This window comes from Gymnoscopelus microlampas, assembly GCF_963454915.1.
Source record: "Gymnoscopelus microlampas genome assembly, chromosome: 18".
Classification (NCBI taxonomy): Eukaryota; Metazoa; Chordata; class Actinopteri; order Myctophiformes; family Myctophidae; genus Gymnoscopelus; species Gymnoscopelus microlampas.
This window is the reverse complement of record NC_139955.1, coordinates 38,282,800-38,426,978: the sequence shown is the minus strand read 5'-3', so window position 1 is coordinate 38,426,978 and position 144,179 is coordinate 38,282,800. Positions and strand designations below refer to the sequence as shown.

Here is a 144,179-nt window from a genome sequence, read left to right as displayed (position 1 = left end):
TATAAGACACCATTTTACGCTTTCATGTTTTACAATATATTCACATAGTACATTCAAATACATCTCAGAATTATACAGTGTGTTCTGTCTTCTCTCCCAAGCTTGACAAATAAAATCTGCCACAACAAAAGCTCCTTTAACAAAACATATCTCAGGTTTTCATAATCATCTAACTCAAGGAAATGTGCACAAATAATCTTACTAACAAATACCTCTCTTATATCATCATATTTAGAGCAATAAAACAAAATGTGTACCTCATTTTCAATTTCACAAGTTTCTCAAGTTTTTTATACCACCCACACCCTCAAGCATTACAAGTCAAATGCTTTTTTTTCTTTCTAGGCAAATTCCCTTATCTGTTAACTGACATACCTTGAGTGTTATCATTTGGATGTGGTGTGTTTGTTTGTACAGTGAACAGTACAGTGTACCGACACCCGTTGCTTGTTATTTCGCTTTGTCGCCCCCTCTAAAGCTAAGGGGCCTATAACTGGGACCTTTAAAAAGCCTCGTCTTTCTTTTACACACCCAGCTGTGTTTTCCCTGTTTGAGAGAGTGCTGTCAGCCTAGTCCGCGGTGTTATCAGCGTATCTCAGTAGGGAGGGAGGCTGGCAGCTGGTTTTGTCAGGATCCACGCAATGTTGCGTCTCCATTCTCCTTCTCTCCTCCCCAGGGAGCCAGCCGGGGGCCTGAGAGGAGAGGCTGCGTGTCAGCTTCTCTGAAAAGAAGATCCCGCAAGTATATCTCAACAGGGCACAGTTTGAAGTGGGTCTCCAAGGCACACCCGGCGCAAACTGGCAGACCTGTGCCCAGATTAACACTACAGACACACCTTTGAGGTCTAGAGCAGGGGTGGGCAACTTTGATGATGGAGAGGGCCACTATATTTCCACACTCACTCCAGGGGGGGCACATTGCATAATGTTGCTGTCGGGCAGAAACCTCTTACTGCCATATTTTAACTTTTTTTTGTAAATTAATGCCGTACTTCGTAATTCTAGTATGTCACACAAAAGTAGCAAAAATAGCTGATCTACAAGCTCAAAACGCGTCGAATCGCAACACGTTTTGAGCTTGTAGATCTGCTATTTTTTGCTATTTTGGAATTGGAATCCTGAAAAGCAACATTTTTATTTAATATCAAATGCATTTAGATATACTTAAGTTAACTTTATGCAATACAAATACATTGGACATAACAAAGTCATTAAACTAATAATATAGGCCTGAAGTAATTAAAGCGGGTCATGATTGCATGATGGCATGTTTGGAATTGGAACAGCTGAAATAAATATAGCAGTATTCCGATATTAACCTGCGGGCCGCATTAAGTGAAGGTGAGGGCCGCATGTAGCCCCCGGGCCGCCAGTTGCCCATGTGTGGTCTAGAGGGATGCAAAGCTAGAAGCTGGAAACTATCACGAAAAGCTCATGGGTGAGAGGAATCTGAAAATATATATATTTTTATTTCATTCTATCATTAGTAAAAGTACAGAGTTAGAAACGGAAGTTGCTGGAACTCAGAGAACAGAAGTCACCAGTTATTTTGTGAATTCAAGAAAAGGATGAGATGATATTTGGGTTCCAGGGGGTTGCTGTCATTTATGCGATTACAAAACCACAAAGGATCGTTTGAGGTTTAAGAAGCACTGTCCAGGGATTTGAGAGCGATGAGGAAGATAATTGTGATGCAGTAAGCGATGAAGGAGCTGGAGGAAGTGGCAGGCTGGCTGGCAGGCAAGCAGAGGAAGTTGGCGTTCACTTTTGAAGACATTTTGCGAGGCAAACAATGAACTCTTCTGAATCTTATTAGACCACAGACACTAAAGAAAAACAGGCTGCATGCCTGCTTTTGGGGAGAACATTCCAATTTTTCTGTGGTCCCAATTGAGTGGGTGTTGCATCATACAAAAGAGCCCCACCAAAGCATCAAAAGCAGTCTTAACCAAAGAAGTTATGACCTAAATGTTCAGGCACTGACTTCTGGTTACAAGGATGATTCATACTCAAGAATAAGCAGAGTTTATTTCTGTGGGACCCTGTAAAAAAAAAAAAGTTTTCTTCCCAGACAGTACAATACACAGTACACGTTGCATAAGGGAAGAACAGTGTTGGAGGCAGTGCCACAAGGGTCTAAAAAGAATCAGAAATGCGCCGCAGAGATATTTTTGTGGGTCAGAGCGCCGCAGTGTTCATTTACAGCCGTCCACTTGACTTGCCTCCCCATATCAACACAGGATGTTCTGCCGTAGCATGATGTCACAAACCTAATTAACCGTGATAAATGTTAGACAAGTTCCTGACAAGAGCTAATAACTATGCTGATCTTTCTTTAGCTTCCTCCGCTTCCTCTCTCGCTCTCAATTCCTTTCGCCTCTCTCTCTCTCTCTTCCAAAAAAACGTACCATAAACGCTACCCACCATCCCCCAAGTGTGGGGGAATCTTTGACCGAAAGAAATCACATCTTACCGCTGAATTATTCATATTTGAGTTGGTGAAAAGAGTTGCAATTAGCACTGCTGTTTAATCATGCGTCCCTATTTGACACTTTTTTATCATCGGTCCAGTGGTGTCTGAGATGATTTGCGTTGCTCACACACAGACACACAGGGTCGATAACACAATCTCCACCTCCTGACATTCCGGTCTGGTGGATGTGATTACGTTGTTACTGTAAAAGGTTCTGTTTATACTATACCACCATCTGGAAACACAGGACTAGTTATGCACATAGCCCATTGTTAGCTTAAGACTGTTTTGCACTTCTCTTATGCATTCAGGTTCAACGACAATGACCAGAGGGGTGAGCAACTTTGTTGATTGAGAGGGCCACACACTCACTCCAGAGGGCCACATTGCATAATATGCCGGGCAAAACTTACCTCCCTATTTTCACTTTTTTTGTAATTAATGTCGTACTTCGTCATTCTATGTCACACAAAAGTAGCCCATCTAAAGCTCAAAGCGCGTCTCAGTGCGACGCGTTTTGAATTTGTAGATCTGCTATTTTTGCATTTTTTTTATTGGAATCCTAAATTGTGTTTTAATCCTGAAAAGTACATTTTTTATTTAATTTCAAATGCATTAAGATATACTATGTGGCCCCCGGGCCGCCAGTAGCCCATGTATAACCTACAGTATATACTGTAACCCCTCGCCCCTCTGACCCTTTTGTTTCTTCTTCCCTTCACCTCTCTCCCCCCTCTCTCATACGTACACCCCCTTGGCTGCTGGTCTGACGTTAAATATTCATAAGGGACGAGTGGGAAACCAATGCAGAGCAGCAAACAGTAAGTACTGCACTTCACAGTACTTGGAGCCATTTGATTTGTAACGCTTGAGACGTCAGTGCTATGACGTCCTATTGATGACACACCGACTTTGGAAAGTTATTAGGTGACTATGACATAACCGGTGTCACAGTACTTAATGCAGTACAGGCACTACTGCGCTTCAGAGTACCTGGAGCCAATAGTCTATTACGGCAAATGTATGACGCACCAATTTTGGAGAGTTGGCGATCTCCATATACGGGCAAGCGCTTCAACCAATCATCTTGGGAGAGTTAGGGGATTTCCATACAGTATATGGGCATAAAAGGGACACAGACACACACACGCATGCATACAGAGATTCCTGGAAATTATCACAGTACTTAGACAAAACTGGACTGTAATAACCTGTGGACCTCTCTGAGTTGAGCAAGTTTTAGCTCCTCCTCCTTGCGGCGTGAGTTGGTGGCCTGTCTGCGGTACAGCAGCACGATGCAGCCTCCCCCGATGAGGTAGATGAGGACCTCTCCCAGCAGATCTGCCCCGAGCTTGAACGCCTCCTCATCGTTCAGTGGCTTGATGGCGGCGGCACCGCGGGAACCCACGATCCGCGTCTCCATCCAGTGGTAAACATGTGCGGGAGGGAGAGAGATATACGTCTTGAAGAAGTCGCTGCGTTTCGCTCCGGCCTGTATCTTGTTGGCCACCAGCTTGCTCACTTGTTGTAATCCTAGGTAGAGCAGCCTGGTGATGGGGAAGGGACGACCGACCAGCATTGTGGGGGAAACACTACATGCTGTCTGTGAATGAAGGGGGCGGGACACTCACGTTACGGTTGATGACGTCACAACACTTCACGTGAATGAATTTGTACCCTTAAGTAGGTTGTTACCCTTCTTTCTGTCTTTTCATGGAGATGTGTCTTACGTCATCCCCGGAAGAAGGCCACATCTAATGGCATCACACCTTATGTAGGTTGACAACAGCTTGTTCTGACATCACACACAATACTAACCGTTGCCATCCATGCCTACAACGATGATTTGCGCAGACGCCCTTGCAATTTGCCCATTAACGGCTAGGTGTCAATCACCGGAAGCCAGATTATCCGATACCCGATCATATGGGAGGGCGGTATGTAATGTATTTATTTATTGTGTAGCAATATATAACTATTCTTAACAGCATTGTGGAAATTCAAATGTTATGCTCTTTTTTCAATTCCAATTTCCAACTTGTTGATTCTTTATCCTGCATGAGGTCTCTCTCTTGATTGAAAAGAAAAAAATTGGTATACCGACCTCAAAACATATTTTCTTTTTATTAAGAGCTAACGGTGAGACCCCTGTTACTGGAAAAATTGTCTATAGCGATTCAATAGAGCTATTGAAGACTTATGCTAACAAAAAATATATTGTTTAGAAAAGATTTTGCACACCTACACTATAAAAACAGGTGCGTAGGCAAACAAGTGCAATAAAAAGAATACGCTCGTACACTGCCGAACTGCACGGTAGCTACAGGAGCATATTCATTTAAAGAAGAAGCAACACTGCGGTCACTGAAGATGTGGTGCCTGATAACCGGATAACCTTCTTCAGTCATCAGTGACCAAAACGTAGCCTTTTCTTTAAAATAAATCTGCTTCTGTACCATGCAGTTCGGCAATGTGCAGGTGTATTCTTTTATTATTGATGAACAAAAAATGTATAAAAACACACCCTATTCTAAACTAAGCTATGGGCGTATTGGATTCCAGTTAACAGTAATTCACAGCGCAGAAGAGTGTAGTTCAGTCAGGAATGTTTCATGAGACAAAAATGTATGTTCAACAAGGCAAAAATAATGATTTCTCTCTTGCCAAGGGTCAAATGAATAATTCATGGCCAGATTTCTTTTCATTTCTTTTTTATTGTATTTACTTTAGAACCCAGCAAATTGGATACCTGGATAAGAATTCAAAACAGCACAAGTCCTCATAATAACCAGCACTAATAGCATCCTTTAGGAATCTGCGTTCTAGCCAGACTTATCTTGGCTCTCTCTTGACCTCACACTCCTCCAGTCCTCTCCAGCACCGCCATAAACCGCACCCGTTATAAAGAGTCATTACGTGACCTCCGCGAAATTCACTACTGTTGTCCGATTGAAACAGTTGACATATAGTGCAGGAACCAAACACCCACAATTAGGACATACCCATACCCGGGGTGGAACAAAATGTGACATTGTTTTTTGAGTGGTGCCACTGCCAACCACTCCTACATTTGACATTCCGTATGTCCGTCCGTCCGTATGTCCGTCCGTCCGTCCGTATGTCCGTCCGTATGTCCGTCCGTATGTCCGTCCGTATGTCCGTCAGTATGATGCAGGAACAAAAGAACACTAATCAGCCTAATGATGGCGCTATAACAGCACACTGGCCTATAAGTCTCAAACCATAGTTTGTAGAATCTGAATTTTCTTTTCACTTAATTCCTTTGATCATGACGAAACCCCCCATATAGGCCACGCCCATTTCCACCTAGGAAGATTTGAGCTCTGGAGGCATGTCATAACACAGCTTTATTTCAGTTTGTTTATTTCCCTACCGTATAGCTATGATTAGCTTCCACAATTCGTGGGACGGGACGATTTTACAAAAAAATGCCACAAATCATCAACACATTGTCCGATCAACACCAAAATTGAAAAACATATTGAAGGGCCTCTATACAATGTAGAGCCAAAAGACCCATAGGGGGCCTCAAATGTGAAAAGTTCAACCTTTCATAGAACCTCAAAGATTCCTCAGGTTAACAATGGGCCTCAACCCACAACTTGCATCAGGCCAACCACACTTTCTTTTCTGCTCACCGAGACATGGCCATCACCATTGAGAACGCTGTGGTGACGTCAACTCGGACTGCGAAGAATCTGGGTGTGACCCTGGACGATCAACTGTCGTTCTCGGCTAACATCGCATCAGTGACACGGTCCTGCAGATTCCTCCTCTACAACATCAGGAGAATTCGCCCCTTCCTCACGGAGAAGGCAGCCCAGGTGCTCATCCAAGCTCTTGTCATCTCCCGCCTGGACTACTGCAACTCCCTCCTGGCTGGTGCTCCAGCATCTGCCATCAGACCTCTGGAGCTTGTTCAGAAAGCTGCGGCTCGTCTGGTGTTCAACCGCCCCAAGTTCTCTCACACAACTATCCTTCTCCGTTCTCTGCACTGGCTCCCCGTAGCGGCTCGCATTCAGTTTAAAACCCTGGTGCTAGCCTATAGGGCAGTGAAAGGAACAGCTCCTTCTTACCTCCGGGTTTTGGTCAATGCCCACACCCCTGCCCGACCACTCCGGTCTGCCACCTCGGGGCGACTGACTCCCTCGCCACTCAACGGTCCTTCTGGTCGATCGACACGGTCACGACTTTTTTCTGTTCTGGCCCCACAGTGGTGGAATGAACTTCCCACTGATGTCAGGACAGCAGAGTCACTGCCCATCTTTCGCCGCAGGCTGAAAACCCACCTCTTCAGGAAACACTACCCTTCCTCTTTGCCTGGCCTACTTGTTGTTAACTAGTTGTAGGAACTATTGTTGTATTGGATCTATTAGCTCGTGCTCATTTGATTTGGCTATTTTATCTCATGTGTTTATGAAAGTAGATAGCTGATATATTGCACTTTTACCTTAGCGCTAGGTATACTCTTGGTTGCTTGTTTTTACAGGAAATGCACTTAAGACCTCTGGTGATTAGTAGTTTCGTTCCCTACCTATGTTGAATGCACTTATTGTAAGTCGCTTTGGATAAAAGCGTCTGCTAAATGACTGTAATGTAATGTAATGTAATGCTTTTTTTTTCAGTGAAATTCTAAATTATTTGCCAGCTTATTGTTCTGCCTCACAATAAACCGTAAAGAAGATTCTAATTTTAAGTTCTCTTTTAAAAGGCACCAGAAGGTACAGGTCTTGCGTTCTGTAATAATGTGCCTGTTCCCTCCTATACTTTACCAGGAGAGACAGTGCCTGCGTAAGTACTATTAAAGGCCTGATACGGGACAAATGAATAACGAGGGGGGGCTTCTTCACGGATGACTGCAGGAGGAAATCTAATTTCTTCTCTTACCGTACGCCGTCTGTGCAGAGGATAAAAAATCACACCCTGTGTGAAGGTAGCGGCGCCTTTGAATACATTATGTCATCGATATGTGTTTATAATGTGTTTATAGCCATGTGTCATGTGAAGCTTGACCAATCACTTTGTTGACGGGTCTGACCAATCAGAGCGTCGACGACAGATAAAGTTAAATTGAGGATCTAACTTTAAATAACTTACCTAGAAGGAGACTTTAGCCAAATAAAAATAACCCAAATAATATATACAAACATGAGGAAATAAAAAATAAACCTTGACATCATAGTGATGTCATGAATAGTCCCCTTGCCTGACAAATCACAACCTTGACGGGCCTGACCAATCAGAACCTTAACGGACTCTTGGATTCTCGATCGTCTCTATCAAACCATTCTGTCATAACGGATGACTGGGTCCCGAACTCAGACTTTCTATACATTCACCCTTCATCTGTTCTTGTATCTTTCTCTTTCTATTCGTCATATTAACTTTAAATAACTTACCTAGACGGAGACTTTAGCCAAATGAATAATAAGATGAAGTCATTGTCATCGTTTATATAGACATCGAATTCTATATTCATGACATCATAGTGATGTCATGAATAGTGACCAATCACAACTTTGGCGCACCTGACCAATCAGAACGTTGACGCACCTGACCAATCAGAACGTTGACACACCTGACCAATCAGAACGTTGGCGCACCTGACCAATCAGAACGTTGACGCAAAAGCCAGGCATAGAGGGCTAATATCCGCTCTATACCTAAAGGTATAGAGCGGCTAGCGCCGCTAAAAACAAACCACCAGGGCAAAGGGCACCAGGGGAGGGAGAGGCGAGTGGCTTTTTTTAACCTATTAAGACCGGGATCTCGCATCTGTGTGTCATTTTTAGATTTCTTTGGCTATTCAAAAATAGCAGATCTACAAGCTCGTAGAGTGCCGCGCTACGAGCTTGTAGATCTGCTATTTTTGAAAAATCTTAATGGATTATATATTTTTTAAAGCGAACATTTGTAAAATATGTTCCAGGGACCCCCAGAAGCAAAGATTTGAGTTACAAATGTCCGCAAAAGAAAAAAAAAAAAAATCGAATATTTGCACAACTTTTCATGATTTTTCAAAAATAGCAGATCTACAAGCTCATAGCGCGGCACTCGGTGCCGCGCTATGAGCTTGTATATTTGCTATTTTTTAATAGCCCAACGAAATCTAAAAATGACACACAGATGCGTTCCCAGTCTTAATGGGTTAAAAGACAATACCTCAGGGAGCCACAACTGAACTGTGCGTGCATTATGGCTTGTTATGTTTGCAGAAAATGCATTATAGGCTACAACTCTGATTCTCCTTCACCGACGACAGCAGAAGAAGAATTCTAGAGGTGAAATGGAGACGCTCCCCCCAACTTGCCCTCACAAAAAAAAAGTGAATCGTACACAGGAACGGCAAAACCTTTTTGCCACGACAACTACAACCTTCGGTGAAGAGCCAAGTTGATCGTCTGGCACCGGGTAAGAAGTGGCGTAAAGTAACTAAGTACATTTACTCAAGTACTGTACTTAAGTACAATTTTGAGGTACTTTTACTTTACTGGAGTATTTCCAATTGTCCATACTTTTACTTCTACTCCACTACATCTCAGAGGCAAATATTGTACTTTTACTCCACTACAATTATTTGAAAACTTTAGTTACTAGTTACTTTTGCAGACGTAAATTATTACATTATGAAACATACATTAACCACTTTAGCCCTATTTTATGCATAGGCTATTTGAAAATATATTTATATCATATATACATATTTACTCATAGTACCTGAGATAAGATACTGTATAAAGGTGTATGAGCGTAGCAGCAGATGTATACTGTGCATGCTATACTAAGTATGGACGAAGCACTTAAGCCCCATTGAATTTGTTTGGCCATTCGAAAATAGCTTATCTAAACTGTTGACACGTTGACAAATCTTCTCTTATGGGGGGCCCCTGGCACTAAAAGTGTTTTTAAATGGGGGTACAAATATATATCAATATGTGGGTCCACGTGAAAATGTTTTAGAACCACTGTTCTAAACATCACCAAACCACAGGTTTTTTGCTTTCCTAAGACTTACCCTGAAGTTACTCTTGGTTTCATCATCTGTGGGCTAGTGGCATTTCATGTTAGACCCTGCATTATGCAAGCTTCCTCCTCATCTTCCTGACAGCTTTAACAGTGGAAGAGGGCTAGGCGGTATATCGATATATCAAAATCAAGTATTGTGATATCACATAAGTGTTGTATTTTCCTGTTTTTTTATCTCTTAGTCTTAAGCCCTATGTTATACTTACTTAAAACCCATTGAGACCTGAAGCCGATTCTACATGTCTCCTAAATCTCAACAGTATTCTGAAAAACGTATGTTTCTATATCAGTGGTCAAGGACCCCCAAAATGATATGTATTTGGCCGCGGACCCCCATCAAAATATTAGGTTCCAGGGACCCCCAGAAGCAAAGATTTTAGTTAAAAATGTGCACTTAAAAAAATATATATATTCAAAGATTTGCACACATTTTCACGATTTTTCAAAAATAGCAGATCTACAAGCTCGTAGTGCGGCACTCGGTGCCGCGCTATGAGCTTGTAGATCTGCTATTTTTGAATAGCCCAAAGTGTAAAATAATGCTTTTTAGCTCAAATCTAAAAATGAGACAGTTCCAGGTCTTAATATTTTCAAAAATAACAATTTGGTAAAAACAGTGATATTCATTTTTTGTCCAGATCACCCAGCACCAAGAAGAGACAAGCCATCCTGGTCAGTGCTGTGGATCATAACTCCACATTTAGACCATTTAACTTCCGCTCAGAGAAGCATCACTGTTTTAATGTGGCTGACATCCCAATCTCCTCCCTGTGGCTGACATCCCAATCTCCCTCATCCCTCCCCTACTTCACAACAAGTACCTCAAAAATTGTACTTAATCCATTAAGATTGGGAAACGCATCTGTGTCATTTTAGATTTGAGCTATAACCCTTATTTTATACTTTGGCTATTCAAAAATAGCAGATATACAATACAGATATACAGGTACGGTAGGCACCGAGTGCCGCGCTATGAGCTTGTCGATCTGCTATTTTATTCTTAAAGCGTGAACATTTGTGCAAAAACTTTTACATTTTTAAAGCGAACAATTTTGAAAAAACTTTTTTCATTTCAAGGACCACCCAAAATGATATGTATTTGGCTGTGGACCCCCCATTTCAAAATATGTTGTTCCAGGGACCCCCCGAGAAGAAAAGACATGAGTAAAAAAAATGTTCGCTTTAAAAAATGATTTTGCACACATTTTCATGATTTTTTCAAAAATAGCAGATCTACAAGCTCATGGCGCGGCACTCGGTGCCGCGCTATGAGCTTGTATATCTGCTATTTTTGAATAGCCTATGACATCTTAAAATGACACACAGACGCCGCGTTCCCGGTCCCAATGGATTAAGTACAACAGTACTTGAGTAAATGTACTGTACTTAAGTCACTTTCCACAACTGGCCCGAGTACCCCATCCATCTTTTGTTGGCTCGGTCTGAGAGGGCTGAGTATATATGGAGCTAAACCAATTTCAGGTGCATTTGCTCAAACATCAGACGGGGCTTATCTGTGCAGGTTAACATGGCCATGTAAACATGTGGACCATTATTCATGTTCAAACATGACAGGGCTGAGGAGGCTCTCCCTCCTACAGCCAAGACAGCCCCTCCATCAGACTGCAGCCCGGATTATATTGTTGATATACAACATACATAAAACTTGAACATTAAAAAGGAACATTCAAAAACAGTCACATGGCTGGGGCTGAAGGAGGATATTTTTTGACCTTGGAGGCAACCTGGTTGCATCTAAATTAACCCTTTAAGACCGGTAACGCATCTGTGTAACCAGTTAAACCATTATTTCATACTTTTTGGGCTATTTTTTTGAAAAATCGTGAAAATGTGTGTAAATCTTTGAATATATATATTTGTTAAAGCGAACATTTTTAACTCAAATCTTTGCTTCTGGGGGTCCCTGGAACAACATACGTTGAGATGGGGGTCCGTGGCCAAAAACATATAATTTTGGGGGTCCTTGACATGAAAAAAGTTTGAGAACCACTGATATTATAGCAACAAAAGTGTCTTAAAAAAAACTGTTAGGATTTACAAGACATTTGTAGAATCCCCAGAAGCAAAGATTTGAGTTACAAATGTTCACTTAAGCTCTACAAACTCATATCGCAGCACTCGGTGCCACACTATGAGCTTGTAAATCTGCTATTTTTGAATAGCCAAAGAAATCAAAAAATGACACAGATGTGTTCCTGGTCTAAATGGGTTAAAATGTTTTTTCTTTATCTTTTTTTTTCACGAGGTATTCTTTATGCTTTTGAGATCTGAGGGAAGAACCTCAATCACATCTGCAATGTCTTGTGTGTGCTTGCAAAATGCAGTGAAGTGGAAAGATGTAATTTATGACCGAGATTTACCAATGCATTGCTTCTGAACTGCACGTGCATCTCCAAGATGGAAAAAGAAAATGCATATTTGAAATGCAAACGCCGTTTCATATGGACCCATATGACTAACCTTGGAGACTATACGCGTCAAAGTTCAAGGCATCAGCCATTAAAAATTGAAAATATCTGAGAAAAACAACACACGCAGCTTCAACACAACTCGAAAGAACACGCACAGTAACATATGAAAATGGTGGCCATTCCCAGAAGACAATATTCATAGCTGAACAGAATTCAAACTACAACCAGAAGGCAGATTTCTTAACTCTTCGCTGCTTCGGTTAGCCAATTAAACTTTAATACTTTAACACACTGCTTTGCATTCCATTCATTTCCATCACATAGCCACTCAGGGGAGCAACATGGTACGAGAAGCCACGGGGCACAGTATTGTTGTGTCTCTCACCGTCTACAACCCTGCAAGCGTTACTGGCATGAGCAAAGAAAAAATAGGACGGTCATTGAACATTCATTCAGAATCCTCAGCGACTAAAATGAGTTTAGTCTGATGTTTGATCAAATCAAAAGTGCCATCTGTACAAACATATATTAATGTGAGCCAAAGTTCCTGCCCACCACTGTGGAGACTGGGGTTCGATTCCTCTGCGGTGCCTCCGGCTTGGCCCGGGCGCTCCAATGAACACGATTTGGCCGTGTTTGTGGTGGAAAGCCAGGAGTGGAGGACATTCTCTGTCACTACAAACACCAGTGAGCCCTACAGGTTGGTCATGAAGCCAGTTCAGCAGGGCATGGCCAGCCCTTGGCAAAAACATGTGGTTGTTTAGGGCAACGGCAACCAGTCTTTTTTTCTTTTTTAAATTGTTTATATATTTTACTTATTTTATTTATTCCCTATCCAAAAACTAGTGTCATTATTTCAATATGGAATGGAAGGAAAATATTTCCTAACATGTAAGAATAATTTTAAATGGAACATACATTATAGGCTACAGTTATGCAATATAACATATGGCAGACAGAGCCGACAAGTTGAACAGCGTTAGTCAGTCATCTGTCACCTGTCTTTCTAGAAATGTTTTCCGCTGCCTTCTTGGTTTCCTAGTCGTCGCTTTATGGCTTCAGCCTTTGAAGTTGTTACGTTTCTGTGGTGGATTTCTATCAAGGAAAAAATGGACACAGTAGGGTCTAGGGTGGTTCATACCCGAAGCAGTGTGTGTCCCATATTAGAACCAAATACATCAACATCTAATTAATATGTTAACTCCAGTCTCAGAACTGACGATGGTCACACAAAACTGCTGGACAGCACTGTATGAGGAACAATAATTTATAATATTCGTATAATTTATTTTTTGTTTGTGGTTCATTCAGTCCAAAAACAGACAGTGAATTATTTTCATGTACCTGCACCATATCTAATAGATAGTTTCCAAGTTAGTCTATAGCTGTTGTTTTGTACTCAACCTTTTTTTATTCAGAATATGTTTGCAGGAAATACGTTGACTTCATGTATTATTGGTGTGTGTGTGTGTGTGTGTGTGTGTGTGTGTGTGTGTGTGTGTGTGTGTGTGTGTGTGTGTGTGTGTGTGTGTGTGTGTGTGCGCGCGCGCGCGTGTGCGTGTAGGTGTACGTGCATGTGTACATGCGTGCATGCTTGTGTGTGAACACGTTATGAGCAGTGGTGTGGTTGCATTAGGAGCATTTTGGGACCACAAACAAAATCTTGTTCAGAGACCACCAAAATCCTAGCATGCGTCATGTCCTCCTGGAGAAACTCCTCACGGTCAGGTGAAAAGACGCGGCCGGCGACTCCATCTCCACGTGTATCGGAGGAGATGCAAGGAATGTCTTCACCAGTGATTTCCAAACAGTACAACAGTGGGGCTCGCTTGACAGTCAACTATACTGTATATATTTTCTTTTGAGTGAGCCCTCATTAGGAAACAAGAGAACCGATATATCGATGCCATCTGGTGAAAAGGAGAGCGAGCTACGGGACGACCGTCACCAGCACCAAGCAGGAGAAAGAGTAGGCATCTTATTTATGGCTGCTGATGCATACTCGTGCTATAAAAACAGCACATACACTCATGTCGACACAATTGGACTTCTATCTCATGGTTTACAACTCTTTGATAGTGGGTCGTAAAAACGGCTCTGCAATTAAGCACTACTGTATCACTGTGTGCAAACGCGCAGCATCGCTTGTTGTGCAACCATTCTGGATTAATGAAGCGGCTTGCTCAGTGTGCAAATCATGAACGTTAGGTCTGTGGAGAGGTGGCAGGTGGTCTGCCTGTGCACGTGTGCATGCTTTGTTGCTGTTGTTGTTGTCGTTGTGCGTGCCCATGGTTTTCTAGACATTACTGTATGGACGAGCATTTATGGACACACTATACAGTATGTGCACATATGTAATTGCCTGTCCATGTGTATGCATGTGTGTAATGAATGAACTGCTTCATTTTAATAGGTTTCTGGGCGGTGTGGCTTGAGAGACGGGGACAAAAAATCCTCTGTTATACCTAAAGGTCCTTTCTTACCTATATTCCTCGAGAATAAGGGGTGCCGTATTGCCGGGGTGTTGGAAGGAAGGAGGGTTAGGGGTTAGGAGGATGGGTATGGAAATGTCATTTAGTCTCGTACCCGTATAGTGGCTTATCGTTATCCGTGTTATCAGAGTCTGAGACGCTTTCCTGCCGCTGGAAATAATAGGCCTAGGCAAGCGTAAAAGGTGGGGGGGCTGCGTTGGGTCTGAAGCCCTTATCTGAAGATGAGGAAGGTGCTTACGTTTGCAGCCAAAGCGCATTTTTTTATGTCTACAAAGGAATGCTCTGTATATTGTAGTATTGTCACTCAAGTAGGCACGTTTAAGTTCCGCTCAAAATCAAATATCACATATAGGAAAAAGATCATTAGCATCCCACTGACCACAGTGTATAGCCTTAAGAAGGGAAAGCATGAAAAGAGATATACAAACCGCCAATGACAGACCCCTCTGAAACATAATTAATGACCTTTCTCTCAGCGACCTACCTAACCTGAGTAGCCATATCCAGATCTGTCATTAACCCTTTAAGACCAGGAACGCATCTGTGTCATTTTAAGATTTCTTTGGCTCTATAAAAATAGCAGATATACAAGCTCATAGCGCGGCACCGAGTGCCGCGCTACGAGCTTGTAGATCTGCTATTTATTTTTTTAATCGTGAAAATGTGTGCAAATCTTTAGTTTGAATATATATATATACTTTTTTAAAGTTTTTAACTCAAATCTTTGCTTCTGGGGATTTTACAAATGTCTTCAAATCCTAACAGGTTTTTTTTTCCTAAAGTTTTTTTTTTTCTTTTTACTTATGTTGCTATATTTTCAATGGATTTGAGTTAAAAATGATTTGCACAAATTTTCAAGATTTTTCTAAAAATAGCAGATCTACAAGCTCATAGCGCTATGAGCTTGTGTATCTGCTATTTTTGAATAGCCAAAGAAATCTTAAAATGACACACATGCGTTCCCTTCCCGGCCTTAAAGGGTTAAGGTTTGACCTTTTCCTCCAATTTATCCTGCCTCGCTATTTATGCTAAGGGTGAACACTCTCAGCAGATCTCTGCGCGGGCAAGTATCCTCCGTATACAGAGCTGCATGCATGCCTGCTGTGTATCACGATCGGTCGTTGCTCTTGTGACAGGAGTCAGAGGGTCAGATGGGTCAGAGAGAGAAAGTCCAGGCTTAGCCGTGGTCGCGTGATGGTTCATGCATCCCTCCAAGCACATTTCAACTTTGATCTGAGCCGAGTGGATGCAGCCCTTGTGAAAATATCGTAGTTCTGCTGAGATCGCAGATACTTGTAATGATGTGTCAACGGCACGCACAAGAGAACTGCACATGCATTGTACAGTAGTTGTACTATGGCTACTATGCACATAAGCAAAGCGTAGCTCATTGTATCATTAGAAGAGCCAGTCAAAGCTAGTAATGTGTTTTAAGAGCAAGAAATGTATATTCTAGGACACTGGTTTATTAAGAGCAGTGTGGGGTTCGTGGCAAATTTAAGCCATTAAGACCGGGAACGCATTGTGTGTCCTTTTAGATTTATTTGGCTGTTCAAAAAGAGCAGATATACTGTACAAGCTCATAGAGCCATGAGATTGTAGATCTGCTATTTTTGAAAAATCATGAAAATTTGTGCATGTTTTTTTTTTTATTCTGGGGGGTCCCTGGAACAAAATATTTTGAGATGGGGTCCGCGGCCAAATACATTTGGGGGTCTTTCACATGAAAAAGTTTGAGCACCACTGATATACTGTAGCAACATACGTTTATCAAAAAACTGTAGGATTTAGAAGACATTTCAGAGAGAGAGAGAGAGAGATATACACACACACACAAAGATTTGCACAAACTTTCACGATTTTTCAAAAATAGCACAACTACACGCTTGTGAGCTTGTAGATCTGCTATTTTTGAATAGCCAATGAAATCAAAAAATGACACAGATTATTTCCCGGTCTAAATGGGTTAAAGTAATGTTGGATGTCCATGACATGAAAAAGCCTTAAAACCCCTGTTCTATGTTACCACATAAAGAGGCTCTAGGCTCTACCATATACACACCATGGCCTCATTAGCCTACCACAGTGTGGGAAAGATGCAATTAAAAGTGTTCCTCTCGAACGTTCACTACACAGCGTGAGACCAACAACGCTCATTATTATCTACGTTATGTGCTCAAGGAGGAGAGAATACAATGCTACACAGTACAGCCTTGGGGAGTGCACAAATAAGAATCTAAATTCAGATAAAAATTACTTTGATGTTATGCAGGAAGTCCTCAAATCTCTAAAATGAATACCTTAATAGGTCGATGCTCAGCTGTGTGTGTTTTTGGCCAAGTATGATTTTCATCTGTGTGCCACAAGACATAATTATGTTATCTGGTTTGAAATACAATTCTAGACCAAAGTCTAGTGGTGACAAACAAGCCTTTTGGGTATATTTGTTTCCCACAACAACTTTGATGCAGAAATATTCCGAAGGCAAGGCTGTATTCACCTAACCTGACCCTGCCAGAGGTGGCGGTATTGAGTAACCAGGTTCCTCAAGACAGCTACATCTGAGATCGCTCAAGGGGTTGAGCTAACACCGTACCGCTCCCGGTACGGACCAATCAGCGTGAGCTAAGGGCGTGATCTGGGTCAAAACGGATGTGACGCCATATAGAAGCGTCTGTTGTTTTGTAGTTTCTTCACTAGTCAACATGGCCGCTACCATGAGCAACACCGATATGACGATAGATGCTGCAATAACATTAGTTATTTCTCAACTGGACAATATTTCTTCTTTGAAAGAAGAGCAAAGTATGGCACTGAAGGCTTTTCTGCGTGGAAAAGATGTTTTTGCTCTCCTACCGACTGGCTTCGGCAAGAGTTTAATTTACCAACTAGCTCCACTGGTAGCGAAAGAACTGGGGACGAAGCCGAAGCCTATATTGATCGTCTCCTTTGACTGCCCTCGTAGCAGATCAAATCAAAGAGGCTACGAATCTGGGACTCTATGCTGGGCAACTCGTAGATAATGCAGCACACACCGACATCCTCGACGGCCGATGTCAGCTGGTCTTTGGTAGCCCGGAGACGTGGTTACTGGAAGATAAATGGCGTGATATGCTTTCCTCACAAGTGTATCGTGAAAACCTACTGGGCATTGTCGTCGATGAAGTTCACGTCGCATACAAATGGTAAGCTAAACGCCGTTAAATGGCTGTATAGTGTAATTGTTACACTACACATACACTGTAATGTTAAACTGTAAAACAAAACAGAGCAGCGTGTTTCTAAATACGGTTACAGTAGTTCAAAGACGAAGTGTTGTAACATTTATGTTTTATTTAGGTCAAACATTATATTATAAACAATAAGCTAACACACACAAACAGACAAAATGTTAAACACAGATCTTACTGTAACTGTATTGTTGTAATGCAACTATGCACGTTACTATTGCTGCTACCTAGACTCAATGTAGAATTTATTTTTCTTTCAACCAGGGGACTGGGTGTTGCTGTCCAAGTGTAGTTATTTGTCATGTAAAGAAAATACAGTATGATATGTGGAAATGTCAGTCTTTAACTGAAGCTACCCAATAACATAAATAACCTAATTATTTCCCCTTTATAACACTATAGAAAGTATAGCCTACAGCAGTTCTTCATTAATGCTTGTTTGCTGATATATGTGCACTTATTGTCTTTCAGGTTTACCTGTTTTAGCGTTGACAGCATCTGCTGATAACAAGAACAGAGGCCGTGTGACCAGGATGCTGAATATGGAGGAGGCAACTCTCGTGACTGTTAGCCCAAACAGGGTTCCTGCTGATAACTTGTCAATTAAAGCTGTGGAATATTTAGTTGACTGAATGCTCATAATTAAAATGGTTTTGTATGTAATTTGAACATGAGCAAGTGATTAAAAGTTTGTCCCTGCAAAAAATCTGGTGTTTCTTTTCCAGGTATGCAAATATATCACTTTTAGATTGATAACCTTTTATCACAAAATAAGTACATCATTGTTTTACATCTGTCCTGGTACTGTATGTCACCCTTTTCACTATGCATGATGACTCTAATCCCTGCTCCCCCCCCCCCCCCCATGTTAAAATTGATCGTTTCAAATCATTAGGCTAGAGGCATTGATCAGTTTGCCATTTTACACATGGGATCCAACTTTGATACTGTACAAACATGGTATGATGTTGTTTTAGAAAGTAAACATGAACAAGTGAGGCAAATTAAAATATTTATTTATAGAAAAAACAACTAAATGCTACAGTTGCGCATACTCAGGTAGGGGAAAATCACAACAATATATATATATAACAGGTTTATAAAAACAATACAACATGCGTAGCCTATATTCAATAGGGTCCCAACTATGTGCACTCTCATATCCCTTTCAAGTACCCTTTGTTAAACAGTGCAAATTCGAGATACATATTTTCTGTGTTTGAAAGTAATGAGAAAAATAAAGATGCACTTGGTCCAGTCATTGATGAACAGCAACAGTGAATTATTGCAACATTTTTGACTACTTGGCAGCAGTTATTGCACAGACTTTTATAGCACAATGAGATATACGTTATCTAAAGTGTATCGTGGACATGTTGAAAGACTGTAAGGCTATATTATTGACTGACTCAGACTCAAGAGTAAAACGCTTTAACGCTGAGAGGTGAGTTTGGTGACCACAGGCAGGATGCCTCAGGTGACGTCGGTGTTTCTGCTGTAGCGGTAGCCGTTTCTGGAGGTCTTCTGTCTTTGTCCTCTTTTTCCCATCGCCTTAAAATGGAAAAATCGTCTTCCATTCTTTGAAACAAGCGAAGACATGACCTACATCAGACACGATACGGAGGAGTCTTTAAACAGCGTTAAACCTAACGCTATCAGGCGTTCGTTAATACTTGTTTCGTTTGCAGGCTTAGGCTTATCAAATATCTTCCTTGTACCCGTTAAAATACCTTTTATGCGCAGATTCGTGTTACAAAATCGGCAAAAATCTCCGACCTCCATGATAACTTTTTTTAGCAACTTCTTGAGCGTTCTTGTTGTGGTGAAATACTGGACTACGGTGTTGACTTCCTGGTGTCGCCACGACCATACGTCACGTAGACACATCGATATGATTGGTTGTGTTTGCACGCCCACACGGTGATAGACAGACGGTCCCATCCAATCATCTACCAAGTATCTTGAAAAAAAGGAACAGCCCCGTCATCGAATTGGCTCCCGAGATCCCAGATCCAAATAAGCTGTGAAACAATGTGTGGAGCAAGCTGTTTGGATCTGGTAGCGTCAGGTTAGTATTCACCCATTCAATCCGGGAACGCATCTCTGTCATTGTTAGATTTCTTTCAAAAATAGCAGATCTACAAGCTCATAGCGTGGCACCGAGTGCCGCGTTACAAACTTGTATATCTGCTATTTTCTAAAATCATGTTTTTTTTTGTTGTCTAAATATTTTACAAATATTCCCTTTAAAAAAAATATATATTCCAAGATTTGCACACATTTTCACGATTTTTCTAAAATAGCAGATCTACAAGCTCATAGCTCGGCACTCGGTGCCGCGCTATGAGCTTGTATATCTGCTATTTTTGAATAGCCCAAAGAAATCTTAAAATGACACAAATGATGCTTTCCCTGTCTTAAAGGGTTAACCCACGTCATATGACTAATAATGAAAATGGCTGATCTACAAGTTCACAACATCACACATCATGATGTATTGAGAGCTTGTTAGATCTCCATTTTTGGAACAATTTGAAAAGAAATTGAAACATTTAGAAATCAGAAATTTCCAAAAAAGATACAATTTGCCCAAAAGAGGGACGCCAGTAACGAGAGGAGGGAACAGATGGAAGAGAGTCTGTAAAAGGTGGAGGTATGCACTAGAGAGAAGAGAAATGAAAGTCAGCAGGAGTAAGACAGAATATGCATGCGTTTTTTTCTGTCTTTGTTGACCATTATGCTATTTTTTTATGGGTGGGTAGGGAGGGATTAATTTATGAATATCATTTATTATTTGTTTTATGAATTTGGTTTTGATTATATTCTGTTATTATTGTTGTTTAGTTATGTATTGTTTCCCCCTTTTTTCTCAATGGTGGTTGGTGCTGGGGTGCGGGGTCAGGGTTGTTGGGACGAGGCAAGGAGGGGTGCAGCCGTTCGGCCGGCAGAGATAGGAGGATATGGCAAACATGTGGCTGTGTGTATTAGCCTGGTTCCAGACAAATCTGCCATTGCAAAAAAAAAATGCCCTTGGCAGATTAGGTCTGGCCCCTCTCAATAGAGATTTTATTTCTCTCCCTCCAAAGTTGTGAGGGACCAATCAGAGCCCAGTATGCAAATATGGGGCGGGTTTATCACCAGAGGCATTTTTTTAATTTGCCCCTCGGAAATGCAGGTTCCACACAGAGATTCCAGACTAATGTCTACGCAGTGATAATAGTCTGGCCATGCCAGGCTATGTGTGTATTGTTTGTGTTGGTCAATGTCTATTTACTCATTGATCTTTAAGAAACATATGCATGAGTTGTTGTTGTTTTTGTTTAATTTGCCTTTCTTGTACCTTAGCCAGTGGCAGCTAGCAGGTATGCTGTTGATTTCGAGTATCAATCGATGTGTTATTTCTCTTTGTGTGTACCTGTTCCTTCTCTCCCATATAAATGAAATAAAAATATAATTCAAAACAAATGATATGTGTGCGTGAATGAGACGGAGGACAGTGGAGCGGTGAGTATGCAAGGAGTAGAGGTGGTGAAGGTGGTTTAAATACCTGGGGTCAACTATCCAAAGTCATGGGGAGTGTGACAGAGAGGTGAAGAACAGAGTGCAGGCAGGGTGGAACAGATGGAGGAAAGTGTCAGGAGGGATTTGTGACAGAAGCAGTGGTGGTAAAAAGTACTCACGTTTCTTACTTAAGTAAAAGTGTCAAAAGTGCAATGTAGAAATACTCCGTTACAAGTAAAAGTCCGGAATTCATAATTTACTTGAGTAAAAGTACAAAAGTATTGGCATCAAAATGCACTTAAAGAACCAAAAGTAGAAAGTAGGCTACTCATTATGCAGAATGTCCCTATTCACAAGTTTTCAAATGTATGGAAATCTTTTGAAAATAGCAGATCTACAAGCTCACAATGCGTCGCATCGCAAAGCATTGTGAGCTTGTATATCGGCTATTTTAAAATGGCCGAAATGTATATACAGTAGGGCTGAAGTGGTTAATGTATGTTTTGTAATAATAATCAAAATCTATAAAGTAACTAGTAACTAAAGTTTACAAATAATTGTAGAGGAGTAAAAGTACAATATTTGCAGTACTTGAATAAATGTACTTAGTTACTTTACAGTACACCACTGGAGAGAAGGGTACCAGCAAGAGTAAGGAAGAAGGTGTTTAATACGGTACTGAGACCAGCCATGCTGTACGGCTTGGAATCCCAGGTGGCAGAATTGAGGATGCCAAGATTCTCATTAGGACTGACAAGGAAGGACAAGATCAGAAAATGAGGATCAGCCCAGGTTAGAAGGTTTGGGGATAAAGCAAGAGAGGCCAGGTTGAGTATATTTGGACATGTGCAGAGGAGGGATGAGGGGTATACATTGGGAGAAGGATGCTGAAGATGGAACTGCCAGGCAAGAGGAGAAGAGGAACATTCTCTTGCTTGTATGTACTTGGTCTCTTTACTCAAAATAGCCGACTTACAAGAGAGCTTGTGAGCTCCTTCTCTGCTATTTTTGCTGAATGTTTGCCCCAGAATAGGGACGCTAGGGTTCATGTGGTAAACCCTTTTTGGATATGCACTGTGATTGTCCAATAATTTGGCTCCCTGATTCAATCAAATCTGAATATGTTTTGTTATTTTCGTTTTAGTAATTCTCTCCCCATTTGGCCTTCTTTGGGATGGGTGGTTTCTTACTGGATGCCTGTTAAAACTGAATTGCTTTCTCTCAGTCGTGTCTGTCCCTGTGGATAATGTCTCTACATGGGGAGAAAGCTAGCAGGCATTATCTCTACCCATTTACAGTATACCTAGTAGGGGAGGATTTCACACTGTGTACCTCACCCGTGTGATCAAGTGATAAAAACATACATTTATAAAGCAGTTTTACTTTGGAGGGGACAAAAAGTTGCCCGAAGTCAAGTTTTTGGGAGCTGAAAGTGTATTCTTTTAATCAAAAGGCCATGTGGATTAGGATGAAATGGTTTGAGCTCAATATTTTATGTATGAGGTACTTAGATATGACCGAGCACGTTCCCAATGAACAGGCGGGCATTTCCCTGAAAAGGTTTCTCTGCATGCCTCTCAGAGAAGATCTTTTAGATTGTGTGTGTAGGTCATGTTTCCCAAAGGTTAGTTGTATTTGATTTGATTTTACATCCTTATTCCATCCATGTTCTAGTTTTAAGGAGAGCCCTCCCTGTACAGACAGAAAACAAACAAAAGAGACGGTCCCCAAAAAAGAAACACACACCATGGTACTATAAAATAAAATGAGAAAAAAAGATGCAGCAGCAGAAATTGATAACAGACAAGAAAGGGGTGCATATTTCTGCCAGGCCAGGTGGCCTACCCATACAAGGCTGTGTAAGTCACGAGTTGCAGCTGTCAGGACCTAAGGAAGCTGCATGCAGGGGTAATAGCATTTCTATGACATGTACGGTGACACCCCCGTATGATCAGAAGTGAAAACGCTTTTGGACGTGCTCTCGATAGAAGCCCCTCAACATAAAATAAAAAAATTGGGGTTGATTGGATGTTGTGTTTATATGGCATTAAAACAACAAACTAAACCAAAAAAATGTCCCCTCCGGCCGACATATTTTGGAAGCCAATTACAGGCAAACTGTATGGAATATCAAAAAGTCTTGGAGACTATGTTTTCTCCTCCTGTCCATCTGTGTCTGTGTGTGCATGCATGCGTGCGTGTGTGAACAGTTAATCTCAGAAACCGTTGGATCGATTGGTGTGAAACTTGCACACTCCCAGTAGGCCAAAGAATGGTGGACGCTATAACAGGGCCCTTAATGTTTTGGCCTTTAACTCTTGAACCATAGGTCATACAATCAAAGTCTTTTTGGGACAAAAATCCTTGTATTGATTTAATGTATTCAATTATTTTTGTAAACTTGGCCTCAGTAAAAGGAACATCTCGGGTATGTAGTTACTGGGCATAACGTGTATTTTTTTCCAAAAACTGGATCTTTTTCAAATGTTTTAGCAAACTCAGCATAAACAACCAGAAGGAGGCAGAACCAGGGTGTAACAAGGTGGAAGGAACCTGCTGGTTGGTCGGTCAGGGACCATTCAGAAGGGTCTCTAATTGCCTTCCAAAGTTTGCGGGCCCTGAGTAGGCAACCCGCTCTGTTTTTGACAGAGATCTGCACTTTTCTAGTTGTTGATTTACCCATATCTACAGTACTTTTTCCTCGCCCTGTAACTGTCTTAACGCATTATTTAGTCACCTTTGGCGACTACATTTCCCACACATTATGATGCTCCAGTTTCATGGAACAATCTACCACTAGTGCGCAAAAAAAACATTAATGCCCCAATATCCTATGGACAATTTAATAACCTGCTCTCAAATCTCCCTATCTCACTATGTAACCGTTTTTAACTTACTAGTTTTCTGTTTTGGTCTTATTTTGTTGTTTCTGTGTGAGTCTTAATTGTTGATTTTTGTGTGTGTATTTATTCTGGAAAAGAGCATTGAGGTTTATGTGCAATGCTGTCGAGATTACACAAAGGTTTCAATCAATCAAACACGGAATAAATAAAGGTCTCATCTTATCTTATAAATTAGAAGCAATGTTCCAACTTTTCGTCATTTCATGTTTGATGTCTGGATGGTGAACAATGGAGTGCATACACAGACCTAATTGGTAACTTGCTGAACTTTGTTCCATTTGTAAGGCTCAATTTGTAAATTCGATGCAAAACACCATGTCCCCATCGCCCTGACAGATGGTTTTCCTACTGTGATAATTACAACAAATCAGTAGATGAAGACTGTGGGCTCCTTCTCCTTTATTTAAAACCTTGCATTGATTAAATGTCACAGACTCTGCCCTTCTCTAGTTTTAAATTATCTCATCACCCAGCTCTGTTTTTGACAGGCCAATATTCCACACAAAAAGGCTAGAGACTAGCTCAACGTATAGAAAAAGTGCTCCTCAGAGCACAGGTCTCCGCCAGATCAGGTAGGTTGTTGTGGGCCAGCAATGTTTGGATTCCTGGTGGCGCTATAACAGGCAGATGTGAACAATTTGGGGCAGAGGTTCTGCTCTGGTATTCAGGGAGTGTGTGTGCGCAGTTTCACGTCGATCGGGCCAATGGTGCCGGAGATTAGCTGTTCACAGACGGACGGACGGACGGGCGGACAGAGTGCAAAACATAGTCTTGGCCACGACTTCGACCTGGCGGAGACAAAAAGTAAGTAAATGTGTTTTGTCGCCACAATAATAATCCAGGAATGAGGAATGACAGAATACCGGATTTTTAACTGTGATTTTGTGCTTTCCCCATCTACTACTGATATGCACGGTGCAAACTCAGATGAGGAGACAAGGTATAAGGTAAAAAAAAGAAGGGGATTAAGAATGAGTTGAGTAGACAGCATGAGCAAAAACTGTCTGAAATCTATATAGTGATTACACCATTTTGTAGTATTGTCCTAATAGTGATAATTATTATACCCTATACTCGTCTTATCCCACTATGCAATGTGAAAAGTAGGTAGTATGGTCATTATCGCAAACCCTATATAGGCCTACCATCATGCATTGTGCTGAAAGAAAAGTGCAAACATACATCTGGGATAGGACACGAAATGTGATTTGTAATTTTGCCAATGAGTTCAATATATTGTTGTGGGGTTGAAAACCGTGTACAGTATGCCCAGAGCCGTTCATTTTGTCATTATTATTTTTAAAACATTGATAAATAGTGAAAATAGTCGATTATTAAGCTCACAGCGCGTCGGATCGCACACAGCGCATTGTGAGCTTGTAGATCTGCTATTTTCATGACTTAAAAACATAAAAAGTTAAAATGTGGAGATACAAGGTTTGTGCCTGACAGCAACAACGTAGTCCCTACATACTGTAGGGAGAAGTGAAAGAGTCAGCCTGATTCCAGACACAGACTATAATCTGGCAGGACCGAAGTGGCAGGGCTGAGTATTTGTAGGTGTTTATGAATGGATTTCAGCTGCAGTGGGGCTCTATTCAGCACACACACACACACACACACACACACACACACACACACACACACACACACACACACACACACACACACACACACACACACACACACACACACACACACACACACACACACACACACACACAGAGCAAATGGCGGAGTGGTGGCATGTTAACCTACTGTAAGTCAGACCAAAGATTTGGAACGAGACAAAACTGTTTTGAGGCCAATTTATACTTTGTGTAACAGTGTTGCACGGCAAAACGATGGAGCAAAACCTAAGCACTATGATTGTTGCTGAAAAAGAGCGCCGGGCCTGAAATACCCCTGGCCCGTCACACAGAATGCACACACTCGATCACCACTCGGTCTGCGGTCTTGTGCTCTGGTGTCGTGGTGAGCACAGTGGGTTTCCACTGTCTGCCACGCCGCTCAAAAGTTCAACCATGAAATTGATCTTCGACCCCTTCTGCTGCTGACCTTTCAACACGCAGCCAATAGCGAGAGCGAGTGGGCGGGACTGAGCGGTGAAGACAAACACAAGATGTTCCTTTTACTGAGGCCAAGTTTACAAACATAATTGAATACATCAAAATAAATATCAATGCGAGGATTTTTGTCCCAATGACGAAGTGTACAAAAAATAGCCGATCTACAAGCTACACGGACGTGTTGTGAGTGTCCGTGTTGAAGATCTTGAAGAAAATATGAAAGATTTTGAAACATTTTAACGACACAAATCTTGTATGGGGGTCCCTGGCATAAAACATTTTCAGATTGGAGTCTGTGGACGAATACATATTCATCTGGGGGTCCTTGACGTGAAATGATTGAGAACCACTGGTTCCTAACAACAATAGGAAACACGCCCAAAATAAGCAACTACACTTTAAGAAACAAGCAACAACAAAAAAAACGCAACCCGCAACTACCAATATTTACAAGCAACTGTTACAGAAAAACAAGCCCAAAGTCACTTATAATAAGCAGACATGGCGAACACTGGTGGCAGGTGATGTTGTACAGTATATGATGGAAAGACAAGAGCTGTGTGTTGTTAGACTCCCTTCAGATCCACAGAGCCAAAGCCACACAATGAAATGAAACTTACACAGAGACAGATTTGAGTAGAATCACCACTTTAGGCCATAAGCACGGCTCACTGCACAAAGCCTTTCATATTCAGCCAAACCAACAGCCATGCAGAACGCTATTGTGTCTGCATGCTGTGGATAAGGAAGAGGTTAGGCACCCCAGTGGTCGGGTTCCAGCCACAGGTCGATCCATCCCAACGGGGAGGAAGGAGGGCTTTGGATTGGGATTTGTGTGCCGGGGCGAGGAGCCGTTTCTGGGGGACTAGGGAGGCTTATACAGTACAGCTCTCACAGCAAACATAAGAAGTTTAGACTCAATGACATCATTATGGATAGCTCTCTTAACCACTAAAGCCTTTATACTTTATACTATAATAGTGAAACACATCATCTACAAGCTCATAACGTGTTGTGAGCTTGTAGATCTGCTATTTTCTCTATTTTTGAAACAATACCGTAAGTATAATTATAAATGTATTGTATTATATATTTTTCTAACTTAAGTGGATGGCGGAGTACACACCCCAACCATAACGACATCAGTGTGGATGCTCACATAATGATCGTAATAGTTAGGCTATAGATTTCAGATTTTTTTATTGAAAGGATAGACCCTTGAGATGCAGCATCTCATTTTCGAGGGGGTCCCATAAAAACATGAACAACAGACGTAGATGCATACAGGACAAGTATACAGATACATTCATACACAGATAGCTTGCTCACCCACCCCACCAACCACCACACCATCAGCTGTTAAACAACAGAAGAGAAAGAAGGATACCGTACAAATAGTAAATCATTGTATATCCCTACCAGTACAGTCAATTTAGAAGCATCAACAAGCTGTATCAAGATGTGAATATACTGTAGGGAAGTTGCAGGTGTCTAAGTGGATATGATGAAGTAGATGGAACCAAATACTGTTTCAAATAAGAAGGGCCACTAAAGTAAATACATTTAAAAATGAAGTGAAACCAATGTAATTGCCTTCTTGATTTAGGCTGCAGACAATTGAGCGAGTTGTACACAAGGCATGCAGTGATGAGTTCCATAATTATGGACACCTCAAGACAAACCTGCACAAGGAGTTATACAAAACATCAAGAGGCTTAAGATGAGTGTCTGTGGTGTTCTGATACACAACATCAGCATGATCTTTAATGGAAGTAGCACTTGAGAGATTATTCTTTTCCTAACTTCAAATGAAAAACTATTAATTGAACGATAGAGAGAACTCAGGCAAAGTCTGAGATATCCAGCCAAAGTCCAATTAATAGTTATAAGTTTAGTGTGGATGGCCCTTTAGAGAGCAGGTCATGAAAATGGCCTGTGTTGCAATGTGTGTTTGACTTGACCTTTATGTGTTTCGTTAGGCTTGACCTTTGTCTGTTTACCAGTACTATGTAACCATAGACATGCTTGACAGCTTGGCCACTGACGCCTTGGCCACTGCTTTATTTTGGCACTGTCTGCCCATGTGCCCAATGTTAAGGGATTAAACTCTGAAGTACATTTAATTGTTTATATATAAAACCCACTGTTACTTTTTGTTCCTTTCCGTATCCATTACGATTTATATCTCCCGATCACGTAATGTCACCAAAGAATAAATTCTCTACTTGTTTAAACGAGTAGTTCACCAAACAAATTACTTATTTTCTATCAATTACACACCCCATGAAGCCTTGAATTAATGGATTTCTTTTTGTTTTTCTCATTCCTAAACCAACAATTTGATGACCAGGTGTATTTCCGGTAGGAGACTCAAAGAGTCTACTTTGTGTCTCCATGGGGTAGGCTACTAATCGATAGAAGAAAAGTAATTTTTTGGGTGAACTATCCCTTCAATAAACTTCAGAACTTGTCGTGTGATACTGCCTGGTGTCACTCAACAGAATAATCACTCAGCAGCACCCTTAATTGGAGGAAAACTCTGAGGACCACATGGAGGGTCGACTAAATTAACAAAGTGCTTGTCATTATGTTCATGTGCAGAACATGGGATACAGAGTGGACTGCACTTGAATGGCGTGTCTCCTTTGACAGAATGCTATGTTGGAGGTGGAGTTTGGCACGTTTCCAGGATGAAATTAGCAACACAGTGTATAGCTTTTACCATGACTGGGGTGAGAAAAAGACTTTCCATTAGGCTACTGTACATACAGTACAGGGGGGGGGGGGCGGGGGGGGCGGGGGGGCGAGAGGCACGCGATCAGAGTGACCGTCCCAGCTGGAAGATGACCTTTCAAAGGCATCCCATTACTCTATAGAGGCATGGGTTGTTGAGTGATGGATATAAGGCTACAACTATGGTTTTTTAACGTTAACATTGAACGTAACCACATTAACAATGTCCTTGATCTGGGAATGTCGTAATATGCAAACATTCTGCAAAAGTAGTGGATCAACAAGCACACAACGCCTCAAATCACGTTGCGTTGTGTGAGCATGTAGAACGACTATTTTCAGCGAAGAGATCTGGTGGTGAGGGGTTAAAAAAGGATGGGACCAAGTATAGACCCCTATGGGACCCTGGTCAACAAGGTATAATAAGGGACACAAATAAGGTTATAAGGGACACGAAAAGAAGAAGAAGAAGAAGAAGAAGAAGAAGAAGGGTTTAGAATGGGTAGAATGTGTTGTTTAGGTTAAGAAATTTAGAACAAAAAAGGGAATTTAGATCGACTACCAATAAATCAATAAATTCAATGCAGCTCACTCAGATTTCATTGGAATGGCCTTTTCCACAACCTAAGTGAATTAATTAATGTCACTCCACGATTAATCATTATAAGACAAGACCATGAATTTCACGACAACACTGTGAACCACAAAGCTTCATGGGGGAAAGTCATGGCTTATTTGTGTCCGGACCGCAACAAGCCAATGGGGCGCAGATGCCATGTGGCATTACTATTCGCCTATATTTGGCGCGCAGTGTTTACTGCTGTCAAGTTGACAGATGTCTCCTAGGCCCCCAGATGTCAGGCGTCTCTTGTTGGGCCTCCCCTGCCAGCCAGGCAGCAGCCTAGGTGAGCACAAGCTGCAGCTTCAGCCCAGAGCATCCAGCAGCGCACTGGGGAATAATGATGCTGTCAGCTCCATGTTTGATACGTGCTACTGCCAGCAACAACGGCAGGCCCGCCCATCGCCTCTTCTCTCTCTCTCACTCCCCCCACACACACACACTCATATAACCTTTCCAACCCCAACTTTCCTTATGCCTAATTTATGATAAATGTTGAAAAGCCTTGAAATATTGAACATGTTGAACAACACAAATCTTCTCATTTAGAAATAGTATTTCTAAATGAGGACCGCAACCTTTTGACTGCTCCTTGTTCCAGAGATCTCTGCAGAGACTCGTCGGTCGTCGTTTAAGGAAAACAAAACTTCAAGTTTCTAAATTAAAGACAAAGCTTCAAGTTTCTAAATTAAACAGCCCGGTGCCAATTTTTTTTTTTAATATACAAATCAGTTTGGGGGTCCTTGACATGAAAACGTGAAACGAGAACCACTGCTCTCGTGCTGTGAGTCTGCAACTGAAAGTCTACTGGCAACTCATTAATATGATAGTAAACGAAATGAAAACAACAACAGCGAAAAACACTGCATTTGCTTGTTCAGTTGTTCATTCATGAGCCTGTGTTCTGAAAGGTCGAGACAGCTATAGGGGGAGAGGGGGAGAGGGGAGGGGGGGCTGCCAGCTTCATATTTTCCAGTCACTCAGGAATGGGGGAAATCTAATGCATCTTTAATAACCAGGCAGGGGGGGACAGTGAGATAATTGTGAAAGGTTAAGGTTAATCTCTCATGTTTTTCCCCTGAAATAGACTGAGACAGGGTGAAACCGTTTATCTGCTCTGAAAGCATTGGGCGCACGTGGAGGAAGATGAAGGAACTGGAACTGAGGCAATTTGACGGTCAGACCCTGTGAGTGATGTGTCACGTCGCAACGCATGGTCTGTATGATGGATTAATGGATCTTGAATGTGTATATAGGCCTGTCACAATTATTACATAATCGCCTAATCGCAATTATTTGAGATAATCGCAATAATTTTTTGCATAATCGTCACAATTTGTCATAATTATTTCCATGTTGAAAAATTGTCAAGTATTTTCGAACATTTTCAAAACATATAGTGGAAATAGCAGATCTATAAGCTCAAAACACGCTGTGATGCGACGTGTTATATACTGTATATCTATATATGCGCAAATGTCTCCATTCACACATCTTAGAGGTGAAGAATGGAAGATTTCAGTACAGTGGCTTGACCTAATTTGCAGGTTTCTGGAAAGCTCCCTGTTCCCAGAGCCAGTGTGTGTTGTACCATCCTGTGCAGGGAACAACGTTGGGAGTAACGCATTACTAACTGTATCCACGCTACTTTTTGCAGTAAATGGTGTAACTAATGCCGCTTACAATTCAATAACGCTGTTACAATAATTACTACACAATTACTACACAGAGACTTATTAACGCGAGTTCAAGCATGAGCTTTCTATTGCCGTATGCTTCAGTCTATAAGCCAGACAAAGGACTGATTTCAAAGTATTTTGTTGAAGGCATGCTTCCTATCAACAGTTGAGTGTGGTGTGTGTGTGTACTACTTCATAGTGATATACCAACAATGATAGATGCATTTTCTTTATTCTGCTCTACAGAAGCAGAAGAATGAAAGAAAGACGAAAATACATATATAACTAGAAAATGTGCTCCCCGTAGCACAGGTCTCCGTCAGGTCAGGAAGTGGGTTTGGGACCCCTCCGTAGCGATGGGTCCCAAAGTTTTTCTTTCCGTCAGCCTGTGATTGGCTGATTGTTGGTATTCAGACCCTTTGCTCAGTACTGTGATTGGCTAGCGAGACGCATGACGAAATTAATAACTCGAGCACCACTCACTTCAAAAAAATTACTTTTTTTTAAAGGGGTGGGTGTGATTTTTTTTATTTCATCATGCGTCTCGCTAGCCAATCACAGCGTGTCTGCGAAGTTTGAAGTTAATTTCATCATTTGTCTCGCTAGCCAATCACAGGTGTTCACAGAAGGACGGACACACACACGGACACACACACACACGGACGGACGGACGGAGTGAAAACATACTGCCTTCGGCCTGGCAGAGACAATTATATTCTACTGCCTACATTTACGTCATGTCCTAGCATGAGCGAATAGGGGAAGGGAATCAACATCACGTGATGCCAAAGAATATGATTAATGGCAGAATCGCGGAACGTTTAGAATATTTGGTGGTCCCCTTTTCATTTTTCACAAGATTGGTGGCTGTTGTAATTACCTGCACTACAATACTTCACCATATGTTGCGCTATGACAAAATCAATGGGTCGTCATGGCATCAGGCGCAAACAAATCACTCAGCTCCATATATGGGCACAAAAGGGGGTATGCCCATATATGGGCATATTCTGATGACATCAGGGATCTCCATATATGGGCATAAAAGGGACGAGGACTGATGCATAAAGACATCTCCATATATGGGCATATCAGTCGGATTGGTGACGCAACGTAGGAGTTATGCGGCCCAAACTTCTAGTCTATACATCCTCTATATTAATGACATGCCCAAAATAGGGACACCAGGGTTAATGTGATTAAAGCAGAGAATTAAATGAGTGATTAAATGGGGGATTAAAGGAGGGCATTATCCACAAAACCATGAAGCAGAATATCAAAAATAATTGTCAATGCCCCTCTGTGACTTTATAAAAAGTTTTACTTAATGGTGATGAAATATTTCAGCATTTTCCAGTGGTGTAAAGTAACTAGGCCTAAGAAATTGTACTCAAGTACTGTACTCAAGTAAAGTAAAAGTATCTCAAAATTGTACTTGAGTATTTCCAATTTTCTATAGCCTACTTTTACTTCTATTCCACTATATCTCAGACAAATATTGTACTTTTTTTTACTCTAGTTACTTTGTAGATTTTGATTATTATTAAAAAACGTACATAAACCACTTCAGCCCTATTTAAACTTTGGCTATTTGAAAATAGCGGATCTACAAGCTCACAGTGAGCTTGTAGATCTGCTATTTTCAAAATATTTTTTATACATTTTAGACATAATGATAACTTGTGAAACGGGACATTCTGCATAATGAGTACTTTTACTTTTGGTACTTTAAGTATTTTGATGCCAATACTTTTGCACTTTTACCAGACCTTTACTTACACTATTGATACTTTTACTTAAGTAAAAAAATGTGAGTAGGCTACTTTTTCCCACCACATCCCTCTTCTCTCCCACATGTCACCCAGACTACATTAATGTGGTCTCCTCCCACCTGTTTTATTCACATAATTGAAAGGAAAGGACTTTTTGTATCATCATCATGACAGACACAATTAGCACACTCTCCACGCCCCTCCCCCTCCCCAGTTGCAGCTAATTAGGCAGTGAATATATCTGCCAGCCATCACAGTAAAACAATGCTACTGTCCCTTTAAATCTTCGCCCGTTATAAAGCCATGGAGCTACGAGCGCAGTGTTGCCATGTCTGCTTATTATAAGCGACATTGGGCTTGTTTTTCTGTAAAGTTGCTTGTAAATATTGGGAGTTGCGGGTTGCGTTTTTTTTTGGCTTGTTTCTAAAGTGTAGTTGCTTATTTTGGGCTTGTTTCATAATGTTGTTTAAACCAGTGGTTCTCAAACATTTTCATGTCAAGGACCCCCAAATGAATATGTATTTGTCCGCACCCGGAAACAAGCTACTATAGGCTTTCATGGGCTTTTAAATCCTATTTAGTTGACTTTGTATTCAAACTGTACTTTGCTTTTATTCTGCAAACTTCTAAATAAAGTATTCAAGCAATCAAACCCCCCCCCCCCCCCCCCTTCTGAAAACTTGTTGTGCCAGAGACCCTATTCAATTTTCCTTTGAAAATAGCAGACCTACCAGCTCACCATTGTGAGCTTGTAGATCTGCTATTTTCATTTGGCCAATGTGTAGGGTTAGAGTTCTCATGTGTGGCCTCATCATCACTCATGTGGTCTCTTCTGAGACCTGGTTTGCTTATTTCTCTCGCAAAACCTGGCAACGCTGGACGAGCGGCTGCTCATAAAGAGCGAGAAAAGCCCGAGAAAAGCGCACAACACTGCCTCCAAATAAATAAATAAATGTAATAAAACCGCACACAAATACACTCACCATTAACACCTGCATTCACACACAAACACATGCTTACTAACATAGAGACCAGTCGGGTCCTTATTGTTAAAAAAGGTGGATTTACACAGCAGCCGTGCGGACTAACGGACTTTATTCTAAGTGGGAGGGGGAGAAGTTTCCCCCAAAGACGCTCCTAACGGATCAGATCAGTCAGAGAGACGATGCCGTCCTTCTCTGGTTCTCATCATCATCATACTCTCACCACAAGACGATCGTCTTCTTCATTCATCATCACTGGATGATCTGATGGTGATTCTTCTCTAAAAAGAAAAAACAACTAAATTACTTATTTCTGCAAGTTGTTCACGGGGAACTATAGCTGAGAGACTGAGTCAGAGGATGCCCCCACAAGTCCCTAGGATTCTATTATATGTCTCGTTGTCTTTCTGCGTTTTTCACGGAGGCTTCATCAGGTAAAAGGAACACCGTTATTTATTATACTTATTGTTGACAGTGGTGTAAAGTAACTAAGTACATTTACTTACTACTTAAGTACAATTTTGAGGTATTTGTACTTTACTTGAGTATTTCCAATTTCCAATACTTTTACTTCTACTCCATCTCAGATCCAAATATTGTACTTTTACTCCACTACATTTATTTGAAAACTTTAGTTACTAGTTACATTGCAGATATAAATTATTACATTATAGAACATACATTAACCACTTTAGCCCTATTTTATACCTATTTGAAAATAGCAGATCTACAAGCTCACAACGCGTCGCAATGCAACACCTTGTGAGCTTGTAGATCTGCTATTTTCAAACATTCTAGTACTTTTACTTTTGGTAGCCTACTTGTCTTTAAGTACATTTTGATACCAATACTTTTGTGCCATTAGGATTGTCAGTGTAGGCTACACTTTCACCTTGTTGGTTGGTCATTAAGTTTTGGTCCATTACAGTCGACTGTTGAGGATGAGTCATCAGTCATTTTATACTTTCAAAATGTAGTATAGTCTACACACTATAGTCTAGTTGACCAGTTCGTAACATTTGTTTGATGGTAACATGATGCCGTGATTCTACTTTGCTATGGAAAAATAGAGTTAAGTTTCAGCTTTTGCAAACCGTTTGGTAAAGAGTGTGTGTGTGTGTGCGTGTGCGTGTGCGTGTGCGTGCGTGCGTGTGTGTGCGCAAAACACACAAATAATGATAAAAAATGATCAGACGCAGCTCAATACGGACAGGTCTCCTATGTTTGACTATTCCACATGTAGCAATAGGCTGTAGCTCCAGTTCCATAGCTGAGGCGTTATAGCCGGTTAATCATAACATCAAACTTGAAGCCTTGTTCCAAAAACAACCTGTGGAATTCATATTTTTATCGCTGACATTTATTTGTCACTGTGCTTTGTTTTCATGAGGCACAATTTAGCCTACTAATTTATGAAGAAAAAAACAATTATAATGTGCATTGCTTATTGTTATTTTGAAGAGTTGACGTATACAAAAAAAAAAGGCTTAAAAAAAGCAAATCAAAAAACAATGCGTAGCACGTGCGCATGATTAATTATTGAATGAAAAGAGTGCCAGACTCCAGTCACTCATGGGGACAGATGACAAAAACACCTCCCTTTCCCTCTCCATACCCTCACCATCTGACTGTTTGACTGCCATCTCCCTCTCCTTCTCCTTAACTCACTCCCATCTTTCTCACACACACACACACACACACACACACACACACACACACACACACACACACACACACACACACACACACACACACACACACACACACACACACACACAATCTTTGCCATCTCCTTTATGCCAACTCTACACCCATATTCACTCAGTGTCTCTCTGTGTCTGTGTGTGTGTCTCTCTCTCTGTGTCTGTGTGTGTCTCTCTGTGTGTGTGCGTGTGTGTGCGTGTGTGTGTGTGTGTGTGTGTGTGTGTGTGTGTGTGTGTGTGTGTGTGTGTGTGTGTGTGTGTGTGTGTGTGTGTGTGTGTGTGTGTGTGTGTGTGTGTGTGTGTGTGTGTGTGTGTGTGTGTGTGCGTGCGTGCGTGCGTGCGTGCGTGCGTGCGTGTGTCTCTGTGTGTGTGTGTATGTCTCTCTCTCTCTCTCTCTCTCTCTGGGGGCTTGTAGCAAAAGCTTTTCCCTGGAACACTTTCCCCATTTCATGCCCTGTCAACCCCAGGTGTGAGTGGGGGGGGGGGGGGGGGGGGGATTAAGATCTGCATATAATCCTGGAGCGGAGCAGAGCTGTGACTCCATGAACCCGGGGGTTAATATAGGCAGACCGGTCGACTGACAGCACCTCCGCTAGATGAATCAGTACAGATGTTCTCTTTACGGCCATAATAGGAAGGAATAGGACCATGGAGGAAGAGGAGGAGGACAGTTGGACAGAATAGAGAGAAGCAATGAGCAACAATGGCAAAAAAAAAAAACCCTGATACATACGAGGAGAGAGAGCTATGGAATTAAGGGGGGGGGGGGGGGGGGGGGGGTAAGTAGCAAAGTGGAAGAGAGAGAAAGAGAGAGCTTTAGGTGAAGAAAAACATGTAAGAGAAATTGAGGGGGTGATTCATTTAGCCAGAGGGAGCAGAGAGATTAGCAAACTGGGAGCGAGGAGGACTAGAAAGAGGTTGGGTTGGGGGGGGGGTAGAAGAAATGGTGCAGAGAAATAGAGAAGGGGGAGAGAGAGAGAGCAGATGGAGAGGAAAACGACGGCTGTGTGTGTGAGTCGGATGAAGGATTGTTAAGAGATGTAAAAGAAAGATATAGCGATAAAGTACAGCCAATGTATAGACGGGCTGGATCATTATGACGGGCTGCATGCAGGCGGGCGGGCGGCTCCGTCTGGGTTTGACAAGTGGAAATGGGAGTGAGGGAGGAATGAAAAGAAATAGCAAAGTTGATTGTCAGACGAGGTAGGTGGCATGAGATAAAAGAAAAAGAGGGGGGAAAAGGCGGGAACGTATAGAGTGAATGTTCAGAGGAAACTGGGTAATGAGGGAGACAGGGTGGACGAGAGGGACAGTGAAGGCAGGCAGAATCACGGGACGTTTTTGGAAATATTCCAAATCATGGCCTATAGTACAGTGGTTCTCAATTTTTTTCATGTCAAGGACCCCCTAATTGACACTTATTACCCCGCGGACCCCCATTTGAAAAGATAAGCCAGGGACCCCAATAAGAGAAGGTTTTTACGGCTCTCTAGCAGTGATTCTCAACCATTTTCATTTCAAGGACCCCCAGTTTGACATGCATTAGGCTACGGACCCCCATCTAGTGGCATTTATACCTCTGGGACCCCAATTCACATTGTAAAACCAATGTCAATTTAACTCTGAAAGTGTACAAATGGAACCAAATGGACCCTAACGGGTCCATTTGGTTCCATTTGTACACTCTCTGAGTTACAGACCCATAAGGGTCCATTTGGTTCCTGTCCATCATTTAGCTGGGGACCCCCTGGAACCCCCTCAAGTACCCCTGGGGGTCCCCGGACCCCACTTTGAGAACCAACGCTATAGTATATACTGGTTGGGTTGTCGACTCAAAAAAAAGGAAATCCCCCAAAAAATCAATCCTGTATGTATAGCCTTAAGTCTTGCCTACAGCTTATACTGGGCTTGCAAGTTTTATCAGCAGGGGGCCGTCTGAGGCAGCGTCTGAGGTTTTCCATTCCAGACCAGACCTGACTTTGAAATGAATTCAATTATTCCAAAGGTTTTAAGTTGAAGTCTTTTCTCCCAAGACCGAACTAACTGTCTAAAAGCAGCTCCCTCGTATATAGGCTCACTTTGGCTCACTCCAATAATGAGATGATCTGCTGGTGTGTGTCGCCACAAATCTCACAAAACCCAGTGCCATCAGCAGCAAGCGGGTTGTATACATACAGACGATACAGTTGATGTGCATGCAGGTGTGTACGCACATCAATCTTATTCACGTCAAGGACCCCCCAAATTGACCCCCCATCTGAACACTTTCAAGATTTTTCAAAAATAGCTGATGTACAAGATCGCAGCGCGGCACGAAGTGACGCGCTGCGGGCTTGTATATCTGCTATTTTTTGAAAATGTGTCAAAATGATTGCGACGCTATATTAATTTTGCTGGGGACCCCCTGGAACCCTGTCAAGGATGCCTGGGGGTCCACAGACCCCACTTTGAGAACCCCTAGTCTAATCTAACCACTCTCTATACCTAGTAAACTTGACCTGAGTTGGCTCTGTACTTGGTCCACTTTTTCCCCCCTCTACACCAAATCTGTTTGCCGAAAACAGCCGATCTACAAGCTCACAATGCATCCCAACATGGTGTGTTGTGAGCTTGAAGATCGGCTATTTTGGGGGCAAATGTTCCTCCCAGAATAGGGACGCTGCTAGGCAGTGTTAATTTTGACAGCAAATTCCGATTTAGTCTTAGTCTTAGTCTTTTGAATAACACCATTTAGTTTTAGTCCTATTTTACTCTTCTGAAATTGTTTAGTCTTAGTCTAGTCTTAGACTATAAATATCAAAATCAAAACATTCAACAAAATTAACACTGCTGCTATAGGGTTCAAGTGGCTAATAATGCATGTATCTGCAGCTCTGTGGCAAATTGTGACTCACACACATCAAATTGTATTGAGGTTAAAAGGGCAAGAGGCATGCCTGTGCTGAGTCACAGATGAACAAGATCAAGAGATTCCCTCCTTAATTCAAATGGTTTAGAGCAAGATCAACATGTGGATCAAGTGCTTAATTGAGTGAAAAGAATGGACGCATGAGAGGGGAAATTCATTAAGTATATTCTGTACTGTAAACTCCCCACTGGGGGGAAAGGGTGATTCAAGTGGGTGATGACTCAACTCGTCAAGTATCAAGTCCAGAGGACATCGTCTCAAAGTGGGTCAGTGGCTGAATTACAGAATGATGCGATGCATGAATATGACACACATAAACAAAACCCTATGGGTATCCCAGTCTGCAGTGACAGTGTGTTCACCCATTTTCAACCTGAATCCTTTTGTTCTATCATAACGCGAATCCCCTCGTTCTATTGTGAGGAGGATGTGAGAAAATTGAATAATAACATTTTGCTATGCAATTTATTTTTGACAGCGCATAGATTATATAGGTCGGTAGTTCTCAAACGTTTTCATGTCAAGGACACCCAAATTAATACATATTTTGCCGCTGACCCCCATCTGAAAATATTTTGTGCCATGGACCTCCATTCAAGATTTGTGTTGTTAAAATGTTTCAAAGACATTCAAAACTTTTCAAGATGTTTTGAAAATGTATATGGCGGTTCAAGTGGTTAGACTGATTTTGATGCTATATTAACCAATTTAGCTGGGGAGCCCCTGGAACCCTTTCTAGGACCCCTGGGGGTCCCCTGACCCCACTTTGAGAACCACTGACATAGATTATGGTTCTCGATTTTCACATAGTCACAGGTTTTCATTGCATTGCTGTTATAACTTTCATTAATTGGTTCTTCTGTTATGAACTGATTAATTACTGCCTAATTATTATAGCTAATAGTTGTCATACTGTTTAAAAACCATAGCGTCCCACCTATGATGTAAGAAACTATTATTCAGTTGAGTTATCCCAGGTATGGTCAAGAAAAATATGTGCTATAAACTGCTTTAAAAACAAACAAACCTTAGACTAGGCCAACATGTTGTACTACACGTTTTAATTACCGATGTCAAATGGGTGTGATTTACTTCTGAACTTAATTCAAATAAACTTCTGTTTTACTTCAGGAAATAAAAAAACCTTCCTCACAGGAAACATTCTGGAAAGAGGTAAACACACCAATGATCCAACTAAGACTTCAAATGCTTCAAACAGTCCTCGGGAAAGAACACCAATCTTTCCGTGATAGTTTTTAATTAAATTCTGATGGCAGTTCTGGCTCGTGTAAAAGCCTCCTCAACTGCACCATTTTGTCTGGAGGCTAGTAAACAAGTGAAGGGAGGGGGTAGCGACAGGCTCGCGCACCTTCGTTTCGAAACGAATCACAAGCCATGTCGACTATTCAATATGCTGGGTGCCGTTATTAACACCATCCGGAATAAAATGTATTCAATTGAGTGGAGCAAAGGCAAAATTTTCCCCTGAAATGAGTTTGTCACAACCACTTTGAGAGGGCCTTAAACCAATAAGACCGGGAACGCATCTGTGTCATTTTTAGATTTCTTTGGCTATTCAAAAATAGCAGATATACAAGCTCATAGCGCGGCACCGAGTGCCGCACTACGAGCTTGTAGATCTGCTATTTTTTTTAAATGCGTGAAAATGTGTGCAAATCTTTGAATATAATATATTTTTAACATTTGTAACTCAAATCTTTGCTTCAGGGGGTCCCTGGAACAACACATTTTGAGATGGGGTCCACAGCCAAATACATATCATTTTGGGGGTCCTTGACAAAGTTTGAGAACCACTGATAGGATTTAGTAGACATTTTGTAGAATCAGCCTCAGCGAGGTCTTAATGGGTTAAACTACCCCCCCCCCCCCCCCCACACACACACACACACACACACACACACACACACACACACACACACACACACACACACACACACACACACACACACACACACACACACACACACACACACACACACACACACACACACACACACACACACACACACACACACACACCCCACCCTTCCCAAAAGCCAAGGAAATCCTCGCACAGTTGTCTGATACGAAGAAATGGAGAGCATGCCGACGGATAAGGAAGCGTGAACAGAGGACAGATGGGATGTTCACGTGAGTTAATGACTAAAAAATGAGGGCCAAGTTGGAGACTAGAGTGGAACAGACGGTTTGCCTTCCACAGACAGCGCTCTCGTAGAGACAAATACAGGCACGATGTACAGACGATGGATACAAATGGATTATTAACTAATGATGAAATAAAGTTCTCCAGTTATGAACTTTAAAATCCCATAAAGCAGAATATGTTAACGGTGTGAAGTCAGCTAGGCTAACCACTTAAACCCTAAATTTAGTCGCTCGTATATTCCCACGGGCCCTATCCTTAGTTCACCGTATATGGGCTACACTAAATATCTTTACCCGAAAATAGCTGATCTGCGAGCTCACAACGCGTTACGTGAGCTTGTAGATCGATTTCTGTGAGTTTTCCCCCCAGAATAGGAACGCTAGGGTTAAGGTGGTTAAACAAAATACATATTTGAGTGCACTGCCTTTCCCCAGTGCCCTTGGATTAGCCTTAACCATTGTTTTTTCTCAGTCCAATAGCCTAATATGGATCTTGACCAAAATCACTCTAACACACACGCCTATGTTGGACAAAAACAAACCAAGCTCAACTCCCCTCCGTCAATACTGGCCACAGCACCTGAGCGGCGATCAATAAAAGTATAGGGGAACGTGCACACAGACTTCAGTTTCTACCCGGTTACCATCAGACTGTTGAACAAGCCCTGAACGCTGCCTGTCGCCAGGCTGGCCTGCCCCACTGGAATACTTTCCCTTATTTCGGTCTAGTCTCCGTACTGTACCTACAGTACTGTGCGTCGTTTTACCTGATGTGGAATTTTTACCTATGTGAACTATGTGGATTTACCTTTCCTTGTTGCACGAACTGCTGCACCTTAAGAGTACTGCACCTACTGCTACTTTTTTCAGGGCGTAGAGCCTTCGTCCTACTCCTCCCGCCCAACACTCCCTGCTGACAGGTGCCGCCCCAGCCCGTAGTAGGATTACGTGCAGTGCCAATTATCACCCTCCCCCGCCCGGCTTCCGTCCCCCGAACCCGGGCCAATTGTGTTCGTGTGTAGACGCTCAACAAAGCCGGATGCACCACGGTGGATTTGAACCCACCACCTCCGTGGTGGTGGGCAGCTTACTTTACCACTGCGCCACCCGAGCGCCTACTGCTACTTTATTTTGTTTAAATCTAATGTATGTACACTGCTGCATATGTTTCTAATGTTCTAAACATCCTGCACATACCTGCTATATGCTATCTGTATATTTACAGTATCTTTTTGATTATTTGCCCTCCTTCTACCCTGTTTTTTTCTTTTCTCTCCTGCTCTTAGGCCTACTCAATCTCTATCCTCTCCCATTTCATGAAGAATACAAAATGGAGCGCAACACAGAATTCTTTTTTCACCCACTTCTTAATACCTGTAAACCTTGTGATGTGATAATAAATCGCTGCGAGCTTGTAGATCGGCTATTTTCACAATTTGTATATCACAATTTGGTATTAAAAAGGTCTTAAAAGTCCTTCAATTGTCACTTTAGAAATGTGCAGATACCCTGTATACACTTATACTGCATGTATGTTGGTTTGTTCACTGTTGAGTGAGAAAACAATGTTGCACATTAAGCTTATCATCTGGGGACCCTCCAAAATAATGCGGGGACCCCCTGGTGGTCCCGACCCCCAGTTTGGGAACCACTGGGCTAAACGTGTGACATGGACCTTTCCTGCGCTTCAGCGGGCATTAGATGTGTTTGGATGTATGGTGGAGAGGACGTCTCACTGATGGACTCTCTGGCCGAGGGCCAGTGTCCTCACAGCTCTGCTGACACCTCAAGCAGGGAAGACGTTTCACCCAACACCATGTATGACCTTTTCCACCAGACCAAAAATATGCACAAGAACCTCTTTTGCCACTCGTGAAGAAGCAGGGTTATTTCCACTACGATCCAGAGAATAAGAAGTATGGATAAGGATAATCTTAAATTCCCAAGGAAAACTTTTTCATGAGATATGCCAATTATCTATGCCTTCCCTTCATAAAAAAAATCTCTCCTCCTGGGAAGATGGGTGTCTTCTACAACTAAGTTACACTCTTCCATTCATCTAATACTTGGAAGAGAAGTTTCTCTCTCTCGCTGAGTGTGTGCGCGCGCGCGCACGGCAGCCAGCGGAAAATGATCAAAGCCCAAAGTCACCGAATAATAAGAGCATCAGGAAGTGTAACTGATACGGATGAGCTCAGTGTAAAGTTTTAAATTGTGCCAGCCTGCTGTACTAACCAGGCATCGTGCTGTAGTAACCAAGACAGCCTGTTGTATTAAGCAGGCAGCGTGCCATAGTAACCAGACAGCGGGTTGTATAGTAGCCAGGAGGACTGTGCCGTAGTAACCAAGCCAGCCTGTTGTAGTATTAGTAACCAGACAGTGCACCGCTTCAAACTCAACTGCAAAAAAACATGGTCCACTGGCCAAGGAAGGCTGTGCAGGGAGCATTCATTCTCCACAGGCTGTTTGTGTAAAAAAAAAAAAAAAAACTTTATTTGCCCTGGCTGAGGGGAATGAAGGAAGGTTGATAACTGATATCAGCCCTAGGGCTGATATGGCAGTAGTTGACAGAGTATCGTGAGCTGAAGTGCCACTGTGTGAGGTGAACTGTCACCGCGGGCGACCTCGCTGTGGAAGGAACTCAACACGTCAAACACCACCACAGCTGGCATTCCCTCTGATTACGTAGCAACTGAAATGTGCTGTCCAGTATCGGGAGACTGACCCTATGTGCCACCAAATGTCAGGTTTAACCTGCTTGAGTGAATTTCCTGCTCTCTCCCTCTCTCTCCGTTCCTGGCAGTTCCTGAACACTTTGGCTCTGGGGGTTCATCATGCGAGGTCATTATGTTCTCTGCAATTAGAAACATGAAGTGGGACCCATTATAAAGTGCTTCATGTCATTAGTTTCGACCACACACTGCTCATGCCCATTTGACATCACGTTGGCAGCCAAGCCTAAGCCTCACAATAGTCAGTGGCGTGCACAGACATTTTGAGGGGCAGGTGCTCAAGTAAATTATACTTTTTTTTGTTTACTTGGTCTGCTCTTTTTTCCCTCTACACCTATACCTCTTTGCCAAAAATAGCCGATCTACAAGCCTACAACGCCTCGCAGCGCGAGGCGTTGTAGGCTTGTAGATCTGCTATTTTTGGCTAAAGTTCTCCTCAGAAAAGGGATACTAGGTTTCGAGTGGTTATGGTAAAAAGAAAAATCATATCTCATAAAGATTTGGCGGACCCCCTGTAGTAACTCTGAGGACCCCCTAGGGGTCCCGGACCCCCTGTTGAAGACCCCTGCTGTAAACTGAAAAAAGGGCACTTCTGGTCAAGAGGGCAAAGGGCAGGTGCTCTAGCACCACCTAGAGTCTATCTGTGCACGTCCCTGACAATAGTACACTTGAGCAAATACACAGTGGAGTCAAACTTAGGGTCATCGGTAAGACTGTATATCGTTGCTGTCGGGCAGAAACCTCGTATCTCCACGTTCTAACTTTTTGTGTTTTTTCGTAAATTATAGCCCTACTTGATCATACTACAGCGTCACACAAAAGTATCAAAAGCAACAGATCCACAAGCTCGAAACGCAGCTCGAAGCGACGCGTTTTGAGATTTTTTTTTAAAACCATGTTTCAATTTGAATCCTGAAAAGTAACGGTTTTGGACATTTTTCAGTTTTACAGTTTTGGAGAGTTTTTCACCCGACAAGAGGCGATATTAAGATTACTTACTAAGTTATGGTAATTATGATGTGCTGTTTCGCTGAACTTATAATGCACATATGACCAGCACTTATGATACTTCATGAACCTTATACATACTTTATGTTATAAGCACATTATAATGCATTATAAATGTGCTTATAATGCATCATAGACCCGATTTTAATATACAGTCTTCATTTGTAACTGAATCAAAAAGTCGTTAAAGGAACTCCATTTTAGACTGATCATTATTCTCTAATTATTGAAACTGTAATTAATCAGCAGAATATGGCACACAAATTCTGGCAATAATACAGCATACTATAAATACATGATAAACTGAAAAAAAAACCTACACCCCAAGCCTACCTCATAAGCTTTGATTACGGTTTTGATTACCGCGACAGTAAAATCCGGAGTGTTAATTTAACTCTGAATGTGCAGGGTCGATTTGTAATTTTGCAACTGCTGCTAGGTAACAAATGACTTGTTATTGATTTGTCACAGCAAAATTAATCAAATTCGGAATAAGTATTTGATGACAAATATTGATGCAAGCCGAGAGAGTACTAAAATGGCAGTCTTGGACTATAAGACAGAAGTGGTGAGATTGACTTTGGCTGCAACACAGAATCAGTTCAACACATAAAGACCTGAGGCCGATTCTACAAATGTCTTCTAAATCAGTATTCTGAAAAACGTGTGTTGCTACAGTAGCCTATATCAGTGGTTCTCAAACCTTTTCATGTCAAGGACCCCCAAAATTATATGTATTTGGCCGCCGACCCACGTCTCGAAATGTTTTGTTCCAGGGACCCCCAGAAGCAAAGATTTGAGTAAAAAAAAAATCCTTTAAAAAATATATAATTTATATCCAAAGATTTGCACAGATTTTCATGATTTTTCAAAAATAGCATACAGTATCTACAAGGTCATCTTGTACATCTGCTATTTTTGAATAGCCAAAGTATAAAATAATGGTTAAAGTGGTTAAAATCTAAAATTACACAGATGCTTTCTGGTTTTAATGGGTTAAAATGGGTTAGGAAAAAGCAATTGGAACTGTCTGACCTCTCTGTTAACCAGAATACTCACTGGATATTTCATATTTGACAAAGTTAACCACTTTCAACCGGGTGACCCTATTTCAGGTATGTCATTGTACAGTAGGCTTTTAAAAAAAGAAAAAATGCAGATCTACAAGCTCAAACTGTCTTTTTTTGCCACAAAGTATAAATCAGGCCTAAATGGTTAACGGAAGCAATTATACTGACTGTGTTTGGCCCACTGAAACAGAGGGGCCATGCATGGTGTGGCTGTGGCTCATGTTTATGTGGTGGGGAGGATGGCACATAGCGTGGGAGGATGGCACATAGCGTGATGTGAAGGTCACTCACATTAGGGCACCAGGGTCTAGCTGCATGCGTACTGTTACTGTAGGTAAAGAGCCAACACCAACAAACACTCTCTCTCTCTCTCTCTCTCTCCTCTTGCTGTCGTCCAGGGACGTGCAGAGAATGTTAGAGGGGCATGGGGCTGAAATTTCTAAAAGCAAAAGTAGCGAAAATATTTTCAAGCTATAATCAAGTGTATGGAGATAAAGGCAGAAAATATCTTTTAAAAAAAAGTTCAGGAGAGTTAGGAAAATGCGTTTCTCTTGAATGCTGCTTGCGGGTTACGGCCTGGAAAGGGGGCATTTGCACTTCTTTCACCAGAGTATGCTGAATTCATGGTCTGGAGAGGTCACTTTTTACAGACGTGTTAAAAGGGCAGGGGCTCAAGCTTCCCTTTGACGTCCACGTGTGCACGTGCCTGCTGTCGTCCTCTCTCAGCACCTATTCCAGCCTATGTCATGCATGCATGACCTGTGAAGCAGAATGTCTTACAGGAGGAAAGGTGCGGAGGGGAGGATCGTCGAGAGGGGATTACGACTGTGCTCGGTCAGATAACACAGTGGTTCTCACACCTTCACATGTCAAGGACCCCCACATTGACACTTATTAGCCCGCGGACCCCCCATTTGAAAAGATATAACAGGGACCCCCATGAGAGTAGATTTTTACGGCTCTAGCAGTGATTCTCAACCATTTTAATTTCAAGGACCCTCAGTTTGACATGCATTTAGGCTACGGACCCCCATTTAATGGCATTTCTATCTCCGGCACCCCAATTCATATTGTAAAATCAATATTAATTTAACTCTGAGAGTGTACAAATAACGGGTCCATTTGGTTCCATTTGTACACTCTCAGAGTTACAGACCCATAAGGGTCCATTTGGTGCCTAATCTATCATTGATCTGGGGACCCCCTGGAACCCCCTCAAGTACCCCTGGGGGTCCCCGGACCCCACTTTGAGAACCAATGAGATAACACAATGGCAGCGCTGCCTCTCCGACAGCGTGAAATGAGTGTGAGCCACCGCTGGCCGGGATGCGACGCGCGGGCGCCAGTGTTAATTCCTCTCCGCGTCCTCAATAAATTAGTGTCTGGTGTCAGGGGCAACAACCCCCCCCCCACCCCCCCCTCGACTCCCGCCCACTGCAGGAGGCGGTAAATTAAATCCGATAGCACTAATCACAGATTCACCACCACTAAGTAAAGAGAAAGACCTGACTTGTGCACTGACCTCCATGGGGCCACGCAGCCGCAGAAGGCAGTGTATACAGTAGCTGCACTATTAAAGGTTTACCTTATTGGCATTCTGCTCCATCCTCTACAACAGCAAGGGAGCAAATCAAGGCTCCAATAATCGGTCTCCATAGCGATGGGAGTTATATTGATTGGCCGGTGTGCTTGTTGGTGTCTATCCTCCAAGCCTTTGGTGATGGTGGTGGATGCTGGCCATTAAAGAACATACCTACAGGTGATAATGTTTTATATGGGGGAAGAGACTCTCTCAAGGACAAGTGCACCGCCTGAACTGTGATGCATGTTCATTACCAGAACATCGGTCAGATTGAGATTTGCACAATTTGAAAAAAAATCATGTCTGAAGCTTGCAGAATTATCTTTGTTCATTGCATGACTCTATGGACAAGTGTAACATAAAAAAAAAACACCTGCAAAAGGTGACAGTTTTAGTGTGTAGATGCTAGTGGTGGGGCTCCATGAATGGCGGTGTCAATAGGTCCATCCATCCATCCATCCAGCCACCGAACAATTTGGGCCCAAATAAGTTACAGTATCTCCAAAAACACTGGCTGGATTCCAGCGGAACTTGCTGTACTTCCATGGAGCAGGAGGGATGAGCCCATACTGATTTTAGTGACCCCAGGGCCTTTCGTTTGGTGCCATCGTCAGGTCAGAATTTCCCTTTGCATCTCAAAATCTAAGAGGAAGGGTAGATTGCCATAGATCTTGCCGAGTACAAAATGTCAACGTTGCACGAGATAACTCATCACATAATCTAACAGGCAGACTGCAGGCCTTTCCTCTAGTGCAGTGGTTTTCAACCTTTTTCATGCCAGGGACCCCTAAATTGATATACATTTGGCCGAGGACCCCCATCTGAAAATGTTTTGTGCCAGGGACCCCCAGAAGCAAAGATTTTAGTTAAACATGTTCGCTTTAAAAATATGTATATTCAAAGATATGCACAAATTTTCAAGATTTTTCAAAAATAGCAGATCTACAAGCTCATAGCGCGGCACTCGGTGCCACGCTATGAGCTTGTATATCTGCTACTTTTGAATAGCCAAAGCTAAGTGGTTAAAATGATTGCGACCGCTATGTTAACTAATTTCGTTCGGGACCCCCTGCTACTCCCCCAAGGACCACTGGTGGTCCCCGGACCACTGGTTGAGAACCACTGCACTAGTGTCAACCGTAGGCCAAAATGTCCATGTTTCCCCGTTTTAACCAATTGAACCCTAGCGTCCCTATTCTGAGGGAAATAGATCTGTATAGGCTCACAACCAGGCCTAGCTTGTTAATTAACAGAGAATGGGGCCGATTTTGAGCTTGACATGTATTATTCATATAGAACTATTGGGGTCTAGACTCTACATCATAGAGAATTATTTGGAACAGAATAAAAAGGTGGATTTTTGTTTTGTTTTAATCAAATCCATTTCTTCTTTATTAGACTGTAACGTGGCGAGGCACTAGAAAGAGGAACGCAAGGTGCCGAATCTGTGTGTGACTTTGGTGTGAAGTTTGAGAACAACCGTTTTATAGAAAAGAATATAGGAATATAGAGCTATTTAACAAAGAAATATCACCTCCTTTAACACTCATACAGTTATACAGTGTAGTGAGGCATACAGTATATGCTATGTAAATCAGCTAGATCCTGACCTGAAAGGTCAGCAAAAGAGCATCTATTCTACATGTTCTCGTTGGGTCCTCAGACGGCATTATGCATGCTTGTCCATGCTGCGTGCACGCAGTGGTGTAAAGTAACTAAGTACATTTACTCAAGTACTGTACTTAAGCACAATTTTGAGGTATTTGTACTTTACTTGAGTATATCCAATTTCCAATACCTTTACTTCTACTCCACTACATCTCAGAGGCAAATATTGTACTTTTACTCCACTACAATTATTTGAAAACTTTAGTTACTAGTTACTTTGTAGATTTTGATTATTATTACAAAACATACATTAACCTTCAGCCTTATATACATTGCGGCCATTTGAAAATAGCCAAGCTACAATCCGACGCATTGTGAGCTTGTAGATCTGCTATTTTCAAAAGATTTTTATACATTTTATACATTTGAAAACTTGTGAAATGGGACATTCTGCATAATGAGTACTTTTTACTTTTGGTACATGAAGCACATTTTGATACCAATACTTTTGTACTTTTACTCAAGTCAATTTTGAATTCCGAACTTTTACTTGTAACGGAGTACTTCACTTCTACATTGCAGTATTGATACTTTTACTTAAGAAAAAAATGTGAGTACTTTTTCAGACAGTACTCACATTTACCTCAGACTGCATTATGCACGCTTGTCTGTGCGTGCGTGCACGTTTATCTCAGCCCCACACACACTAGAACCAGAGCTTCCTCCTCCATCCGTAACATGGCTGGTACACATCTCTTTATCAGCCTGAACAGACACGGTTTGGGTCTATACTCTTCGTCCTTGTCTTCTCTCACCTTGATGCCTGACCACTTAAAGGGATAGTTCACCCCCCCCCCCCCCCCCAATTATTATTTTTTTTTCCGCATTCCTAAGCCAATAATTTGATGACCAGCGGACCGGTAGGCAGTGGTTCCGGTAGGAGACACAAAGGAGACTCTTTGTGTCTCCTACAGGAACCGCTGCTGGTCATCAAATTATTGGCGTAGGAGAGCGACAAAAGCAAAAAAATATCCATTCATTCAAGTCTCCATTTTCCTTTAAAAAATATATATTATTGTAAAAATAATGGGTTTGAACCCATTCGGAACAAAAAAAAAAAGTGTACGAATTAAAATTGTATTCATTATTTAATTAAGATATGTGATATAGCTATTTCAACAGCGTCGTAAGGCAAAGTACACAATAGGACTTAAGTGGTCAAATGACTGCTGGCACACACAATAAACAACTTGATTGTGACAGAGATTTAGCAATTTCCTGTACTGGACATTCCATAGCCTGCCCTCTCTGACATGTCTTTGCACCAGTGGTTCTCAAAGTGGAGTCCAGGGGGTAGGGGGGGGGGGGGGTTCCAGCAGGTGAATGAATGATAATCCAAAATAAAACATGGTCACCAACTGACTAATATAAAACAGACAAGGATCATTTGAAATTCTATTGGGGAACACTTTATGTATTATTTACGTACAAAGAGCAGAGACGATGCTCCAGCATGAAACACGTTTTGACCTTATGATCTTCCACATGCAGTGAGAAGACCAGCTTGTATTTTTTATAATTATGCAAAAAAAAAAACACTAAAGGTACTGTAGGAATAACAATGTCCCAATATTGAAATATCATACATTGAATTACTGTATAAGGATTGTACTAGCGAGTAGCGACATTGATGAAGATAAAGACAACTCATGGCTATGGTTTACACAAAGCGCTGGCCATCAAGCTGTGGTCAACTGTGTCCATGGGCACCAAATGACCAGTCCCGCTTTCAGAGTATGTGTAAAGGCAAAGGCAAGCTAACGATCAATCAACTTCCACACTCAACAGCACCTGCAACTGTGTGTGTGTGTGTGTGTGTGTGTGTGTGTGTGTGTGTGTGTGTGTGTGTGTGTGTGTGTGTGTGTGTGTGTGTGTGTGTGTGTGTGTGTGTGTGTGTGTGTGTGTGTGTGTGTGTGTGTGTGTGAGAGAGAGAAAGAAAGAACAGAGAACAGGGGGGGGGGGGAGGTTAAGAGCGTGTGCTGTGAAGTTGTCTTCTTCTACCGAGTTTTTGATTTTGCTTGAATACTTTATAAACAGTTTGCAAATTGTTCAGATGTACGGTTTACAATGATTATTAAAAGGATAACACAAAAAGCCCTAGGGGACTGTTTCCATTGTGGTCCTGCGTATTCAATTCATTAAGACATTTAAAGACATACAATAATATACAATAATAAACAAGACATAATCAACACTGGTAGCAATTAATGGACGTATATACAGTATTCATGGGGGGGGGGGTCATTTCTGGTGCTAAGAGTGCTAAGAGAGCAGAGTCGTCTTCAGTTCAGTGTCTGACAATAAGCAAAAGTGTTGACAAAACACATTAAAGCCTGGTTTATAGGCTACTTCGTGGTATGGCGATGTTGCTTGCCAGTACGTAGCGTGAACACTAGCTACATGCAGCCACAACCGTTTAGCTTAATTGAGCTTTGCGCGGCGGACCCCAGCGGTCCGGTCTGTGTATGCAAGCACAGTATGTCTGGAATACGAATTGGCCTCTTTAGTCTTGCAGTCGATTGACTCCCATGAGTACGCTACGCCCACCTGACAACAGGTCATGGGGAAGGCAAAACCATTTGTGTCAAACAGGATTAAGTTCCTGGTCTGTGTGAAGTTGTTTTTTCTTCAACGGGCTAAAGGATTAGCCTATCTGAAATGCCTTTGTTCTCTGCACAAACCGCTCGGCCATGCACTGCAATGATGTGTGTCCAGCACACTGAATAAGACATCGCTCTAGGAAAAAAAAAGTCTCTAGACACAAAGCCAATGAGGCAGTCGTCTTCTAGAGCGCTTATTCTCATACATTTTCATTCCAAGGAACCCCAAAAATTGATACGTATTAGGAAGCGGACCCTCTTTTTTGAAACTATTCTTTGCCTATAGGGACCTCCATAAGAGAAGATTGTTGTTGTTGGATTAGATTTAGTGCAGAATTCTACTGTCTGTACAGTAGGTGGGGAGATAAAAGTGGAGAGAGTGAAACATACAGTATGACCTGAATTTGCATTCTTATACAGTACATCATCTCAAATCATAGTGCAATTAAACTGTTCTGCATTTTGCTGGGGACCCTGGGACTCACTTTGAGAACCACTCTTGTAGAGGGCAGTTTAAATGTTTTCCCACATCGACTAAAAAGGAAGGGCAGACTTCAGCAGACCAGGTTACTTCAGTTTTATCTTAATTTCACATGTATTTTACTTTACATCATCATTACATTTCTGCCTGCCCAAACCTTTGCAGTGCTTTATTGTGGAGTAAAATCTCCAAAACAAGAACAGAAATAACACATTTTATCACTCAGACTGCAGTTAAATCCCCCCTAGCGTTTTGTTGCAAGCGTTGCATTGGCGGATATACTCCAATTAGTGGGTGGGCTTGCGAGAGCTGTCTGTAGGCGGTGGGGCGTGCTGGGAACCATGTGTCGAGAAATATCACTCTGAGAGTGAGATACACAAACCTCAGACTATACTTGCACAGACAGGGGCTCTTGTGTTGGTTGAGATACAGTAGTGCTCTCGTAAATGGGGAAGCGTTTTCAGTGTCCCCAAAGGGGAAGAAATATTGCACTTAAAACCATTAAGACCTGAGGCCGATTTTGCAAAAATGCCTTCTAAATCAGTAGTTCTCACACTTGGAAGATTTTTCCAAAATGTTCAAAAATAGCAGATGTACAGTACAAGCTTGCTGTGAGCTTGTACATCTGCTATTTTTTTTAAAGCCAACGGAAAAATCTAAGATGACACAGATGCTTTCCCGGTTTTAAATGGGTTAAACCCTATAATTATACTTGACCAAACTGTTGACTATAAGGTCCCCCATGGGTTCTAAATACTTGGTTCCCTCTTTTTTTCCCTTTATACCAGATCTCTTTGCCAAAAGTGGCCTGTCTAACAAGCTCACAACGCCTTGCAATACACAAGCTTGTAGATGTGCTATTTTCACCGAATGTTTGCCTATTTTAAAGCGGCACTTTGTAACTTTTCTTTTATGAATAAAATTACATTTTGTCCAATCTGTATGGTAGAGTATGTTAATACAATATAACTTGTATTGGTTGTATTTTGTCTCCCTGCTCTTCTATTGAGACTTTTTTAGATCGTGTCAAAGGTCTTGTCTCACCTAGACACAGGATCTGACACGAATGTTGACCCCTGAGCAAGCAGGAAGGCTCTATTAGTTCAATGGTAAAAAAAAAAAAAAGAAATCAGCATTTGCGCAGGAAACTTGGTTCAAATCTGGGGTAGAAGTTACATACAGTAGTGCAGCTTTAATACACGTCATGTCGGGATACACTCGCTAGTGTTAAAGTGGTCAATCTTTTGGAAAGTTGTGTTGAATGGAGCCATTTCTAAAATGCTCTGGAAAATATTCCTGTTGATTGACCTTATTGTTTTCCCCAAGTTCTGAAAACATTCAGTTTAAGTAAGGGTTCAAGTTCAATATATTTAAGCTGAGGTTTTTCAAATGATGGCTATCATTTCATTATGATTTAGCAAGTGAATTATGTCTGATTTACATCAGTTGCATCATGACTGGGTGTCTCACTCGATTTGATCCTTGTGCAATAGCCATTTTCTAATACGAAGACCTCAAAGTGTAATATTAAATATTTTAAATTAGTCAGTGGATTCTTCCCTTGAAGAAGTCAACAAGCCAAGTATAGACACAGACGTGTGTCTTTATTAGATCTGGACCTCAATAATTAATAGCATGAATTAGTAATGTAAAACAATCTTTCAAAAATGCAGTTCAGCACTTTCACAGCGAGGAGCAGGAAACATTCCCCATAGTGAAGAACAACAGACATTACTCTGATGGTGATGACATTGTTCTTGGTCTGTTAGGCTACTTGGCAGTGTCTAAAAGTGGGCTAGGGAATAGCTCTTGCGATTTGAAAGAATTAAAAATGATTTTGTTTCAAAATTATTTTACCACTTTGTTTCCCTATCAAAAGTCCAAAACCCTTTCTGCCCTCTGCATGAACCATGTCTCCACATCAGACCATGTTTCAAGTTTCCATTAGAGGGCGGAGCTGAAACATGCAGACTTCCCTTCAGAATAGATAGTGAAATTCTGTTTATTAATTGCATCGGTCAAATGAGGAACAGGCAGCTCTGGACGCCGGCTCTCCTTCATGGCTGTAACTCAGAAATTCCCCAGTAAAATCAGCTCCATGGTGGCTTTGAAGTGACTCCTTTGGTTCCAGCCAGCACTCTGATTTAGTGAAACAGACCAGAGGCCATGCCTATAGCCGTCTTTACTCTCAGCCGTCATGGCCAAATATGGGTCAAACAGAGTGCATTGCTGTGTGTGCGTGCGTGCGTGCGCATCTTTCTTGTTCACCTCGGCTCGCATGAACTGAAGCCTCTGGTCCCCAGAGAGTGTGGCAAACTGCAGCGCAAACTGCTGTACACTCAGTTTCAGGCACAGGTGGACCATAATTGGGGCCAAGCACAGGCTAACTCACTCCGCTGGCGGGTTGGCTTTCTCATGTCCCTCGTACAGTGCTCCGTAGCTCTGCTGCTATGGAGCCCTGGAGCAAAACGAGACGGCCACCAAACCTCTCGGGCGGCGGGCCTCCAAGCGGCAACCCTCAGGGGCCTAACGACCACGTGACTGAACATGGAGAGTAATCAAAAGGAGAAAGCTTCAGCTACAGAAGACCAACTAAAGGGCTACGAGCATCTGCCAAAGGGCAAGCAGCAGGTGGGAAGTACAGTAAAAGGCAAAGTGCAGCTATAGCGCGTAGGGTTTCACCAGAATTAAAATAATAATAGTCGTTTTATGTGGTTGCACAGACGTTTATCATGTTCTTCTCATGTAAACATGCTCACCTAACCAAACAAAAAACATGAACAAATACATTGCGTGTCTGAATTCAACGCTGTGGCTGATGTTTGCCGTTGCCTGTATACAACACCTATGGTGCGTATGCGTGCATGAATGGGTGCACGCGTGCACGACAAACATGCGCATTGATTTAAGGGTCCCGGTTTGAGGGGCTGAATATAAAAAAGGAGGATTGGCCACCCTAAGCTTGGGAAAAGCCTAAAGGGCCACAAAAGAACCAACACACGCCGTAAGAACATTTGATTTATACTGAGAATGATGGGCGCTGACACTTGGATCCATATTCATACAGGTACAGGCATGCAAATGGAACACATTCATCACCACATGCACTCATGCAGACTATAGGAGCTTCTAATTATGCTTTTACTGTCGATACACTGTACCACTGGGTCTATGTCGGTGGCAGAGATTTCCCTATGGCTTTGAAAAGGGAAAAGCATGTGGGTGAGGCGGAGGGTGGAGCTGACGATGTGGAGCAGCCCGCAGCTGAGTAACTCAGTGGTGTAAAGTAACTAAGTACATATGGATTGTACTTTTACTCCACTACAATTATTTGAAAACTTTAGTTAAATAACCACATCAACCGTATATACATTTCGGCCATTTTTACATTATACATTTGAAAATGGCAGATCTACAAGCTCACAATGTGAATGTGTCAAATGCGACGCGACGCATTGTGAGCTTGTAGATCTGATATTTTCAAAAGATTTTTATACAGTTTATACATTTGAAAAAAGTGTGAGAAATGGGACGTTCTGCATAAATCAGTATTGATACTTAAACTTAAGTAAAACATGCGAGTACTTTTTCCACCACTGGATAAAGTCCTCGTTTCAATGAGCGCTTCATTATGTCACACAATTACCATCCCAAGCTCAGTCGCTCAGGCTCGCAGCCAGAATCCAATCTCCTGATCGTTGCATTTCATTACCATGACGACGATTTGGAGGAGAAGATGAGACAAGAAAACACGCCTGCCTTGATCATTGAGTTTACAGTATGTCCCCAGTCTGAACACAATCCTTTAACTTCAGTTTAAGGTCAGTGAAGAGCAGGCATGAACTCTGACATGTGAGCGTACATATGCCTGCTGTGATAGGCGATAGGCTTCATGTACTAGACAAGGTTGTGTTGTATTTGCGCAACTCTCACTGCATTTCACCATGACTGTAATCCAACAGAACACAAAAAGGCAGTGATTTAAAGTACGTTTACATCGCACTCCTGTGCTGGAGGCCTACGTGAGGGAGTGTCCTCCTCGGTGATACACTGCAGTCCGTCAAGCCCTTAACAGACACATCAATACCATAGTTCAATCCCTCTCACTATCAGAATTCCTGCTAGGGCCGCGTTTCACGGAGACTGACAGGAGGCGATCCGTGCTGATATCAGATCCGACACATGAGATAGACAGGGGGGCTGAATACAGAGTGGCTAGGAGGCAGTATAGTGCTCAGGAGAATGGGTATAGACGCTGACTGTGATCCATATGGATTCATGTTCCACGGAGGGGCTCAATTCCACTGGTTTATAGCCGAGAGTGCCACTGGTAGTAGTCTAGTAGACGATTCACATTCACGTCCAGTTGCATTATTTTATTCATTCAAAATTCACAGTTGTGTGTGAATGGTGAAGTTCTCATATTTTAGAATGATCTTGCCCGCAGAGAAAGACTTGATTGACTTGATATTAAATACGCACAAGTAGGCCAAGCGTTCCGAGCTTGTAGATTGGCTAAATTTAGCTACTTTTGTGTGACACTGTCATTCATTGATTTCAAAATACTCATCACCACCTACAAAGCCCTCAATGACCAGGCTCCCCGTAGCAGATCTAAGCTAAAAAAGTAGCAGATCTACAAGCTCGATCTAAAAGTATCTAACAGATCTAAAAGTAGCAGATCTACAAAGCGCCGCGTTTTGAGCTTGTAGATCTGCTGCTTTCGCTGCTTTTGAACTTGAATCCTGAAAAGTAACAGTTTTGGACGTATGAGGTTTCCACCCAAAAAAAAAGCAAGTCTGGGGAAAGCAAGTCTGAAAAGGTGGGTTTTGAGGGAGGCTTTGAACACGGCAAGAGTGGGGGCAGCTTTGATGTGATGAGGGAGTGGGTTCCAAAGGGTGGGGGGCTGCAACTGAAAAAGCCCTGTCACCCCAGGTGTGTTTTTTTGTTTTTATGGGTTAGTCCTTGAGGTTTGCATCACCTGACCTGAGGGAGTGGGAGGGGGCGTGGCGTTTTAGGAGGTCAGCCTTTGAGATGTAGTGGAGTAGAGATTATTGAAAATTGGAAGTACTCCAGTACAGTAAAAACTACCTCAATATTGTGCAGTACTTGAGTAAATGTACTTAGTAGTTTAGTTTCCACCTCTGCCTGGTACAGTACAGTGATGATCCCTAAGGTTGTCAGGGAACAGAATAACTCATGGTGACAGGCAGGCAGGCACACTGTGCTACCCAGGACCAGGTAAACCTGGGAGGAAGAGGCTGTTGTTGATGCCTCTTGATGCCCCCGTGGGGGTGACGAGGAAGAGGAGGAAGAAGAACAACATGTGGGCTGAGCAAACATTTTACTCTCAAACTTTTTTTAATTTTGCGCACCCTTAACCCTTTAAGCCCGGGAACGCATCTGTGTGTCGTTTTAATATTTCTTTGGGCTATTCAAAAATGTTTTAAAATAGTGAAAATGTATATATATATATTTTTTTAAAGTGAACATTTTTAACTCGGTTACAACTTCTGGGGGGTCCCTGGAACAACATATTTTGAGATGGGGGTCCACGGCCAAATACATAAAAAAAAAAAAAACTTAGAATTTAGAAGACATTTGCAGAATCCCCCAGAACCAAAGATTTGAGTTAGAAACGTTCGCTTTAAATATATATATATATTCAAAGATTTGCACACATTTTCACGTTTTTTATTTCCAAAAATAGCAGATCTACAAGCTCATAGCGCGGCACTCGGTGCCGCGCTATGAGCTTGTAGATCTGCTCATTTTTGAATAGCCAAAGAAATCCAAAAATGACACACAGATGCGTTCCCGGTCTTAATGGGTTAAATTGAAACCAAGGGCCCAGCATCCGCCTTTGAAATTGATAGGAAGTGACAGTTCATATGATATTGATATGAATTGATGGCCTGTAGTTTCGCTGTAACCCTGCTGGTGTCAGAAGAAATAACTCCCAGTGCAAGCGGGTGGGTTTTTGCCGAACTTTAGACTTGATTTTATTACCTTAATAAACATTGTTATAAATACTATATGCTTCCAGTCGCTAGTTTAAAGTCTTCTTTCAATCACCATGATATGCGTTTTGGTAAACTATGGTCCCATTTGTTTTAAAATTGATGATAAAGTAGGGTATGCTCTAGGAGGGGCGGGATGATTTGATTGACAAGCCACACAACCAATAGCATTCGTTCCCCGCCCCCTGCTCTTGATTGACAAGCTACCCAACCAATCAGTTCCATCACACTTGGAATCGTTTCCGGAACCAGTTTTATCACACTGTCAGAGCTGGCATGTGGACGTCTGCTATACAATTACAATACCGGTGTTTCTCAATTGTTTTAATTTCAAGTACTACGGGTCCGTTGGTTCCATTTGTACACTCTGCAGTTACAGACCTGTGAGGGTCCATTTTAAACCACCTATAGGAATCGTTAAAGGGAACCGTTAAGAGCATACATGGGCAACTGGCGGCCCGGGGGCCACATGTGGCCCTCACTTTCACTAAATGCGGCCCACAGGTTAATATCGGAATACTGATACAGTATATTGATTTCAGCTGTTCCAATTCCAAACATGCAATCATGACCCGCTTTAATTACTTCAGTCTATAGTATTAGTTTAATTACTTTTTTTATGTCCAATGTATTTGTAATTAAGTTCATAAAGTTAACTTAATCATAATCACGATGCATTTGAAATTAAATAAAATAATACTTTTCAGGATTCCAATTCAAAAATACCAAAAGATAATTCAGGATTCCAATTCCAAAATAGCAAAACATAGCAGATCTACAAGCTCAAAACGTGTCACTTTGAGCTTGTAGATCAGCTATTTTTGCTATAGTACGGCATTGATTTACGAAAAAAAGTTAAAATATGGAGGTTTCTGCCCGACAGCAACAATATGCAATGTGGGCCCCTGGAGTGAGTGTGGAAATAATATAGTGGCCCTCTCCATCACCAAAGTTGCCCACCCCTGGTTAACAGGGAATTGTTAAGGAACCGTAATCGTTAAATACCAACGATTCCAATCCAAAGGATCCCTCCCAGCCCTACCAGTGGTACAGTAGGACTGGGGGAGTTGGTAGAAATGGGGCCATCGTGAGCGTAAATCTGCCATCAAGAGTGGAAGCCCATTGTGCTCCCGTCAGCAGAGTGGCATGAGGGGCTTGGTAACATCATTTCTGCTGGGTCCTCCAGAGATGTCAAGCCTCACTCCCACAAGATTAAAGATTGCATTACAAATTAGAACGCATGAGCAGCTGCGCGGAGTTGGAAGCGGCAATTGACTTTGTGCGTTAGCATGGATTAGTCTAAATCATTAAACCCCAGGGCTCGCAATCTGACAGCTAAATGTACATTCCCATGAAGCAAATTCTGCCATTAGCGTTGGCTTGTGGCTAAGCTAATTATTCTTTACAAAATGCGGGGAGAAAAAAAACATTATAGCTAAACACCGAAGGGAATAGTTCAGCCACAGAATGCATATGGGTAAATGGAAAGCAAGCCAATAAACAACAGCAAATTCCAACGAAAGCGGGTAGAATTCTATTAAGCCGTCATCCATATAATCCAATCTATCCAAAGCCGTTTGTGGTTATACCAATAATACCAATGATTGAATGAAACAGCTCTGTTCTGGCCTTTCTGCCGTGGGTTCAACTCAGCTTCATTAATGTCACATCGCAGGTTTACACACGTAAAGGAGGAGTGAGTGAAATTATTCTGTCGTACAAGCGCGGTCATTGCCGTTGCAAGAAATGTGGGCAAGATAGAGAAAGACAGAAACAGACAGTGGTGGTAAAATGACTAACATTCTTTACTTAGTGTAAAGTGTAAAAACAGCGTAGAAATACTCTGTTACAAGTATAAGTCCGGAATTCAGAATGTACTTGAGTAAAAGTACAAAGTATTGGTATCAAGATGTACATAAAGTACCAAAAGTAAAAAGTCCTCATTGTGCAGAATGTTCAAAATGACGTGTCACATCGCGACGCATTGTGAGCTTGTAGATCTGCTATTTTCAAATGGCCAAAATATATATATAGGGCTGAAGTGGTTAGTGTGTTTTGTAGTAAAGTACAATATTTTCCTCTGAGATGCAGTGGAGTAGAAGTAAAATGATTGGAAAGTGGAAATACCCCGCTATAGTAAACAATACCTCAAAATTGTTCTTAAGTTCAGTACTTAAGTAAATATACTTAGTTACTTTCCACTACTGTATGCAAATTGCCATGGGTTCAGCAAAGCAGGCATAACAGATGTTATATCTCACCCGCTTCTCAAATCATTTGCTGACAACATATGGGGTGAGAGGGTGTCATTCAGATATACCTTGGAGTGCTTGGGGGACGAGTTTGTATGTTTTTCCTCGCAAAACAAATAAGAGTCTTATGACCCATTTATGTCACAATTTCTCACCATGCACCCAGCTTTAGCTCATAATAATAATAATACATTTAATTTGTAATGGACTTTTCATTCACAAGGAATCTCAGAGTGCCACATGGTAAACACATCATCAATCATATAAAGTTAAAAATGCAGGGTTTTAAAAACAGATGTGACTAGATGACAATTCAACACGAAAATGCCCTCTGAAATAAAAACTGGGGTGCTCTCAGGTCAATAGGAAGGCTGTTCTACAGGGGCGGCGCTGCCGAGCAGAAGGCCCGGTCCCCCATAGCGTGTAGATTGGTACCAGGGACATCGAGGAGGAATCTGCTCGTAGATCTGAGGGTGCGGGTGGAAATTTGTGGGGGCTTAATTAATTTCTAGGGGTATGGGAGGGGCATGTCCATTTATGCAGTTGTGAGTGATTAGTAGGACCTTGAAGTCAATCCTGGCTGAGACGGGGAGCCAGTGCAGTGAAAATAGGATAGGTGTTATACGATCATGCTTACGCACTCTCATTAGGATCCTGGCAGCGCTGTTTTGGATGTATTGCGGCTTCTGAATATTTTTGCCAGGAATCCCAATGAAGAGTGCGTTGCAGTAGTCCAGTCTAGAGGAGACAAAGGCATGGACAAGTTTCTCTGCATCTGACAGGGTTTGAAGGGGGCGGAGTTTGGAGAGGTTTTTGGAGATGATTGAATGCATTTCTGCACAGATGTTTTATATGGTCATAGCGGGCGACTCTCGGGCGATCGCCGGGCGACATCGTCCAAAAGATAAAGAAAATCCATTTTTCATCGCCCCCCCGCCCACTTCGCCCGATCGCCAGTAGTTGCCGGCTCTCATAGACTTTCTTTATCTTTTGGACGATGTCGCCCGCGATCGCCCGAGAGTCGCCCGCTATTAAAACGTACTGTCTGGGTTCCGAGATTGCTGCTTAACTGAAGGAAGTTGTTGCTTGTCCATGCCGTTATCTCCTCCAGACAGGTAGTGAGACATCACATAGCTGCAGAGGCGGTGGGGGTGGTTTTAATGTACAGCTGTGTGTCATCAGCAGAACAATGGAAAGACATTCCATGTCTGCTGATGACACTACCAAGGGGTAACATGTAGATTATGAAGAGGATATACTGTATACTGTATGCACTCTGTTGGGCTTTGCCTGGGTCTGCTCGTCAAGTTCTCCATGTCTGCCTATGCTTTCCACAGCCAGAGGTGTCACCTACATACAGGAGTGGCAGTGGTCACATCACAGCAAGACATATGTACTGAGGGTAAATTGCATTGTGCTCCAAATCCCATTCCCCAATGATGCTATTGATCAAAAGGGGGACAGCAGTAGCCATAGGCCTTCATATACAGTACAGTAGCATGAAGATGAGGTCAGCACAGGTCATTTAAGACAACAACAAAAAATGGCATGTCAGTGTATTTCCATATAACTCATTGAGGGTGGATGTACTTTGATTAAAAGAGAAAGAAAAAGGCAGTCAGTGTCATGGTTCAATTCTTGTGGGCTGGTTGGTCACTGATGAAATTCATTGTCTGATTGTCAACAACACTAGTGTTCAACTTCAGAGATCCTTCCCCGAGAGGACGATTTCACAGGTGCGAAATTAGAGCAGTGTGTTTCAACAGGCAGAAAACGGTGGGGGGCGACGACGACACACTAACCCTTTCATTTAGTCTGGACACTTCAGCTCAGGAATGACCAATACCATTTATTCACCATTTACCATGTATTGCATAACCATTTACTGCAATAATAACCAATTACTGGAATGATATTGCATTTAGATTTGGCATTGTGACTCTGCTCATGTGATATTACAGATTACCTGCGCATGACAACGGATCTGAAATCACAACCCCCCCCCCAGAGCAGAGCATAAAATATTTTTTTACATGAAGAAAAAAAGTCCCCCCCTTCTCATATGATCAGTGACATACGGAAGGTGTACTCTTAGGCCCGCCCTCTAGGTTTCCTCTTTCACTAGAATGGGGAATCTCACTTCCAGCTGGAACAGAGCGACTTTAATGTAAAGTTAAGACTTGTTAAAGCATTTTCAGCCAATTGATTTCTATTATCTAGAAGTACAATGTCTTGTGAAAGGTGATATATAACCATATGCCATTATAAACTACTACAAGTCACACTGTTTCAGCTGGAAGTGAGATATCCCATTCTAGTGAATGAGGCAGCCTAAAGGGCGGTCCAAAGAGTACACTGGCCGTATGTCACTGATCACATGACCCCGACAATCAATTCTCCAGTTCTAGGCGACATAGAGGGGGGGGGGGGTTTCTTATTTCCACACAACAGCTGTAAGGTATATTATGACATGTCCCTATAATATGTGGTGTATGTGTGCTTTACTTCCTGTTGAGGTTTAGCTGAACTCACTTATTGTGCCGTTGGCTGCCAGTCAGAGTGTGTGTGTGTGTGTGTGTGTGTGTGTGTGTGTGTGTGTGTGTGTGTGTGTGTGTGTGTGTGTGTGTGTGTGTGTGTGTGTGTGTGTGTTAACTGTTATAAATTAGTGACCCATAATAATCTGCTTGTGGATAGTATTGCGCAGAGCATGCATTCACACACATGCATACTAATGCATGCGAGCACGCACACACACACACACACACACACACACACACACACACACACACACACACACACACACACACACACACACACACACACACACACACACACACACACACACACACACACACACACACACACACACACACACACACACACACACACACACATGCATGCAAATGTACATCCTTCACACAGGTTTCCCTTTTGCACAGAAACCACAGCCTGCAGCCTAGACTTCACTGTTTAGTAACCTGTTGACACTCAGAATGTTGTCTTATACATTTAAAACACATTTTGAAACAAGCCTCTTGCCTCTTTCTTTTATCACAAAATGAAAACAAATAGAACTCAGAGCACAACTTTCATTTGAACCTTGTATTTATTGTATAGTTACTATTAGAATGGTTTCATTTTGAACCTTGTATTTAATGTAGTTACTATTAGATCGTTTCATTTCAACCTTGTATTTGTTGTATAGTTGCTATTAGAATGATTTCATTTAAACCATGATGTCTCAATGTTTGTAAGCACATAATTGGTCAATATGGCTCACCTCCAAAACATCTTTAACATCTTCCCATAGGGCCATAGTTCTGTTAAATACAAATCCAATGGCCAAAACACACAAATGTAAAATGCGTTTTATGACTGTACAATTACAAACTGAAACCTGAGTCAAGAAGCTTAACTTTATTGTCTCATCACTGGTTTACATGCTGGGTGAAGAAGTGGGTGAAATCTTATATTTTGCATAAGTTTCATCATTTTGTTGTTATTTAGATAAAGGAGACGCAACGAAAGTGGGGAGCACAGGGAGAGAAGAAACTCAAAAAATAAGATGCATGTCAAAGAGAACCTCTGAACAATACTGTTTTTTTTTCACTTTAACATTATTTTGGATATTTTTTTTATCATCGTTTCAATCTTGGAGAACGTACTGAGAAGAAAAACCATTCACATATTAAAGTACATTCAAAGTACACCTACAGATGTGCCACTTCAAAACTTCACACGTTACTGTTCTTTCCCTGATAGTGCCCTGAAAACGCATTTTTTTCCCTCCCTTTTCTGCCCTTAAAATGCACTGTTTTGCCCCTGAAAAGAAGTTGTCACTACACACCCCCGTTTTTCCCTTCAACAGACATCCATATACATGAGAACAAAAGAATGTGTGTTGAACAAGGTGTCAGACTCATTATGAGGCGAAAGGTGATTTGACCAGTTGCTCAAATTAATTAGCATCATAAAAGCAGTGATCATCAAAATAATTCAGCATTTTAAATGCCCTTCTTTGTCCCTCTTATTGCCCTGGGAATCCCCTGAAAATGTACTGTCTTGGCGATGGCAGGACATGTGAAGTTTTGAAGTGGCACATCTGTATGTCTCAGACTGAGACATACAGTAGGTTTCAGTCTGAGACATAGGCAGCTCTTCAGTGAAGGCTTTCTCCAGCACCTTCAGGATAGAGCTGCGAAATACATCCTTGAAATCCTGACCCATGAACACGTACAACAGCGGGTTCAGGCAGCTGTTGAGAAGTGCCAGGCCGGCAGCTATGTGGATCCCGATGGTGAGCGCATGATACAGTGTTTCACTGTACTCTGTCACCAGAATAATCAGATACATGATGTTTATGGGCAACCAGCATAGGAAAAATGCAGTGATAACAGTTGCTATGATTCTGAAGGAGCGACTTGATTGGCCGGCCAGTGAGCGATTATTCCTGAGCCGGTAGATGATGACAGAATAGCAGGAGACGATGACGGTGAAAGGGACCACGAATCCCACGAGGAAGCGAGTCATGATCATGACCCCAGATTGAAATCCCCACAACTGCTTCGCTTTGTGTATACTGTAGTCACCGGATGGTGCATAGTTGGTGTAGCACCTGATGATGCCGTCATCATGGCCTGAAGGATGTGTGTCCCTAAAGATGAAGTAAGGGGAGCTAAGAGCCAAGCCCAGCACCCAGACAGCCAGACTCACCCAAGATGCCTTTCTGACACTGCGGTGGTTCTGGGCCCACACTGGACACACCACACACACACATCTGTCAACACTGATGACCACCAGGATGTAGACGCTGGCATACATGGTCATGTAGATAACAGCACCGTCCACTTTGCACATGAATTTGCCAAAAGGCCAGTGGCGGTCCAGAGCTACTCGTGTGATGGTCAGGGGCAGGAACGCTGTAAACAGGAAGTCGGCCACAGCGAGGTTGAGGTACCAAATGGTGTTGATGGTTTTCTTAATTTTGAAGCCCGTCACCCAGATGACAATGCCGTTCCCCAACACGCCGAGCACAAAAACCAGGCTGAAAATGACTAGGTACACGCTCTTGAGGGATTTTTTGTATCCATACTCCACATTGTTTTCCGAGAAAGAGCCGTTTCCACTAGACAGATCCATCTCTTTATTGTGATAAACAGCAGTTGTGGTCATAATCTCAATCCTCCTAAAACTTTAAATAACAAAATTAGGTTAATGCTTTGTTTAGGCCTTGTATTATTATACTGAAATTATTTGGTGCCAGGGACCCACATACAAGATCTGTATTGTTAAAATGTTTCATATATATATATATATTAATTAAAAAGCCCCACATGATTTTATTTTTATTTTTTTGGGGGGGGGACCGCAGATGACAGTGAAGTGAGAATTTAAGGACTTTTAAGATCTTTTTTAATACCTCAAAAAGAAAGAAAAGAAATAGACCATGACTGCATCAAGTAATCACCCAACTATACTATAAACACTGGTCAAACCTTGGCTAAATTGTCAAGAAAGAGGCAAAAAAAATGGGGGGAAAAACAGACCTATAAGCTCACAATGCTTCGCAAAGTGAGTCGTTGTGAGCTTGTAGATCTGCTATTTTCAAAAATGTTATCTGTGGAACCGGAAATGTAACGCCTCTACTCCTACAATTGCAAGTGCTTATCAGGGTGGGGGGGTCCCCAGTTCAAATATGATTTTTTGGGGGGGTCACGGCCTGAAAAGGTTGAGACCACTGGTCTATATAATAAAGTAAAAGCAAAGATACCTGTTTAAGTGTTGAAGAGACGTCAGTGTCAGTGTCAGTGTAAGAGCAGTGTCTTGTTCTGTAGTCGGTGAACACTGAGGAGCTCAGAGCAACTTATAGCACCTATACAAGTATACAGGCCCAGCCCTCAGGATGTTCTCTGCTAACTTTTTTTCATCATTTCCTGTTTTAGGGTCAGTGGTGGACAGTAACGGAGTAAATGTACTTGAGTACTTAGGACTTAGGACTTAGGAGTACAAGGACTTTCATGAACGACCTGTTAAAAGGAATTATCCTTATCCTCGAGTACATTTGTAAGAAGGCTGAAAGGTACTGAGTACTTTTAAGCCCACTCCACATCCACACCAATGATTCGCCATTCAACTCCTTGCAACATGCAACTACTTGCAACCACTTGCACTTGTTTTGTTGCAAGGAGTTGCGACTAGTTGCATTGGTGCGGTTTTGCCTTAAAGGTTGGCAATTTCTTTTTCTTCCTTAAAATGCAATTGGCATAACTTCTGCTCTCACACTAGCTGTGTTTCTGGCTTCCACCTCCGCTTGCCTCTTTGTTACAGTACATCTTGTATAGGTGTATAGGAGTGAAAGTATTTAGTTCTAGTTCCTCATCAGTCATTTCTATGTTTTTATAGGTGTTTCTGCAGGCTTTGTATAACGTAGTGGTTCTACAAGCAAGCACATCAGTGCATGCAGTGCAGGTGGTTTCAGAGAGTTACAGTACTTCTCTGAAACAAGAGTTACAAGGTCCTATAAATTCATTGTGAAAACATTACAGCAATTTGTTGATATAAAAATTAAGAAATGTACTTCTACTTATACTTGTACTTTAAGTATTTTTCAAAGCATGTACTTTTGAATACTTCCTCTTATGAGGACCAAGGAAAGTCCTCACAATGTCTATTTCTCAAACTCTATTATACTTGTGGGGATGTCTCACACACACACACACACACACACACACACACACACACACACACACACACACACACACACACACACACACACACACACACACACACACACACACACACACACACACACACACACACACACACACACACACACGCAAATGAATGCTTGCACACTTGTACATCCTTCACACAGGTTTCCTTTTTGCACAGAAACCACAGCCTGCAGCCTGTAACCGCCTTCCATTCCGACATCTCACCACTCCGACAAGTGGCATCCGCGTGCGGTTAGGGTTAGGGTTAGGTATAGGGTTCGTTAACGTCGGAAAGGCGACATGTCGGAAAGGCGACATGTAACCCCTGCAGCCTAGACTTCACTGTTTAGTAGCCTGTTGACACTCAGAATGTTGTCTTATACATTTAAAAACACATTTTAAAACAAGCCTCTTTCTTTTATCACAAAATGAAAACATAGATAGAACTCAGAGCACAACTTTCATTTGAACCTTGTATTTATTGTATAGTTACTATTAGAATGGTCTCATTTTTAACCTTGTATTTAATGTAGCTACTATTAGATTGTTTCATTTGAACCTTGTATTTGTTGTATAGTTGCTATTAGAATGGTTTCATTTAAACCATGATGTCTCAATGTTTGTAAGCACATAATTGGTCAATATGGCTTACCTCCAAAACATCTTTAACATCTTCCCATAGGGCCATAGTTCTGTTAAATACAAATCCAATGGCCAAAACACACACATGTAAAATGCGTTTTATGACTGTACAATTGCAAACTGAAACCTGAGTCAAGAAGCTTAACTTTATTGTCTGATCACTGGATTACATGTTGGGTGAAGAAGTGGGTGAAATCTTATAGTTTGCATAAGTTCCATCATTTTGTTGTTATTTAGATAAAAGAGACGCAACGAAAGTGGGGAGCACAGGGAGAGAAGAAACTCAAAAAATAATATACATGTCAAAGAGAACCTCTGAACACAAGTAAGACGCGCGAACGCTGGAAGCGAACGCAGCTCGAAAATATTGTGTATTTACGGACTGTGTGTGTGTGTGTGTGTGTGTGTGTGTGTGTGTGTGTGTGTGTGTGTTTTGACTGCACTCTGGCACACTCTGTTGGTTGCACACAGGCAGTGCAGGCAGTGCACACATACTGCACACACACAGACAGACAGACAGAGACACAAGCCGAGCAGAGTTTCATAGTATGCTCCACTTGGGCGGAGGCGCCTCCTTCCGCGTTCGCAAATACTGTGTTTTTTTACTTTAACATTATTTTGGATATTTTTTATCATCGTTTCAATCTTGGAGAACGTACTGAGAAGAAAAACCATTCACATATTAAAGTACATTCAAAGTACATGTCTCAGACTGAGACATACAGTAGGTTTCAGTCTGAGACATAGGCAGCTCTTCAGTGAAGGCTTTCTCCAGCACCTTCAGGATAGAGCTGCGGAATACATCCTTGAAATCCTGACCCATGAACACGTACAACAGCGGGTTCAGGCAGCTGTTGAGAAGTGCCAGGCCGGCAGCTATGTGGATCCCGATGGTGAGCGCATGATACAGTGTTTCACTGTACTGTGTCACCAGAATAATCAGATACATGATGTTTATGGGCAACCAGCATAGGAAAAATGCAGTGATAACAGTTGCTATGATTTTGAAGGAGCGACTTGATTGGCCGGCCAGTGAGCGATTTTTCCTGAGCCGGTAGATGATGACAGAATAGCAGGAGACGATGACGGTGAAAGGGACCACGAATCCCACGAGGAAGCGAGTGATGATCATGACCCCAGATTGAAATCCCCACAACTGCTTCGCTTTGTGTATACTGTAGTCACCGGATGGTGCATATTTGGTGGAGCACCTGATGATGCCGTCATCATGGCCTGAAGGATGTGTGTCCCTAAAGATGAAGTAAGGGGAGCTAAGAGCCAAGCCCAGCACCCAGACGGCCAGACTCACCCAAGATGCCTTTCTGACACTGCGGTGGTTCTGGGCCCACACTGGACACACCACACGTACACATCTGTCAACACTGATGACCACCAGGATGTAGACGCTGGCATACATGGTCATGTAGACAACAGTACCGTCCATTTTGCACATGAATTTGCCAAAAGGCCAGTGGCGGTCCAGAGCTACTCGTGTGATGGTCAGGGGCAGGAACGCTGTAAACAGGAAGTCGGCCACAGCTAGGTGGAGGTACCAAATGGTGTTGACGGTTTTCTTAATTTTGAAGCCCGTCACCCAGATGACAACGCCGTTCCCCAACACGCCGAGCACAAAAACCAGGCTGAAAATGACTAGGTACACGCTCTTGAGGGATTTTTTGTATCCATACTCCACATTGTTTTCCGAGAAAGAGCCGTTTCCACTAGACAGATCCATCTCTTTATTGTGATAAACAGCAGTTGTGGTCATAATCTCAATCCTCCTAAAACTTTAAATAACAAAATTAGGTTAATGCTTTGTTTAGGCCTTGTATTATTATACTGAAATTATTTGGTGCCAGGGACCCACTTACAAGATCTGTATTGTTAAAATGTTTCATATATATATATATATTAATTAAAAAGCCCCACATGATTTTATTTTTATTTTTTTGGGGGGGGGGGGGGGACCGCAGATGACAGTGAAGTGAGAATTTAAGGACTTTTAAGATCTTTTTTAATACCTCAAAAAGAAAGAAAAGAAAAAGACCATGACTGCATCAAGTAATCACCCAACTATACTATAAACACTGGTCAAACCTTGGCTAAATTGTCAAGAAAGAGGCAAAAAAAATGGGGGGGAAAACAGATCTATAAGCTCACAATGCTTCGCAAAGTGAGTCGTTGTGAGCTTGTAGATCTGCTATTTTCAAAAATGTTATCTGTGGAACCGGAAATGTAACGCCTCTACTCCTACAATTGCAAGTGCATATCAGGGTGGGGGGGTCCCCAGTTCAAATATGTTTTTTTGGGGGGTCACGGCCTGAAAAGGTTGAGACCACTGGTCTATATAATAAAGTAAAAGCAAAGATACCTGTTTAAGTGTTGAAGAGACGTCAGTGTCAGTGTCAGTGTAAGAGCAGTGTCTTGTTCTGTAGTCGGTGAACACTGAGGAGCTCAGAGCAACTTATAGCACCTATACAAGTATACAGGCCCAGCCCTCAGGATGTTCTCTGCTAACTTTTTTTCATCATTTCCTGTTTTAGGGTCAGTGGTGGACAGTAACGGAGTAAATGTACTTGAGTACTTAGGATTTAGGACTTAGGAGTACAAGGACTTTCATGAACGACCTGTTAAAAGGAATTATCCTTATCCTACACTAGTACATTTGTAGGAAGGCTGAAAAGTACTGAGTACTTTTAAGCCCACTCCACATCCACACCAATGATTCGCCATTCAACTCCTTGCAACATGCAACTACTTGCAACCACTTGCACTTGTTTTGTTGCAAGGAGTTGCGACTAGTTGCATTGGTGCGGTTTTGCCTTAAAGGTTGGCAATTTCTTTTTCTTCCTTAAAATGCAATTGGCATAACTTCTGCTCTCACACTAGCTGTGTTTCTGGCTTCCACCTCCGCTTGCCTCTTTGTTACAGTACATCTTGTATAGGTGTATAGGAGTGAAAGTATTTAGTTCTAGTTCCTCATCAGTCATTTCTATGTTTTTATAGGTGTTTCTGCAGGCTTTGTATAACGTAGTGGTTCTACAAGCAAGCACATCAGTGCATGCAGTGCAGGTGGTTTCAGAGAGTTACAGTACTTCTCTGAAACAAGAGTTACAAGGTCCTATAAATTAATTGAGAAAACATTACAGCAATTTGTTGATATAAAAATTAAGAAATGTACTTCTACTTATACTTGTACTTTAAGTATTTTTCAAAGCATGTACTTTTGAATACTTCCTCTTATGAGGACCAAGGAAAGTATCCTCACAATGTCTATTTCTAAAACTCTATTATACTTGTGGGGATGTCACACACACACACACACACACACACACACACACACACACACACACACACACACACACACACACACACACACACACACACACACACACACACACACACACACACACACACACACACACACACACACACACACACACACACACACACAAATGAATGCTTGCTTGCACACTTGTACATCCTTCAAACAGGTTTCCTTTTTGCACAGAAACCACAGCCTGCAGCCTGTAACCGCCTTCCATTCCGACATCTCACCACTCCGACAAGTGGCATCCGCGTGCGGTTAGGGTTAGGGTTAGGTATAGGGTTCGTTAACGTCGGAAAGGCGACATGTCGGAAAGGCGACATGTAACCCCTGCAGCCTAGACTTCACTGTTTAGTAGCCTGTTGACACTCAGAATGTTGTCTTATACATTTAAAAACACATTTTAAAACAAGCCTCTTTCTTTTATCACAAAATAAAAACATAGATAGAACTCAGAGCACAACTTTCATTTGAACCTTGTATTTATTGTATAGTTACTATTAGAATGGTCTCATTTTTAACCTTGTATTTAATGTAGTTACTATTAGATTGTTTCATTTGAACCTTGTATTTGTTGTATAGTTGCTATTAGAATGGTTTCATTTAAACCATGATGTCTCAATGTTTGTAAGCACATAATTGGTCAATATGGCTTACCTCCAAAACATCTTTAACATCTTCCCATAGGGCCATAGTTCTGTTAAATACAAATCCAATGGCCAAAACACACAAATGTAAAATGCGTTTTATGACTGTACAATTACAAACTGAAACCTGAGTCAAGAAGCTTAACTTTATTGTCTGATCACTGGATTACATGTTGGGTGAAGAAGTGGGTGAAATCTTATATTTTGCATAAGTTCCATCATTTTGTTGTTATTTAGATAAAGGAGACGCAACGAAAGTGGGGAGCACAGGGAGAGAAGAAACTCAAAAAAGAATATACATGTCAAAGAGAACCTCTGAACAATACTGTGTTTTTTTACTTTAACATTATTTTGGATATTTTTTTATCATCGTTTCAATCTTGGAGAACGTACTGAGAAGAAAAACCATTCACATATTAAAGTACATTCAAAGTACATGTCTCAGACTGAGACATACAGTAGGTTTCAGTCTGAGACATAGGCAGCTCTTCAGTGAAGGCTTTCTCCAGCACCTTCAGGATAGAGCTGCGAAATACATCCTTGAAATCCTGACCCATGAACACGTACAACAGCGGGTTCAGGCAGCTGTTGAGACATGCCAGGCCGGCAGCTATGTGGATCCCGATGGTGAGCGCATGATACAGTGTTTCACTGTACTCTGTCACCAGAATAATCAGATACATGATGTTTATGGGCAACCAGCACAGGAAAAATGCAGTGATAACAGTTGCTATGATTTTGAAGGAGCGACTTGATTGGCCGGCCAGTGAGCGATTTTTCCTGAGCCGGTAGATGATGACAGAATAGCAGGAGACGATGACGGTGAAAGGGACCACGAATCCCACGAGGAAGCGAGTCATGATCATGACCCCAGATTGAAATCCCCACAACTGCTTCGCTTTGTGTATACTGTAGTCACCGGATGGTGCATAGTTGGTGGAGCACCTGATGATGCCGTCATCATGTCCTGAAGGATGTGTGTCCCTAAAGATGAAGTAAGGGGAGCTGAGAGCCAAGCCCAGCACCCAGACAGCCAGACTCACCCAAGATGCCTTTCTGACACTGCGGTGGTTCTGGGCCCACACTGGACACACCACACACACACATCTGTCAACACTGATGACCACCAGGATGTAGACGCTGGCATACATGGTCATGTAGACAACAGCACCGTCCACTTTGCACATGAATTTGCCAAAAGGCCAGTGGCGGTCCAGAGCTACTCGTGTGATGGTCAGGGGCAGGAACGCTGTAAACAGGAAGTCGGCCACAGCGAGGTTGAGGTACCAAATGGTGTTGATGGTTTTCTTAATTTTGAAGCCCGTCACCCAGATGACAATGCCGTTCCCCAACACGCCGAGCACAAAAACCAGGCTGAAAATGACTAGGTACACGCTCTTGAGGGATTTTTTGTATCCATACTCCACATTGTTTTCCGAGAAAGAGACGTTTCCACTAGACAGATCCATCTCTTTATTGTGATAAACAGCAGTTGTGGTCATAATCTCAATCCTCCTAAAACTTTAAATAACAAAATTAGGTTAATGCTTTGTTTAGGCCTTGTATTATTATACTGAAATTATTTGGTGCCAGGGACCCACATACAAGATCTGTATTGTTAAAATGTTTCATATATATATATATATATTAATTAAAAAGCCCCACATGATTTTATTTTTATTTTTTGGGGGGGGGACCGCAGATGACAGTGAAGTGAGAATTTAAGGACTTTTAAGATCTTTTTTAATACCTCAAAAAGAAAGAAAAGAAAAAGACCATGACTGCATCAAGTAATCACCCAACTATACTATAAACACTGGTCAAACCTTGGCTAAATTGTCAAGAAAGAGGCAAAAAAAATGGGGGGAAAAACAGATCTATAAGCTCACAATGCTTCGCAAAGTGAGTCGTTGTGAGCTTGTAGATCTGCTATTTTCAAAAATGTTATCTGTGGAACCGGAAATGTAACGCCTCTACTCCTACAATTGCAAGTGCATATCAGGGTGGGGGGGTCCCCAGTTCAAATATGATTTTTTTGGGGGGTCACGGCCTGAAAAGGTTGAGACCACTGGTCTATATAATAAAGTAAAAGCAAAGATACCTGTTTAAGTGTTGAAGAGACGTCAGTGTCAGTGTCAGTGTAAGAGCAGTGTCTTGTTCTGTAGTCGGTGAACACTGAGGAGCTCAGAGCAACTTATAGCACCTATACAAGTATACAGGCCCAGCCCTCAGGATGTTCTCTGCTAACTTTTTTTCATCATTTCCTGTTTTAGGGTCAGTGGTGGACAGTAACGGAGTAAATGTACTTGAGTACTTAGGACTTAGGACTTAGGAGTACAAGGACTTTCATGAACGACCTGTTAAAAGGAATTATCCTTATCCTCGAGTACATTTGTAGGAAGGCTGAAAAGTACTGAGTGCTTTTAAGCCCACTCCACATCCACACCAATGATTCGCCATTCAACTCCTTGCAACATGCAACTACTTGCAACCACTTGCACTTGTTTTGTTGCAAGGAGTTGCGACTAGTTGCATTGGTGCGGTTTTGCCTTAAAGGTTGGCAATTTATTTTTCTTCCTTAAAATGCAATTGGCATAACTTCTGCTCTCACACTAGCTGTGTTTCTGGCTTCCACCTCCGCTTGCCTCTTTGTTACAGTACATCTTGTATAGGTGTATAGGAGTGAAAGTATTTAGTTCTAGTTCCTCATCAGTCATTTCTATGTTTTTATAGGTGTTTCTGCAGGCTTTGTATAACGTAGTGGTTCTACAAGCAAGCACATCAGTGCATGCAGTGCAGGTGGTTTCAGAGAGTTACAGTACGACTCTGAAACAAGAGTTACAAGGTCCTATAAATTAATTGTGAAAACATTACAGCAATTTGTTGATATAAAAATTAAGAAATGTACTTCTACTTATACTTGTACTTTAAGTATTTTTCAAAGCATGTACTTTTGAATACTTCCTCTTATGAGGACCAAGGAAAGTATCCTCACAATGTCTATTTCTCAAACTCTATTATACTTGTGGGGATGTCTCACGCACGCACGCACGCACGCACGCACACACACACACACACACACACACACACACACACACACACACACACACACACACACACACACACACACACACACACACACACACACACACACACACACACACACACACACACACACACACACACACACACACACACACACACACACACACACACACACACACACACACACACACACAAAAATGAATGCTTGCACACTTGTACATCCTTCACACAGGTTTCCTTTTTGCACAGAAACCACAGCCTGCAGCCTGTAACCGCCTTCCATTCCGACATCTCACCACTCCGACAAGTGGCATCCGCGTGCGGTTAGGGTTAGGTATAGGGTTCGTTAACGTCGGAAAGGCGACATGTCGGAAAGGCGACATGTCGGAAAGGCGACATGTAACCCCTGCAGCCTAGACTTCACTGTTTAGTAGCCTGTTGACACTCAGAATGTTGTCTTATACATTTAAAAACACATTTTAAAACAAGCCTCTTTCTTTTATCACAAAATGAAAACATAGATATAACTCAGAGCACAACTTTCATTTGAACCTTGTATTTATTGTATAGTTACTATTAGAATGGTCTCATTTTTAACCTTGTATTTAATGTAGTTACTATTAGATTGTTTCATTTGAACCTTGTATTTGTTGTATAGTTGCTATTAGAATGGTTTCATTTAAACCATGATGTCTCAATGTTTGTAAGCACATAATTGGTCAATATGGCTTACCTCCAAAACATCTTTAACATCTTCCCATAGGGCCATAGTTCTGTTAAATACAAATCCAATGGCCAAAACACACAAATGTAAAATGCGTTTTATGACTGTACAATTGCAAACTGAAACCTGAGTCAAGAAGCTTAACTTTATTGTCTGATCACTGGTTTACATGTTGGGTGAAGAAGTGGGTGAAATCTTATATTTTGCATAAGTTCCATCATTTTGTTGTTATTTAGATAAAGGAGACGCAACGAAAGTGGGGAGCACAGGGAGAGAAGAAACTCAAAAAATAATATACATGTCAAAGAGCAGAGAGCTGAACAATACTGTGTTTTTTTACTTTAACATTATTTTGGATATGAGAAGAAAAAACATTCACATATTAAAGTACATTCAAAGTACATGTCTCAGACTGAGACATACAGTAGGTTTCAGTCTGAGACATAGGCAGCTCTTCAGTGAAGGCTTTCTCCAGCACCTTCAGGATAGAGCTGCGGAATACATCCTTGAAATCCTGACCCATGAACACGTACAACAGCGGGTTCAGGCAGCTGTCGAGACATGCCAGGCCGGCAGCTATGTGGATCCCGATGGTGAGCGCATGATACAGTGTTTCACTGTACTCTGTCACCAGAATAATCAGATACATGATGTTTATGGGCAACCAGCATAGGAAAAATGCAGTGATAACAGTTGCTATGATTTTGAAGGAGCGACTTGATTGGCCGGCCAGTGAGCGATTATTCCTGAGCCGGTAGATGATGACAGAATAGCAGGAGACGATGACGGTGAAAGGGACCACGAATCCCACGAGGAAGCGAGTGATGATCATGACCCCAGATTGAAATCCCCACAACTGCTTCGCTTTGTGTTTACTGTAGTCACCGGATGGTGCATATTTGGTGGAGCACCTGATGATGCCGTCATCATGGCCTGAAGGATGTGTGTCCCTTAAGATGAAGTAAGGGGAGCTAAGAGCCAAGCCCAGCACCCAGACAGCCAGACTCACCCAAGATGCCTTTCTGACACTGCGATGGTTCTGGGCCCACACTGGACACACCACACATACACATCTGTCAACACTGATGACCACCAGGATGTAGACGCTAGCATACAAGTTCATGTAGACAACAGTACCGTCCACTTTGCACATGACTTTGCCAAAAGGCCAGTGGCGGTCCAGAGCTACTCGTGTGATGGTCATGGGCAGGAACGCTGTAAACAGGAAGTCGGCCACAGCGAGGTTGAGGTACCAAATGGTGTTGACGGTTTTCTTAATTTTGAAGCCCGTCACCCAGATGACAACGCCGTTCCCCAACACGCCGAGCACAAAAACCAGGCTGAAAATTACTAGGTACACGCTCTTGAGGGATTTTTTATATCCATACTCCACATTGTCCTCCGAGAAAGAGCCGTTTCCACCAGACAGATCCATCTCTTTATTGTGATAAACAGCAGTTGTGGTCATAATCTCAATCCTCCTAAAGCTTTAAATAACAAAATTAGGTTAATGCTTTGTTTAGGCCTTGTATTATTATACTGAAATGATTTGGTGCCAGGGACCCACATACAAGATCTGTATTGTTAAAATGTTTCATATATATATATATATTAATTAAAAAGCCCCACATGATTTTATTTTTATTTTATTTTTTTTGGGGGGGGGACCGCAGATGACAGTGAAGTGAGAATTTAAGGACTTTTAAGATTTTTTTTAATACCTCAAAAAGAAAGAAAAGAAAAAGACCATTACTGCATCAAGTAATCACCCAACTATACTATAAACACTGGTCAACCCTTGGCTAAATTGTCAAGAAAGAGGCAAAAAAAATGGGGGGAAAAACAGATCTATAAGCTCACAATGCTTCGCAAAGTGAGTCGTTGTGAGCTTGTAGATCTGCTATTTTCAAAAATGTCATCTGTGGAACCGGAAATGTAACGCCTCTACTCCTACAATTGCAAGTGCTTATCAGGGTGGGGGGGTCCCCAGTTCAAATATGTTTTTTTTGGGGGGTCACGGCCTGAAAAGGTTGAGACCACTGGTGTATATAATAAAGTAAAAGCAAAGATACCTGTTTAAGTGTTGAAGAGACGTCAGTGTCAGTGTAAGAGCAGTGTCTTGTTCTGTAGTCGGTGAACACTGAGGAGCTCAGAGCAACTTATAGCACCTATACAAGTATACAGGCCCAGCCCTCAGGATGTTCTCTGCTAACTTTTTTTCATCATTTCCTGTTTTAGGGTCAGTGGTGGACAGTAACGGAGTAAATGTACTTGAGTACTTAGGACTTAGGAGTACAAGGACTTTCATGAACGACCTGTTAAAAGGAATTATCCTTATCCTCGAGTACATTTGTAGGAAGGCTGAAAAGTACTGAGTACTTTTAAGCCCACTCCACATCCACACCAATGATTCGCCATTCAACTCCTTGCAACATGCAACTACTTGCAACCACTTGCACTTGTTTTGTTGCAAGGAGTTGCGACTAGTTGCATTGGTGCGGTTTTGCCTTAAAGGTTGGCAATTTATTTTTCTTCCCTAAAATGCAATTGGCATAACTTCTGCTCTCACACTAGCTGTGTTTCTGGCTTCCACCTCCGCTTGCCTCTTTGTTACAGTACATCTTGTATAGGTGTATAGGAGTGAAAGTATTTAGTTCTAGTTCCTCATCAGTCATTTCTATGTTTTTATAGGTGTTTCTGCAGGCTTTGTATAATGTAGTGGTTCTACAAGCAAGCACATCAGTGCATGCAGTGCAGGTGGTTTCAGAGAGTTACAGTACTTCTCTGAAACAAGAGTTACAAGGTCCTATAAATTAATTGTGAAAACATTACAGCAATTTGTTGATATAAAAATTAAGAAACGTACTTCTACTTATACTTGTACTTTAAGTATTTTTCAAAGCATGTACTTTTGAATACTTCCTCTTTTGAGGACCAAGGAAAGTATCCTCACAATGTCTATTTCTCAAACTCTATTATTGTGGGGATGTCTCTCTCACACACACACACACACACACACACACACACACACACACACACACACACACACACACACACACACACACACACACACACACACACACACACACACACACACACACACACACACACACACACACACACACACACACACACACACACACACACACAAATGAATGCTTGCACACTTGTACATCCTTCACACAGGTTTCCTTTTTGCACAGAAACCACAGCCTGCAGCCTATACTTCACTGTTTAGTAGCCTGTTGACACTCAGAATGTTGTCTTATACATTTAAAAACACATTTTAAAACAAGCCTCTTTCTTTTATCACAAAATGAAAACATAGATAGAACTCAGAGCACAACTTTCATTTGAACCTTGTATTTACTGTATAGTTACTATTAGAATGGTCTCATTTTTAACCTTGTATTTAATGTAGTTACTATTAGATTGTTTCATTTGAACCTTGTATTTGTTGTATAGTTGCTATTAGAATGGTTTCATTTAAACCATGATGTCTCAATGTTTGTAAGCATATAATTGGTCAATATGGCTTACCTCCAAAACATCTTTAACATCTTCCCATAGGGCCATAGTTCTGTTAAATACAAATCCAATGGCCAAAACACACAAATGTAAAATGCGTTTTATGACTGTACAATTGCAAACTGAAACCTGAGTCAAGAAGCTTAACTTTATTGTCTGATCACTGGATTACATGTTGGGTGAAGAAGTGGGTGAAATCTTATATTTTGCATAAGTTCCATCATTTTGTTGTTATTTAGATAAAGGAGACGCAACGAAAGTGGGGAGCACAGGGAGAGAAGAAACTCAAAAAATAATATACATGTCAAAGAGAACCTCTGAACAATACTGTGTTTTTTTACTTTAACATTATTTTGGATATTTTTTATCATCGTTTCAATCTTGGAGAACATACTGAGAAGAAAAACCATTCACATATTAAAGTACATTCAAAGTACACCTATGTCTCAGACTGAGACATACAGTAGGTTTCAGTCTGAGACATAGGCAGCTCTTCAGTGAAGGCTTTCTCCAGCACCTTCAGGATAGAGCTGCGGAATACATCCTTGAAATCCTGACCCATGAACACGTACAACAGCGGGTTCAGGCAGCTGTTGAGACATGCCAGGCCGGCAGCTATGTGGATCCCGATGGTGAGCGCATGATACAGTGTTTCACTGTACTGTGTCACCAGAATAATCAGATACATGATGTTTATGGGCAACCAGCATAGGAAAAATGCAGTGATAACAGTTGCTATGATTTTGAAGGAGCGACTTGATTGGCCGGCCAGTGAGCGATTTTTCCTGAGCCGGTAGATGATGACAGAATAGCAGGAGACTATGACGGTGAAAGGGACCACGAATCCCATGAGGAAGCGAGTGATGATCATGACCCCAGATTGAAATCCCCACAACTGCTTCGCTTTGTGTATACTGTAGTCACCGGATGGTGCATATTTGGTGGAGCACCTGATGATGCCGTCATCATGGCCTGAAGGATGTGTGTCCCTAAAGATGAAGTAAGGGGAACTAAGAGCCAAGCCCAGCACCCAGACAGCCAGACTCACCCAAGATGCCTTTCTGACACTGCGATGGTTCTGGGCCCACACTGGACACACCACACATACACATCTGTCAACACTGATGACCACCAGGATGTAGACGCTGGCATACATGGTCATGTAGATAACAGCACCGTCCATTTTGCACATGAATTTGCCAAAAGGCCAGTGGCGGTCCAGAGCTACTCGTGTGATGGTCAGGGGCAGGAACGCTGTAAACAGGAAGTCGGCCACAGCGAGGTTGAGGTACCAAATGGTGTTGACGGTTTTCTTAATTTTGAAGCCTGTCACCCAGATGACAACGCTGTTCCCCAACACACCGAGCACAAAAACCAGGCTGAAAATGACTAGGTACACGCTCTTGAGGGATGTTTTTATTTCAGCATGTCCATACTCCACATTGTCTTCCGAGAAAGAGCCGTTTCCACCAGACAGATCCATCTCTTTATTGTGATAAACAGCAGTTGTGGTCATAATCTCAATCCTCCTAAAATTTAAAATAACAAAATTAGGTGCTTTGTTTTAACAGGCCATGTATTATTATACTGAAATTATTTGATGCCAGGGACCCACATACAAGATTTGTATTGTTAAAATGTTTCATATATATATATTAATTAAAAAAGCCCCAAATGATTTTATTTTTTTATTTTTTTTGGGGGGGACCGCAGATGACAGTGAAGTGAGAATTTAAGGACTTTTAAGATCTTTTTTAATACCTCAAAAAGAAAGAAAAGAAAAAGACCATGACTGCATCAAGTAATCACCTAACTATACTATAAACACTGGTCAAACATTGGCTAAATTGTCAAGAAAGAGGCAAAACAAATTAAAAAAACAGATCTATAAGCTCACAATGCTTCGCAAAGTGAGTCGTTGTGAGCTTGTAGATCTGCTATTTTCAAAAATGTTATCTGTGGAACCGGAAATGTAACGCCTCTACTCCTACAATTCCAAGTGCATATCAGGGTGGGGGGGTCCCCAGTTCAAATTATGTTTTTTTGGGGGGGGTCACTGCCTGAAAAGGTTGAGACCACTGGTCTATATAATAAAGTAAAAGCAAAGATACCTGTTTCAAAGTGTTGAAGAGACGTCAGTCTCAGTGTCAGAGAAGTGTCTTGTTCTGTGGTCGGTGAACACTGAGGAGCTCAGAGCCCAGCCCTCAGGATGTTCTCTGCTAACTTTTTTTCACTATTATTTCCTGTTAGGGTTAGGGTCAGTGGTGGACAGTAACGGAGTAAATGTACTTGAGTACTTTACTTGAGTACAGGTTCTGAGGATCTGTACTTTACTTGAGTATTACATTGTTTTGATCCTTAGTACTCTTACTTGAGTACATTTCCAAGACAAATATTTTACTTTTACTCGAGTACATTTGTAGGAAGGCTTAAAAGTACTGAGTACTTTTAAGCCCACTCCACATCCACACCAATGATTCGCCATGCAACTCCTTGCAACATGCAACTACTTGCAAGTGGTTGCAAGTAGTCGCATGTTGCAAGGAGTTGCATGGCCTAACTTCTGCATGGCCTAACTTCTGCTCTCACACTAGCCGCGTTTCTGGCTTCCCCCTCCACTCGCCTCTTTGTTACAGTTACAGTACATCTTGTATAGGTGTATAGGAGTGAAAGTATTTAGTTTTGGTTCCTCAGTCATTTCTATGTTTTTATAGGTGTTTCTGCAGGCTTTGTATAACGTAGTGGTTCTACAAGCAAGCACATCAGTGCATGCAGTGCAGGTGGTTTCAGAGAGTTACAGTACTTCTCTGAAACAAGATTTACAAGGTCCTATAAATTCATTGTGAAAATATTACAGCAATTTGTTGATATAAAAATTAAGAAATGTACTTCTACTTTTACTTTTAATGGTGAATATCACTGCCTCACTTGTATATAGAAAACTACCCATGTCCCTAGCTTTAATTTGAGCCCAAGATGACCTTTGTATCTTGAAAATTACTCTTTCTGTAGCCAAAACTCTGCACTATACCTCAAATCGGAGAAAATTGAATATTCAGTCATAGTAGAGGCCCTAGGAGGGGTCCACGCGCGAACATAACATTGAACCTTCAATGCACAATTAAAGTACCACATATAGTACAATCCATAGAACCACAGTACAATCCACAGAATCAATCTATTATCAAAAATGAACTAAATGCCACAGGTAGGAGGCCGGGGAGGTGGAGGGAATTTGAAAACCAACAGCTGTACAACCAGCTGAGACAGCTAAGCACGTAGAATGAACAGAGAACAGAGGCTGCTTAAATGAACCGCCAGAGATGCACTATGGGGAATGAGGGCGTGAGTGAGTTGGCTTGTAGCGAATGAGAATGACGTGAGGTTGAACGTACTGACTTGTGGGAGTACAAATGAATTAGTTTGTTAATGAATGAATGGGGGGGGTCCGGGGAGAGTGAACCTACTGTAGCATATAAAACTCCTGCCTTCCGTGCCGACATGAACTATCGCTACGCTGAATGAATGTCAAGGACCCCCAAAATGATTTGGGCCGCGAGTATTTGGCCGCGGACCCCCCCATCTAAAAATGTTTGTGCCAGGGACCACCAGAGGAGAAGATTTGTGTAAAAACTAAATCAAAATTATATTAAAAAAAATCTAATCCTTTCAAGATTTTTCCAAATGTAAAGAAAAAATAGCAGATGTACAAGCTCGCAGCATTGGACGAAGCGACACGCTTCAGAAAGCAGCAGATCCACAAGCTCAAAACGCGACGCAAAGCGACGCGTTTTGAGCTTGTAGATCTGCTACTTTTGCTACTTTTGAATTTGAATCCTGAAAAGCAACTGTTGTGGACATATGAGGTTTCCACCCGACAGAGACGATATGTTTGTTCTTCACGTGCAGAACAACGTGCACCGTCTAATTGGATGTAATTTAGATCAGTGAGTTCAGTGCTGAAGCGCAGTCAGATTGGGCCATATACATTTTAGTGAACTCCAGGGATAAAAAGATCCTCCTGTGGTTTAGTGAATTTATTGTTCCAGCAGCTCTCAGGTTGCAGACTTGCTCACAGAGGTTCTGGGGATTGTTATGTAGGATGTTGGTTCCTTTGTTTTAGTAGCTGTCCCATGTACTGCATTAAAAATGGGTCGCAAATAAATTATGCCATCGCTGTAACCCAATATGGCATTTCTCTTTGGTGGAGTGTTTTAATTTTCCGACTTGATTGCAAACCTTTCAAATCGACATTAAAGGAGCTACACCATGAATTTAAAAAATAATAATAATATTTGATATCATATTGTTTATGTCCCTCAAACGTTTTTCAAAAGGTTTGAGCCTAAATCAAGCCTCAGATATACTCATTCCAACTAACTTCTCTCTGGCTTATAAAGCACTTTCACCTGCAATACCACATTGTCCTGTTTGGCACGGGGCGCTATTGAGCCAGTTTGTATGCATGTTATGTCCTGGTTCTGTGTGGAAAAAGTAAAAAAAAAAAAAAAAGAAAACATTTTAAAAAAATTAAATGAAAAACATTTTTTTTTTTTTTTTTTTTTTAGAACTGAAAAACGGGAGGAATTGTTCCCAGACGTGACGTAGGGTGGGGGAACAAATCTGACGGACTGTTTTCAGACCAATTTACATAAAAACCACAGATAGCCTATGAAAGCCTGCATGCTCGAAGTCGGGTATTTGTTGGAACAGAAGAGAGGTGGGGGAGACCAAAAACACACAAAAATTAAGAAAAAGTTAAAATTCATGGTGTAGACCCTTTAATGAATGAATCTGCAATTTTGGGAACCCATAGTTTTTTTTTAGTTTTTTTTTAATACAAGACATGATGACCATAAACAAAACAGAACATGGGAACCCATAGTTTACCTGCTTTGACCCAATCTCAAGCTACCTTCTTCAACCCATTTAGTTGACAATTTATGAGTGTCCCTCAGACACTTAGTAATGTTTCAGTACTATAACCCAGCAATACTCTTTACAGCAGGGGTACTAGTATGACTACTACTACTTTTTCTGATATTGGTTATGAACAACATAGTGTATTATTTTTTACATAACACCAGTTGAATAAAAGGCAGCCTCCGCAGTCCGCACACTCAAAACTGTGCAAAATCAGATTTTTTAAATATTTTTATAGCAAGCTTTCGGTCATAGACCTTCATCAGACATAACTTAACACCAGGAAAAGTGAGGCACACCCACATTGTCAACTCACCAGCGCAGGGCACCAAGGCAACAGACACTTGATGTGCGTGTCCAGATGGTTAGGTCTGAACTAAAGGAAAGGGTCCGCACACCGTCTTAATGCTCCCAACAAAATCTAATAAATGAAGCGGTCAAAAAAACGTTTCGCCCGATGTGGCCTTTGTCAGATGGTTAGGTCACCAACTGAGATGCTACCATCTGGAGGGTGATTTGAGATAGCTGAAGCAACAAGTGACACCATCCAAATGTTTCCTGAGCAGCAAGTGACGTCAAACAGTTAGGCCCTGGTTGCAAGTGATTGCTGGAGTTGCTGACAGTGTGTGTGCTGGGTGACTAGTGACCTTGCATTATTAATGTCTAGTACTATGTTTTATGGATGGCTGAATATTTTTGGGTGAGGTCTGGCAGATCAGGTGGTCTAATAACTATTCAAAGGGGGTGTAAACAAAAACATTTAAATTAAAATTGGAACTGGAAGTGATGAAACAAAAACGCAAAATTTGCAGACAATTTTTGAACTGGAAAACAAGCTCACAAATGATATTTATCTCTCTTGATTGGATGAAATGTTTAACCCACCTGAAAATGTATTTTCTGTTTACTAATGACCTGGAGAGATGGGTAGACTCCTGTATTCCAGAAACAATAATAGCCGATCTGCAACTTTTGTTTGTTTTTTTGCCTACACTGACATTTCCAAAATTGCCATGCCAGGTTGAAAGTGGTTAATCCTATGAGTTATACGTGTCGTTTCTTATTGTCATGTTAACTCCTGACAGGCTTAACAAAAGTCAACTCAGCATTTCCTGCTCTCGCATGTGAGACTAGACTACACCAGCTATGAGTACAAGATGAGCATGCAGATGAGCAAAATCAGGCATAACGTCAATCCTAACTAACGCCTAAACCTAACCTCTAAATGCTTAATTCTTACCCCAACCTGAATCACGCTAAAAATCATCCATTCCTCTTATGAGGACCAAGGAAAGTATCCTCACAATGTCTATTTCTCAAACTCTATTATACTTCTCACAAATAGTAACGCGCGTACACACACACACACACACACACACACACACACACACACACACACACACACACACACACACACACACACACACACACACACACACACACACACACACACACACACACACACACACACACAAATATTGGCCGTGTTGAATATTGTTCAACCCAGAAACGAAGTATTGCATCTTCCAGTCCTTCAGTTGTTACAGTGCTATGGGATTTGGTCCTTGGAGGGAACACCAGGATATTCAACAGGAAAGACGTTGAAAACATTTGTGTGCTGTGCTCACATGGCATGGTTGCTATCCTGCCATGCATGCATAATCGAACGGGAAGTGACAAAATTCAGGAAGCTCCCCTGGGAGAGCACGTGGCATGAAGGCTAAGGCCTGATTTATACTTATTTTTGCACATGGGTGTCGTGTCGCACACCGAAAATAAAAGTTCACATTGCGTCGCGCTGCGACACATTGTGAGCTTGTTGATCTGCTATTTTCACCGAATGTTCGCCCATTATGACATGCCTGGAATAGGAACGCTATAGGGTTCATGTGGTAAAGTTTTCTGAGGAGCCAGCACAAGTATCACTTCGATCTGACAGGCGGAGATGAAATGTGCTTTTCTATGCCAGCGGTTCTCAAACTTTTTCGTGCCAAGGACCCCCAAAATGATATGTATTTGGCCAAAATAGTTTGTGTAAAAAAAAAGAGGAAATTATTCAAAGTTTTCCGAACATTTTCAATGCTTTTCATATTTCCAAAAATAGCAGAGAAAAGCTCGCAGTGCAGCATGAAGTGACGCGCTGTGAGCTTGTAGATCTGCTATTTTTGAACAGCCAACATATAAATGAATAAAGTGGTTAAAATCATTGTGATGCTGTGTTAACCCCTGGGGCTCCCCGGACCCCACTTTGAGAACCAATGTTCTACGCAACACATACAATTCATATATTCACAGGAGAAGCACAGAGTGACCCAACGAATCCAAGCGAGTATACGCAAGCATATCAGTCCCCATGCATGTGAAAACACTGTTAACTACTTTAAACCTGGTGTCCCTATTTTGGGTAACTTTGGGGGGAAAAATAGCTGGAATAGCCGATGTACAAGCTCACAGGGGCGTCACGATGCGACACATTGTGAGCTTGTAGTGTAGATCAGCATTGTTTTGCTTTTGTCTTATGACGAGGTATACAGAGCTTAAATGGTTAACTCTTCATACATCCTTAAATGTACCTACGAAAACAACTCTCCACATTACAGTCTTCAGATGATGAGACTTGAAAGTATTGTTCATCTGAAAGTATGGCTGCACCTCAGTGGCTTCAGTAAAGTGGCCCTATTATGCTGCCATCTTTTGCTTTCTCCCCCCAATTTAGTCATTATGCCAACTCCCCTTGATCAACGGGCTACACTACAACACAACCCCTGACACTGCTAATTTGCACATTTGCACTGGATTATAAAAACATGTCTCTACTGCATTGGTGGGGCTAGCATTTTGTTTACCTCAGAATCATTCATTTGGCCTTTGAAGAGCTGTTCAGAGGACTTCACCGGAGCACAACATTAATACGTCTCTCTTCAGAGTCAGACATATCAAAATGTAAATTCTTTATCATTTGAATAGACACCCATTTACACCCATTTACCATTTTACCATTTACCATTTACCACCCTCTTAAGATGTATTGTTATATTTGTTTAGGTAATAGTGAGTCATTCTTTAACTCCTGTCAAACAGTACACAGACTTGTGCAAGCACTTAGATGTGTATTCAATTGTATTGAACAAGCCTTATTCTTCTTCTGGCAACGTTTCTTGAGCAACAAGCAAGAGAGCACAAACCTTTCACAGCTATTTGTTTTAGAATGCTTTTCATCAAACAGCAATAGCAAGATTTGTAATTGTACTGCTGTGATTCCAAATGGTTAAAATGCACAGAGAACCAGTTGACACACCACCACATAGGAAACAAACTCCAGTCTCTCTAAAGAACTACGATTTGTTGTTGTATACAAAACACAGCAATACCAAACCTTTACAATAATTAGCCCAACGGGGGTGTCAGTTCAGTACAAAGCAAGTGTGGCAAGTCACATTAATCCACATCAAAGGCCACAACCACTGAACAAGTCATCACCAAACATGTAGAAAGGCATCGCAAAATCACAAACCCAACTTGAAACCCAAACAGGCATAACCATAAGCGCAGTCCTATTGCAGTTATGCAACATAAGCCAACTATATCCTGCTAGTTAATGCAATGAAGCAATTATACTGTAGATCTTTCCTTACCTTGACATGAACTTGAAAGAATATTCCAACCACAGGCAAACTAATCCACCGAGATGTAACAGTGAGGCCTCAATTTGGCACTGTAGTGACCAGTTCATCAAAATTCAATGATTTGACAAGCACAGGTTCCACAGTATGAGATACATTAATCTGTCTTCATGCTGGTCCTTTAATCCTTCATGCTTTAAACATGCTTTAAACATGGCTATTTCTCATGGTTGACTCCATCTGGCAAACCCCAGTAGGTGGCATCCTAATTTCAGATTACATCACCTGCATGTTGTTGGGGTTGATTACATGGATCTGCTTTATCCAATTGGTCAGGAAGTGCAGATTAAAAGCCATGACATACAGTGTCCACTATGTTTCAAAGAGCTGAGACAGCAAAGCAACGCAAAAAAGAACACACACACACACACACACACACACACACACACACACACACACACACACACACACACACACACACACACACACACACACACACACACACACACACACACACGTTAAGCCCAAATATGGAGTGTGCTATCTAACCTCAATGCGTCGCCATGGCATCAGCAAACAAATCGGTCAGCTCCATATATGGGCACAACAGGGGACATGCCCATATATGGGAATATACTAATGACATCAGGGATCTCCATATATGGGCATAAAAGGGACAAGGACTGACAGATAAAGAGATCTCCATATATGGTTAATATCGTCCATGTATCGTATCGTCAACTATGCATCGTGATGTGTATCGAATCACTGTTAGAATGTACCGTTACACCCCTAATGGTTATATTAGCATGCGTATACTGATTACATCATGGATCTCCATATATGGGCATAAAAGGGACAAAGATCTCCATATAGGGGCATATCAGTCAGATCGGCGGTGCGACAGTTGTGAACCCGAACCTCTAGTATATATAGCATATATATTAATCACATTTAAAATATAGGTCATCATAACTTGGGTTGAGGTTCAAGTAATTCCTGGAATTGCATGGATGAATAACCACTTTCAACCTGGCATACTTATTTTAGGCATGTCATTATAGGCAGAAATTCCAAAAATATATCAGAAAAAATAAAAATAGAAACAAAATTGTGACATGTTGTGAGCTTGTAGATCAGCCGTTTTCGCTAAGTACTGTACACTAGCCTCATAGACTACTGTTATGCGGTCCATTGTTTGCCATCACCATGTCCTATACTCCCACATCAGGAACAGGAAAGTACTGTTTTCTACACAATTATAAAAGGCAGCTTAAGAGGACCCCCGTTAAGGTTAAACCTTATGTCTTGTGCTCCTAGCGGATATACTTTAACCCATTAAAACCAGGGAAGCATCCGTGTCATTTTAGATTTTTGCGTTGAGAGCAAAGATTTTTGAAAAATCGTGAAAGTGTGCCAAACCACTGATTTAGAAGGCATGTTGTAGAATCGGCCTCGGGCTAAAATAAATCTCAGAGACCCTCCGATGGTGGTTGTATATCTGCGTCTCGAGGCTTATAGGAGAACACACACATGGGCCTCGGTAGTGCTTTTTGCCTTGGGGAGGGATTTGGACCCGGCATCTGTACTTCACAGAGTTCTGGATCATGACGGATCGCGAGCCATTAACTATTGCATGGAAAGCATGCAGCGCAAGCCGGCTGTGCCACTGTGGGGCCCAGTCAGAGAGGAGATCAATCACCAGGCAGAACCCAGGCTGCATGGACTCCAAGGCGAGCTCCACTCGCTTTCCTTCTCTTCGCTGCTTTCATATTCTTTCAGACCGACTCTCTCACCCCCCTCTCCCTCTCTCTCTCTCTCTCTGTTCTCTCGCACATACATACTGCCGCTATCGCTCTCTGTCAGTGTCTCTCTCTCCCTCTCTCTCTCTTTCTCTCTCCATGGCCTGCTGGTCATGCCTGTCAATGTGAGCCCGAGCTGCTGGTCTCAACAACACCCTCCTCTCTCTCTCCCCGGTGTGACATTCATAGCATTTCAATTGAGCCATCAATCTGTCAAGCTTTTCTCCCCTCTAAGCCAGCAGCAGTGGGCGGGACAGACAGAGGCAGGGACAGATATATACCTTTGCCTCCACCATGCCTGCCACTCTGAAGCCGGAGCCCTAACAAGCACAATATGTCTCAAGGCATGATGGGAAATAGATGAGCTTTTAGGTTGCCAGCTGAGGCAAGAGACATTCAATCCTAATGTTTCTCATCCTCATGCATTCATCCATCGCGGGGTGTTTAATTTGTTTTTTTTTTCTCTTTTCCTTTTGCTGTTGACCGAGTAGTTTCACTGTCTATCTCCTTACCCTCTCCTCCTTTTTAATCTCCCTCTCTCTCTCCTACACTCTCCATCTCTGTCACTCATGTATCTTCTGCTCTGTTTTCTTCAATCCTTTTTCCCTTATATTGTGTTCTGTAAAGCGACTTTGAGTATCTAGAAAAGTGCTATATAAATTGTAACTATTTATTTATTTTCTCTCCCTCCCTCCCTCCCTCCCTCCCTCCCTCCCTCCCTCTCTCTCTCTCTCTCTCTCTCTCTCTCTCTCTCTCTCTCTCTCTCTCTCTCTCTCTCTCTCTCTCTCTCTCTCTCTCTCTCTCTCTCTCTCTCTCTCTCTCTCTCTCTCTCTCTCTCTCTCTCTCTCTCTCTCTCTCTCTCTCTCTCTCTCTCTCTCTCTCTCTCTCTCTCTCTCTCTCTCTCCCCCTCCCTCCCTCCCTCCCTCCCTCTCTCTCTCTCCCCCCTCCCTGGGTGGTATCAGACTGAGCTCCTGTAAAGAGGAGATAAAGCCCCCCAGTAGGGCTGGCCCACAGCTGTCGCCTTCTGACTTCCTGGACAAGCTCATGGGAAGAACGTCCGGATATGATGCCCGAATCAGACCCAACTTCAAAGGTATGCTATCCATATGGACCCATACTGAGGATTCTATTGTGTATGAACGCACGCAACCCATCACATTTCTAAAAGTGTTTCCGTTTGCTCCGCTTTCATCCTGTCTGGTTTCTCAGTTCTGTCTGTTTTGTGCAAGTACTTGGATCCAAAAAAAGGCAAAATAAAACTTCTGGGATGAAGCTCTAAATGTAAGAGTTTGAGGCAGTTATGTTGGCAGAGATTTGTGTAAACAACTTCTTTGATAAGTAGAAGCCCACACACACACACACACACACACACACACACACACACACACACACACACACACACACACACACACACACACACACACACACACACACACACACACACACACACACACACACACAAACACACACACACACACACACACACACACACCACTTGTTTTGTCTCTTCTGTGGAGCAGGGAATCAAATCCCCAAAGATCCAATTCCAAAAGAAAAGAAAGTCAATTCCCAAACACCTCTGTATTGATTTATTAAAAAAGTCGATGTTTCGATCCCAAAAGCCTTTCTCAAGACATTCATTTATATACAGTACAAGCAGAAAACGCAGTGCGAAACGCCACATTATCAGCTTACCTGACGTTGCAGGCATTATTGCATTGACGAGTTGCTTCGCAGCACGTTCAGGTTTTGGTGCCCAGCACTGGCCGGGTTATTGTATGGGTGAAATAGGCTGTCTCACTCAATTTTGTTGTTTTAACCTTGAATAATACCCAACTTCTAGGGTAGTGGTTCTCAAAATGAGATCCGCTGACCCCCAGGGGTCCTTGGGTTGGTGTTGTTGTGAATGGGTATGGTGCGCCAGCTTAATATGTTGGTGTGGAAAACTAAAATCTCCTGTGTTCTTGCTTATTATGCATTAACTGAATTTAAAGTGCACTTTACTTCCCGTTAAACTACTAAGAATCTAATCGGTGCCATTAAAAAAATCCAAAGAATATCCTCAATACGCATGTCCATCCTCGAGTGATGTCTCAAGATGGGTAATGTCCTTTTTTGTATTTTTTGTATTTGTATATTGCCGTTTCTTCAACCCAACAGGTCCACCTGTGAATGTCACTTGCAACATCTTCATCAACAGCTTTGGGTCCATCACAGAAACCACCATGGTAAGAACAGCCTTTTGATGAATTCTGATAGAAATGGTATGGAATATGTTTTTAAACACCTCTCCTTCAGTACACATGCTTGCTTTTAATCTTGCATCGAGATGACACTTTCTTTTCCTGACAGCTACATCATTATATATTTTTTCACATTACTTATAAATGAAGGTTCCCAGACACCCCCAGCATCACCTCTCCCGCCCACTTCCTTGTTAATTCCCTCAGTAATGGAGCGGTTTTCCTTCCCTCTTTCCCTCTTGTCGTCTGGAGCGTATTAGAACAACCTTCGGCCACACCGACGGGTCACTGACGTGCTTATAATGAACTGTCCGCTCTGCAATTAAAATGAAGAATTGAGAAAATGAATGAAACGGGAGACGGCAGGCAGGCAAAGAGAGGATGGGGGGCGGGGGGAGGTGGGGTGAAAATATGGCTGCCGTGAAGAGTGGCTTTTGGGGGTTGTTGTTGTTGTTGGTGCCGGGTCAGCACAATATGTAGCAGAGAGCAGTTAAAAGGTTGTGGTGACGAGGCCCGCAGGGCCAGACCTCCGGTCAGTTCCGCCCGGACACAGATGACACTAATGATGCAATTGTGAGCTTTGTTGCTTTTATTGTGATAAATGTGGTGGACAAGCCTTAGATTCGTTGTTGGCCTCCCGCGGGATTCAAGTCACGCAACTCTAACTATAACAACTCCAGAAATGACTCATCATGACTCATTTCTAACTAGAGTAAAATGCATAATATGGCATACATTGGAGTGGTATTGTCATTGTTGATATACACATACAGTACAACCTCGTTTAGTTACATTTACAACAGGGGCGGGCAACTTTGATGATGGAGAGGGCCACTATATTTCCACACTCACTACTGAGGGCCACATTGCATGATGTACTGTTGGGCAGACACCTCCTACCTACCGTATTTTAAGCGCGACGCGTTTTGAGCTTGTAGATCTGCTATTTTTTAATTGGAGTCCAGATTCTTTTTTTTGCCATTTTTTAATTGGAAACCTTGAAAAGTTACATTTGTATTTAATTTCAAATGCATTTAGTTATACTTATGTTAACATTATGAACTTAAATACAAATACATTGGACATAAAAAAGACAATATCATTTTAATACTAGTTTTTAGAGTAATTAAAGTGGGCCATGATGGCATGTTTGGAATTGCAACAGCTGAAATTAATAATACATCAGTTTTCCGATATTAACCTGCGGGCTGCATTAAGTGAAGGTGGGGGCCGCATGTGGCCCCCGGGCCGCCAGTGGCCCATGTATGATTTTCAATGGTGAGACCGGTGCACACACCTCTCAGTTGTTGTTGCGGTAACCGGAACGCTCGCCCCCAAAACACACTCGCCCCCATACTTTTTCCACCACTGATTTCACTACCAGTGATTGCATTCTCTCTACTAATTAATTACACAGGACTACAGGCTCAACGTGTTCCTGCGGCAAAACTGGAACGATCCCCGTCTGGCGTACAGTGAATACCCAGATGACTCTCTGGATCTGGACCCCTCCATGTTGGACTCCATCTGGAAACCCGATCTGTTCTTCGCCAACGAGAAAGGGGCCAACTTCCACGAGGTCACCACTGACAACAAACTGCTAAGAATCTTCCAAGATGGCAGCGTCCTGTACAGCATCAGGTAGGGCACCATGGTTACCAAACAGTGGGTCAGGATCCAACATTTTTTCCCCCCGTTTCATACATGTAAAAACATATATATATATTATTTCAAAAATATTTATAAAAGTTTGAAAAAAAAAACCCTCAACTTTTCATCAATTAAAGTAGTGAAAATAGCAGATCTATAAACTGATCTATAATGATTGACCCCGGTGATTAAGGACCTTAAGACAAAGGATTTAATCCCGCGGGGAACATGTACCCCCCCCCCCCCCCTCTGGCCTCCCCCTGATTGGGAACCCCGATCCGTGTCATGGTACCAATATACTGTAACCCCCTGGATTCCAACCCGGCTTCCTCGTGGCAGGGGGAGCATGTCAAAGGGGGTTTGGGGGTGAATGTACAGTATCTCCCTTGAACAAGAGGGAGCTTGCTAATTCCAGCACGCAACACCATCGGTTCTGCTGATCTACGTAGCGCCTCTCTAAACGGAGATCGGGCTCGTTAGTTCCAACAACCACAAAGGTGGCAATCACACAGTTAAAGGAATAGTTCACCCAAAAACACTCTTATTTTCTATCAATTACAAAATAACAAATAACAAAAAATTATGAACTACTCCGTTAAGAGGAGCTATTGGTCCATACAACCATTGGAGTAACAAACAATGTTGCTGTGTATTCCATATCCATGTTTTTTTATTCCTGTATCAAGACAAAAAAATACAAAAGAGATGCACGCCAGAGATGTTGCAGCTCCAAGGGCTTCAGGGGTGCATGAGTAAGGGGCATGTGTTCAGTGTTGCCAGATTCTGTGTGAGAAACAAGCAACCATGTCTAGGAAAACCAGCCCAAGAGAAGCGAATATGGGCCACATGAGCACTTACATACATCAGCTATTTGAAAATAGCAGATCTGCAAGCTCACAACGCGTCGCGATGCGACGCGTTGTGAGCTTGTAGATCGGCTATTTTCAAATAAAATCTTGCGGAGAAATTATAATAAGCAGATCTGGCAACCCTGCATGTGTTTCAACTTCTGCTTTGATCAAACAATATGACATACTGTAATCCGCAACATGGTTTATGGAATGCAAAGCATTTTTCCCCCTGTCTTTGATTGTTGTAACTATGATAATAATAATAAAAAAAACAACGACAAAAAACAGTGGAATGGTTAGACAGGGAGGTGTGCAGATAGCTGGGGAAAGTCATATTGAAGAGGTGGGTTTTGAGAGCGGTTTGGAAGGTTTGGAGGGTGGGGGCCTCTCTGAGAGTATTGGGGAGTGCATTCCACAGGGTTGGGGGCAGCAAAGGCAAAAGCCCAATCGTCCCAGGTCCAGTACTTGGTCCCATGGGGACCTCAAGGAGTTTGGGCGAGGGACTGAGGGAGTGGGAGGAGACATGATGTTTGAGGAGGTCGAAGAGGTAGCCAGATTGTTCAGTGTCTTATATAGGTGGTGAGCAGTGGTGGAAAAAGTACTGGTACTCGTATATATATAGACAGTACTGCAATGTACTGCAATGTAGGAATACTCTGTTACTTTAAGTAAAAGTCTGGGATTCAAGATTTACTTGAGTAAAATTACAAACGTATTGGTATCAAAATGAACTTAAAGTAACAAAAGTAGAAAGTACTCATTATGCAGAATGTCCCATTTCACAAGTTTTCAAATGTATATAATGTCTAACAATCGTTAGAAAATAGACGATCTACAAGCTCACAATGCGTCGCATCGTGAGCTTGTAGATCTGATATTTTCAAATGGCCGAAATGTATATAGGGTTGAAGTGGGTAACTAATGTATGTTTTGTAATAATAATCAAAAAGTAACTAGTAGTTTAATTGTACTGGAGTAAAAGTATAATATTTGCCTCTGAGATGTAGTGGAGTAGAAGTAAAAGTACAGAAAATTGGAAATACTCCAGCAAAGTAAAAATACCTCAAAATTGTACTTAAAAGTACAGTACTTGAGTAAATGTACTTCGTTACTTTACACCACTGGTGCGGAGTAGTATTTTGAAGTGGATTCTTTGTTTAACCGGAAGCCAGTTGAAGGTCTCAAGTGGGCTCATGGGTCTCTGTGCCCCCGTGTTACACACTGGAGCACTTTAGCCTCTTCTTGTGATTTATTCATCGGGGTATTTGTGGTTTGCTCCTCGCTGGCTAAGGGAAACATGTCACATTAGCATATAGTGTCGTTGTCGGGCGAAGACCTTGTATGTCCAAAACCGTTGCTTTTCAGGAAATTGGGAAAAATAACGTGTTCCAGTGGATGTACAGTACTGTTATAGTCACAAGCGTGTTACTTTTCATTGGTTAAATACTTATAAAACCCACAGCAGTAGACACGTAAAGGTAGGGTAAGTGATATTTTTCGGTTAAAACAAAAAGTGCTATACGCGTTTGTTTAGTAACAGGGCGTCTCCCCGTCTCTCCAGCTCTTTAATGAACAGTAAACACATTTTCAGGTGGGGTGCCAATATCAGCCAATCGGGAGAGAGTACCCATTTAGCAGCTTAAATTTTTATAGCGTTGGCTGTGTTGGAGTTCCAATTCTGTCTGCTCATTTCTTTGTTTCATCATTTCCTATTCCTGAGGTCTGTCTCCTGGTTGGATGAAATTGGTATCCCGACCTGAAAATGCATGTTCTGTTCATTAAGACCTGAGGCGATTCTTGAAAATGTTTTCTAAATTCTAACCGTTTAAAAAAAAAATCCAACATTTTTTTTTCAAGATTTTTCAAAAATAGCAGATTGGGGATACCCATTGAGGACGCATTGTGAGCTTGTAGATCGGCTATTTTCGCAATAGCTTTGCTCAACACCGTCACGCGATGAAGTACAAAATAGGGCTGTAACCACTTAAACCCCAGCATCTGGTATTGCCCCCGCAATACCAGAAAGCTTTCGCAGGAGAATAGGAGATTGACAAGCTCGCAACGCGTTGCGAGCTTGTCAATGGGCTATTTTCAGCGATGGCTTTCCCCACAATAACAGAAAACAGCCAGTATAGAGCCCCGAGAGACTCCCGCTCAACCATATGGTGCTTAAGTGGTTAATTTATGAAAGAAATAACGTAAAAAGATGACATTTGGAGATACAAGGTTTCTGCATAGCACAGTATAGAGCTGTGAGTATAGCACTGGTGGCTCTGGCGATGGCCTGTGGGTGATGCATTACAGCAGGTAATTACATAGCATTTCTTCTTACCCAAACTCTGTAATAGCTGCCTCTCATCCCTGAGGCCGCTTGAGTGCTTAATGCGTTGGCACAGCAATAAATAAAAAGGAGGGATGTCTCCACCAATTAGTTTGCCGTTACTGTGGGGGAGCCGTGTTAACTAAATGGCATAAAACATTTGATTCTGTGTCAAAAAAATAGTTTATAAACTAGTATATAATATAATGAAATATTCTTATAATGTTTTGACACAGAATCAAATGTTTTATGGTTCTGATTCCACCAGGTGCCTGGATGGCTTGATTCCGGACTTAAAATAATTTATAAATATTTTCTGAAATCTTTATGGGGGGAAATGAACGGGTTTTCTATCTGTGGCACCACAAAATGGCCGCCACTGCTATGCCCTATACCTCCCAATCTACCTTTTTTCCTTTCTTTTTTTTTTCTTATAACTCAATAACTGCTTGATGTTTTTCCAACTATATTGCACTGTACAATGTGAATCTGGTTGCTATTAATAAATGGGATGTAAGTGATATTTGTTTGCTAAAATACGTGTTAAATAACGATATGGTTATACAGAGCGTTTGTTCAGTAGTCAGGGGGTCTTCACGACAGAAAATACATTTTCAGGTCAGGACACCAATTTTATCAGGAGAGAGAACTCATACAGGATATTGAAATTGGACGTGATAAAAGAAAATAATATTATGAGCAGACACAATATGAAGTGGAACACTTGAAAATTCTCTCTCCTGATACTTTATATAAGTATATTTCTGTTTAGAAGAGCTGGAGAGACGTGGAGACCCGTGTTACCGAACAAACACTTTATAGCAATGATTACTATCAGAATATAGAACTTGAATATGTTTTTTTTATTTACATAAAACAATTACATAAAACATATCACTTACAGCCCTTTTAAAGCATGTCACAAAGGACATCTCTGCTCTGCAAATTCCCTCTGTTGTTAATTCCATCAGTCCCGTTGGCCTCGATTATAATTTCTCCCCGTGTTTTGTTGCTTATACAGTACCTCAAACCTGCCTTGTGGCCTTTCTTTCCCCCCCTTCACCTATGGCTGCCCTTCTGTCTTTCATTCTGTCTATCTCAGGCTGACTCTCATCCTGTCCTGCCCTATGGACTTGAAGAATTTCCCCATGGACATTCAGACCTGTACAATGCAGCTTGAAAGCTGTGAGTCTTTTTCTTCTTTTTTTTCCTTCCCACCTGTCTCTTGATCTTATTTTCATCTCCTTTCATCCCCTCCATCCTCCTCTCTCTCTCTCTCTCTCTCTCTCTCTAGGGTTCATACTTTATCAAGTGCTAACTCTGCCATAATTCCATTCCTAGAGCTATATACGTAAAGTTGAACTGCCATGAAGTTGTGACACAGTTGGGTTTATAATTAGGAACATAAAGGTTTCTATTTTTCACGCTGTGGCTCTGCTGGAGTCTAGCTGTCTAACAGTGTAAGAGGTTCTGTCTTTGTCTGTGTATCTGTCTTGTGGTGTCTAATCTATCTATACACGCAGGTATAGATACAGGGGGTCCTCAGAGTTACTACAGGGGGGGGGCCGCCAAATCTTTGTGTGATAGGATATTTTTTTGTACATTAAAGGGATAGTTCACCCAAAAAATGACTTACGTATGTTCTATCAATTACACACCCCATGAAGCATTGAATTCATGGAGATTTTTTTGTTTTTGTCGCATTCCTAAGCCAATAATTTGATGACCAGCGGAAAGATACTAATGGCTCCGGTAGGAGACTCAAAGTTGACATTCGTTAAAATAAAAAAAACATACTGTAAAAATATGAAATATGGAGACAACGTTTCTGCACTCTGAAGCCTTCGTAACACGTTCTTGCTTATTACATCAATAAAATGTTATGGGAAGAAAAAAACACATCTTAAGGAGTCCATTCACCCCCCCCTTGCCCTTTAGCATGGATAGCATCTGCCCTCATGGAACCAATTTCCAGGACATAAATAATAAAACTTTCATTTTGTGTCCCTTTTATTGTGTGACCCTGCTCCGTGGTGCCTTGAGGTGACTTCATTCCACCTCATGGATACAAAAGAACTTAAGTCTAGCAAACGGGGGAACCAGATGGAGCATACACACTCTATGGAGGACATGTACCGACAGCATTTGACGCGAATAAATAACGTCTAGTTGGATGGTGATATCTCTGTTTAGTCTGTTTCCATATAGGAGGAAGCATTGTGTAGAGGAGTGGTTCTCAACCTTTTCAGACTGTGACCCTCCAAAATAATCATGTGTGAACTGGGGACCACCCAAAATAATCATATGTGAACTGGGGACCCCCCAAAAAGCCCCCCAAAGTAATACTATTTGAACTGCGGACCCCCCAAAATAATCATGTGAACTGCGGTTTTCGCTCTTTTTGAAAAATCTTGAATAGTTTTGAAATTGTTCACCTACAATGACATGCTCATAATAGGGATCAATATTATTTAACAATGAAAAGTGTTAACAAGAGCTTGTGTGACTAAATAATAACTACATTGGACGGATTGGAACACAGTTAATGTTTGTTTCATTTCCTGAAAAGTAACAGTTTTGAACATACAAGTTTCCAAAGGATAGTGGCAATAGGTTTACTTATGCCACAACAGAAACACATGACATACTGTATGGTACTTTGGTCTAGCACTTCTTATGCATTTCCTCACAAGCTGCAATCAAAATGTTTTTGTTTTTTTTCACCACTTACCCTATATATCCCCAGGGGTCAATACTTGGTCCCCTCCTTTTTTCCCCCTACACCACATCTCTTCTCCGAAAATAGACATGTTACAAGTTCACATCGCAAAGCGCCACGTTTTGAGCTTGTAGATCGGCCATTTTGGCCTAACGTTGACCTATTTTTCGCCCAATGTTCGGCCATTATGACGTGCCCAGAATAGGGATGCTAGGGTTCATGTGGTTAATGTTTATGAGAGGAGAGGAGACTTTGTGGCAACCAGAGGTGTGCTTAAAGGTAGCGAAGAGGAAGGGATTAGTTTACTATCTGACACCGCTATTAAAGTAAACCCAATCATTTCCGATTAAAGGCGCAGTGGAGCTACCTGACCCCGTTTTGACGAGGGTTAGCACACCACCCAAGGGTGGGATCACCTTGGCTGTGTGTGGACATTAAGAGCACATTATAGATTTTACAGCTAATGCTGTATCAGTGCCAACACTGTCCACTCAACATGAGGAGAAGCAGAGAGAAGAAGGCTAGGAGGGGGTGTGAGGTCTTTGGGGTCTGTAAGAGTCAAGGACAATGTTCTTTTCTAGCCTATTATGCCATGGGCTTATATGGATATAAATAGACCTAACCATAGGATTTTTTTTTTGCATTATTGTGACACATCAAAGCAACTGTATGTGCAGTTTATCCCACTTCACATTGACTTTGAGCCATCAGTGTTCACTTGACCCAAATCCGCTTTATAACTTGACTCATAATAAGTGAATATACTAGCAAGAAGACAGCCAAGTGCAACGACTATACGGCCACGTGTTTCAGACGCTAACATTCATCTCGTGAACAGGCATTTGAACACATACAAAAGAAAAAGACATTCAACACCACTTCGAGTCATTATCCTATTTGGCGAAATGATTTGCCTCGCAAATTAAGTTTTTATAGTGTACCACGAGTAGCACTGTGTGAATTACGGTTTCTACTCCTCTAAGCTGTGGAATGGGCGGGGAGGCGATGGGGACCGTTTCATTAGTTTAGTAAAAAAAAAAACATTGGTATTCCCCTCACTTGTTAGAGAAGGATGCATGGACGACGGCGGAACTCTCCTCAGGAGCGAGATAAGTGTGTTTCTCAGCGGTGTCATCTTTCAGGCGGAGGGGGGGTGGGTGTCGTAAGAGGAAAGAGGGGTAATATCTTGAATAATTGATGGCGTTGTAATTCTGGCCCCAAGGGGCCCCCGGGCCCGACATCAGCATTATTCAGATGTGTCAAGAATTCTGCATTGTTATTGCATATGGATGCATTTTTAATGCACCTGTAATCAGGCGGGCTGTAAGAGGGAATAGGAGTAGAAGGGGAACAGAGAGGCGAGTTAGAATCAAAGACGGGGGCTTGGAGCAGTGCGGCGAACGAACAAGGAGATTTGGCGTTCGGCATGACATTAAGGACCCCCATAACTCTGAGAGTATACAAACGGAACCAAATGGACCCATAAGGGTCCATTTGGTTCCGTTTGAATACTCTCAGAGTTACAGACCCGTCGGGGTCCATTTAGAACCCTCCTCAAGGAACCCCAAGGATCCTCGGACCCCACTTTGAGGACCCCTGGTCTATGTAGTGTGTGTGTGTGTGTGTGTGTGTGTGTGTGTGTGTGTGTGTGTGTGTGTGTGTGTGTCCATGTGTGTGTTACTTAAGCCAGAGGTTCTCAAACTATGGGTCGGGACCCCCAAGTGGGGTCGCAGGAAGGTGATGATGGGGTTGCACATTGTCAGCTGAATAACGAAAAATGTATCCTTCCCATTAAAGGACGACTTCACCCATTTTCGACCTATCTTCATATAATTGGTCCTCACTAATTCTCATGATAAAATGGTAAAATATTTTTCTACTCGGTCTGTTTCTCATAGGAGGGCTGTGGACAGTCCAGAAACCCTTCTACCAGTGACATCATCGTTAGGCAGGATTTTCTTTTCCAACAAGATTATTATTATTATTATTTTTTATTATTAACGCGAGAACAATGGCTTCTTTTAATGCATTGCAACTTTACAGGAATACAAAGCCTGCAGTTTCTATTAGCTTGGATTCCCCATCGATGATGTCACTGGTAGACGGGTTTCTGAGCTGTCCACAGCCCTCCTCTGAGACACAGACCGAGTAGATTTTTTTTTTACCATTTTATCATGAGCATTATTGAGGACCAATTATATGAAGATAGGTTGAAAATGGGTGAAGTCGTCCTTTAAGTCCGTTTTTTCCCCTCCCCCTTTTATGAAGACTATAGCAACAGATAGTCTACTGTATGCTTCCATTTACAAATGTGTACAGAAGGCCTGGGCCGTAGCGTGACGGTCCAGGCACCCTAGACAGCAATGCCAGCCAGAGTGTCGCGGGTTCCACGACCTTTGCTGCGTGTCACCCCCCCATCTATCTCCCCATTTCCTGTCGGCCTTCTTTCCCTATCCCTCTCTAAATAAAGGCATAAAAAGCCCCTGAAAAAAAACGTTTAAATATATATATAAAAAATAAAAATAAAAAGTGCACAGGAACACTTTCTGTCTAGCCTTAAAGGGTCTACACCATGAATTTTAACTTTTTCTTCATTTTTGTGTGTTTTTGGTCTCCCCCACCTCTCTTCTGTTCCAACAAATACCCGACTTCGAGCATGCAGGCTTTCATAGGCTATCTGTGGTTTTTATGTAAATTGGTCTGAAAACAGTCCGTCAGATTTGTTCCCCCACCCTACGTCACGTCTGGGAACAATTCCTCCCGTTTTTCAGTTCTAACGAAAAAAATAATAATCAAAAATTCATTTTTAATTTTTTTTAAATTTTTTCTTATTTTTTTTTTTACTTTTTCCACACAGAACCAGGACATAACATGCATACAAACTGGCTCAATAGCGCCCCGTGCCAAACAGGACAATGTGGTATTGCAGGTGAAAGTGCTTTATAAGCCAGAGAGAAGTTAGTTGGAATGAGTATATCTGAGGCTTGATTTAGGCTCAAACCTTTTGAAAAACGTTTGAGGGACATAAACAATATGATATCAAATATTATTATTATTTTTTAAATTCATGGTGTAGCTCCTTTAAACTACATTGATAAGACACAATGTCAGCAGGAGTCACAGTGTTGTAGATGTATATTCTAATACATATTGTATGCTTTGTACAAAAAAGCGAGAGCACATAACCCCAGTTTTAGCTGCCCTGCACTGGCTCCCTGTCAATTTTAGAATAGACCTTAAGCTTCTTTTATTCACCTACAAATCCCTGCACGGCCTGGCCCCTTTATACCTGTCTGAACTTTTGGAGCCGTATATTCCAGAGAGAGCACTGAGGTCAGCCAACCAGTTGCTCTTAGAGGTTCCCATAACCGGGCTGAGGAGTAGGGGTAGACCGCGCCTTTGCTGCTGCTGCTCCCAGGCTCTGGAACAGCCTGCCCTTCTATATTAGAAGTGCCAATTCTATTGAGGCTTTTAAATCCCTTCTTAAAACACACTTTTATTCCTTAGCTTTTAATCACATTTACGTTCATGTCTTGATCTCTTGTTGTATGTGATGTGTGACTTTGTTGTTGTCACACTCACATACTTTCCTGTTCGATTTTTTTTTTGTCTCACCATGTACAGCACTTTGGTCAGTTTAGATTGTTGTAAATGTTCTTTTATAAATAAAGTTTGATTTGATTTGATTTAATTTGTTTTTAAATGTGCTTTATATCAACTTTGAAATCGTACGTGAAATCAAGTGTGGGGCCGCCAAAACTTTTCCCCTATAAAATGGGGTCCCTGTATAAAAACCTTTGAGAACCCCTGACTTTAAACCCTATTTACTTAGTTGACCAGAGTCCTCCAGGACTCTATACAAGCTCTGCTCCTTCCCCCCCCCCCCCCCCCCCTCATCTACATCAAAAATGTCTTCACCGAAAATAGCTGATCTACAAGCTCCCAACGCATCACTACAAGTTGTGAGCTTGTAGATCCCGGACTCTATGGCCTTGGTTCTCAAAGTGGTACTTGAGGGGGTTCCAGGGGGTACCCAGCCAAATGTGTAAATATTGCACCAGAATAATTATGACCTTTTATACTTTGGCTATTCAAAAATAGCAGATATACAAGCTCATAGCGCGGCTCCGAGTGCCGCGCTATGAGCTGGTAGATCTGCTATTTTTTTTAAATCTTGAACATTTTTGCAAATCTTTGAATATATATATTTTTAAAAGCGAACATTTGTAACTCAAATCTTTGCTTCTGGGGGTCCCTGGAACAAAATATTTTTTAGATGGGGGTCCGCGGCCAAATACATATCATTTTGACATGAAAAAGTTTGAGAACCACTGCTCTATGGCTCATGTGTGTGTGAGAACGCGGTAGTTAATTACAGCTTCCTCCCAAGCACCCGTGTCTGTCCACTTGACTGAGCTGTTTACCGTTTACAGGCAACCTTGCCCAGATGACACCGTTTTGCACTGTCTTTAGCGGGTGCAAACACGTGCAGGGCAGTGTGCAAGGGCAAAGCCGTATCCAATAAGTCACCGGCTCAACGGTGGGCACAAACATCTCCTCCCCGCTGTGGAGACATGGGCATGGACATGCTCCTCACGTGTGCCCTTATCCTGCAACCTTCAAATTACCGCAACGCCACTTCTGAAGCCCGTGGCGGGTGACCTTTTATTGTGACAAACGGCCCAGGCAGGTGGCAGGTGGACAGACGGACATTACATCATCACTGTTGTCCGCTGTATTGTACGCCGATTTTATGCTAAAGACCTTCAGACAGGCCCACACAATTGACAGTTTTTCCATGGTATATTCCAAACATTGTCTATGTTTTTTTTACAGTGGTGGAAAAAGTACTCAAATGTTTTACTTAAGTAACAGTATCAATACTGCAATGTAGAAATACTGTTACAAGTAAAAGTAAGTGTACTGTGTTCCAATGTAGTTATTATTTAGTCACAAGCTCTTGTTAGTACTTTTCATCGGTTGAATATTTATAAAACACATAGACTGAACCACTACATTGTTCTCTCTGCAACTCGACCTACAGTGTGTGACTATTTACTGTACCTTGTTGTTTACAGATTTGAGTTCATGCTTATTCCATTCTTGCACTTGTATAAGTGCCCTGGATAAGAGTGTCGTGCTAAATGCCTAAATTGTAACCACTTTCAGCAAACTTTCATCAAAAACAGCTCTATCTATCTATAAAAAAACAAAATCTATAATCAGCATAAATATAATGTAGTAGCCTAGTATTAAACAGGGCATTCATTTATGGAAAAAACATAAAATGATGAAACATGGAGATACAAGGTTTCTCTGACAGTGACAATATATTCCTTGAAATGTTCATGGGATCTAGATCTCTTACATCACCTACATATCTCTGTATTCCACTCGGTGTTGCCAGATCCTGTGAGAAAAACAAGCAACCAGGTCTAGGAAAACCAGCCCAAAAGAAGCGACTATGAGGCCACATGAGCACTTTAACATATACATCAGCTATTTGAAAATAGCAGGTCTACAAGCTCTATTTTCAAATAAAATATTGCGGGGAAATTATAATTAGCAGATCTGGCAACCCTGATTCCACTCCCTATATACATCTATTCTTCTCTCACCCATCCACATCAACCCCCCCCCTCCTCTCTCTCTCTCTCTCTCTCTCTCTCTGACACACTTTTCCTTCCTGTCATTATAATAACCCCTTCACTCCCTCAGTCTAATTTTCCATTGTCCTCTCTCTCCTCTCTTACAGTTGGATACACCATGAACGACTTGATCTTTGAGTGGTTGTCCGAGAACCCTGTCCAGGTGGCCGACGACCTCACCCTCCCCCAGTTTGTGCTGAAAGACGAGATGGACCAGGGCTACTGCACGAAACACTACAACACAGGTACTGTGCATCCCACAGAAAAAGCATGTACTTTTGAATACTTCAGTATTATTAAAAGTGAGCTCACCAGCTACTTTTAACTCGAGCGCAAATGTTTCTCAGCGACTTTCACTTGTAGTTGAGGTCCTAATGTTTGACCGGGAGTATCAATGCTTTGGCTCAATTATTGGGGGGTTGAGTACTTTGTCCAAAAAGAAAATAGAATCTGCACACTGGGTAATGCTGAAAAAGCTGTATTTTTATTGCGTCGTCAACGTTTCGATCAATTCAGATCTTCATCAGGACATATACATGCAAAACTTGTACATGTCCTGGTGAAGATCTGAATTGATCGAAACGTTGACGACGCAATAAAAAAACAGCAGAGCTTTTTCAGCATTACCCAGTGTGCAGACTCTATTTTCTTTTGTAATACTGCTGCTTGTCTTGCACCTGGGCCATGGATGTGCGCACCAAGGTTATAATAGTTTTGGATTTTTCATTTTAGTTAATTTTTTTTAGTTAGTTTATAGTAATAGTTTTAGTTTGTTTTTATTAGTTTTAGTGTTTTTTATACTTGATTGGTTATTTGTCAGGTGCAGGAGTGAAAAGCTAAGTATTGTGTAATAAAATACAAAAGATAGCATTTATTTATACATTTGGTACAGCGAAATCAATAAATTCATATCATCCCAAAAACCTTATAAATAAACAAAAACTAAGGGCATTTTGTCTATAATTTCAGTTCGTTTTAGTTAGTTTTGTAAACACACAATATAGCTTCAGTTATCTTTTTTAATATTTTATTTGAGTTTCTATTTAGTTCAGTTAACGAAAACGTTTGTTACATTTTAGTATTCGTCGTTTCGTTATATAATAACCTTGGTGCGCGCACTGCCTTCCTCATGAGCACTTTGTCCACCCAAACTGCTGTCCGGCAGGAAAGTTCACCTGCATCGAGGTGAAGTTCCACCTGGAGCGTCAGATGGGATACTACCTGATCCAGATGTACATCCCTTCCCTCCTCATCGTCATCCTCTCCTGGGTGTCCTTCTGGATCAACATGGACGCCGCCCCGGCCAGAGTGGGCCTGGGCATCACCACCGTGCTCACCATGACCACCCAGAGCTCGGGCTCCAGGGCCTCGCTGCCCAAGGTGGGTGCCTCTATAAGGAGGTTATATATGCGCTTACACCAGTGCAGGGACGCAGGAGGGGGGGGGGGGGTTGAACATACTCAGTTCCATTGGGGGGGGGGGGACATCGACACTTCATGGAGCACATTTTTTGTACCGAATTAAAGTAACAAAACCCCCCAAAAAGTAAGAAACGGACATTTTCGGTTGTAAAATGCCCTCTGCGTCCTTGCACCAGTGGTTCTCAAAAGGTCGAGTAGCGTTAGTAGTACCGCTAGTTTGAGCAACTTGGCCACCCCTGGGGGCCAGTTGCACCACCTCACACTAAATTCAAACTTAGCCTAGTTAAGGGCTAATAAGTGTCAATTTTGGGGGTCCTTGATATGAAAAAGTTTGAGAACCACTGTTCTATATAGGCTGGATTTACTAAGCTATTTGTGCTGGCAATCAGTGCTGCGCTGTGGTGCATATCATATGCTCATGCAAAGTAGACAGAATTTACTTTAGGTGTTTTAAAATGCATTTTGCCCAGAATCTACCGGAGGGCAAAGTTCACTCCCTAGTGCTGTCATATATGATATTATATAACGGTGATCTATAATGTAGTGCTGAACTGACTCAAGCCTCCACACTTTTCCATTAGGTTTTGCATGGAATTAGTTTGAGCCTCTGAGGAGGACATGCAAATTTCCAAAACCTTTTAATCACATTCAACCTGGCGTCCCTACTTTGGGCATGTCATTTATATATCGGCTACCGCTCCACTTTCAGTGTGCAAAGCAAGGATGTACCGTAGTTATTCCACACAATTAAATCCAATTACATTTAGTGTGCTTTGTGTTGGCCCTGTGAAATCCATACATAAAGATCCTATATGTGTTCAATATTCCAATGGACAGCCACGAAAGGGTAGCAGTATACTAGCGTATCCATCATAATCTATACCTCTTCATAAATAAATGCAAGATGAGTGCGGGGCCTAGCCTTATGAAAGAACAGCAACTCCTCCAGAGATGCTATCAGCCTACGTTCATGCATTATACATTTTGCTTACTGCCAAGTGCCAACAGAGACATCATCAAAGGTTAACACAAATAGATGTTCATATTTTGCTTTAAGCCTGGCTCAGAGCGAAAAGGTCCGCGATGAGACGAAACCATTTTTTAGGCTCGATTTATAGTTTGTCTGTGTCGCGTACCGGAAATCAGTAGTGGAAGAAGTACTCGCATATTTTTTACTAAATCCATTTAGACCTGAGGCCGATTCTAAAAACGCTTTCTAAATCCTGACCTAAGTTTTATGAAAAACAAATGTATTCAAAAAATACAAAAAGAAATATGTTGCTACAGTATACTGTATACTGTACATAGCAACAGGAAAAGGGGTTCCCGTCAAAATGGGTTAAGTAAAAGTAGCAATACCACAATATTACAAATATTACAAGTAAAAGGTCCGTGTTCAAAATGTTACTTGAGTAAAAGTACAAAAGTATTGGCATAAAAATATACTTAAAGTACCAAAAGTAAACGTACTAAAATGTTTGAAAATAGCAGATCTACATGCTCACAACGTGCACGTTGTGAGCATGTAGATCGGCTATTTTCAAATAGACTATGTATAGAATAGGGCTAAAGTGGTTAATGTTTTTTATAATATAATGATTTATATCTGCAAAGTAACTAGCAACTAAAGATTTCAAATAATTGCAGTGGAGTAGAACTAAAAGTATTGAAAATTTGAAATACTCCACTAAAGTAAAACAAAAATACCTAACAAAATTGTACTTAAGTACAGCACTTGAGTAAATGAACTTAGTTACTTTACACCACCACTACTGCCGGAAATACCCCGTCTACATGCTCACACGACCCGTCACGGATGCGTGACGACAAGTCTGCATCGCAGCAATCTGAATGACCCCTTACAGTCACACCACATACATGTACACTTTGAGTAGAAACCATTTGTACTGTGAAGCTTCCCACGCTTTGTCCTTCTCTTTCTTCTCTGTATTGGAATTTCCCCCCATCTGTAGCAGTCAGCGAACCTTTTTTTTCTATCGATTAGTCACCCCATGGAGACTTGCATTCATGGACATTTTTTTGTTTTTGCCGCATTCCTAAGCCAATAATTTGATGACCGGCGAACCGGTAGGCAGCGGTTACGTTAGGAGACCTCTTCTTTCCTACCATAACTGCTGCCGGTCATCAAATTATTGGCTTAGGAATGCGACAAAAACAAAAACATATCCATGAATTCAAGTCTCCATCGGGTGGGGAGCAATACATTGACATATTAGTGTGAATTAGCTGATATAATATTACAAGTATTTGAGCCTACGCCATACTCTGATCAAAAGGTGGAGGCTGGGGTGGAGCAGGGCCGGTGCTAGGCGGACAGGAGCCTATCCTATGTCTGACAGCGCCGCGCCACCGTTTTCTGCCACAGCGCCACCTAGAGCCTGCAACAAAAAAAAAAGGCAACTGCCTACTCTGCCTAATGGGCGTGTCGGCCCTGGGGTGGAGGAGGCAGCTAAGCAGCAGTGAAGCAGACAGCAAGACAAGCAGAGACCCTAGTGAATGCAAAGCCGTATCTAAAGGGACCTCCTTGTTAAGGCGTGAGCTCTGATTGGAGTATGAATGTGTGACGTAATGACCAGCAGAGCTGTCAATGGGGAATAGGAGGCTATAGGCTGATGTTCACATCAGCTGACTGACAGCCGATTACAGCTGAGGCGTGCAAGACTTCCGTGTCCTGCATGAACTAACGCTATATGCTTCATCTGTTGGTAGGGCGTTCCACATTTTGGTGGCATAATAGTAGAATGAATTCATCCCCATGTTTGTGCCAAATCCGGGGGGAATGAGATCAGTGGAGCTCTCTCTGGGGTTGTTGTGCTCGTGGTCGTCACTCAGTCTTTTGAAGTAGTTTGACAGGTACATACATGGGCACTGGTCCGCTTGAGTATCTTGACGATCAGTGGTGGAAAAAGTACTCACATGTTTTACTTACTGCAATGTAGAAATACTCTGTTTACAAGTAAAAGTCTGGCATTAAAAATTGGCTTGAGTAAAAGTAGAAAAGTATTGGTATAAAAATGTACTTAAAGTACCAAAAGTAACCATTATGCAACATGTCCAATTTCACAAGTCTTCACAAGTTTTCAAATACATCTTTTGAAAATAGCAGATCTACAAGCTCACAATGCGTCACAATGCGACGCATGGTGAGCTTGTAGATCTGCTATTTTCAAAAGGCCGAAATGTAAATAGGGCTGAAGTGGTTACTGTATGTTTTGTAATACTCATCGAAATCTACAAAGTAGAAGTAAAAGTACTGAAAATTGGAAACACTCCAGTAAAATAAAAGTACCTCAAAATGTTACTTAAGTACAATACTTGAGTAAATGTACTTAGTTACTTTACACCACTGTTGATGACCAGGCCCATTACGAGTTGCTGTACTCTGTCCTCTCTAGTACCCAGAGCCAGCAGGCGTTCATGATATGCTGTGACGCGTCTCCTCTCCATCAGGCTCCAGGAGAGGGCTCTCCCTGGCTCTGGGCTCTGTGACTTCTGTGACCTCTCTCTCTCTCTCTCTCTGGGCTATGTGTCAACCGCCCGCATCCCATTGACTCATTCAGTAGTGGATTAATCTGTGTGTTCTTTTTTTACTAAATGGGCAAGACCACTTTGGTAGAGGTCTGGGTTGTGTCGTTACCTCGCCATGATGTAACTCCAAAGGTGGACAAGAAATAAAAAATAATTGCTCCATTGATTAGAAATTGATCATTCAAAATATGCTCCTCATTGACACTGTACAGTAAAACAGCTCTCAAAGTCACTCTTTTAGCATGTAAACGAACGTAAACAACCCGGACTGGATCTGCGGATCCGGATCCGGTTCTTCAAATAGTAAAATCATCAGGAAGTTGACATTTTTATTAAAAAAATAAACAGTACTGGGTTTGGTGATGTTCTATATTGTCTGAATCAGCTTCGTTTGTGTTCGTTTATGTGCTAAAAGAGTGACTTTGAGAGCCGTTTCAGTGTACAATGTAAGTCAATGAGGAGCATATTTTGAATTATCAATTTCTAATTAATGGAGCAATTATTTTTCATTCCTTGTCCACCTTTGGAGTTACATCATGGCAAGGAAATTACACAACCAAAACCTCTACCAAAGTGGTCTTGCCCTTTAAGTAAAAGTATCAATACCCCAATATAATAAAAATACTGCCATTAGTTCCAGTTAATTATAATAACCTTGGTATGGAGCCCTGAGCCATACATAGGGTTTAAGTGGTTAAGTACAGTACTTGAGTAAATATACTTAGTTACTTTCCACCTCTGGACTCGTGTGAATGCCAGGCCTCCCTCCCCAAAGGATATAGGTCATCATTACATGAGCATAGTGTGTGCATAGTGGCTCACAGCCTCAGCCCGATGACCTAAAAGGCTAATATCTCCCCCGGGGCTAATAGGGAATTCCCCTTTAGGCTAGCGGATAAGATTATGGGGCGGAGCAACCATAATCGCAACGCCTCGCAGCGCGAGGCGTTGTGCGCTTGTAGATCTGCTATATACGGGAAAGTGGTTTGGTATAGGGGGAAAAAGAGCAGACTAAGTACAGAGTGAAAGGTCAGGTTGGCTAAGTATTGTTTAAGTGCATGGTTAAATGTCTGGAAATACACATTAACATGAACCCAACATGATAGTGCTGTGACACAAGTCTATGAAGTTGCCTATGAAATCTATGGGGAAAAAAACATAGTTTATACAATATATAATGGGGGTCCCTGCTTTATCTCTCTCTCAGCCAAGGGGTCCTTGGCCTGAAAACGTTGTGGACCCCTGCTATACGTAAAGGCCATTGACCTGTCCCCTTGCCTCCCCAGGTGTCCTACGTGAAGGCCATTGACCTGTCCCCTTGCCTCCCCAGGTGTCCTACGTAAAGGCCATTGACCTGTCCCCTTGCCTCCCCAGGTGTCCTACGTAAAGGCCATTGACCTGTCCCCTTGCCTCCCCAGGTGTCCTACGTAAAGGCCATTGACCTGTCCCCTTGTCTCCCCAGGTGTCCTACGTGAAGGCCATTGACCTGTCCCCTTGCCTCCCCAGGTGTCCTACGTGAAGGCCATTGACCTGTCCCCTTGCCTCCCCAGGTGTCCTACGTGAAGGCCATTGACCTGTCCCCTTGCCTCCCCAGGTGTCCTACGTGAAGGCCATTGACATCTGGATGGCCGTGTGCCTGCTGTTCGTGTTCGCAGCACTGCTGGAGTACGCCGCCGTCAACTTTGTCTCACGACAACACAAGGAGTTCATCCGGCTGCGGAAGAAGCAGCGACGACAGAGAATAGTGAGTAGTGTACGTGCGCGCACACACACTACACACATGCACGTGCCCCTGCGTGCACACACACACCTGATACAGACACCCATATTTACTTTTTTTTTTAAAGTTTATTTTTTCCTGCCTTTATTTTTGATAGTTTAAGTGGAGATAGACAGGAAACGGGGAGAGAGAGATGCAGCATAGATTGTCGGGAACGGGACTCGATCACTCGAACCCGTGATGCGCTGTCAGGCTACAATAGAGCCTAGCTGCCCGGACACACACACACACACACACACACACACACACACACACACACACACACACACACACACACACACACACACACACACACACACACACACACACACACACACACACACACACACACACACACACACACACACACACACACACACAGTATATCATCGCTGTCGGGCAGAAACCTCGTATATTCTAACTTTTTGTTAAATGAATTCCCTACTTGATCATACTACAGCGTCACACAAAAACATCAAAAGTAGCAGATCCACAAGCTCGAAACGTGAAAAGCAACACGCTTTGAGCTTGTAGATCTGCTGCTTTATCTATTTTTGAATTTGAATCCTGAAAAGTTTTGGACATAATTATGAGCTTTCCACCCGACAGGGACGATATATATTCGGCACCAATTCAGAACCATAGACGCACATAGAGAGCACACACTGAAGCAGACATTCTGAGATGTAAACAGGCGTGCACACATACACACACACACACACACACACACACACACACACACACACACACACACACACACACACACACACACACACACACACACACACACACACACAAACACACACACACACACGCAAACGGCGCTCAGTCACACAAGCAAGGCATTGTCAGTCCCTATAACGTTGATGTGTACGCCTCTTGTTATTGCGGGTCGCTGTATGTTCAGGAAACAAGGCGAACAAACGGCAGCGCGCTACAGCTGCCTGTCACATTACATGAGCCAGAGCGACTCACTCCGGCACAGCCCCGTTTCCATGGTGAGCGCTGACCTGTGCGGAGACGGAGACGGAGAGGAGCCGTCCGCTACACAAGCCGCCTCCCTCTGCATCACAGCAGCCTAGCCTAGCGGACTCGCCAACAGTAATAATAATGAAAAGCAGTGGTGTACAAAACCTAAGTGCAATTTTGAGGTATAAGTACTTTACTGGAGCATCTCCAGTTTTCTGTACTTTTACTTCTACTCCACTACATCTCAGATCCAAATATTGTACTTTTACTCCAATACATTTATTTGAACACTTTAGTTACTACTGTAGTTACTTTGTAGATTTTGATTATTATTACAAAACATACATTGACCACTTCAGCCCCATATACATTTTGGCCATTTGAAAATAGCCGATCTACAAGCTCACAATGCGTTGCGATGCAACGCATTGTGAGCTTGTAGATCACAATGCTATTTTTATAGATTTTATACATTTGAAAACTTGTGAAATGGGACATTCTGCATAATGGAGGTCCCTGGAACAAAATATTTTTTAAATGTTCTCTTAAAAAACTGTGCACAAATTCAGTTCAAGATCTTTAAAAAATAGCCAAAGACATCTAAAACGACAGAGATGCGGTCCCAGTCTAAATGGATTAAAGACATAGGAGAGACGACTATGCAATTAAAGTATCCCTGGGACTCCTCACGCCCCCCCCCCTCCCCCCCTTGACTTGTGGCAAAATGCCCACCAGCCAAGCAGATGAATACAGCAGTTATACTGGACTGTCTGTGCTGCTGGGGCTGGAATCGATAAGCAGTAGAGTGAGAGGGAAGGACTCCCCTTGTCCATTACTCCCACTGAGGAATCTGGCCTGCCCAACAATCCATCTGAGAGGTACCGACGCATATGCCTTGATGATGTGTTGTACAACGTCACCTTCTTAAACTAATGGCCTAAGTCATGGGTCTTCAACGTTTTCAGGCCAAGGACCCCCTAGCTGAGAGAGAGATGATGCAGGCCCCCCCCCCCCCCATATCATATAAAATTGTGTTTCAGATTCAACATTTTTTGTTTACGTGGTCTGCTCTTTTTTCGCTCTACACCTATGCCTCTTTGCCAAAAAATATATTATATATATTATATATATAAAAATATAAAGTTCTCCTCAGAAAAGGGATGCTAGGGTTCAAGTGGTTAAGGTAAAATAAAAAATCATATCACACAAAGATTTGTTGGACCCCCTGTAGTAACTTTGAGGACCCCCTAGGAGTCCCGGACCCCCTGTTGAAGACCCCTGGCCTAAGTCATGTTTTGAGGAAAATTATATTTTTGCCTAAGTCAGCTCCTCATGACACTGGCCACCTCTGGTAAAATCGCCTATCTCCTAATTGAAAAGGATTATGCTGCCCCCCCCCCCCCCCACCCCACCTTTTTTTGCCATCATTAAGAAATATCATATAGTTTTTTTTTGGATCAGTTTTTAATTTTTTTCTGAAAAACTTTTAGGCCAAAAATTACTTAAGCCATTAGTTTAAAAGGGTGACGACAAGAAACATGTGGACAATCTGATGGAGTCTACCACGTCCTGTCCAGGTTTAATCACTTGACAGTGGTGGAAGAAGTACTCCGATATTTTTTTAAGTAAAAGTAGTAATACCACAATATTAAAATACTCTGTTACAAGTAAAAGGCCTGTGTTCAAAATGTTACTTGAGTAGAAGTGCAAAAGTATTGGCATCAAAATATAGAACCAAAAGTAAAAGTACAAAATGTTTGAAAATAGGCAAACAGTCGGGTTAATATAGCTGATCTAACAAGCTCACAACGTGGTCGCAATATGTAGATGTGGCCGTTTTCGGGGAGATCTCAGTCAACTAAGTACGGTACATAGGGTTTAACCACTTAAACCCCATATGTTTGAGTTTCTCGGGGCTCTATAGTCTCTTGTCTGTTTTTAAGTGTTTAATCAATACACATTTCCAGCTTCACTAGAGAACTTATGCATATACAATCCCAGACTATTTAACAGTCTGTCCACAATGCTTTCAGAACTAAAAGGAACCAAAGATGTATGGTTCCATTTTACGGCGTTTGCAGAAATACACAACACTTCAACATCAAGATATTTTCCTCAGTCTCTGAAGACAATTCCCTGAGCTACAAGCCATGGACGATGTATTATCATACTCTCACACAACGTTTTCCTTAAAGGAATAGTTCACCCAAAGAAATCTCATATTTTCAATGAAGCATTTAATTCATGGAGTTTTTTTGTTTCTGTCGCATTCCTAAACCAATAATTTGATGACCGACGGAAAGATGCTAATGTATCCGGTAGGAGACTCAACTCCTACCGGAAATACACCCGGTCATCAAATTATTGACTTAGGAATGCGACAAAAACTAAAGAAAATCCATGTATTTAATGCTTCATGGGGTGTGTAATTGATAGAAAATAAGTATTTTTTGGGGTGAACTATTTCTTTAAGTGTCTCTTTAACTCTGAAGAAGCATGATTCAGTAGCATGACTTATTGTTTTTTTCTGGAATATTCTGTACCAATGACATGTTTTTATGAATTTGTCTTTGGCTGAATTAGAATGAGCGAGGCCAAGGGGACTTCTCTTGCTCTCGGCAAAAAAGAAGCGGGAGGCAGATGTCCAAGACTAATTCAATTAAACACTAACAAGCATCTCTTACAGGAGCCATGCACGTCAGACTTTTTGTCGTTGCTGTACACCGGACGACGAAAAGGGGGAGAAAGAGAAAAAATAAAGCAGTAACTGTCATTTAAATTTGTCTACCCTCTTTTCTGACGGAGGTCTTTGCCAGTCAGCCTGGGAGTGTCGTGACACTGCGGAAAGTGAATGATATCCCCGGTAACAACTCAGCCTATGGGAGCCTGAATCAGCAGTGCAGTGCGTGTGCCAGGGTAAAAACTCAAACCGTGTCAACCCCTGACCTTCAAAACCCAATTTTCCTTGCCTTCCGACCCCCAAAAATGAATGCGTCATGTGTCTTTTCCCCAGTATCCCCTCAACCTTGAATTTATCCACTAACACCTCTGACCCCGGCAACCAAATCTTCACCAGCCCTCCTGACAGTATAAACCTGCCACTATCCCGCCTTGCATTCCTTGCTGTTTTTTTTGTGCGCAGCCCAGCTTATAAAAGTTTACGTGAACTCCAGTGTTGTGTCTTTGGTTCCTCACGTTTTCAACCGTCATCCCTTTCTGATCAAAATTTGTGGGTTTTGTCAAAAGAAAGAAGAGAATGCTGGCCTGTGCACAAAGCAGCATTCATCCTTATTAGACCTGTCTTGTATTTTTAAATCTTCTCCGCCATCCTCTGCTAAATATGGCTATGTTTGTCATAGCCCGCCATAACCCACAGATAACCACTGATCTCTCAATGAAAGCTAAATCATTCCCTCCATGTGCCAGAGCACACTGTGATGAAGATTATAGAGGTACTGTAGACGCGGAACTTCCCCCCCAACAAATCCCAAAGTGCCCTGGTAGCGCCGATACCTTACATGAACCATGAGAAGGGACCAGAGACGATGAGTGCCTATTATCTTTAGAGAAACGCATCATTAGACTTTAGCACATGATGTACTGTATCGTTTAGGTAGGAGTGTAGGGGATAATTAGGCCGTGCTGGAAGAGCTACAGCTCCTCATACCCCTGTGGAATATGGTGCAATTTGTCATTGAAGCAACAGATAAACGATTAGTCGTCACAAAGTTCCGCTCAGAGCCGACCTTCCTCGAGAAAAATAGACATGTCAGGTAATTGAAGATGGGAAGCGGATCACTTGCTTTTCTAAAAACGGCGTGAACACACACACACTGTAGTTTAAGGCATTGTCGTGAGCAGTAGGTGTGTGGAGACACATAGGTATAGGTGCATTAACAGTTCTCAGAGTTTTAGCCAGATCCCGACAGGTAGGGCTGGATTCGGATCGAAACTATACTATACAGTATATCAATCAATATGCCGATCATCATGAGAAGTAGCTCACACAACAGCAACCCAAAAATATAAAGCCAAATACGTGTCTTTTGGATTGCGAGGTGATTAACTCACCTGCTAAAAGAACCAGTGTCTGGCATGAAAAAAATATATTCTCTCTCTCATATTCTGTTGTGTTGTGATTAGACCCGCTAAATTGCGCAGCCCTTTTTCGCAATAACCAACTTGTGTTTGTTTGTTTGTTTTCATGTTTGGTCATGTTTGGTCGGTATTGGGCTCAGTATTGTACGTGATAATCTTAGCCTTCAACTCAGTCGGTTCGGTTGAATTGTTTCGGTTTGGATTTTCCGGCCCATTGAGCACTCTAAATACTACCTACAGTATACCTACTTGTCATGCACGCCGGCTGCTGCTCACAACAGTCGAAACAATGTGTCTTTTTGACTGGAAACTGCAGTGATCCCCCTGCCAAGTCCGCCCGATGCTGTTATGCAAAGTTAACCCTTTAAGAACGGTGAACGCATCTGTGTGTCATTCTTAGATTTCTTTGGCTATTCAAAAATAGCAGATGAGCTTGTAGATCTGCTATTTTTGAAAAATCGTGAAAATGTGTGCAAATCTTTGAATATACATTTTTAAAGCGAACATTTTTTAACTCAAATCTTTGCTTCTGGGGGTCCCTGGCACAAAACATTTTGAGATGGAGGGAGCTTGTAGATCTGCTATTTTTTTTAAATCATGAAAAGTTGTGCAAATATTTGATTTTTTATTTATTTTTTAATTCGGACATTTGTAATTCAAATCTTTGCCTCTGGTGGTTTTCCTGGAACTAAATATTTTACAAATGTTCGCTTCAAAAAATATATATGATCAAGATTTTGCCACGAATGTACACGTTTTTTCAAAAAATAGCAGATCTACAAGCTCATAGCGAGGCATATCCGCTATTTTTGAATAGCCCAACGAAATCTGAAAATGACACACACACAGATGCGTTCACCAGTCTTAAAGGGTTAAGCAGCGTATAGGCCAGACATTTACCAGGGTCAGTGAGGGAGAGAGGCTGGGATATGGGGGTCAATGCACCCAGGGCACCTCACACCGACTACTAATCACCCCAATTTGGATCTTTCCCCTGCCAAAGCGAATCTCTCAAAGTGTCAGTGGACTGTCAGACTTAAGCTACATGTCTATTAATATTCTCTTTGGAGGGAGAGGATAGGGTCTCACTCACAGTGGACAAAAAAGCTGCCCTGCCATCCATCAAAGGGTAATGCCTACTGCAACTTTTTTTTTTTGTTGAGACACAATGACAGGTCCGTTATGCCAGAAGATGGGGGTGGAAAAAAGAGCATGAGTCCTTAGACTACAAAAGGTTAATTTTTTTGACCAGCTTTCATAATTAGAATGTCCCATTTTGTTGTGATGGAGATGTCCCCATTGTGGCCCTCCCTGTGTCTTGGAAACCTCAATGAGATTAAGTAAATTAGATCTGAGGCTACTGGCTAGATCAAATGCCGTCACTCACAAAGTTGTTGAGTTTAACCCTTTAAGACCGGGAACGCATCTGTGTCATTTTAAGATTTGTTTGGCTATAAAAAAAATTGTAGATATACAAGCTCATAGCGCGGCACCGAGTGCCGCGCTATGAGCTTGTAGATCTGCTATTTTTTTGAAAAATCATGGAAAATAAAGCGAAAAAGTTTTACTCAAATCTTTGCTTCTGGGGATTCTACAAAAGTCTTCTAAATCCTAACAATAAAAAAAAAAACATATTGCTATAATATCAATAGTTCTCAAACTGCTTCATACCAAGGACCCCCAAAATTATGTATTTTTTGTATATTGTATAATTATGTAAAATTATGTATTTGGCCGCGGACCCCCATCTCAAAATAGATTGTTCCAGGGACCCCCCAGAAGCACAGATCGGAGCTAAAAAATATATTAAAACATATTTATACAGTATATATATATACATATTCAAAGATTTGTACAAAATGTCCAAGATTTTTTTAAATAGCAGATCTACAAGCTCATAGCGCGGCACTAATGAGCTTGTATATCTGCTATTATATTGTTGCAATAGTAATCCCGCTCAGTACGAGAGGAACCGCAGGTTCAGACATTTATAAAGAAATCTAAAAATGACACCGATTTGTTCGCGGTCTTAATGGGTTAAAAATAGCTCTGTCCCTGAAAGTTTAGTTCATTTTTTGTGTGGATACGACCTTGTTCTCACCCAGCTGGACGTTATAATCGCCCTTTGGTTCCACACCCCAAAAAACATTTGGTAAACAGCCACTGAGAGGAAACAATGTACCAATGAGCTAATGCCAGATGACAGTGATAGTGAGTCCAACGTGTTTTTTTTTTCCTTGTGCTTTCGCTCCACAGGAAGAGGAACTGGTCAGGGAGAGCCGCGGGTTCTACTTCCGGGGTTACGGACTAGGTCACTGCCTCCAGAACAAGGACGGCACGGCCGTGGAGGGGGGGTCCAGCACCGCCGTCTTCACCCCGCCGCCCCCGGTGACCATCTACGACGGGGAGGCCCTGCGCAAGCGCTTCGTGGACCAGGCCAAGCGCATTGACACCATATCCAGAGCCGTCTTTCCCCTCAGCTTCCTCATATTCAACATCTTCTACTGGATTACTTACAAAGTGCTGCGCGCTGAGGACGTCCATGCAAACTTGTAATACGTACTCCTACCCCTTCGCCTCCACCTTAACAATAATTGCTACATTTTCCGTTTCTCGTACATTTTTTCCATCCGGACCGAAAACTGCCTGTCAGATCTACATTAAGGGAATGAAGATGGCGATGTGTGTCAGAGGCATATACCTGCTCCGTAAACCATTGCTGTCAATGCTATATAAACTCAGGTGCGTCCTCAGGATCTCAAAGAGAGTGTTTAAGTTCAATAAAGTGAAACTGCGTGGATTCAGGCTGGAATTCGCCCCGTTTGTGATTGCGTTTCGTGTATCTATCTTGTTTTGATTTGCCTGGATTACGACAAAAGACAACACGTCCGGTCCTTTTTGAGCTCATGACATTTAGTATGAGATGATAACGGAGAGAGCTCAACGACGCCCATGTTGGCCCTCGCTGGATAAAACATAGTAACTTGAATTTTGACACTGCGCATCTTTGAATGAATGTTTTTGAAAATTGAAGATAATGGCTTTTTTACACCTTTAGATTGCCAAACAAATGGGGATGTGGGGGTGGGGGGCACAGGGTCTTTGATATCTATGAGTATTTAATGGGTGGTGATAATTCATTTTAACTACTTACGACGAGAGATTATATATAACAGTGTATAAACTGTACATAAAAAGCTGTTCATTGATTGCACAGAGCACAAAAATGTATTTCCTTTTTGTCTAAATTTAAATAAATTGTTATTCTGCCAGGAAATGACAGCTGCTTTTGGTCGTCTTTACCTAAACCATCGGTTCTCAAAGTGGGGTCCGGGGACCCCCAGGGGTACTTGAGGGGGTTCCAGGGGGTCCCCAGCTAAATGATGGATAGGAACCAAATGGACCCTTATGGGTCTGTAACTCTGAGTGTGTACAAATGGAACCAACTCTCTCAGAGTTAAATTAACGTTGATTTTACAATATAAATTGGGGTCCCAGGGATAGAAATGCCATTAAATGAGGGTCCGTAGCCTAATGCATGTCAAACTGGGGGTCCTTGAAATTAAAATGGTTGAGAATCACTGCTAGAGAGCCGTAAAAATCTTCTCTTATGGGGGTCCCTGGCTTATCTTTTCGAATGGGGGTCCGCGGGCTAATAAGTGTCAATTTGGGGGTCCTTGACACGAAAAAGTTTGAGAACCACTGACCTAAACCCTTCTCCATGATATTCATCAATGGCCTCCCTTGAGAGAAGACAGTATACAGGGGGCATGCTTAGAGGAGCAGAGTGATTCTGAGAGAACTTAGCAAATTCTCCACACACAGATTTACAGCATCATGTACACAATTGCATTTATATTGCCGTTCTCCATTAGACCCCCCATCATCTGCAGATCCCATTAGGGATGGAGGAAAAACATTAAATGAAAGCTGCATTTCAAATTGTGTAATGTTTGAAATCCCAGCAAATGCTAAATCGGTAATCAGCTCCCATCAGCAGTTCTTCCTCTTTTCCTGGGCTTTTTCTTGGAGCTGTAATTGTACATTTTGGAGACGACAAATTGACGCGACAGGTCTTCAGAGGAATGGCCGGGCAAAATCCCTGAGAAAATTGTAAAAAAAGACCCCATTTGTTTTCCAGTCCCCCCAGAGTCGCTGTGAAGCTAGGTGCGGAGATGCAGAGAGAGGGAGAGGGCATCACCAGCGAGGGAGGACGAATAGGGTTTTTTAATGGGAAATCAGAGGGTTGCTTTATCAACTAATGAGTTTGAAAAGGGGTTGGTGTTCCACTGCTAATGACAATGAATTCAGAGCTACTGCCTCCGCACATACTGTCCCTTTTGTTGAGAGACCAGGCATTCCTAATCAACTCCTCCATATTATATGGTTCCCTGGGGAGAGAACTGTGTGCGTGTGCGTGTGTGTGTGTGTGTGTGTGTGTGTGTGTGTGTGTGCGCTCGCACGCACGCGTATGAGTGCTTTCACACTGGGCTATGATTCCACTTTTTCATTCTCTGTATTGTCTTTCTCTCTGTGCTGCTATATTGTCATCGATGTTTGAGTCTCGTTCAGTGCTCCATATTGTCTCAGTATAGAATCAAAAACCAACTTGGGGGGGTGGGGGGGGGGGAGAAAAAAGAAGCATATGCTGCTGGTGAACAATAGAACGTTTGAGGATGCCTGTTCCTTCAGGACATGGATAGGATACATGCAAACAAGAGGAGACGGCACATTGCCTCCAGAAGTGGACGGTTTTCTCAACACGAGAAAGAACGGAGCCGCTTGACATATTCACTTAAGTCCTTTCATACTCGCAAGCTGACAGCTTAAGTAGATTTCTGAAAAGGAATCAGAGGGCAATAAGGAAACGTCAGAAAGATTAGTTATTGTGCGTCACTGGGACTGCTCCTCCAGGGGGAAGAAAAGCCTAATGGCTAAAGTTCCAGTACTCAATGCAAACATAAACAAAGAGGAGGGTAACGGTCTCAAAAAGCCAAATGTAGGCTTTGAGACAGACTGTCCTTGATTAAAATGACTCACTATATGCGATTAAGATTATAACATTATTAATGCCATGAGTAGCTTCAATTTGTATTTTAAAGTTTGCAAAGCGTGTGTGAATATTGGGTGTTATTTTGAACAGTATATGCAAGTGTTTTTTGAGTTTGGGATGCAAATTTTACATCTAGTGCCCTATTTTTGCGGGTGCCTTACCCATTATCTCTAAACTTCTTTGCCATTTTTTACTATTTTTAAAACACATTTTTAAATAGTTCAACTAGCTCTAGCCACATCGACACGTTGTGAGCTTGTAGATTGGCTATTTGAACTATTTGAAAATGTTTTTAAAAATAGTAAAAAATAGCAAAAAAGTTTAGGGATAACGGGTATAGGCACCGGCGAAAATAGGGCGAAAATAGGACACTTCTGTGTCACTCTAAAGCAGTGGTTCTCAACCAGTGGTCCTTGGGGGGGGGGGGGGGGGGGAGGGTACCAGGGGGTCCCCAGCAAAATGTGTTAACATGGCGTCTCAAAAATAGCAGATCTACAAGCTCATAGCGCTATGAGCTTGCAGGTCTGCTGTTTTTGAAAAAAATTGAAAATGTGTGCATATCTTTGAATAGATACAGTATATATTTTTTAAAGCATTTTTTTTACTAAAATCTTTGCTTCTGGGGGTCCCTGGCACAAAAATATTTCAGCTGTGGGTCCGCGGCCAAATGTATATCAATTTAGGGGTCCTTGGCATGAAAAAGGTTGAAAACCACTGCTCTAAAGGGACGATTTATACTTTGTCATATGACGGCGTCGCGCAACCGAAAATAGCCGATGTACAAGCTCACAATGCGGCGCGTATGCGACGCCAATGCGATTCGAGGCTTGTGCGTCTGCTATTTTCGGCGCGCCACACACGGTCATACGACGGAGCATAAATTAAGCATAAGAGGCTTTTCTAAATCTGCAATCCTTGACTGACATGCACAAAATAGGCCTAGATGCTTTTCTGGCGCTTTACTCCCTCTGGACTCGGTCCCCCATCTCCCGAAAGGATCCTCCTCCTCACATCATGGCGAGTCCTGACGTGATGGAAACGTTAACGGATTCCAATAAGGAATCAGATTCTCTGGCATAGGACAGCACTGTTATAGACCTTCTCCTTGACAAGCCATCTGGATTCATGAGCTAACTTTCATTAAGTCCCAGGAGAGAGTGAGGACTTATGCAAAAAAAAAATCTCTCAAAATGAGAGAAAGGGATGTTTGATCAGAGATTTTTTTTTTGTCCACGTACCTCAAGGAAAGACGAAACCACAGCTATCAAACTGTCTAATCTATAAAGCAATCTTCCACGGGAATGGTGTACCAAATGAGAATATTATTTATTCATTATTCCTGCCAGGCTTTAAACAGCAAGCTTTTTCCATACAGCACTTCGTCCTACGGTATATATATATTCATCGACCCAGGAGTGTTTGATACATATGTTAAAAAGTCACGTGATCGTCCATCGATGTTTACGTTCATTAATGCAAGACGCAAGAGAGAGATGAAGTGTGTTTGATAAAGCTGCTGGTGGTCAACATGGCCTTGCTTGTCTCCCCCTCAGGGATAATCAACATACTCCCTGCCTCCTCATCTCAGTTGAATGTCAATGGTGCCAAAGCTAAAAGTGATGTGTGAGGTCCTGAGGACAATCAATACGTCACGGCGGTCCCTCTGAGCATCAGCCTCTGTCCTGCTCCTTCACACACATGAAAAGGCAAAAACAGCAACTCTTTGCATTGTTGGACATAACACCGTGTAGGGATTTTCAGGCGCATGGATCATGCATGGTACAGGTAAATGCAGTGGTGTAAAGTACATGTACTCAAGTACTGTACTTCTGTACAATTTTGAGTTTTTATTTTTTTACTTTACTTAAGTATTTCCAATTCTTTTACTCCACTACATCTCAAAGGCAAATATTGTACTTTTACTACGGTACAATTCTTTGGTAACTACTAACTTAGTTTGTAGTTACTTTGTAGATTTAGACTAGAGCATCATCACAAAACATACATTAACCACTACAGCCCTATATATACACATCGGCCATTTGAAAATAGCAGATGCGTCCTGAGCTTGTAGATCTGTCATTTTCAAAATATTTCTATACATTTCATTCATTTGAAGAAAAAATAAATTTGGGACATTTCTGCAGTAGTACTTTTACTTTTGGTACTTTACGTACATTTTGTTACCAATACTTTTGTACTTTTACTCAAGTACATTTTTAATTCCGTACCTTTACTTTTATTTCTACATTGCAGTATTGATACTTTTAGTTAAGTAAAAGGAGTACTTTTTCCACCACTGATGTTCCGTTGCCAATGTGAGCTTTCAGTCAGTATATTTTTATTTTCCTGCCCCTTAAGATACCGTCGAAGTTCTTGCCAGTCTAATGAAAATGATCATTTTTGAGATTTTGAGGAACATGTTGCCTTCAATGCAAGCGAATGCAAAGAGTCATATCATAGTAGATGCACTGGTTCTGTCAGCAATAGTCATGCTTTTGTCTCGATACTGCTGCTCGACTAACATACATTTAGCAGGCATTAACCCATAAAGACCGGGAACACATCTGTGTGTAATTTTTAGATTTCTTTGGCTATTCAAAAATAGCAGATATACAAGCTCATAGCGCTACGAGCTTGTAGATCTGCACTTTTTTTTGAAGAATCGTGAAAATGTGTGCAAATCTTTGAATATATATACTGTATTTTTCAAAGCGTCAAATCTTTGCTTCTGTTTTTTTTTACTAACTTATCTTGCTATCAGTGGTTCTCAAAAAAGAATCATGTCAAGGACCCCCAAAATGATATGTATTTGTCCGCGGAACCCCCCCCCCCCCCCCCCCCAAAGATTTAAATTAAAATGTATATATATATATATATTAAAAGATTTGCACACATTTTCACGATGTTGCGAAAATAGCAGATCTACAAGCTCACAAACTCACGAGTGCCGTATGAGCTTGTAGATCTGCTATTTTTGAACAGCCAAATACATCTTAAAATGACACAGATGCGTTCCCGGATTGAATGGGTTAAGCTGGCATTTCTACAGACATTTATGCCAACATTTACAAGCCAGACATTTGACATTTGCCAGGCAGCATCAAAGCCACGGCGCACATACACGACAAATGATCCCCGTGTCTCCCAGGATTATTCATGTATAATCAAGAAGGTGCCAGGTAAAAAAACACACTGTAAGAGCCAGGGAGAAAACGGTGCTTTTGACAGTGATATATGAATGAGTAAATGCTACACGTCACCTTTAAATGTACGAGCGTAAACACAAGGAACTGCTTGCTCCACACACAGTGTTATAAATGTAAACCTTGGGAATGTCACCCAGCGCTATAGGATATAGATACCCTTCCAGGGTAAATCTACCCTTTACAGTAGCCATCAAAAGGAGCCTCCCATAGTAATGGACTGGGAAAAGGAATGATCACATTTTCCTTTCCATTGAAGTCCCTTGACATTCCTTGTAAAAAAAGCACATTTCAAGGTCTGCCCGAGCCTTAACCCATTAAGACCTGAGGCGATTCTTAAAAATGGCAGAAAAAATGGCAAAAAATAGCAGATCTACAAGCTCATAGCGCGGCACTCGGTGCCGCGCTATGAGCTTGTATATCTGCTATTTTTGAATAGCCAAAGAAATCTAAAGTGACACAGATGCGTTCCAGGTCTTAATGGGTTAAATGGGGTGTAAGTGATGTACCGGTATATATTTTGTTAAATAAGTGTTAAATAACTATATATATTCTTATAGAATGCTTCTTGAGGACACACTACACAGTGACTGCACCCGTTCCATGTAACACTGTGTTTATTTGCATCTGTGACATTGTAATGTGATTCAAATGTTTGTTATTGTTTCTCATTGTGTATGTATTCTATATGTTGTTATCAGGGCGTCCTTTAAAAAGAGAGCTTGCTCTCAATGGGTTTCCCTGAATACATAAGGAAAAAGAAAAAGAAAGAAGAAAGAAAAGGGGTAACAGGGGTCTCCAGCTGTTTAGTACACAGAGAATACTTCAGGTCGGGATATCAATTTTATCCAATCAAGAGAGAACTCACAGAGGATAAAGGTGAAGGTAAAGTGAAATTGGAAGTGATGGGGGAAAAAAAAGAGCAGAAGAAGATTGGAACTGGAACAAAAATAAGCTGATAAATAATCTCCTGACAGGATAAAATGGGTATCCCGACCTGAAAATGTAATTCCTGTTCACTAAAGAGATGGAATAAACCCCGTTACTGAACAAGCGCTTTATAGAAATTGGAATATTACAGCGTTAACATTTTAACAAAGCTTGTTTTACACCTCCGCTGGTGACCAAGGCGTGCGGATTGTCCGTCCGTCCGTCCTATGATTGTGAATACGATATCTCAAGCACACCCATTTTACATTTTCAGGGAATTTCATGACATTTGGCAGAAACGTCCACTTAGAATCAAGGATGAACTGATTAGAAGGTCAAAGGTCAAGGTCATTACGTGCGGCCTCACGTCGTTGCCAACCATGTGAATGCAATATCTGAGAAACGCCTGGAGGGAATTTCATGACATTTAGCACAAACGTCCACTTAGACTCAATGATGAACTTAATGGACGTAGGTGGTGAAAGGTCAACGGTCGAGGTCACTGTGACATCAGCATAGCAGCAGATATATACTTTACATGATACATAGTATGCTATGGATGCTAGTTTAGGTGCGAGAAAAAAAAGAGGGGGGGAAAGGTGCAAAGTGTCTGTGCGTGTCGACTGCATAGTCCACACATAAGGTAACTGACACTGGACTATACAGTACAAGTCTTTTTAGCTTACAGTATATACTTTTGACATCTTTGACGTCCTTTACTTGGAGTTCGGCATGACAGGTTGGTATGAAACTATAGGATCATAGGCATTCAGAAGGACTGAAACATTGACCAGCTGGCACTCTGGAATACTGACAACTATCTGACAAAAACTCAAACAGTATACACTGGGCTCTAATCACAGGCCAAGGCACACCTGTAGTATGTAGGGACCAGTGGTGGAAAGTAACTACTAAGTACATTTACTCAAGTACTGTACTTAAGTATCATTTTGAGGTACTTTTACTTTACTGGAGTATTTCCAAATGTGCTTTTACTTTTACTCCACTATATATACACACACACACACACACACACACACACACACACACACACACACACACACACACACACACACACACACACACACACACACACACACACACACACACACACACACACACACACACACACACACTTTGGCTATTTGAATATAGCAGATCTACAAACTCACAGCGCATCGCGATGCGTTATGAGCTTGTAGATCGGCTATTTAAAAAATATTTCAATACATTACATATTATGATACCTTGTGAAACGGTGCAATGAGTACTTTTACTTTTGTTACTTTAAGTATATTTTTAACACTTTGGTACTTTTACTCAAGTCAATTTTGATTACCGGACTTTTACTTGTGTCAAAGTATATCAGTGCAGTATTGATACTTTAACTTAAGTTTAAAAATGTAGTACTTTTTCCACCACTGGTAGGGACCACAATTAGCTGGGAAACAAGAGGACTGGGTTACAATGTGACTAGGGGGGTGTGACAGGCAAAAACACAGAGCAAGGCTGAGTAACTAAAGATAACACAAGACAGGTGAGCAGGGGAAGCCAAGCTGGAGGAGGTGTACGAGAACACAGGGAAACAGAACCAGTGCAAACACAACATACTCAAAAGTCCCCAACATAAAACTGTTCCTGGCAGAGAAACCTATTCTAGGGGAACATTAATGCCAGAAATAGCCAGTGGTGGAAAAAGTACTCAAATGTTTTACTTAAGGAAAAGTATCAATACTGCATTGTAAAAGTTCAGAATTCAAAATTTACTTGAGTAAAAGTACGAAGGTATTGGTATCAAAATGTACTTAAAAGATCCAACAGTAAAAGTACTGAAATGTTTGAAAATAGCAGATCTACAAGCTCACAACGCGCTTGCAGATCGGCTATTTTCAAATAGCCTATAGGTACAAATAGGGCTAAAGTGGTAAATGCATGTTTTATAATGTAATAAGTTATATCTGCAAAGTAACTAGTAACTACATTTTTCAAATAATTGTAGTGGAGTAAAAGTACAATATTTGCCTCTGAGATGTACAGTAGTGGAGTAAAAGTAAAAGTATAGACAATTGGAAATACTCCAGTAAAGTAAAAGTACCTAAAAAAAAGGTAGAGTAAATGTACTTAGTTACATTACACCACTGTAAATAGCCGAACTACAAGCTCACATGCGTTGTGAGATTGCATGTACTGAAGATCTGCTACAGCATGTAGAAGGAAACGAGCAGACCAAGTACAGAGCTGCTAACTCAAGGCCTGTTTCACTAAGTATAGAGGGTTTACGTGCGTTTAAGACAGAAATTAAACATGAAGTCCAAAGCAAAGGCAGGAGTTTGTGGTTGTGAGAGGCTGGAGGACAGACAGACTGAGAGAAATAGAGACAGAAAGAGACAGAGAGGCCCTGACACATCTCATACTTAATTGGTACTGTCTGTACCTCAAATCTTGCTCGTTTTGAATTGTCAAGCGGTTTGTAGTCTATGTTCACAGCTGAGCAATGAGAGAGAAGCCATTCTCAGATGGAGGAGATACTAAACGATTTTATCAATCAAATGACCGGACACTATCATTAAATCTGAGTGACTGTGAAGATTAAGCCAGTCACTCAGATTGAGAGCCACGAGCAGAACTTTTCAAGGTTGAGAACATACAGTACTTTTCATACTTTACGGTTTCAAACACAAAATAGACCCAAATGACCGATGCGAGCAAACACAAAGGACAATTTAGTGTTTATTTGGTCTACTAAAACTATGACGAAAAATGTTCGTCAACTAAATTTTTTCACTGACGAAAACTAGATAAAAACTAGATAAAAACTAAGCTATGATGACTAAAACTATGACTTAATATATTGTCAATTTCGTCAAGAAATAAAAACTAGACTAAAATGTTAAGGAAGGGACTAGTGGAGAAGAGATCCAGTGGATTGTGTTTGGTTGCGCTAGGGTGTTGCGCTCTGAAAATAGCAGATCTACAAGCTCACAACACGTCGCGCTGCGACGTGTTGTGAGCTTGTAGATCGGCTATTTTCAGCATGCAACCAAGTGTGAAATCAGCGCCAAAATACATTTTAGTCGACTAAATCAACTGTAGATTTAGTCGACTATAATCTTATGATATTTAGTCGACTAAAACTAGACAAAAACGTACTAAAATATGACTGAAACTAAGTGGAATTTTATTCAAAAGACTATGACTAAAACTAAATTTAAAAAAATCTGTCAAAATCAACACTGAATTACAATAACAACAGAGAAAATGACAACTTCCTGCCTCTGCATTTCTGAATGCGTCTTTCGGGTCAGTCGGGAACATCTTCAAAATGCCACGACACGAAACCATTACAGGGAGACAGAAACCCATTACAGGAGGCACTATATGCACATACAGGTTCTTCCCGGGATCTCTGAAAACAGAGGAGGAGAACCCATTTCCCTCGTGTCATCCGCCTCATCCGTCAAACCCTAACCCCAAGGCTACAGTGGCTTAAAAAGCCTGGATAATTGATGGTGCCTGGAGGTCACAAAGAGACAATATTTGTACCTATGGTTCCTGACGCTCGCCGCGGCTTGCTGAGAGAGACAGTAGACGAGGCGGAGGGGGAAGCCACTCTGGGGAAGGTTAATGTGACATCAGCAATCATTTCACCTGCTATTCTTTCACTAGCTGAGATTTAAATTATTCCGCTAGAGTCCCACGAACACACACACACACACACACACACACACACACATCCCTCACAGAAGAGCAGCTAGGAACGATGAATGTAAACAAACCCATGATGGCACACAGAGCAGACGAGTTTCTCCGTTTCTACCATCTTTGCCAGATTCAGAGGAAGGCATGATGCCAGCCAGGATATAGTAGCAACTACATCATTCTCCAGAGTATTAGGTGAGGTTGGTCAGGCTGTACGACACAATTTTGCACACCTTTTTCCAACTGAATAATAACGACAAACATTGCTCTTCAAGTGGTATACACTTGAAGGACGCATATGGGGGGGGGGGGGGGGGGGGGGCGCACATTCCAGTGTCTCTTTTTAGCGTACTCAGTGGTGGACAGTAGTACATTTACTCAAGTACAGTTTTAAGGTACTTTTACCTTACTGGAATTTTCAATACTTCTACTCCACTACAGAGGCAAATATTGTACTTTTACTCCACTACAGTTTGAAAACTTTAGTTACTAGTTACTTCGTAGATTTGAATTATTACAACACATGCATTTATCACTTCAGCCCTATTTAAACTTTGGAAAATAGCCGATCTACAAGCTCAAAACGAGTCGTGATGCGACACGTTGTGATCTTGTATAGATCTGCTATTTTCAAAAGATTTTTAAATACATTTAGACATTATGATAACTTGTGAAACGGGACACATTCTGCATAATGAGTAGGACTGCCTACCTAAGTATATTTTGATGCCGATACTTCTGTACTTTTACTCAAGTAAATTTTGATTGCCGGACTTTTATTTGTTGTGTTCCTACATTGCAGTATTGATACTTTTACTTAAGTAAAACAAATGTAGTAATTTTTCCACCACTGAGCGTACTTATCTATATTCTTGAATCCCCTGTGGTTGTATTGCCCCTAATCTCTCGCTGTACCTCCACATTTCAGTAATTCCATCATCCAAGAGAAATAGTGCAGCTGGAAAACTCTTCTCGACAACATGGCGAACATGGTGACTCACACACTACACCTTTATAGTGTCTTTGTCTGTGAAAAATGCAAAACAAGGGATTAGCACCTTGTTCAGTCCCTCTGAGTCTCAACACTGAGTCACTTACTGAGGACAGTTTAGACCGAATGAAGTATATCACAAAAAACATTTTTAAAATATGTTTTTTAACCGCAAAATGTGTCACCTTCAGTGACTGCACTTCAGATGCAGTATGTGGCCAATGCATTTAATCTCAGAAAGTCTGGAAAGATTAACTGGTGAGATGCGCTGTGAAGGCAGGTGCCATGAGCAGGAGATAGGCCTACTCTTAACGAAACAGCTGTTCAGGTCACAAAGTAGTAGTAGTAGAGAGGAAGGGCATGGGAAACGTGAATTCCCTCATCTCGCCTGAAAACTTTGTTCTATGTGTGTGTGTGTGTGTGTGTGTGTGTGTGTGTGTGTGTGTGTGTGTGTGTGTGTGTGTGTGTGTGTGTGTGTGTGTGTGTGTGTGTGTGTGTGTGTGTGCGCGCGCGCACATGCACATTGGGACAGTGGCGTGCACAGACATTTTGAGGGGAAGGTGCTTAAGTAAATTATACTTTTTTTTGTTTACTAGGTCTGCTCTTTTTTCCCTCTACACCTATACCTCTTTGCCAAAAATAGCCGATCTACAAGCTCACAACGCCTCGCAGTGCGAGGCGTTGTGGGCTTGTAGATCGGCTATTTTTGTTCTCCTCAGAAAAGGGATGCTAGGGTTCGAGTGGTTATGGTAAAAAGAAAAATCATATCACATAAAGATTTGGTCGGACCCCCTGTAGTAACTCTGAGGACCCCCTAGGGGGTCCTGGACCCCCTGTTGAAGACCCCTGCTGTAAACTGAAAAAAAGGGCACTTCTGGTCAAGAGGGCAGGTGCTCTAGCACCACCTAGAGTCTATCTGTGCACGTCCCTGTGTGTGTGTGTGTGTGTGTGTGTGTGTGTGTGTGTGTGTGTGTGTGTGTGTGTGTGTGTGTGTGTGTGTGTGTGTGCACACACACGCACACATGCACATTGGGAGTTCGGAAAAGATGCACGACCACATGCCCTCCTCTCTCTCCCCATCTCCTCTCAGCCACCACCAAACTCCCAAAATGTACCTGGCTGTGCACATCCACTGCTCAACAGTGTGTCCATCCACCCCAGTTCCAGGTCTGCGATCCTCTCTCTCTCCCTCGCTGCTATTTAAGTAAACAGAGGATTTGCTCTGCCTCCCCTCTCTCTGCGCTGTCCGTCAGACACAGCTCACACTGGTGTTAAAGCCCAGGAGAGCGGGCGAGGGAGACAGCTCTGTGCCGCTTTACACCGCCGCTCTGACACCGATTCAGTGATGTAGGGGAGGGCTGGGAGAGAGGGCCAGCCAGGAGGGAAATCATTATTTTTCCTGGGAGACGACGGTGCGGTATGTGTGTGCACGCGTGTGCACACGCATGCATGAGAGCGGATACGTGTGCGTGTGCATGTGCAGGTGCACAAGGATGTGAGTGTGTGTGCGTGCGTGTGTGTGTGTGTGAGTCTCAAGTGTTCTCTGCACTCAGAGGGTTAAGTTAAGACAGCTAAAAGCCTCATTGCCTTTCTGCAGATAAAAGTGTGTTTGTGTACGTGTGCATGCAAGCATGCATGAATGCGTGTGTATTAGAGATGCACGGATCGCGGTTTCCGCGGGTAAAACCGCAGTTTGGGTGGATTTGGGTCAATCAAATAATAATTAAATAATTATCAATTAATATTGGATAAACCGCGGGTGAGATAATGCGGGAATTAAATTCATGATATCTATCTATAGGCCTATTATAGCTTTTAAAAAGCACGAAATCTCACCGTGCGTGCGTTTGCAGTGTTTTAATATTACGTCACATTTTACATCAGGCACAAATTAGCCGCCTACTGCACGTTGCTTTGCAGGCAGCCTGTGTTGCCAGATTCTGCGAGAGAAATAAGCAGCCAGGTCTATGAAAACAAGCCCAAAACAAGCGCCAAACAAGCCCAAAAGTCGCTTATAAAAAGCGAAAGTGAAAACGACCGAATGAAGACGAGGGCTCGTTGTCACCATGGATATGAATTGTATACAGTCACTACATCGCGACAGTGGTGAGTAACATTGTTTATAAGAAAACTAACATCAGGAAAATAATTATTTGAAGCGGTTGGTAGGGATGTATAAATAGGATGATATAATTAATGCGATTGGATGGCGGATGGATAACGATGAACATGTACACGCGGATTTGGGTGACAAAAAAAACCCATCCGCGCATCTCTAGTGTGTAGCCATAGCGGTGGCGGTGGCGAAAGGGTTTGTTCTCTCATTCCTCTTCACAACCATCTCCAGAGTGATGACCATTACCGTGCCTCCCACTGACTGCTTGTCAAACCAATACTTGATGTTTTTAAGGAGTGTCTGGAGTCGGAGTCCCATTGGTAGAACGTCCTTTTCAGCGACAGATGTCAGGATAACCATGCAGAAGGTGTTTATTAAGTATTATAAAGCAGTGGTTCTCAAACTTTTTCATGTCAAGGACCCCCAAATTGACACTTTTTAGCCCGCGGACCCCCATTTCAAAAGATATGCCAGGGACCCCCATAAGAGAAGATTTTTTACGGCTCTAGCAGTGATTCTCAACCATTTTAATTTCAAGGACCCCCAGTTTGACATGCATTAGGGCTACAGACCCCCATTTAATGGCATTTCTATCACTTGGACCGCAATTTATATTGTAAAATGTCAATTTAACTCTGAGAGTGTACAAATGGAACCAAATGGACGGGTCCATTTGGTTCCATTTGTACACTCTCAGAGTTACAGACCCATAAGGGTCCATTTGTTGCCTAATCAATCATTTAGCTGGGGACCCCCTGGAACTCCCTCAAGGACCCCTGGGGGTCCCCGGACCCCACTTTGAGAACCAACGTTATAAAGCACGGTCACATACAAGGAATGTGCTTCGTGGCACCAAGTCACGTGGCACAGACCTGTTATGATTATACCACTAATATTGCACAGGTTACAGTATGCTACAGGTATTGTACATATTAAATATTGTACATAGGCCTATAGACATTGCACTGAGTAGACGTGTGTGAGTCCAAATAACATGAAGGAGTAATGTGTGCACAAACAGCACTGGATGCCAGCACCCACAGTCTGCAGAAAAACTCCTTTCAGAAACAAAAGTTGGGTGATAAGAACATAATCACTTTAATTGTGGAGAAAACGAACAAACTTGTCAAAGTTCCTATCGGCAGTTCTTGCACCTCCATTATTTTCTAACTAGCCAAACATCACAGCACAGACACCAATGTGAACACTGTGTGTGATTGGTCAAAAACTCACGGTGCACTGGTGAATTATTTTTGAAATCTGCCAGCAAGGTACTGTAGACACTTTCGAAGAATATTTGACTGAGAAGTTTAGGAGGTACAAACCTCTATAATCCCTCTCTGAGGGACCACAAAACACAACCTAGATGGTAATTAATTCATGGAGCGAGATAGCACACACTTTGTCCACAGTGTGTTTCGCCACAAATGGCAAAATCTCAGAGACAAGGCAGGTTGGAGGTTGATGTAAACAAGAAGTGGAAATCCAGATGTGTATACATGGGGTTTAACATTCAGCGGTATTAGAGCGGAGTTGCATCGAGTATGAAATCCTCGGAGAACTTGTTCAGTTTCGGCAAGCCAACAACTTAGTTTGGAGCATGCTGCCAGCTTAAAAGTCCCTTTGTTAATTAATGCAGTTTAGCTGTTGACTAGTGCAGCTGAATGCGGGAAGAAGCTGGCTGTTTGTCTGGCTCTTTTTGATTTTGAGTCAGAGATAAGGTACGCAGCATCCATCAGTGACGTGTGACAGCCCATCGGAATGCAGTGTTTTATTGTTTGTGGTTATTTTTTTAATCCCACGATTTTGTAACCCTTTTTCACCCGGTGCCAATTTTCTAAGTCATCCTGGGCACTGCATTCCCCCCACAGCCTAGGGAGCCCAGGGCCGAGCTCATGCCTCCTTCAATGCATGAGAGCCAACTGACCTTCTTGTCACCTGACAGGGGGGAGTTTCCCGGGTAGGACGTAGCACATGAAAGGAACACGTTATTCCAACCAGTTCCCTCCCCCTCCATCAGGCGCCCCGGCTGTCATGGGGGAGGCGGTATAGCGACCAGGATTACTACATGTTTTTGTGAGGGTATTAACTACCGTAGGAGACACGGGGAGAACACAGTGTTTAACTGGAAGTCCTGCCTTCTACCTGGCCCCGCCCCCTAATTTGAGAGGGCGATCTCACGCCGCTGCACTAGTGACAGGTATACAGGGTCGGTCAGCGGGGAGCGGAACTGGCAAGGACAGCGTGTCCCTCCGTGTACATTACATTACACCCGCCCAGTGAGACTCCTCACTGTCAGGTGAAAGGGAGCAGCAGGCAACTTCCCTATATTCACATTTTTGATACAACCCGTCTATGCTTCTAAATTGACTGTACCCGTATAAGGAGATATACACTGATGTATTTGTACTGTACCCCTCCTTCTCTTCCAGGGGCCAATTGCACCACCTCACACTAGGTTCAAACTTAGCCTATTTATAGCTTTTAACCCATTTAACCGGGAAAGTATCTCTGCCATTTTAGATTTCTTTGGCTATTCAAAAGCAGATCTACAAGCAGATCTACAAGCTCAAAAAATAGCAGATATACAAGCTCATAGCGCGGCACCGAGTGCCGCGCTATGAGCTTGTATATCTGCTATTTTTTTTCTTTTTAATGTGAACATTTGTGCAAATCTTTAAATATATATATATTTAAAAAATATATATATTCAAAGATTTGCACAAATTGTCACGATTCTTTCGAAAAATAGCAGATCTACAAGCTCATAGCGTGGCACTTGGTGACGCGCTATGAGCTTGTAGATCTGCTATTTTTTTATAGCCAAAGAAATCTAAAATGACAGAGATGCGTCCACGGATTGAATGGGTTAAGCTATAACTAGGCTAAGTTTGAACTTAGTGTGAGGTGGTGCAACTGGGTCCTGTTGTTTAACAGCAAGCAGTGAGCAAGATATCTGTGTATGAATGTATCGGTATTCACCTTATATTCCGATAAAAATTGGTCCGCGTCCCAAACATGGGTCCCGACCCACTGTTTGGGAAACCTACACAACTCAACACATAGACATTTCTCAGAACTTTGACCTCTCACCAAACAAATTCCATCAGTAGGTCAGTCCCGCATTTCTCTCTTTTCAAAGAGTCATGCTCACAGGGAGCATATGGTCTCTGCACTATCTGGGCTGAGCCACCAGGCACCCCAAAGTTTCTCATAAGCTTGATGAGAAAAGAACTCAGCCGAGCCTGCAGGGCTCAGGGAGGCTCGTGTGGTGTAGCATTGTATTAGCGTCTCAGCCAGGGTTGATGCAGCTCTGAAAAGTGTCTCTTCTTCCCACTCACAAACGTGCACTGCTGAGTGCATTCCAGCTTAGCTGCAGTTCAGTGGGGGATCAGAGATTCAAACAAAAACATAACTGTTATTAAAAGACATTCAAGGACACATAGGGATAACACGGCAAATCAACTCACGTTCACTTGATTGTCACGTTCACGTCATACGTTTTACAGGTGTAAAAGAGTGGATGACATTCTTTAATGAAAAGAATGTAGAAAACGTATCGGCGCCAAGACTGTCATAATAAGGTTTCACTTCAACTAAAATCTCCCAACTCCCAAAAATGCGCCGTGCACACCCACAATTCCAGACCATTAGAGTACCAGAGTATTTGTGCTGCAAGAGATGTTGTCTGTGAGAACACATTATAGACAACAGTCATTTGGGCGATCCTCAACTGCTTCTGCCATGGTTGGCACAGGCTGCAGACAAATCTAAAAAGGTAATTTCCTCTATATGCCAAATAAACAAGTGGAAAAAGTTTGTTTGTCAAATCTAAAAAGGTAATTTCCTCTATATGCCAATTAAACAAATTGAAAAAGTTTGTTTTGTTGAATATCACGTATCTTGGAGAAAGCCAAAATCAGAATGACAATGAATGCTTGGTATGTCTTTTAAAGGCTAGCCTTTCCACTCCCTTCGTTTGTTGTTGACCTCACTGACAGATGAAAGACAGTGCTCGGAAATTTGCCATTTGCCTAATTTCCATCATCATCCGGATTGTCGTCAGCTGCATTTTATGTCCTTTTTATGTCCTCACTCCTCAGTAAGCAAAAAAGTAAGGGCAACATTATCCACAAAAACGAACGTCAGTGCTAGGCATGCAGACGTCATAAAAACTGAGAGCAGGAAGGCAAAAATTAACAAAGATAGCTTGACCTTGTTCAAACACTACAACATCTCATCGGGTGGAAATCTCATGTCCAAAACTGTTACTTTTCAGGATTCAAATAAAATAAAAAATAGCAAAAATAGCAGATCTACAAGCTCAAAACTCATCGGATTTGGTACCAAAACTGATACAATATTATAATGAGCATTAGTGAGGACCAATTATATGAAGATAGGTTGAAAATGGGTAAAGTGGTCCTTTAAGTAAAACATCGGAGTGCTTCTTCCACCACTGATTCCAACAGATTGCCAAACAATCTGAATTCACAGAAAACACAACAAATTGACAATTTATTTCCCTGTGCAATAACAGCATTGGGAGCAAGGCTCCTGCTACATTGCATACGATGCAACAGTGCAAGCATCTGGGTGTCCTACATTTACAAATGGCTGGGAGACTATTTGCTTTGGTAAAGTGCTGGATTTGAAGACGGGTTGGCGTCTGAACGCATTGTCCTGAAATTAATAATTTGTCGACTTCGATGAACCGCAGGGAGGAGGATAGTTGCTGGAGGAGAATTTAATGCTTTGGCTTGTTTTGTGTCTAAAGAGAGAAGCCTCGGGGAAGGAAAATTGAAGGCGTTCTGCAGCAATACAGACAGCCGACAGCATGTTTTCCTGCCTGTTATCTCCCCCCTGTACAAAACATTTTACTGCCATTAACTGACAAAGAGCATGAATTACAAGTGGCAATTTAAAACGATTTGCTCCGTGCTCTTGGGAATAATTCGAGCCTCCCTTCAGTTGCCTCCGTCATGTTGAAATTCCAGACATGTCCTCTTGCTCGGTTAAACCTTTTAACCCTCATTTCCGACCATCAGGCTGCGGAACAATAATGATGGTGATTGTCTAGACTAGACCAGAACTAACCCACTGTATGTACCAAGCACCTCTTGTTGCCTTGGAAACAAACAGCCAGCCGAGGAGAAGCCACGACGGGGTAATCATTTGGTGCGAAGGTGTGGATAGAGGATAGACAGGGCAGACAGCCGAGCCTATGGGGGCTGATGTGTGGTGCTGTGTGTACGTGTGTGTACGTGTGTGCGTGTGTGCGTGTGTGCGTGTGTGCGTGTGTGCGTGTGTGTGTGTGTGTGTGTGTGTTTGAGTGACATTGGAGTTCGGCAAAGATGCACCAGGCACATGCCCTCCCCAAGTCCCCAAACAACCATCAACACAGCTTCCATAATAATAAGAAAATAAAATATTATAATATGAAATATTTGTATTACTTTCATTATTATAAAACAATTATAATAAATAAATACAATTCTGAATGTCTTCTTTATTATTTACAGGCAGTGCTGGAAAAATAACTACTACTAAGTAAAAGTATCAATACTGTAATGTAAGTAAAAGTCCGGTAATCAAAAAAGTATGCAGAATGACCCATTTCAAGTTTTCAAATGTATAAAATGTATTAAAATCTTTGGAAAATAGCAGATCTACAAGCTCACAATGCGTTGCATCGCGACGCATTGTGAGCTTGTAGATCTGCTATTTTCAAATGGCCGAAATATATGTAGGGCTGAAGTGGGTAATGTGTGTTTTGTAAGGTAAAAAATACCTCAATATTGTACTTAACCCATTGAGACCTGAATCCGATTCTACATGTCTCCTAAATCTCAACAGTTTTCTGAAAAACGTATGTTTCTATATCAGTGGTGCTCAATCTTTTTCATGTCAAGGACCCCCAAAATGATATGTTTTTGGCCGCGGACTCCCATCAAAATATGTTGTTCCAGGGACCCCCAGAAGCAAAGATTTGAGTTAAAAATGTTCGCTTTAAAAATATATATATTCAGAAGATTTGCACACATTTTCAGGATTTTTCAAAAATAGCAGATATACAAGCTCATAGCGCGGCACTCGGTGCAGGGGAGGACAAAGTCTGGCGGCGATAGGATATCTGATTACGGGGGCAGGTTAGAATGAACTGGGAGCCTCTAGTTAGATCCCTGCACGTCAGCGATACAGGGCTATTTATGGTCGCTATCAGCTGGGATTTGAGTGGCAGCTGATTTCGGCAGACCCCTGTATGACTGAGCAGCCCTATTTAGGACCACACTGCTCACCCCAATTTTGGGGGAAGGCCTAGAAAAGGTGGCCTAAACATTGCCCACTCTGCACTTCCCGGGTAGGATACCGCACCTACCGGGACATTCCACTACTGCGGTCGAAAAACAAGAAAAATTCCCCTAAAATTGGCTACATGGAACATTAGAACCCTTTTGGACAACAACCCTGACAGGCCGCAAAGACGAACTGCGCTTATTGCTGCTGAACTCAGGCGTTATGACGTTGACATCGCTGCCCTGAGTGAGACCAGATTTCTGGACGAGGGATCCCTAAAGGAAGAAGGCAAGGGATATACCTTTTTCTGGAAGGGATACCCCACAGGGGGACCGCATCAACATGGTGTCGGTCTTGCCATAAAAAACAGCCTGTTATCCAGTCTCACTGAAACACCCACCGGCATAAGTGAAAGACTTATGTCTGTCCGTATTCCCCTGGCAAAAAGCCGCTATGCAACTCTTCTCAGTGCCTATGCACCAACCCTTCCATCTGAGAATGAGGCAAAGGACCGCTTCTACCAGGAACTAGATGAGGCCCTACAGCGCATCCCTAGCAGTGACAAAATCCTCTTGCTCGGTGATTTTAATGCCAGGGTGGGGAAAAATCACCTCATATGGAACGGAGTGATAGGGAAGCATGGTATTGGGAAAGTTAATGCTAATGGCATGAGACTACTCAGTCTCTGTGCAGAGCATGACCTGACAATCACAAACACAATTTTCCAACAGAAAAATAAACACAAGGCCTCCTGGATGCACCCACGATCCAAGCAATGGCACCTGCTGGATTACGTCATCGTGAGACGCAAAGACATCAAGGACGTGCAAATCACACGTGCAATGCGAGGTGCTGACTGCTGGACTGACCACCGCATGATCATCTCCAAACTGCAAGTGACAGTACGACCCCCTGTTCGCCTCCGAAGAACCGGCAAGAAGCGGTTGGACTGTGCCCGGCTTGAAGCAGCCGAGGCCCGGGATAACCTAAGATCTTCCATTGCTGGGAAGCTGCAGGACATCGACTCCGTCCTGAGCCCTGAAGGCAGTGTTGATGACAACTGGGCCTGCCTTAGCTCAAAGCTGTTTGAGGCGGCAGCCGAGTCTATTGGCTACCGCCGGAGAAGGCATCAGGACTGGTTTGATGAAAATTCAGAACAAATCAAAACCATACTGGACTCCATGCACAAGGCCCATAACGCAGTCCTGAACAATCCTACATCTAGCAGGCTAAAGCAGCACTGGAGAACATCCCGGAAGGAGGTGCAGTCTGTTTTAAGAAGACTGAAAAATGACTGGTGGACCGGCAAGGCCAGAGAAATCGAGAATTTTGCAGTGAAAAACGACATGCACAACTTCTACAATGCTGTGAAAACCATTCATGGCCCCAAGAACTCTTCTCTCTCACCTGTGAAGTCCGCTGATGGCTCAACCCTTATAAAGGACCAGAAGCAAGTTGTGGATAGATGGGCTGAACACTTCCAGACTCTCTTAAACCAACCTGCCACTCCTGATTTGGCAGTCCTGGAAGAGCTTCCCAGCTATCCAACCATTGAGGAGCTGGATCTTCAACCAACCTTCTCTGAAGTCCTGGCTGCGGTCAGGTCACTTAAAAACAACAAGACCCCTGGCCCTGATGGCATCCCTGCAGAGATCCTTAAACAGGGAGGCTATCTCTGCACCAGAGCAATTTTCCACTCCATTGCCGATGTATGGAAGCATGGAGCCGTCCCTCAACAATGGCGGGACGCAAACATCGTTACCATATATAAAGGGAAGGGTGAGAAGTCTGCCTGTGGCAATAGTAGGGGAATATCTCTCCTGTCTGTTGCCGGCAAGGTCCTTGCCAAAGTGATGCTGTGCAGACTCATACGGAGTGTAACAGAACATCTACTGCCCGAGTCTCAATGTGGCTTCAGGAAAAACCGCAGTACTGTGGACATGATTTTCACAACTCGCCAGCTACAAGAGAAGTGTAGAGAGCAACACCAAGACCTATACATGGCTTTTGTGGACTTATCAAAGGCCTTTGACACGGTCAACAGAGACTTGCTCTGGGCGGTCCTTCTCAGGGTAGGTTGCCCGCAGAAGTTTGTGAACATCCTACAAAGTTTTCACGAGGGGATGATGGCTCAGGTGACTACAGGAGGGCAGGAGTCCAGGCCCTTCAGAGTATGCACAGGTGTCAGGCAGGGATGTGTACTTGCACCTGTACTCTTCAACATCTTTCTCATGAGTGTTACCTGGCTACTGCACAAAGAGGTTGAGGGAAGTAGTGGTGTGTTAGTGGATTACAGGTTGGACGGGAACCTGTTTAACATCAGGAGGCTACAGGCTGCTAGTAAAATCAAAACTGTAAACGTAGTGGAGCTACAGTATGCAGATGACTGTGCCTTTGTGGCACTTACACCAGAGGCTCTGCAAGCAACACTGACAGCTGCTGTGAAGGCCTATAGCAGACTGGGTCTCACCGTAAACACGGCAAAGACTGAGGTACTCTGCCAGTGGAACTCCCCTCCCCCAACTCCACCACCATCACCTGTCTTCATCGTCGACGACAAGCCCTTAGCAGTAGTCCCAGATTTTAAATATCTAGGGAGTATTCTCTCTGACAACTGCAGTATGGACAATGATGTCCAAAACCGGATAAAGTCTGCCTCAGGCTCATTTGGTAGACTGCGTAAGAGGGTGTTTGTGAATAAAGACCTCAGCATTCACACCAAGGTTGCGGTCTATCAAGCCATCTGCGTCTCCACACTTCTCTACGGCTGTGAAGCTTGGACCCTGTATCGCCGCCACATCCATCAACTGGAGAAGTTCAACATCAATTGTCTCCAGCGCATCCTTGGGCTAACCTGGCGCGACCGTGTACCACATACGGAAGTCCTGAAGAGAACGGGCACCAAAAGTATGGAGGCCACCTTTCTTCAGCACCAACTGCGATGGGTTGGCCACACCATTAGGATGCCAGACGACAGGCTCCCACGCCAACTGCTATATGGTCAGTTACATCATGGCCAGCGATCTGCAGGAGGTCAAAAGCGGAGATACAAGGACCAGCTCAAAACGGCACTGAAGAGATGTGGACTACAGCATACCCAACTGGAAAGCTCTGCTTCAGAACGTCCTGTGTGGAGGCAACTATGCCATGCTGGACTTCAGCGTTTTGAAGAGGAGAGGAGTGAGGCGAGGGAAAGGAAACGCCAGGGGAGAAAGATGGCCACTGCAGCCAAGACCACAACAAATATTGACTTCATATGCCCCCACTGCAATAGACGATGTGGCTCTCGCATTGGACTCCACAGTCACCTCACAACTCACCAAAGAAAGAAGTAGAAGTCATCATCGGATACGATGGACTACCATAAGCAAGTAAGTGTGTGTGTGTGTGTGTGTTTGAGTGACATTGGAGTTCGGCAAAGATGCACCAGGCACATGCCCTCCCCAAGTCCCCAAACAACCATCAACACAGCTTCCATAATAATAAGAAAATAAAATATTATAATATGAAATATTTGTATTACTTTCATTATTATAAAACAATTATAATAAATAAATACAATTCTGAATGTCTTCTTTATTATTTACAGGCAGTGCTGGAAAAATAACTACTACTAAGTAAAAGTATCAATACTGTAATGTAAGTAAAAGTCCGGTAATCAAAAAAGTATGCAGAATGACCCATTTCAAGTTTTCAAATGTATAAAATGTATTAAAATCTTTGGAAAATAGCAGATCTACAAGCTCACAATGCGTTGCATCGCGACGCATTGTGAGCTTGTAGATCTGCTATTTTCAAATGGCCGAAATATATGTAGGGCTGAAGTGGGTAATGTGTGTTTTGTAAGGTAAAAAATACCTCAATATTGTACTTAACCCATTGAGACCTGAATCCGATTCTACATGTCTCCTAAATCTCAACAGTTTTCTGAAAAACGTATGTTTCTATATCAGTGGTGCTCAATCTTTTTCATGTCAAGGACCCCCAAAATGATATGTTTTTGGCCGCGGACTCCCATCAAAATATGTTGTTCCAGGGACCCCCAGAAGCAAAGATTTGAGTTAAAAATGTTCGCTTTAAAAATATATATATTCAGAAGATTTGCACACATTTTCAGGATTTTTCAAAAATAGCAGATATACAAGCTCATAGCGCGGCACTCGGTGCAGGGGAGGACTGTTCAGCACTGAGCGTGTGCAGAAGACAAGACCCAGGTGGTCTACTGGTGCTCCTGTAGACAAGACCCAGGAGGGTAGAGGTCTACTGGTGATGACGAAAAATGTTCACCGACTACTTTTTTCACTGATGAAAACAATAAAAACGAAATAAAAACTAAGCTATGATGACTAAAACTAAGACTAAATATATTGACAATTTCAGCAACACATAAAAACTAGAGTAAAATGTTAGAGAGGGACCAAGTGGAGAAGAGATCCAGTAGAACTAAAAGACAAGTAATTTTATGGTTGGTTGCGCTCGGGTGTTGCGCTCTGAAACTAGCAGATCTACAAGCTCACAACGCGTCGCAGTGACCTTGTAGATCGGCTATTTTCAGCATGCAACCAATAGTAAAATCAGGCATTACATTCAGTCGATATTTTGTCGACTGAAACAAAAACTAAAACATTTCAGATCACTAAAATATGACTAAAACTATGTCAAAATGTGCTGTCAAAATCAACACTGATTTATACTGCCCACTGTCTGCTGGTCTGCTGAGCACTGTTCTGTCACATCCACTACACTAACACACACACACACACACACACACACACACACACACACACACACACACACACACACACACACACACACACACACACACACACACACACACACACACACACACACACACACACACACACACACACACACACACACACACACACCTCTACTAGTTAAGTGGTTCTCAAAGTTTTTCAGGTCAAGGACCCCCAAATTGATATGTATTTGGCTGCGGACTCCCATCTGAATTTCTTTTGATATTTTCAAAATATTTTAAAAAATAGCAGATGTACAAGCTTGCAGCGTGGCACAAAGTGACGCGCTGCAAGCTTGTAGATCTGCTATTTTTGAATAGCCAACATATAAACGGATAAAGTGGGAAAAATGATTGTGATGCTATGTTAACCACGTTCGCTGGGGACCCCCTGGAACCTCCCCAAGGACCCCACTTTGAGAACCAATGATCCAGTTAGACTAAGTAGTGTAAATGTTTTACAGGTGATAGATTGTATAGTCCTCGGTTTATATTCCTAATTTATCCCCTGCAGATTGACTGTACATATTTATCCATACTACTGGTGATAAGATTGTTCATTGATACATTGACCACCACAAATATATATGTATTTATTATATGTTATGCAAATCCCAGTCAGACCAAGCGCCATGACAACTGTCATAAGATAGACCCGACAATCTATCTATTTATCCATCTTGTTAATCAAGTCCATGATCATAACACCAGAGGCAGCTCCACAAATCATGTTCAACCCAGATTTGGCTCAACAAAGGAAATGAACTCGTTCTCATGCTATTCATCAAAAATGTGGAATGCCCT

The 144,179-nt window shown here is 42.1% G+C and overlaps 6 protein-coding genes across 6 annotated transcripts; 1 reads left to right on the top strand and 5 right to left on the bottom strand.

Annotated features, from left to right (window-relative positions):
• The first annotated feature begins 34,290 nt into the window (after positions 1 to 34,290).
• glra4a (glycine receptor, alpha 4a) lies at positions 34,291 to 119,060 on the top strand. The gene is made up of 9 exons (XM_084085671.1): positions 34,291 to 34,366; positions 90,060 to 90,190; positions 91,258 to 91,325; positions 92,758 to 92,981; positions 97,264 to 97,346; positions 104,636 to 104,773; positions 105,694 to 105,908; positions 111,093 to 111,242; positions 118,581 to 119,060. Exons 1-9 carry the CDS (start codon positions 34,293 to 34,295, stop codon positions 118,878 to 118,880), a joined length of 1,383 nt encoding a protein of 460 aa, XP_083941797.1. The 5' UTR covers positions 34,291 to 34,292; the 3' UTR covers positions 118,881 to 119,060.
• On the bottom strand, positions 60,482 to 65,261 carry LOC311033439 (chemerin-like receptor 1; the record flags this gene model as incomplete). Its single annotated transcript, XM_084040950.1, has 3 exons — positions 60,482 to 60,589; positions 60,764 to 60,897; positions 64,250 to 65,261. 3 exons carry the CDS (start codon positions 65,259 to 65,261, stop codon positions 60,482 to 60,484), a joined length of 1,254 nt encoding a protein of 417 aa, XP_083897076.1.
• LOC311033438 (chemerin-like receptor 1) lies at positions 68,160 to 69,212 on the bottom strand (the record flags this gene model as incomplete). Its single annotated transcript, XM_084040949.1, has 1 exon — positions 68,160 to 69,212. One exon carries the CDS (start codon positions 69,210 to 69,212, stop codon positions 68,160 to 68,162), a length of 1,053 nt encoding a protein of 350 aa, XP_083897075.1.
• Positions 71,869 to 72,921, bottom strand: LOC311033437 (chemerin-like receptor 1; the record flags this gene model as incomplete). The annotated part of the gene is made up of 1 exon (XM_084040948.1): positions 71,869 to 72,921. The coding sequence occupies one exon, from the start codon at positions 72,919 to 72,921 to the stop codon at positions 71,869 to 71,871; it is 1,053 nt and encodes a 350-aa protein (XP_083897074.1).
• LOC311033436 (chemerin-like receptor 1) lies at positions 75,604 to 76,656 on the bottom strand (the record flags this gene model as incomplete). The annotated part of the gene is made up of 1 exon (XM_084040947.1): positions 75,604 to 76,656. The coding sequence occupies one exon, from the start codon at positions 76,654 to 76,656 to the stop codon at positions 75,604 to 75,606; it is 1,053 nt and encodes a 350-aa protein (XP_083897073.1).
• LOC311033435 (chemerin-like receptor 1) lies at positions 79,189 to 80,232 on the bottom strand (the record flags this gene model as incomplete). The annotated part of the gene is made up of 1 exon (XM_084040946.1): positions 79,189 to 80,232. One exon carries the CDS (start codon positions 80,230 to 80,232, stop codon positions 79,189 to 79,191), a length of 1,044 nt encoding a protein of 347 aa, XP_083897072.1.
• Positions 119,061 to 144,179: the final 25,119 nt, after the last annotated feature.

Excerpts from the sequence above, each read along its gene's own strand:
- glra4a (XM_084085671.1), top strand. The coding sequence starts at position 34,293 with ATGCCCCCACAAGTCCCTAGGATTCTATTATATGTCTCGTTGTCTTTC. Across the intron at positions 34,367-90,059 it reads TTTCACGGAGGCTTCATCAG|ACTGAGCTCCTGTAAAGAGG; the intron begins GTAAAAGGAACA and ends GGGTGGTATCAG. Across the intron at positions 104,774-105,693 it reads CACGAAACACTACAACACAG|GAAAGTTCACCTGCATCGAG; the intron begins GTACTGTGCATC and ends GCTGTCCGGCAG.